The sequence below is a fragment of the Myxocyprinus asiaticus genome, chromosome 16, assembly GCF_019703515.2.
Source record: "Myxocyprinus asiaticus isolate MX2 ecotype Aquarium Trade chromosome 16, UBuf_Myxa_2, whole genome shotgun sequence".
In the NCBI taxonomy this organism is placed as follows: domain Eukaryota; kingdom Metazoa; phylum Chordata; class Actinopteri; order Cypriniformes; family Catostomidae; genus Myxocyprinus; species Myxocyprinus asiaticus.
The window spans coordinates 26,998,032-27,133,968 of record NC_059359.1 but is presented as its reverse complement, the minus strand read 5'-3'; the positions used below and the strand labels follow the sequence as shown (position 1 = coordinate 27,133,968).

Genomic DNA, 135,937 nt, shown 5'->3' with positions numbered 1-135,937 from the left:
AATCAATGCTACAAAAAGTATTTATGTAGTAAACTTACATTTTACTAATTTAATTGGATAGAATGCAATAAAAATCTAATTGTGACAAAATGTTCTAGAATTGCATTGCTGTAGTTCATTTTAATTTAGTAAACTAAACAACCTGCAAAAATCCTTTTTTGTTTTAGTGCAGAATCTTCAAGATTTTGTTTTATTTTACAGTTTTCATCTTTTATTCCTAAATATTCTGATTTATGAAATATAGTTTTCTTACCCCAAAACTTTACTTTATAGCTAGCTGATGTCTTGACTTCATTTCTCTTATTAACCTGACATCTCCACTCTGTGTTGTTGTCTTCATTCAGGAATGTTGTAGTCAGAGTGATGTTACAGTGTCCAGATGATATCTGATATCTGGAGTCTGTCTGCAGATTAACACCAGCCTGATTCACCCAGAACAGCTGGATTCCCTCAGTATGAACCAAATCATCACAAGAGACTCCATCATGTGAATACAACTGACAGTAGAGAGTCACAGAGTTGCCTGGTCTGATCTCAGTGGTCTGTGTGAATGATGGAAAGACTGAAACAGAAATTAAATAAAAAAATTACATGACAGACCTCACTCTATTCAACAAACAGATGAGTTGTGGAAAGTGCAAAGTTTTCTTTACAGTGAAAAACCAAACACTTGACACTCCTTTTATCTTTTTCTTTTTTTTGTCGAGAGTTATAATCCTTTAAATCTGGATAAGCCACTGAAACAAATCTTTAAAAAGATTAAGCAGTGACATCAGTTTGCTCCATCTAAACCCGCTTTATAGATTTAAAAAAAAAAAAATTTAAATTATAGTCCAAATATTGATATCAACAGTCTTGACCAACATAATGTTTATATGAAAAATGTTGCACTGTACATATTGTAATCAGCAAAAACTTCAAACAGCCATGTGTCATATGTTGTTGGAAAGCTCTCAAAGATTAGAAAACAACCAGCCTATTTGTTTTACTCACAGACAAAAATAGGAGTGAGTAATAGCTAAGTATATGTCTTTGACATTTATTTTGGTGTTGCTTATATGCCACGTTTTCACTTATAACTTCACGGGAAAAAAACGGAACATAAAATATCACATACCATTAGAGGAGGCGATTATCTTTCAAACGAGCCCACACACAAGGAAATCGGATACATAGATCATTAGATAATCCACCTGAAGCACAATGTTACATACAGAATGGACACCAGGAGATGGCACTTATTCTGTGAAATCTCATTACTAAAATCATGTCTCCATTCTATGCAAACCTTTAGTCATTGTTGTGTCTGCATGTGTAATTATTTATGCTTTTGGACACTTGGAGACATTTTTGTACACTAGGATAAATTATTTTTGTAATGCTATAACTTTTGATTGCTTTGTCGTATCAGCACAAAAATGTTTCTCAGTTTAAGTTGACATGATTGGGAACAAAACAAAAGCAGATTTTGGAGCCACCTTATTTACACCTAGAGATATATAATGTCAAATCAGAAAATAAAAAATAAAATAATAATAATAATTTTTGGCTCTTTGTTTTGTGATTTTTCAGCAGTTTCCTCAGCTGAGAGTTTCAGAATTTATCATAATCTATATCATTAAAAAATGTGGAATGTTTTCTTTACAGTGAAAACCCGAACACTTGACACTCAAGTGTTTGTTTGTTTTTTTTGTCAAGTTATAAGTTTTTAATAAACACGTTCCCTTTAACACAGTACAAATGTTACCCTGAATGGTAATGGACATGTTTTTTGACAACTAACTAAATACGCATTCCAATATACAAAGTAGAAGATTTGTATGATGCACTCTTTGTCCTTTTTAGGGAGAAAATGAACTATGCAATCTAAACCAGTGAAAATTGTAAACATCACAGAAAAATTATCCTAAAGACCAGTGGTTCCCAAAAAGTTTCAGTCAAGCCCCCCTTAACAATCAAAACATTTTAACTGATTTCGAAATAGTTAAAAATGTTCTGCACATTAAAAGCACTTCTCCTGGGCTTTTCCTGGGTCAAAAATGGTCTTCGGTGGTGGCTGACATCACATGTTTGATGCAGTTTTTAATTTTTAGTTGTTGTTTTTTTTTTTTTTTACGTAATTGCAAATAATATTTAAGATATGTAGTTGCATTTCATGTTTGTAATGAATATGATTTATTTGATATTCTGAGCATCTTGAAACCTCTGAATTCAACAGAGTTTTTGTACTTCAAGGTGCTGTGGGAAATCAAACTAACTTAACACCTTATATAGGCCTAGTTATAATATTCATGAGTAAACCACTTTACTGATTTGGGAACTGTGCTTCTATAGATGAAATGCTTGTTTCCTACTCCAAATCAGATATTGTTTTCCTTTTACCAGACTCTTAATGATTTGGGAATCATTTCGATTAAAGGAATATCTGATGCCAAACCAGGCCAGTTTGTTTCCTAATCTCAAACATAATCAGAATAGGAAATGTATTAAAATAGTACACATGCATTTGTTAATAATTTATAAAGGTCCAGATGTTTATTCTACATTGTACATGCCGTTTTGTTTACCATAGTTCTTTCATTGTTTAACAGTTGCATTTGTAATGCCATAATCACAAGAAAGGCCATGAATGGCTCCTCATTACAGTGGTTATTTAGGTAGTTAGTCTGTTTAAAAAAAAAAAAATCTGTTTATTTGTTACAAATAATAGCCTGAACACATTTAACACCATTTTTAAACACAACTTCCACAGCTGTATTGAAAAATACAGTTTACTGTGATAAATGTTAGTAAGGGTGATACTGATGTGTAGATGTGAAAAGTCTTGTAATTGATGCTGGTGAAGAGCAGGTGTTTACCCTTTCCCTTGTCAGAGCTGTTCAGAATATCAGTGCTGTAGCCATTTGAAATGGTTGAATTGCTCCATAGCGCTTTAAAATAGAAAATTCTCATGAAGAATTCAAATGGGTCGCATAAGTTTCATCATCTGCGCCACGATATTGAGAGAAGCCCAGTTTATGAGTCATGTGATAGAAGCCAAGTTTAATGAGTCATGTGATAGAGCAGAGCGCGTTTCGCGTGTGATTCTTGGTGGATCGCACAACACTCACATGAAACCAGTCTTTAGCATCCTGCGCTCATCCACATTCCACATGAGAAGCATAGCGCTTATAAACGACAAAAGCAAGACGAATTAGAAATTTTGGCCGCCGACATTTTTCAATGCAGGAAAAACCGTTCTCACAAAAGCAGATGATTTAACAGTGGATTTAATACTTTAAAATGTACAACAAGAAAATAAACTGGCATAACAGCCATCTCTCTTCACTGAGGGTCTCTGTCCTCTACAGACTCAGCAGTTCAGCTGAAATATATCGATCAACTGCACAATTGACACTCAATTGGATTGGAAGCATGCTTCAAAAGTTTACGCTTAATAATAATAATAATTATAATTATATTCCAATTTTTTTTAATGGACTCCTTCAATCCCACCGTCTCCCTGCGCCTCCCCTGCCTCACACTTTGGGAACCACTGCCATAGACCATTTCAAGATTGTTTAAGAAAGTGATGTCTATGTGTCCCAAGAACTAGGGCTGTTTGACACCAGAAATTTTGGAGTTGATTCTGATTCTGATTCCTGGTTTTCCGAATCGATTCCAAGAGTCGATTCGACTCATTTTTCCGATTATTTTTCGATTCCATTGAAAAAGGTTGGTAAAGTTAAATCTCATAATAAACAGCTAATTTTAAAGTGTCCTTTGCACTATTTGTGATAGAAAGAATGGCATTTACTATTTATAGGTCTATTCATGTATTAAATTTGGTCTTAGATGCACATCCCAAAGTGCAACGCTTCAGTCGGGACGCATTTGAGGGAACTTCTATCTACACTGAAATTGCCTGTTACCACCCATCAGTTGATCTTGTTATAAAGAGGTTTATATGCAGTTGTCCACTACCTTTTGTACACTAAATAAAAATGTCCAAACATGCTCTTTAGTTTTATTTTAAAATTCAGGGTTTTGTACTAGTTTATTTCATATATTTTTCATAATGCATTTTTAAACTTTTGGTTTTGAATTTGATTTAATAGAATCATTTTAATGTAAAAATTGTGTAAAAAGAATGAATAAGAAATATGCACAATGTTTTAAAACATAAGCCTACTGTAAAAATATTGAGAATGAATAGAGAAGTGTTAGTCTGTTGCTTTATGAGTGTAGTCCATTCACCATTTAAACTTGAATCTATCGATTTATTGAACTCGCTGTAAACTTGATCCTACTCTGCCATCTCCTGGTTGCAGACAGGTTTTGTAACATCGGTGAAGTTGTTACTATACAACTATTTTCCATCGCAAATGTGGCATTTAATTGTATTATTAGTTTGATCCAAAGTAAAATACTGGCAGACTAGAGTATAGGTCTGGAAAGCAGCTGTCCGATGTGTTGAAGGGCTTGTGCGATTGCGTCATACAGATTTAAACAAACGGAGCACATTTTTATGGCTGACGAACTGCAAAAGATTCAGAATCAGGTTGATGATCGTTTAGCTGAAGTAATTTTATAATCCTTTTGTGAATTGAATTAGTGCTTTTAAAGCTTCTGGAATAAGTTGTTCGCTGGCTGAATGCTCTTTGGATGCCTGGAATTACTGTTAGATCTCCAAAAAACAACGACAAACGGACGCATGAACCGCTTCAGTGAAGCGAGACAGCTGAATGAATATGTGCAGTAATAACAATTGTACTGGTAGGTGAACGAAAGTAAAGCCAAATAATTGTAAGTTACAGAGGTAGAGCTCTAAAAGTGACTATCGCTATCATGGGTGAAGCTCCGCATGTCATTTACTTTTACATTTAGTCATTTAGCAGATGCTTTTATCCAGAAGAAAGAAAAAAGTATTTTTATCATTAAAAAAAGAAATCCTTACCTTGTCCACAGGTCATGCAAACAGCTTCATTTTACAGCTTTATTGATTTTAACAGGAGCGATCTAATATTCCTGATCTCCCCGGTGAGGAAATAATTGTGAGCATCTAAACTACGATACAATTTCAATCTTTTGCGTAGATGCGTTCAGTATCAACAACATAAGTCACTTCAGGTTTGATGTTCTTTGAGAAAATTTGTTTAATTTGTTCATTACCGGTCTTATTTAAAGGATCCGGTAATAACACCTCATAGTTTATTTTCAGTTTTTGCAAATACCTTGTTTGTTCTGTTTTAGCTAGACTCTAAAAGGATGTGCTAGTCATTTTGACAGTTCTGGGTTGCCGTCACCGGAAATGCTTCAGGGCCAGACATGCGCAGTAGAGTTCTAATATCTTTGTTATTGTTTATGTTCTTGAAATGGTCTATAGCACTAATGGGGCCTATACCATTAAGCCGGTTTCAGTGGCTAACCAGGTAAATTTAAGTTTAGTTTGCCTCAACCCTGGGTTTTAGGTACCATGAAGGTGGGTCGGCTTTTACTGGTGTTCATCGTCCTAGTATATTTCGCTACACGGCTAACCTGCTCCATAGCAGGTTGTGTTCTGGGTAACAGATTGCTAACAGATGCTGAACCAATCAGCTTGGACAATTCTGACGCAATGAAGTGACTCCCCCATCTCTTTTAAAGCCTTCTTTACAGAAGAAAAAAAAAAACATAGTTTCATGAACTAGACAAACATTATTTCACGTGAAGTTCAATGTAAGAGGTACACAAAATACGTCTTAAAAAAACTTTGCGTGTAAGTCTTATTATTAAATACCAATTACTGCATACAGTATTCTGATTGCTCACTTTTTAATCATTCAATACTATATTCATTTGTAATGTGTTTCATAGGGATGGGGGTGAGGTAACCCCCAAGAATGTAAACAAGCAAGTACAACAAAAAATTCGTTGCCGTTGATTTCCATTATCGATAATTACCGATTTTATCGATTAGTTGTTGCAGCTCTAATATATACCCGTTATCTGTTAGAATAAGAAACCTATAGCCTATATACCATGTGTGCCAAAAGGAGGAATCCTATTAAAGTAATATATTTACATTGATAAAGATTAGATCATAATACTGAATTCACAAATGTTCTCAATTGCTTACACAATAAAATTAATTTTATTAGCCAAACATCCTAAACCATCATGCTTTTTTTTTCAAAAGAAAATACAGATCTCTCTAAATATGACTCATGTTTCATACAAGTTGCAAAGCTGTTAAATGAACACTAATAAGCAAGATTGTTCACACGCCAAATTTACTGTAAGCAGGAAACCTTTCTCCAGAAGGTACCTTATAAGAATGTTACCTTGGAGATCTGTTTCCCCTTGTTATCTGGCCAGAAGTGACATGGGTGTAGATGAGACTCTCTGGCCTGACTCAGACTGCTGACCAAGATGCTGATTCAGAATAAATAATTGTACATTCTTTATACTGTACAATATATATATATATTTTTCTTATACTGTATTTTGGAAATATTTTAACAGTAATTTGCTCTTGAATTAGCAAACCTGGTGTACTATCAAGAAGTTTTTGAAATGTAATTTTGTTCTTGTTTACATTCAAACTTATAGTTGTTATTGATAGTGATGAACCCTTGAATTTTTCAAATGAAACACCATTTTCTCAAAACAATACTGTCAATATAAAACCAAAACTCTATTTTTAGGAATTATTCAAAATGTGACAGTGTTCTATTTTACATGCATATGTTACTTACTGTAATTTAAGCATTGTATTGTACTGTTTTAACACAATGTGTACTGGGTGTTCAGTCAGTCTGAGTATCTAATGGCTTTGTGATCCGTTTGAAGTCAAAGTTAGATTTTGATCAATGTTATCATATTATCATATCATATATATATTTTTTTTATTTAGTTTTAAAAGTTTGTACTACTGAGTTTCTAATGTTGGTTTAATTTAGTACTGGTAAATGTGTTTTACCTAAAAAAAATGTGCCTGAGCAATTGGGAAAAACTGTAAGAGTCAACTGTATAAGGTTCATATTCCTCTGCTCATGATATTATGAGGTCATGCTGCAGTTTGCGTAATGAATGAAAGCATAAAGTTCACTGCAGTCCTCCTGGGGTCCAGCTTTTGCTCATCTGATGGTAGCATAAGTCACTTTATCATAAGAATGAACCTGAAAGAACATCACAGATTTTGTCAAACAATGTGAGGTGTTTATTTATTTATTTATTTATTTTTTTTTAGATGTATTCAAATCCAGTAGAAATGCATATCAGAAGTGTAGTTGAGAGAAGGTGCAATGTGGTCTACTCACATTGTTCTTTTTCATTTGTTTTGAACTGGAAGCAGTAACTTCACAATAAGTCACAACATCTGTCTGCCCCTACACATCAATAAAGAAATGGTAAATCAAATTGTGATACAACTGTAAAGCAATTATTTTTCACAGTGCTGCAGTGTATTTAAAAAAAATGACAGTCTGTCTGTTTTATAGTGGTATAAAACTACTTTAGAGTTTATTTTGATTGTGAACCCCTGCTCACAGAAGGACCTATCAATATTTTTGACCATGTATCAGAATAGCCGTGTGTTCTATGGCTGTTTCACCTACAAGTTTGTGAAATTAATAAATATGTTTTGCAGAGGCATAATGCAGATATGGTATGTGTGAGTAAGTCACATATGGACAGTGGTCATTTCCAAAGGATCGGTCACTTATAGACAATATGAATTTGTAAACTTAAAGTTTTATTATTCACGTACATTGGCGCTTGGAGTAGTAGGAATGGAAATGTTGATTGTTTCATAGGTCCCTTTATATTCATCCTTATATGTGACCTTTAGACAAGAAACAGTTATAATTTGATGAATTAAACTTATAATATTGAACATTAAAGACAATAATTAAATCTAAATCATTGATATTACAAAACTTACCATAGAGCTGTCAATCCCTTTTCTATTTTCTGAAAAAAGTGATGTATAATGTAATATGAATATATATGATAAAACAGACATGCAACACAGAATGTCTCCAATGCCAATATAATGCCTTTTTAATGCCTTAATTTTAAAACAACTATTTCAGTGCAGCATTAAAATAAATGATTGAAAAGATTTTTATCCCCTTTATAACTCATTGATATCTCTTTATCTAAGGAATTTTCACGTTTGATACATTTGAATTTTTTTAAAGGAATATTCTAGATTCAATACAAGTTACGCTCAATCGACAGCATTTGTGGCATAATATTGATTACAACAAAAATGAATCAATATTAATTGATGCCTTTCCTTTAAAAAAAAAAGCAAAAGTCAGTTACAGGTTACAGTGAGGCACTTACAATATAAGTGAATAGGGGCCAATCTTTAAACGTTAAAATATTCACTGTTTCAAAAGAATATCCACAAGACAAACAATATGCATGATTTTAGTGTGATAAAATCAATTGCTAACCATTTCTGTGGAAAGTTATAGCCAATTTTACAACTTTGTTTTCATGACGATGTAATGTCAACAAACCCCTAAAACCCTAAAATAACTTTAAAAATGGCAATTTACAGCTCAAATAATGGCCTAGTTTTAACAGAATAATTATTGTAAGTGCTTTTATAAATTATAAGCTTCACATTTCTGCCTTTAAACCCTCCAAAAACTGGCCTCATTCACTTCCATTTTAAGTGCCTCATGTAAACTTTATTTTTCTTTTTTTTTTTTTTTTAAGAAAAGGAGGGACGAGTAGAAATTAATTTTTGGGTAATCAACATTATGCCACAAATTTTGTTGACTGAGCTTAACTTGTATTGAACTAGGAATATTCCTTTATTTGTTACAAAGGATAAAATATGAAAACTCACCAGCTCTTTTTCTACAAATCACAGAGAGAACAACAGCAGGAATGAGAACAGCTAATGCAGCTATCACAACAACAATCACAATAACTGAGGAACAGAAGACGTAGAAAGACACATTAAAATACACATATATACAGGAGAGCATATATAATCAGTAATCTTTAAATCAAATAAATGAAAATAAATACATCTAATGAAAAACTGTATCTGAGCCTGTAACGCCATCTCACCACCAGAGGTCTGCTGGACTTTTTGATCTTCATGATCAATGTTCTCAAGTCTTTAAGGTTTATATTTAACCGTTTAAATACTGGTAACCATTGTAAATGTACAACTTTATTAAGTAATTTTAGCCTGGTCTTGGGCTAGTTCTCTCATTTTTGTATTGTATATTGAATTTGTTTGGCTGTTTTGGGATCTCATTGGAAAACAACCTGCATTATATCATCATCACTCTGTATCATTTTTAGTCTAGACAAAAAGGGTAACATCTGAAACCTAAGACATATTTTTATTAAAGATTGCACATTAATTTAACTGTCTCTTTACCTCTCCAGAAAGTAATAAATAAAATCAGTCACTGCAAACCATGAAGGTGAGAAAGACAATGATTATGTACCTTGTGTAGGTGTTATTGGTGTGTCAAGTGGACCTGTAGAAGAAAAAAGTTAGTTTAGATGCATCATACTGTAGAATATGACAATCATACTTGATCATCTCATTACTTACAAAGTTACACATTTTCCATTAATGAGTTTTAGTTAATTTATTATTTACAACAGCAGTTGTTGGGCTGTTACTATTTAACCACAAGAAGTTATCTGAAGCAATGCTTTGAATTAAGAATACTTCTGGTAGAGTGAAACACTGTGATCTGCAGCTCTTGTAATGATAGTTTGTCCTGACTGAATGACATTAATAGTCCTTACTGTTCTTGACATTATGACAGAAGGTCTTCTAAAATTGACTTATGAAATTGTATTTTCTTACCCAAATACTTGACAGTGTAGCTGGCTGAGGTCTTAACTTCATTTCTCTCATTAACCTGACATCTCCACTCTATGTTGTTGTCTTCATTCAGGAGTGTTGTAGTCAGAGTGATGTTACAGTGTCCTGATGATGATATCAGATATCTGGAGTCTGTCTGCAGATTAGCACCAGCCTGATTCACCCAGAACAGCTGGATTCCTTCAGTATGGTCCAAAATATCACAAGAGACTCCATCATGTGAATACAACTGACAGGAGAGAGTCACAGAGTTGCCTGGTCTGATCTCATTCTGTGTGGATGATGGAAAGACTGAAACAGAAATTAAAACAGAAAAGACATTAACAGACCTCTCTCATTTCAGTGAATTAAAATAGAGAATAGTGTTATTTTTAATCAAATTAACAGAAACACTGACTATGTAGGACATGCAGTAAAACTCTGGCATCATTTCCGTGTCTTTGTTTATTCACATACTGCAGACAGGTGTAATGACCATGATCTTCTTCTGTTGCTTTATCGATGTTCAGAGAGCAGTTAGACCCCAGACTCAGTCTCTCATGTCTCTTTATGTCATACTTCTTCATCCCTCCAGCAAACAGTTCAACTGCAGCTGAATTTCTATTTCTACTATAGTTCCATGTAGTTGAGTTGCAGTCAGAAAGAGCATTATTACAGGGCAGAATGACATCTTCACCAAAACTGCAGAACACACGAGTCTCTTCCACTCCATTGATACCTGTCACATAGAGTTGGGTGATCATTATGCTCTACAGTATATTAAAGAATAAAAATACATACACATACTGACATACGAAGACACAAACAGTACATTTGTTTTGCTTTAGGCAGAAAATAAACTGTTTAACATATCAAGAAAATGTTATTTTAAATCACCTACATACTCTTGACATGAACAGAATTATGCATCAGACAAGTGTGAGAGTACATTCAGTAATAATAAAAATAATAATAATAAGCCTTTTTATAGAAGCATATTTCGATTATTCATTTTGCAATTAAATGTCTTGTAGCCTACAACATAGAGATTTCTTTACCTGTGAAAAGTGGACAGAGAATGATCAGTCCAAGCAGGCATATATGACACTTATTAGCCATCTTCTGTCTCTGTCAGTCCTTCTTTTCAATATATGGCAAAAACTCTTCCTTGAAACATCACCCACCCATGCTGTGGATGTTAACTTCCTCTGATCTGACATACAGTGTGTTTTATTTTGAAACATGTTACAGTTACGATTCAGTGACACTATAACACTGCTTGATTAAGTGTTACTTCCACTTCTCATGTAAAGTTTTGTTTCAAGTCAAGTAGGTTTAACAGTTATATTGGCTTTTAGCTGAAGATTAAAAGCAGCTTATGGTACATTATTACAGAAACAGTCCCCTGGACCAAAGTAAGGTTAAGCAGGGCAAAATGACTGATCCCCCCTTTGTAGGGGTTTAAAAGGCAACACATCTAAAGAATTGTGAGCTCACTTTTGCGGTTTCAAAATAAGTTTTTACACAGTGTGAGAATCACCAGAGTCTGGCTCAAACCTACGACGGCGTTTTGGTGCCACGTAAAAAAAAATAATAATAAGATTCTGAGAATAAAGTCATAATATTTTGATAATAAAGTAAAACTTTCGAGAATAAAGTCGTAGCATTACAAGATTAGTAATATTTCGAGGATGAAATCAAAATGACCAGAAACGGCGGGTCATTATCACAATGATAGAACGCTGAGTCAGCAGCTTCATCAATGCAAGAAATGGATGTGGATGATTAAGTTAAATCACAATTTTGTTTAGGATTTAGCAACAAAGAAATCATTTGTCATCTTTTGGCACATCAGCACAAAGTTATTATTGGGATCCGGACACTGCAGTGGTTATGAACTGAATTGATTCTGGAGAAAGAACCAGACAGACATTCGCGCATTCCCGCTCTGCATGAGTGATGTTTGAGCTGGGTTTCCCGAAGCTCTTAAGTTGAACATTAGTAGAACTTAAATTGTACTTACTACAGCACGTTTCCTAAAAGCCTCGTTATATAAGTAGCATGTAAAAACGCTTGTAAATTAACTAGAGATATGAACCGCTCTTAAACACATTAAGTGCAACTACATGTATTGTTCTTGTATCTTTCACAGATTTATCAGGTACAAAGGGACATTTAATAACTTATATTAATATATTTGATAATTGGAAAGCCATTGCATTGAAATCAGTAGGTAGTCTCCGCAGTCTGTGCATGCGACCTTATAGGTGTAAATTAAGTCTAAAGATAGATCTAAATTTACATGACAAATAATACAGTATAACATTTTATTGGACTTCTTTGATAAGCATAATTGTAATGGCAACAGAAAGATATGTTCTTACTGAACAGATTTGCTAAGAATACATTTGTGAGTAATGTGACTATCTGCAGTTTAAAACTTAAATAGGCCAAAATAAATAATTAAAATATGATTAACAAAGGAGGGTAAGAGTGTGCAGAGTGATTCACTCTTTTTCTTCCTCCTCCTCCTCTTCTTCCTCCCTCCAATGGATGATTCAAATAGTCCTAGTCTATTTACATGGCAGTCACAAACTACATGCTGCATATTGACAGTAAGGCTACAAGTGCACAGTTGGGCTGGGTGATATAAAATAAACGTATTCAAAAATATCGCCATATCCGATTACATCGTCAACCTTGCTTTATTGGTTTTGCTTTAAAAATTACATTTATGTTTTGAAACACGAAAAACTTAAACCAAAGATATTTCTAAATTCAAATGACACTTCAAACAAAATGAAAAAGCTATAAGAATAATGAAGTGGTTAAAAAAATAGAATATAAGCACCCTTCCTTTTGCCATCACGCAAGTATCCGTGTCCAATCTGTGGAAAATTACTAATGCAAATTAAGATCCAAAGACAATTATAAATGTAAACATAATAATGATAAGGATAATTAAAATATAAATACATTTTATGTTCAAGATTATCTTGTTTAGGTTGTATACACATCTGCTATATAAACTGAACCTGTCGCTTTACGTGTGTTCCAGGAAACACGCTCCCGCTGCACTCCTCTGAACAAACAGCACATCAGAGACATGCATCGATGGCTTTTCTGTCGTCTGTTCTTCAAAATATAATAAAGTGTGTTTTTCAAGCGCATGTCTTTGTGTCTATAGTTCAGCCTACTGATGTCCGTCATTTTAATCCTGTTCTTTGTGCATCTGTTCAGGTCCCAGCCAAAGAAACAAAACTTTAGGTTATGTGAGAGCCCCTTATGATGCACACTGCATACTTTCATGTTACATGCATTTTTTGCATCACTCATTAATCTCTTTGAAGTTGAGAATACATTTGAAACCCCGTCTTACTAAAGCCATCATTATTTCTGTAATTAAATTCTGTAATAATTAATTCATTTAGGCAAGGTTACAAACAACTTCCATGTTTGTCAGTATAACAGAATGATGTAATCGGATATGGCTATATTTTTTTTTTCGAAAAATGTCTTGAATATATTTCTTTCACATCGCCCAGACCTACTGTGCACTTGTTGCCTTACTGCCATTATGCAGCATGCAGTTTGTGACTGCCATGTAAACAGACTAGGGCTATTTGAATCAACCATTGGAGGGAGGAAGAAGAGGAGGAGGAAGAGAGAGAGAGTGAATCACTCTGCACACTCTCACCCTCCTTTGTTAATCATATTTTAATTATTTATTTTGACCTATTTAAGTTTTAAACTGCAGATAGTCACATTACTCACATTTGTCTTCTAAGCAAATCTGTTCAGTAAGAACATATCTTTCTGTTGCCATTACAATTATGCTTATCAAAGAAGTCCAATAAAATGTTATACTGTATTATGTGTCATGTAAATTTAGATCTATCTTTAGACCGAATTTACACCTATCACATCGCATGCACAGACTGAGGAGACTGCCTATTGATTTCAATGCAATGGCTTTCCAATTATCAAATATATTAATATAAGTTATTAAATGTCCCTTTGTACCTGATAAATCTGTGAAAGATACAAGAACAATACATGTAGTTGCACTTAATGTGTTTAAGAGCGGTTCATATCTCTAGTTAATTTACAAGCGTTTTTACATGCTACTTATATAACGAGGCTTTTAGGAAACGTGCTGTAGTAAGTACAATTTAAGTTCTACTAATGTTCAACTTAAGAGCTTCGGGAAACCCAGCTCAAACATCACCCATGCAGAGCGGGAATGCGCGAATGTCTGTCTGGTTCTTTCTCCAGAATCAATTCAGTTCATAACCACTGCAGTGTCCGGATCCCAATAATAACTTTGTGCTGATGTGCCAAAAGATGACAAATGATTTCTTTGTTGCTAAATCCTAAACAAAAGTGTGATTTAACTTAATCATCCACATCCATTTCTTGCATTGATAAAGCTGCTGACTCAGCGTTCTATCATTGTGATAATGACCCGCCGTTTCTGGTCATTTTGATTTCATTCTCAAAATATTCTGACTTTAATCTCATAATGCTACAACTTTATTATCGTAATTTTCCCTTTATTCTCAAAATATTCCGACTTTAATCTCATAATGCTATGACTTTATTCTCGTAAATTTTACTTTATTCTCGAAATATTAGGCTGCCACTTAAATCTCTTAGTGATGACTTTATTCTCAAAATAATATGACTTTAATCTAGTAATTTTGAATTTATTCTCAAAATATTATTTTTTTATGTGGCACTAAAACACCGTCGTACAAACCACATAGAAAAGTGGTCAACTCTGAACCGTTTATCATTTTTAGACTTTTAGGCAATTATTCATTACTGTATAAGCTTCACTTCTATATTTTCTCAGGTTGCTGCATGCACATTTTTTTAATAAATTATTAGTGTTAAAATTATAAACAGCATTAACAGTGATGTAAATTAAAGTAAAACTTTATTTTCCAAAGTATTTTAAATTAACCACTTTTTACATAAAACGAACCTATGCAAAAGTGATATTTCACCAAATGTATCTGACCGTTTTTAAGTCTCTAAAGAAAAATATTAACACTATTCTAGGACCACAACATCTCCAGTGTGTTTATAAACATGATTATAAAAATGACCTCCCCATCTCTAAGAAAATCAATCAACAAAAACATATTTAAAAGTCTCAAATAATGTTATACAAATCCTTAGTAAGCACAGTTTAAATCAGAGCATCCATACAGTAGCTCACTTTCCTGATGGTGAATTAGATCAGATAGCAGTTTTTCTTTGCATCTCCTCAGAATTTTTCTATAAAGTTGTATTTGGTAATCAGCATTCTAAAATGTATGTGACATTAATTCTGCAAAAAGGGAACTTGTGAGACTGATACTTGAGAAACAAACTTGTGGGTAACTGGCAACAACCTTAAAAAAAAAAAAAAAAAAAAAAAGAGAGAAAATGAACTTTGTTCATCTTTTGTTCAAGTTTATAAAAAAAACTGCATGACATTTTTGGTCTTTATATTGAGAACTTTTATTCAAATTGAGACAAAAGTACAATTTCGTCTGTGTTCATAAACTTGTTGACCAACAACTGCACATCTTAACAGTAGCACACTAAGACAAAAACACAAAACTAGGAGTTTAAAAAAGTATCCTCATCATCAAAACAATGTATTTTATAAAAGAGAAGGGAAAGTATGACTAAGCAATAAATCAGGGAGATAAAATTGACAGATGTATGTTAAAAGAAACAGGTGTGTGGTGGAAGAATTTTGTAAACCATAGCTGGATAGATAAATGCCATATTCTTATTTTGGACTTTAACCGAAGAGCACAGTTGAGGGCACATGATCATGTACTTTTTACAGTTTTAATGAGTTCTAAACAAATGCCTCTTCATTCAGTGTCATCTCAATTCTCATCAGCACTACCAGCTTTCATGAGCTCTAAGCAAGTTTTCACTAAGGCATCTAAAAACAGGGGTACTGTTTGTGTGTGTGTGTGTTAGAGCAGTCGTCCTCTGCATTCTGTTGATCCACAGCAGCACAGAAGCTCCTTGCCTTCCACACTGCCAACTTCATAGTTATAATCCCATGTCAGCTCCGTCCCTGCCCGGATTCGCCTGTCGAAATACACACACAGATTAATACAAAGACTGTAAGAGACAGACACACAGATGTACACTAATAAATGTGCATATATTAAGTCATCTACTTGGAAGTCAATTTAAACACTAACACACTCCAAATCATGGTAATTATTAGCATACATTTAAATGCACGCAACACAAATCCACAATCAAACAATATTATTGCTGGTGCCATGCTCACTTGCTAGCGAAGAAGGCCACCCAGGGGAACCGCAGATCATGAGTGTCCACAAACACATTCTGGACAAACAGATTAGGGCTACAGCTATGCTGTGGAACAAAAACAGCAGATGAGAGGACGTAAACACAACAGTTCAGACCTGTTATCAAATGTAACAATCCACAGGGATGCCACACCATTTGACCAAAGAATTTCCATGATTTGTTTAGGTCTGTTCCAGTCGTTAGTTATGAATTATTTTAGAGCTGGGCATAGCAGGAAAAATATCCATTTGCTACAGACATATTCATCACTTTTTAAAGTGTCTGTGGTGTCCTGGCCAAATTTGCCCATTGGCCTCTATCCATCATGGCTTCCAAATAATCCCCTATATATATATATATATATATATATATATATATATATATATATATATATATATATGAATTGGCTACATCGCTGTACTCTCCTCTCCACCAATTGCTGGTGTGTGGTGGGCATTCTAGCGCACTATGGCTGCCATCGCGTCAACCAGGTGAATGATGCACACTGGTGGTGGTGGTGGAGATTCCCCCTATACTATGCAAAGCGCTTTGAATGCCTAGAAAAGTGCTATATAAATGTAACAAATTATTATTATTAAAATTTGGACTTCACAGGTTCAAATCTCTGATTCTCTGAATGATTTGTTTGCTTTATCCCTCAAAAATGTTCACAGAACTCTAAATGTAAAATTTTTTTTTTATTTTTTATAAATGTCACTGTGGCATTTTACTACTATGTTTTCACAAAATTAACATAAGGAAGAATAATAATACAGTGTGAAATTTTTTTTATTTTTTTTTGTGGTTACATTTTGAATGTACTTGGCAACAATGGGTGTTTGATTAAAATGATGGTTCCGCTGTTTAAAATGATCCTTTTAAGCCATTTCAGAGCATATGCATAAAAATATTAAGACATACTGTATATGGAGAGCAGGAAATAGGGCTTTTTATATAATATATATATAGTGCCTTGCAAAAGTATTCAGACCCCTGACCAATTATCTCATATTACTGAATTACAAATGGTGCAATGAAATTTCATTCTGTTTGTTATTTTATTTTAAAACACTGGAACTCAAAATCAATTATTGTTAGGTGACATTGGTTTTATGTTGGCAAATATAAAAATAAATAAATAGAAAACTGAAATATCTTGCTTGCGTAAGTATTCAACCCCAGTGCTGTGGAAGCTGCCAGGTTACACCGATGAAAGAAACTGCCCCAACAAGGACACAATTACTTTACCATTGGCATCCACCTGTGAATCATTAAAGTTGCAATCACATTTTCTGGATAAAAAACCCATTGTTGAAGGATCATTGGTCAGGCTGTGAATCTGAAGGAAAAGACCAAAGAGCATTCCACAGAAGTTAGAGATAAAGTAATAAAATGCATAGACTAGGGAAAGGGTAAAAAAAATAATATATAATGTTTGGATATCCCAGTGAGCACAGTTGGTTCAATAATCAGGAAGTGGAAGCTGCACCACACCACCCAGGCACTGCCAAGAAAAGACCATCCCTCAAAACTCAGTGCTCTAACAAAAAGGAGACTTGTGAGAGAAGCCACAGAGAGGCCAACAATCACTTTGAAGGAGCAACAGAGTTCAGTGGCTGGGAGTGGAGTAATGGTGCACCAGTCAACCATATCAAGAGCACTGCATAACACTGGCCTGTATGGGAGGGTGGCAAGAAAGAAGCCGTTACTCAAAAAGTACCAACTGAAAGCACGTCTGGAGTTTGCCAGAAAGCATGTGAGTGACCCAGTTGCAATGTGGGAGAAGGTTTTGTGGTCAGATGAGACCAAGATAGAGCTTTTTGGCCAAAACTCAAAGCGCTATGTGTGACGCAAGCCTAACACTTCCTATGCCTGAAGACACACCATCCCTACAGTGAAGTATGGTGGTGGCAGCATCATGCTATGGGGATGCTTCTCAACAGCAGGGACTGGGCATCTTGTTAGAATTGAAGAATGGATGGAGCAAAATATAGGGAAATACTGCAAGAGAACCTGCTTCAGTCTGCTAAAAAACTGAAGCTTGGGAGGAAATTCACTTTTCAGCATGACAATGATCCCAAGCACAAGGCCAAAGCAACATTGGAGTGGCTCAAGAACAAAAAGATAAATGTCCTACAGTGGCTCAGTCAAAGTCCTGATCTCAATCCTATTGAGAATCTGTGGCACTATTTGAAAATTGCAGTCCACAAGCGTCACCCAACCAACCTGAACAACTTGGAGCAAATCTGCCAAGAAAAATGGGCCAAAATCACTTCGTCACAGTGTGCAAAGCTGGTACATATGTACCCCAAAAGACTTAAAGCAGTTATTGCAGCAAAAGGTGGCTCAACCAAATATTGTGTGGGGGTTGAATACTTATGCAAGCCAGATATTTCAGTGTTTAAATATTTCCCAAAAAAAAAAAAAAAAAAAAAAAGTCACCTTACAATAATTGATTTTGAGTTTCAGTGTTTTAAAATAAAATATCAATCAGAATGAAATTTCAGTGTACCATTTGTAATTCAGTAATATGAGATAATTGGTCAGGGGTCTGAATACTTTTTGCAAGGCACTGTACAGGTGCAACTCAATAAATTAGAATGTCGTGGAAAAGTTCATTTATTTCAGTAATTCAACTCAAATTGTGAAACTCATGTATTAAATAAATTCAATGCACACAGACTGAAGTAGTTTAAGTCTTTGGTTCTTTTAATTGTGATGATTTTGGCTCACATTTAACAAAAACCCACCAATTCACTATCTCAAAAAATTAGAATATGGTGACATGCCAATCAGCTAATCAACTCAAAACACCTGCAAAGGTTTCCTGAGCCTTCAAAATGGTCTCTCAGTTTGGTTCACTAGGCTACACACTCATGGGGAAGACTGCTGATCTGACAGTTGTCCAGAAGACAATCATTGACACCCTTCACAAGGAGGGTAAGCCACAAACATTCATTGCCAAAGAAGCTGGCTGTTCACAGAGTGCTGTATCCAAGCATGTTAACAGAAAGTTGAGTGGAAGGAAAAAGTGTTGAAGAAAAAGATGCACAACCAACCGAGAGAACCGCAGCCTTATGAGGATTGTCAAGCAAAATCGATTCAAGAATTTGGGTGAACTTCACAAGGAATGGACTGAGGCTGGGGTCAAGGCATCAAGAGCCACCACACACAGACACTACAGTTGTCGTATTCCTCTTGTTAAGCCACTCCTGAACCACAGACAACATCAGAGGCGTCTTACCTGGGCTAAGGAGAAGAACTGGACTGTTGCCCAGTGGTCCAAAGTCCTCTTTTCAGATGAGAGCAAGTTTTGTATTTCATTTGGAAACCAAGGTCCTAGAGTCTGGAGGAAGGGTGGAGAAGCTCATAGCCCAAGTTGCTTGAAGTCCAGTGTTAAGTTTCCACAGTCTGTGATGATTTGGGGTGCAATGTCATCTGCTGGTGTTGGTCCATTGTGTTTTTTGAAAACCAAAGTCACTGCACCCGTTTACCAAGAAATTTTGGAGCACGTCATGCTTCCTTCTGCTGACCAGCTTTTTAAAGATGCTGATTTCATTTTCCAGCAGGATTTGGCACTTGCCCACACTGCCAAAAGCACCAAAAGTTGGTTAAATGACCATGGTGTTGGTGTGCTTGACTGGCCAGCAAACTCACCAGACCTGAACCCCATAGAGAATCTATGGGGTATTGTCAAGAGGAAAATGAGAAACAAGAGACCAAAAAATGCAGATGAGCTGAAAGCCACTGTCAAAGAAACCTGGGCTTCCATACCACCTCAGCAGTGCCACAAACTGATCACCTCCTTGCCACGCTGAATTGAGGCAGTAATTAAAGCAAAAGGAGCCCCTACCAAGTATTGAGTACATATACAGTAAATGAACATACTTTCCAGAAGGCCAACAATTCACTAAAAATGTTTTTTTTATTGGTCTTATGATGTATTCTAATTTTTTGAGATAGTGAATTGGTGGGTTTTTGTTAAATGTGAGCCAAAATCATCACAATTAAAAGAACCAAAGACTTAAACTACTTCAGTCTGTGTGCATTGAATTTATTTAATACATGAGTTTCACAATTTAAGTTGAATTACTGAAATAAATGAACTTTTCCACGACATTCTAATTTATTGAGATGCACCTGTATGTATGTGTGTGTGTGTGTGTGTGTGTATATATATATATATATATATATATAGAGAGAGATTTTTCAATTAATAGTCTTATTGTTTTTTTATTTGGTCAATTAAATATTGATTTTCGAAAGCCATGGATCGATCTTTTACTCTATGCGCAACCCTCCACTACAATGAGAGGAAATCAATCACAAATTTTGCGCTATGCAACTAAAATTTATATATTTGGCAACTGACTGGTTACTGTTCATATTTCACTCACCAGTAATTGAGTAGTATAGTGGTGGAGTATTCAGCAGCAAGATCCTTTCACTGCGTGTTGATAGTAAAATTTGTTCTGTGTGTGTGTGTCCAAAAACGAAATCCACACAAACGATTTGTCACTGAATAATGTCTCTTTTAATCCTCTTTCTGTTCTTTACAGTCAGTTGTTTTTCAAAAACAACACAACGAAAAAATAACATTTAATTCTAATCAGGCAAAGCACAGATGAGTTAAAGCCATTCGAGTCTCTCTCGGTATTTAGCACGTGTTCAACAAATCAATGCAATACCTATAAATAGTACACATTATGCAATTAAACAATAAAAATGTGACAAAATACAAGATATATTATTGATTAAACATATTGATTTGTTCATTTTTAAAAAGCTAAAATGTGACATGATAAACTTAAAAAAAATATAATTAGAAAATTAATTTTTTCATATTGTACCTAGTTAGAAGGTCCCCTGTATAATTAACAGCATTAGCTGGGAGATAATTTATTTCATATGTAAGCAAAAGGGACATTATAACTGAAATATACCCATATGAATCGATATTGAATCTAAATCTGAATCAAACTGTGAGCTTGCGAATCGGAATCAGCCCTAGCAGGGAACACACATACTGAAATTAATACCATGAACAAACTGTGAGTTGTTTTGGACCAAAGGATCTGCAAAATAAATAAATACAAATGTGAAATAGAAGTCACTCATAACAGGGTCTATCCTTGTACTCACATTGAGGTAGCGTCCAAGGTTGCCCTCCAGTTTGGCATCAATAATGTAACAAGATTCCTCCCCATCAAAAAACTGACGGGTGTTCTTAGGACCAATGTCTCCCCCGCCATGCCCATGAGATGGGCCTGACCCACCTCCTGCACCTGCTCCCCCTGATTTCACCATCATACTGTGGGAGGACTTCAAAGCAATACCACGTGTGGACTTCACTGCCACCTGCCTCTTTACCACAGCTAAGAAAAAAATGTAATATAAAAAATTAGCTATTAAATGAGTGGTTATAGTGATGTGATGGGGGTAAGCCTATCTGAACTAAATTTACACAATCTGGGTTTGGTAAGAAAAGATAGAAAATGACAGGTATCAATTTCACCACTTTATCTGATTAATTAACATATTTGTGATTGCTAAAATGACACCAGGTATTTGCAATTTAAGCAAATAGTGGAGAGTTTATAGGGATAGTTCACCCAATAATGAAAATATTGTTATCATTCACTAAACCTTATGTTGTTGCAAACCAGTATGACTTTCTTCCGTGGAGCACAAAAGGTTATGTTAGTCAGAATGTTAGCCTACATCACCATTCACTGTTTTGTTCCATGCAAAGTAAATGGTAACTGATGCTGTAATTTTGGGTGACCTATACCTTAAAGAGGGTTTGGGTCATTAACCACTAGTGCATGCGTATTTAGACAGGAGACTGTGGGAGTCAAATTGTGAATCTCACCAGCAACACTGTTACAAGGAAGTACACTGATGCAACCTGTAAAAAAAATACAAATAATTTCCCTTTTTTTTTCATCTTTGTTTTTCTCTCTTACCTTGAGTCTTTTTTGCTCTCTCCTTGTTGTCATCTGAGCCTGAACTGATAGTTTGCACATCATCACTGTCAGAGAGGGTCATCACATCCTAAACAGAGAAAGATGAAGATGAGAGGTACAATAAAAATTTAGTCAGAGAGAGTGACAGAAAAAAAAAGGGGTCAGAGAGAGTGAAAGAAAAGAGGAACAAAAAACAGGAAAGAGATGAAGAGAAATTTCATGAAACTGCAAAAAGTAAAACGGAGATGAATAGACGGACCAACTGAAAATTGTCAAGTTGTCAGTACGTTATTTCGTGGTGCCACTTCTGAATAGCAGTGCAGGAAACACTACTCAAACAACTGCTCTTAAAGTCTTGGACCAACTCACCTTCTTCTCTACCTTCACTCCTCCCTCCATTTTGACACTCTGATTGCCAGAGCTGGGGGACTGACTGGTGAGCCAAGATGCCACTTTACTCTTCCCAGTCTCCTCTGGCATGGGAGGTGGTTTCCTCTCCTCTCCTGCTGACACGCTCAGTCCATCTTTACTGTCCTGGCTCTCTACAGCAAAGAGAGAGAATTATGAATGAAGTGATCCATGTTGAATGAACACACAAATATAGTGTGTGTGGAGCATTTTGACTTACAGCTGATTACAGATTTGTTTAAAAGATGCTTTCTACAAAGAGAATAGATGGTATTTAATAAAACACGTCCATGTCACATTTCGCAACAACAAAAATTACATCTTGCATAATGAAACCTATTTTTAGAAGCATTAAATTTTTTGTCTTGTGGCATTCACTTTTGCCCCAAAATGTTTATTATTTGTTTTACATTGGATTTCTCATTCTATTAAAAAAAAAAAATAAAAAAAAAAAAACTGGCATGAGGGAACACATGAAAAAAGGGTAATAAAAGGGTTTGCTTTCTTAATGAAAAATATAATTTCTTATTTTTTCTTTTGATTTTGTGACGATATACAGTATCCTCAGGACATGGACTCAGTCTTGTCCTTGACAGATCTAATTTTAAAACCAAACATTTGATTTCATCTTCTGCTCAAGTCTGCACTCTAGTGGCCTATCAGTGTCTCACTCCATACATGTGCTCCTCACCCTCCTTCATTCCTTTGGCCTGTCTGCGGGTGGTGTAGCTCCTCCACACTGAGCTGGAAGAGTAGTAAGTGTCTTTCACAAATGTGTCATCGGAGCTGTCACTCTCGTCCTCATTAGAGTCATCGTCTTTGTCATCGTCACTGTCTTCAGATGAATCGTCTTGGCCTGGTGAGTGAGAGGAAAAAAGGGAATTATATTGACTTGATAGGAATATCTTTACTTGATGGATACAACTCTTTCCACTACTAACTGGAGAACAAAAAAAAAAAACAATTCAATTTCATCCCAACTACATACAACTAAAAATGCACTTGAACAGTTTTTGCAGGTTACTGGTCTCACAATAGCAACATTTCAGTACTCAAAACCAGTACCAGTGAAATATGATGATTGTTGATAATTTCACAGGGAATTCTGGCATCACAGAAACAACTGAATGTCACACTCCTTTATTTAAAAAGTTTACAGACATTGGTTAGTTTGCCTTGCATACCAATCATTCTACGGTGAAGGTTTGGCAAATGAATATTATTTAGGCTATGTGAGTGGATACGCAATCTGAGCAAGATCAAATTAATATTCATGAGCCAAGCCTTCTCTATAGTTACGTGTAACATTTGCTTAGCGAACTGAGTAAACACTACGCATGCTGGGGCGAAAAATCTGCTACATTTTAAAAATGCTATGAAAACAGTACTTTTGACATTCTCTCAGCAACTAATTCATATCAACCCTTTAAGCTCTGAGGGTGTTTTTATAGAATTCCTGTTTCAGTGGCATACCCAAAATTAAAGGCTTATAACTTATAAAAGGCTTATAAAAAAAACAGAACATAGTGTCCAAAAATGTCTAAGTGTCCAAAAGACTCTCCAAAAAAACATAATTGTACATACTATTGGTATGCTCTTTCTCCAAAGCATGCAAGCATGAATAATGAGGTCTCTTTCCATTCTATTCCATGTCATTTGAGCCATCAAGTCTGTGTCATGTACTTGGGGCCATCTCCTGGTGGCGATATGTAATTAGAGTGAACAATCCTTTCTGCCCATATTTGGATGACTTCCACCTCTGGTTGCACCGATCTGAATCCTAATACAATTGGTTTAGCATTAAAATGATGCTGGACCACGTATATCATTTCCAATGAAGTCATCTGATTCAGGAAAGCGAACAGGTTTTTAGCCAGATAGCACATTATGTGCTGTGTGCACATTGTGCTTTGTATGGATTATCGAATAATCTATGCATCCGATTAAGTTGTGTGGGGGCTTGTTTTAAAGATAATCACCTCCTCTAAGTAATGGTATGTGATATTTTATGTTCCGTTTATATTTTGTGTAGTTATAACAGAACAATTCTGACTTGTCTGCAAATTTCAAAGCACTTGTTCAGTTTTGGTCATAATGCCTACATGCATTGTAAAGTACAGCTTCTATATACTATACCTATTGTGTGTTGGTCAAGACTGCAGTTATTAATATTTAATCATTGTTTTTTCTCAGCTTAAATGGTAAAAATCAGAATCATTATAACGTGTGCATCTGTCTCACTTTTGCCTGTAGTGCTGCTGTTACGCTCCTCCGTCTTGATGGTGGGTTTGCCGTGGCGGGATGAAGCTGGAAGTTTAACCCTACTCATGTCTACTCCACTGCCCTCACTGTCAGAGCAGTGAGCCTCACTCTCATATCCTTCCTTAAAGTTCTCCACACTCTCAATGTGGTCTAGATTGGCAAAATATTCATCACCCATCTCCAGACCTTCCTTGTCAGCAAAGTCATCAGTCAGGATTTTACCTGAGTGTGCAGGAGAAAGATTCGCTTAATCATTATTATATTATTTTTCACTAAGAGAAAAAAGCTGGTTAATTATCTAGAAGTGTTACAATGGGGTAGTTTTCTTAAATGAAAGTCCAAATTTTTAATCCCGTTACCTGCATAAATACAAACAAAGGAGCCCTTGGCAATGTCGTCAAGGCAACGGATGCCCCAGCCCTTATTCTGGGTCTTAAAAAGCTGCAGCCGGACCTGCAAACCATGCTGAACCAGACGGTTAGTACACATCTGAGGATTACAGCGACACCGCTTGTTACATTCATAGATCCTGAGAGTGCAAAAGAGAGAGACAGACAGAAAGAGCGAGAGAATATTGTATATTACAATTATACATTTTCTTTTTTTTCTTTTTCTGTCATTTATTTTTGTATGTGTACGTATGCTTTGCCAATATTGTATGCTAAACAATCTGGTCAATAAAGTATTTTCAAATTGAAAGATGGAGGACATTAAGTTGGTTGGTCTTGCTTTAAAGGGATAGTTCACCCAAATGTCATCCCAGATGTGTATGACTTTGTCTTCTGCAGAACACAAATGAAGATTTTTAGAAGAATATTTCAGCTCTGTAGGTCCATACAATGCAAGTGAATGGTGGTCAGAACTTTGAAGGTCCAAAAAGCATATAAAGGCAACATAAAGGTAATCCATAAGACTCCAGTGGTTAAATCTATATCTTTAGAAGCTAAATGATAGATGTGTGTGAGAAATAGATCAATATTTAATTTTACTATAAATCTCCACTTTCACATTCTACTTCTTTTGTTTTTGGTGATTCGCATTCTTTGCGCATTTTGCCACCACCTGTTCAGGGAGCAGAATTTATGGTAAAAAAGGACTTAAATATTGATCTGTTTCACAACCACACCTATTATATGGCTTTGAAGATATAGATTTAATCACTGGAGTCATGTGGATTACTTTTATGCTGCCTCTGTGTGCTTTTTGGACCTCCAAAGTTCTGATCACCATTCAGTTGCATTGAATGGAACTACAGAGCTGAAATATTCTTCTAAAAATATTTGTGTTCATCAGGAAAAAGAAAAGTCATACACATCTGGGATGGCATGAGGGTGAGTAAATGAGAGAATTTTCATTTTTGGGTGAACTATCCCTTTAAATTAAGATGAACAAGAGCTTGTTGGAGTAATTTAACATTGCTATGGAAGGTTGCGTTTATATCACAGACCCTGTAGGGAGGCACTCGTCCAGCCTCTTTTGATGGTATCCAGCGTTGGTGTTGATCTGTCCTCCTGGAGTACACCCTGTAGCCTGTAGAGTTAACTGATGGCATGAACACTTTGATCTACAAACAAACAAAGAAAAATTTAATCAGATTAATTGATCCAGGAGAAATGTCTAAAGTTTTTCCATAGATGAACTACAGCTGATTGACAATAAGCTACAAATTATCATTGTCACTACAACAAACTAGGTTGTGTTTTTCTGTTATGCTCCATTTTCAGTCATGTATTGAAACACATTTAGAATTTTAAAAGTGCTATTGATGTAACAAGAAGCTTTGTGGCAGGAGTTCCTTTAGTTTAGCCAAGCACTGTGTTTTATTCTGCTGTTGCAATATGAAAAACACAACAGATACTGTGGTTTTGCAATCTGATAACCCGATTTAATGATCAATATAAATTATTCCACTAGACTACACCTGGCAGGGCTCCAGATTAAAAAAATGACTTGAACACATGCTCTCTGTTGCTGATGCAGAAAAAACTAATTCATGCATTCATGACCTCAAGACTAGATTATTGTAATGTATTACTGGGGGATGTCCTGCAAGTTCAGTAAATAAACTTCAATTGGTTCAAAATGCAGCTGCCAGACTGCTGACTAGAACCAAGAAATATGATCACATTAGCCCAATTTTATCGTCGTTATATTGGTTACCTGTTAAATTTCGTATTCATTTTAAAATTCTGTTAACTACATAAAAAGCTTTGAATGGTCTAGCTCCACAGTCCTTAAGTGACATTCTACCACGCTATATTCCATCACGTTCATTACAAATCACAAAATTCTGGCCTGTTAATAGTTCCTAGAATATCAAACTTCACAAAAGGAGGTAGATCTTTTTCCTGTTTGGCTCCTAAACTATGGAATAGTCTCCCTAACACTGTTCAGGACATAGACACACTCACTCAGTTTAAGTCTAAACTAAAGACTCATCTATTTAGCCAGGCATACACCTAATTTATCCATCAACTCATAATTAGGCTGCTTTAGTTAGGTCTGCTGGAACCAGAAACATCTATCATGATCTATAACTCTGTATAAAATGTAATGGCATCTACGCTAATATTATTCTATTTGTTTCCCTGTCTCAACCTCGGTATTCATATCCCGAGGTTACCAGAGCCTGCCAGATCCAGCTCCGTTCCTGCTTGGTGTTGGACTCCACTGCTACATGTTGCTGAGTGATGACGACAAACTACAGCCGGTGCTATCAAGACATCACTTCAGTTTTTTGACTTCAGAGGATGAACTGATGCCAACTCCAACTGTAAGATATTAGATACTTCATATGCCATTGCCTGAACCTTGGACTTAGGATAGACCCCACCGAACCTCACCGAAATGACCTGCTGGTTGAACTGCGATGCACCTCACAGATCTCTGCCTGCATCACCTTTGTCTAATGATGGACTACATTCTTGAAATGGAATACATATTCTATCAATTAATTGCCAACAAAAGCCTTCATCAGTGAACTAACAAAGGACAATGCATCTATGTGAACTTCTACAGTTAATCCAGGATGGACTTCAAAGACATTAGTCATTAATCTTACAGTTAATAAAAAATAAAAAATAAATAAAAAAAAAAGTTTAAACACTGGATCTTTACACTTAGTTTACACATTTTAAACCATGACTTGCACTGCACACAAATAACTAATATTGGCATTATATTCATGTTGTTTAGCCAGAGGGGAACTGGCCCCCACAGTGAGCCTGGTTTCTCCCAAGGTTATTTTTCTCCATTAACCAACATCTTATGGAGTTTGTGTTCCTTGCCACAGTCACTTTCAGCTTGCTCACAGGGTTCTAAATACAATTATTATTTAATTAATTATTTTTTTGTTATTGCATGATTTTCTATAAAGCTGCTTTGAAACAATGTGTGTTGTGAAAAGCGCTATACAAATAAAAATGACTTGACATATAAATAAACTGAAACATTAAGGAACATTCATCGAAGGTTTAATATCCAGTATATATAGTTAAGTTTGCATTCCCTTTTGTCTCAAATGTTCACACCCCTTTCATAATTTATACAACTATGAGATAAAATATTTATTTATTTATTTAGTACTGCTCTTCAGAATCTGCATTACAGATATTTACATAAAGCATAGTATGCATATAGTAGTGTGTTGTCTTCTTGAGCATCGATCAATGGTAATGTTTGCACCTTGTGTAATAGTTGTGTAAAAGTCCCTCATTTGTCAAAAGCTTGATTTTATACAGCAGCATCTCTGCATTAGGGACAAGTGGGGCTGAGCCCCGCCAGAGGTGGCACTGTTGTGAAAAATGCGTGGCATCATCATGAATTTATTTTATGAAATGATATAATTTCCACATCTTAAACTTGTTTTACGTCCTTTATACAAGACAAATTTAGAAATTATTTAGATAAATTCTATTATTATTAAGGTCTGTTGTGTTAAAGCCTTTTAATCGTTTTCATTTGCTATGCGTGGGGCTTTCCAATTGTCCTCAATGTTAATCAACGGAGATCTGGAGAACATCATATGCATGTGCAACAAGCATTCAAACAATGGCCTGAGGGGCTCGTTTGACTTTGCCCCTGAGCCAATCAAAAGCTTTGATCACATGCATGGCAAGTTGTTGACATGAGCCTCGGAGATGACCGCTCAAGTGCAGACGTGCATAGTTAACTTCACTGGTAGGTTTTAAAAGCTAATTTATTCTACTTTGTTGCTGGTTGGATTAGTTAAAACGCACCACTCATCATTTCAACGAATTGCATGCCATTGCTTTGAGGAGTTGTGTTGTTGATGCACTATATTAGATTACAATAACTGCTAAATATTCAGAGCCCGTTCGTTTTGATTATTTTTATGTTGATCATGTGAGAATACGCACAGCCTTTGACAGTTTGCCCATTTATGGTTTTCTTTCACTGTCACTTGAGCTCTTTGACAAGGATGTGTATGTTTAAGTGGTGTTTTGTGCTGCGATGAAATTATTAGGAATGTTTGTGTGTGGCATCACGTTCAGGTTGCGCTAGACAAAAAATCTTTATCCGTCACTCTCTGTGAAATTTCTGTCATGATCCATTTTTATCCTTCATACTTGTTTTAAAAGTACTAGAGCTTCATTCAGGTGTGTAGCATCCATTCTATTGACATATTCATGGCAGTATGCTTATATGATCGATTTTTGGACTCAATATGCTTAAGTGTGGTAAAACCAAAGAGTTCTTCTACCCGTCAATCACCTGCTGCGCTAAAATTAGGTTTTTAAACTTTGCTGGTTAAAGCACATACATACGTGCACAAGTTTACAGAATAACTGCCAATTCTGCTCTGATTGCTGTATAATTGGCTGAAATGATGCACCGCTTTTTTCGCACTTTTTTGTTATGCATTTTTGCGCTTTATCATCATGTATTGATGTATGCAGTCATGAAATCAGAGCCTCTACTCAAAATCCAAACACAAAAAAGACGCATAAAAACAGGTGTTAATGTTGATGGTGCCTGTTAATATGCTTCTTATCGCATCATAACACCAGTGAATAAACAGTGCAAACACATACAGTGGGAATGTAAGAAACAAATATTAAAATGTTTTTCTTGTTTCTTTTTTGTCAATTTGACAGACAGCATTTGGAAGTATCAGTCAATGTTTCACACACACACACACACACACACACACAGACATATACACACACACACACACTTGTGCTCAAAAGTTTGCATACCCTGGCAGAAATTGTGAAATTTTGGCATTGATTTTGAAAATATGACTGATCATGTATGTTTGGCCTTGTTACAGACACACAAGGTGACACACACAGGCTTAAATAGCAATTAAAGGTTAATTTCCCACACCTGTGGCTTTTTAAATTGCAATTAGTGTCTGTGTATAAACAGTCAATGAGTTTGTTAGCTCTCATGTGGATGCACTGAGTAGGCTAGATACTGAGCCATGGGGAGCAGAAAGAACGTCAAAAGACCTGCGTAACAAGGTATGGAACTTTATAAAGATGGAAAAGGATATAAAAAGATCTCCAAAGCCTTGAAAATGCCAGTCAGTACTGTTCAATCACTTATTAAGAAGTGGAAAATTCAGGGATCTCGTGAGACCAAGCCAAGGTCAGGTAGACCAAGAAAGATTTCAGCCACAACTGCCAGAAGAATTGTTCAGGATACAAAGAAAAACCCACAGGTAACCTCGGGAGAAATACAGGCTGCTCTGGAAAAAGAAGGTGTGGTTGTTTCAAGGAGCACAATACGACGATACTTGAACAAAAATGAGCTGCATGGTCGAGATGCCAGAAAGAAGCCTTTACTGTGCCAATGCCACAAAAAAGCCTGTTTACAATATGCCCAACAACACCTTGACCCACCTCACAGCTTCTGGAACACTGTAATTTGGAGTGATGAGACCAAAATAGAACTTTATGGTCATAACTATAAGCGCTATGTTTGGAGAGGGGTCAACAAGCCCTATATTGAAAAGAATACTGTCCCCACTGTGAAGCATGGTGGTGGCTCACTGATGTTTTGGGGGTATGTGAGCTCTAAAGGCACGGGGAATCTTGTGAAAATGTATTGAAAGATGAATGCAGCATTTTATCAGAAAATACTGACAGACAATTTGCATTCTTCTGCACGAAAGCTGCGCATGGGACGCTCTTGGACTTTCCTGCACGACAATGACCCTAAGCACAAGGCCAAGTTGACCCTCCAGTGGTTACAGCAGAAAAAGGTGAAGGTTCTGGAGTGGCTATCACAGTCTCCTGACCTTAATATCATCGAGCCACTCTGGGGAGATCTCAAACGTGCGGTTCATGCAAGACAACCAAAGACTTTGCATGACCTGGAGGCATTTTGCCAAGTGGGCAAACGGGCAGCTATATCACCAGCAAGAATTTGGGGCCTCATAGACAACTATTGCAAAAGACTGCATGCTGTTATTGTCATTGAAGGGGGTAATACACAGTATTAAGAACTATGGGTATGCAGACTTTTGAACAGGGGTCATTTAATTTTTTTCTTTGTTGCCATGTTTTGTTTTATGATTGTGCCATTCTGTTATAACCTACAGTTGAATATGAATCCCATAAGAAATAAAAGAAATGTGTTTGCCTGCTCACTCATGTTTTCTTTAAAAATGGTAAATATATTACCAATTCTCCAAGGGTAAGCAAACTTTTGAGCACAACTGTATACCCTACCGGTCAAAAGTTTTGAAACACTTGACTGAAATGTTTCTCATGATCTTAAAAATCTTTTGATCTGAAGGCGTATGCTTAAATGTTTGAAATTAGTTTTGAAGACTAAATATAATTGTGCCATGATATTTATTTAATTACAAAACTAAAATTTTATTAAAAAAAAGTTTTTGAAATGTATGACTTGGACCAAATAATAAAGAAAAGCAGCCAATAAGTGCCCAAAACTTCAATACTGTTTAACTCCAATACAGTTTAAAAAGCATCCCAGTGTGATACCTCAAGAAGTTGGTTGAGAAAATGTCAAGAGTACATGTCTGCAAATTCTAGGCAAAGTGTGACTACTTTGAAGATGCTAAAATATAACACAGTTTTGATTTATTTTGGATTTTGTTTAGTCATAACATAATTCCCATAGTTCCATTTATGTTATTCCATAGTTTTGATGACTTTACTATTATTCTAAAATGTGAAAAGAAAATTTTTTTTATAAAGAATAAGTGTTTCAAAACGGTAGTGTGTGTATGTATGTATGTGTGTGTGTGTGTGTATATATATATATTTAAGATGCAGTTTATTGTTCTACTCCAATCCCAATAAATAATTATCAGGAGAAGAAAAAAAGTGGTACACAATACAGGACTTATAATTATAAAGAAGCCCGAAATACACATGGAACTCTTATTTTGAAATGTCTGCGCTCACAGTTGTGAGCTCACTGACGGCTGATTCGCTGAGAAAGTAAATCTGATTCAAACTGTTTACCTGATCTTAAACCCTCAGTTCTTTTCGGGTGATTCATGAAAAAGATCCGGTTCAAAAGAGTCATTTGTTCACGATTCTCTCGCACAGGGTTTGTTGTTGCGTGTGGTGCAGTGAGCTTTTCAGAAACAGAAGGGGTAAAAAGTGGTTGTGCGCGTTCTAAAGATGTATTTAATAACTCACAAGATGATATCTGACGAAATCGCATATGAACGCACACAACCCGACTGTCGCCAATGGTGACTAGATTTTATTGTCGCAATAAATTATTTTTGGTTGCATTTGTGACCATTTTAGTCACAATCTGGAGCCCTGCTTGGGATCTCTTGTTTCTCTCCCATATCCTCACTCATGTCTATTTTCTGCCTTTCCATTCCATTCACTACCTTTACTATGGGAATGTTTCTATAATAGGGACATGCAATACACCAGATACCTTATGTTCTTTCTGGAAGCCTTTTGAATTATCCCTCAGTGTTTTTTGTTTTGTTTTTTATTTATGTAAATGGCAGCAAATTGACGGTCATTGCAAACTCTGATCTACTGTACAAAAATACCAAACTAGCAGGACTGAAATCTGTGGGTGATTGTGTGCCGATTAATAAACAGATGCAGCTAAACCTAACTCTACTGATGTACTGCGAATGTCTAATACTAACTTGTCTCTGCAGCCATCAGTGCAGTCACAGCCCACCAGGAAGTCTGAGCTTGTGTTAATGAAGACTCCATCTGCTGGGATCCTCTCTTTACTGTAAGCCACATTGGGTGGAGGAGTGCTGTCAATCTCATTCACACAGGACAGGGGGATGTCCTCACGGCCACCTGTGATGTCCCGAATGAAGTAGAAGGGCCTCTGAGGTTGGAATCGGCGGTCCACCAGCACGTAGGGGTCCAGACAGAACATCTCCAAGAAGATGAAGTCACAGTGTGTCTGGAATAGGTAGCGCTGGATCTCTGACATATTCCTCAGACTCAAGCCACATGGGGACTTGTAGATGACATGGAATGACATCTGAACAAAAGAGAAAAAAGTCATTATAAATTATTACAAGGAAGGCAATGTTGAAAATTATGAACAAAAGTATTTTCTTGAACAATAAACAGAAGTGTGAAATTCTGGGTGCATATTTTCTGTTTTCAAACATTTCTGCTTGAGTAAATATAAAATGTATGTATGTATATCTATTGGCATATTTCCTATATCCACCACTGACCATCCTGCTTTCCAAATATCATCAACTATAAAATCCTTGACTTTAAAATAAGGATATTTGTTAACATTAGTTATAGTTAAAATGAACTAACAATTAACAATATAACATTTATAATTAATAATAATTAATTATAATTATAATAATAATTACTTATAATTTTATCACACATTATACATTATGCACATATACAGTGAAATTCTTTTTTTTCCCACATATCCCAGCTAAGCTGGGGTCAGGGCGCAGGGTCAGCCATGATACAGCACCCCTGGAGCAGATAGGGTCAAGGGCCTTGCTCAAGGGCCCAACAGTGGCATCTTGGCAGTGCTGGGGCTTGAAGCCCCAACCTTTTGATCAGTAACCCAGAGCCTAAACCGCTGAGCCACCACTGCCCCAATCTTGGTTCATGTTGATTTCTGCATTTTTAAAGACATTTATACATTACATTTTGTATAAGATATCATTAGTTAATGCTTTATGAACTAACATGAACAATAGAATATTTAAAATCAACTTTAACCAATATTTACATTAATTAATGCTGTACAAATGATTGTTTATTGTTAGTTCATGATGTAAACATTTTTAGACTTATTATAAAGTGTTACAAAAAACCCTCTGGTTGACCACTAGAGTTCCTAAGACACAAACACACCTTGCGGTTAAGGCGTCTACGTCCAGTCATGCGGCGAAACTCATAGAGCAAAGGTGTAAGAAGGGGGTTGCGTCCTCTGTGAAGGTTTGGTCGAGTGGGCCGGATTCGCTTCATACAGTCTGGGGTACAGGAGTGTGTAAGGTAGAACAGTCGATCATTTGGAGCCTGGTATGACGGCTCCTGAGGAATACGCTCACTTGAGTATGTTGACACTGTTGACTGCACAGAATGCTGGACTTGAGTGATTGGTGTCAGTGTATGCACAGGGCCGGACTGCAGAAGAAAGAGCCTGTGAAAATAGGAGTGAGAGAACAAGAGTCAGTCAACAGATTTTGCAGCAATTTTCCTGATTATTGCGGCCCAAAATGACGATGCATTTGCAGCATTTTTCATGTTGTTTTGCAGTGAAAACTCAAAAATAATTATAGTATACTTGTGTAATGGAATTAACTCTTAATTATTTTTATACTAACATTTTCTGTCTCAGACACTGTCAGTAAACTTTGTTAAGGTTTAAATAGTAGACCTACAATAAAACTAAACTAACAACACAAATGAGGATTCATAATTAGGCCTGTTGCGATTATTGGATCGTCTGATCGCAATTATTTGATGTAACCGCAATTATCTGAGAGAACTGCAATTTTTGAGGATTTTTAAGTGAATACAGAAATGCCAACAAAGAATGTGTTTCAGTCAAATTTTTTGGTGCAACAGTGCATTATGCGAGCACTCAAAATGAACTGAGGCCGTCACAAATCCCGCCACCAAACCTCGGAACATTTAGAGCAGCTCCTGAAGAGCATGCGAAGATTAAACGCTAGCTGTGATGTACAAGCGCCTTCTAAAAGTTGACAAGTTTTTCGAAAGAGAATGCAAAACATTCCAGTTTCAGCAAATGTTCTTGGACATATAGCTCCAGTATTGAAGAACTTGTATGAAAATCGAATAACGAGCGATCTAAGCGTTACTCCATCCTAAAATAATGTATGATGGTATGACCTTAAAACTGTTAGTTGCAATGTTACCAGGAAACCCAGCCCATGATTTTTTTTTTTTTTTTTTACAATTCAGTCCATCTGAGTGACGGATCATTATTTGTAGTGCAATACCATCCCCTATGTTATTCATCCACTGATTCATTTTAAACATTTTAATTTAAAATGCTAAGTATATATGGAGCAATTTCTTTAAAATCAGCTGATAAAATTGGACACAAACATAGCACTGCAGCCATAGACAGCACTGGAGAACTATTATCTTCATAAAAGTGAGCGGGTGATGACTGAATTTGGGCAACAGCAAGCGGTAGTCCTAAAAAAATATATATATTTTTAAATTTCAATTAATCTTTGCTTGTGGTAATTACTTCCCCACACTCGCTTACAGATGGTGAGGATAAAACAGTCTTGCTTACTTTCAGAAAACTGCTCATCCCTTCAGGCAAAATCACTCTCCCATTCTGCACTTCTCACATACACTGTTTGGGGACTCTCTACAACCTGTTCATAAGTCGGGCCTTGCATGCATTCGCAAACATTTTTGAAATTGCAAAATGGAAATGTTGAGAGAAGGCTCTGTTTACACCTTATTAAACATGTGGTTTCAAACCTGTATGACTTTGTCTTTCATGGAACACAAAAAGAGATGTTAGTTTGTGTTCCACAGCAGAAAGTAATTTGGGTTCGAAACAACAGGTGGTGAATAAATGCCAGAATTTCCATTTTGGGGTGAACCATTCCTTTAACCTGTTCTTTTCCCTTATCATTTTCAGGTAGTCCAGTCACAAGAGGTCAGTCAAGACAGATTGGCCCTAACACTTGGTATTAACATGTGCCTCCTGTGACCACTTGTAATCATATTTTGTCGAGGGGAGGGTCTCTTGATTGTGTGCTACATACATTACTGACTACATCAGTGTGTTTTTAGACCCGATTTACACCTGTATTTATAGCTTCGAGAAACAGTACAGACAAGTACCCAGTGCTTGGGTGTCACACTGACCTGGAGGTATTGGTATGGGGAACAGTGCTGATTAGTGCTTTGGGCTGGAGGTCAGAGGTAATGCCCTGGCGAGGTTGCAATACAACTGCACCAGTGCTCTTCTTAGCCATTTGACTCTTAAAGCCAGGACTCCTGAAAAGAAAGAGAGAGACAGAGAGAAGGAGAAATTACAATAAAACACGGTTTAATGCTTGACCTACACATCAAATGCAGCTTTAGCACTCACTCTGTGCGGGAAGGTTGTGGAGGTCCGGCAGGTAGTGTCCGAGGCGGTGGGAGCTGTGGGACTATAGGTCGATTGGGAGTGGAAGAACTGTTGTCACTAGTGTACTGTACAACAGGGCCTTTAGTCCTTAACGCTCCTAAACACAAAGTATTAGTACGATGGGAATTGGGAAATGAATACCAGATGCTGGTTCTAACATGACCAGCTTATGCATAAAATCGCATACTCAAAAAGGGAGCATTAGAAACACTATGACCTCCTTGAAAAGAACCATGAACTCTGAAGCTGATTTGTAAAACCGTAGCCTCGTATATTAAAGACATTTAACAAGCAACACATTTATACAAAACAAAAGGCAATGCGCTACCCATATTAGGGCGCTGTCTTTGTTGTCCAGCCATCTTCTTCTCTTGACTGTTTGCGGTGTTCATTTTCAGATTAAACATAGGCTCCAGTCTTGTAGAGCCACGATAGATCCACTCACTGCGCTTATCATCCTGCAAACAACATTGAAATAACTGCTATACAATGTCCAAATAACTTATTTAAATTTTTTCCATAATAGCAAAACACCTCAATTTTGGCTTGCGTTAATTTCACATATTCAATGCATTTCCAAATATATACGTGTTTGTAAAGGGACAGATTAAAGAAATCTAACCTAGAAATCTATCAACAAATTTAAGATTTTTTTTTAAATAAATGAAAAAATCATGATGTAGAACACATCTAGCTTTATTAAGAAGCAGGAAGTTTTGAGTTGCTGACCAGGAAGAGCATTTTGACAAGACTGCCATCCACTTCTTCCACACGGCTTTTCCACCACGTCCCTTCCCATTCTGTCTTTATAATTTGCCCAGGCTTTAGCAACACCATGGGTCTGTTGGGGTATGATGTGATGTACTCTTCAATGAAATCTCTGCATGATTGATCCTCAATATCTTCCCAAGACTTTTTCACTGAACATAGGTAGAGACAGAGAGAGAACTCCAATTCAACAAGTTATTCAGTTGAACTGTCCCTGAATTAAAAGGAAAGTTCGCCCAAAAATGAAAATTCTGTCATGATTTACTCACCCTCATATTGTTCCAAATATTATATTGTTTTTTCTCTGTGGAACGCAAAAGATGTTAAGCAGAATATTAGTCTCAGTCACCATAATTTCATTTCCATCTTTTTTCATATAATGAAAGTGAATGGTGACTGAGGCTAACATTATGCCTTACATCTCTATGTGTGTTCAGCAGAAGAAAAATGTTTGGAATGACAAGAGGGTAAGTGATTTTTGTGTGAATTATCACTTAAAAAACACAATTCAAATAAAATCACAATCACTGCTAAAACTTTGGCATAATGACTACACGTTTAAGCATCACATAATCAGGGAGAAGGCTAAAACAAATTGTAATAAGTTGGTAAAAATCTCTTACGTGGTCTGCAGATAGGGTAGAGCTCAGGCAGGCCCACATACGAGGCATAACCATCATCGAAAAAGATCAGGAACCTGCATTTAGTCAGTGTATCAGTTTGACTGTCCAAACAACATGCAATATATTTACATTACATTTACTATTTAATAGATGCTTTTATCTTCATGACATACAAATGAGGAACAGTAAAAAAGCAAAAAGAGACAGTAACATCATGACAAGAGCTGCAATACGTAGTTCAAGAATTCACAAAGTGCCTCTGTCTTTCTTCAGTCTGTAATTCAACTGTGTTCTACTGCACTAGCCAATACAATTACTCCATCACACCTGTACCGTCATTCTAACCAGCATTCTTTTTCTTCTGTCACCCTCTCCCTTCATTCTAATGCCCCATTTTTTGCCATTCTCCTTGGTCATTTATTACAAGTCCCTTTTCGGGGTTTGCATCACATTCATTCATCTTACCTCATGCGGTTCTTGCTGTTGGGCATCTCAGCAACTACGCCTGCATAGAGCCAGACTTGGTTGCCATCCTTGTACTTCGCAACAACACGGGCACCAACATACAGTCTCTCCAGTGTTGGGTGATAGTCAAATGCCACATGGTTCCCAGACAGAAGACTCTTCCCCTTATTCTCAAACTTCACCTTGTACTTAAAATTGCTCCCTGTGACACAAAGAACAGAACTTAAAATGAAATACCCCATGAAATCAAAATTGGAGTTTTGTGGTTTTTAAGTCCACATCTGTTAGCTTTGAGGCCATCTTTATGCTTGTGTATTTCTACAAGTTACATTTATTTTTAGCAGATATACATATTTTAAAATGTATATTTTCTTCCTTGAAGTCCAAGCAGACTGTGCTGATGATAATATCTGCGTTAAGCATGCTGTGCATGGAGCGATCCGGAATGCAGAAAACGGAAGAATTCGTTGGCCATAAAGCTGCGGTCAAACTATACTTTGAACAAATGGAATTGTTTCCAACACCACAACGGACAGGATGATGTCATGCTCAATATCTTCTGGTTTTAATAAATAAATCACAAATAATATTACATTAAAATTGTTAAAACATACCATCTACTTACTTTCCCGCAACAATAAAAATATGTAGCTTTGAAATATGTATTCTTTCTATTAAGCCAAAAGAGTCAGGGCGTGATCTTTTATTGGTCACATGTCTTCTCGTCATTCAAATTTGCTGGTCAGAGTTCATCAAACTTGAATTTTCATGTGCAGCGTAATTCTAAATTTCTTTGCACGGGCTTGCGTTTCTTGTCTCCCGCGTGAATAGAGCGTGAAATGTAGTGTGACCGCACCATAAGCTTTAACATGGCACATACAATTTGACATTTCCTGTCCTTAAAAACGGGTGTGCAAAGCAGGGAGAAAAACACATGCAGTTGTGTGAGAGGATCTTACCCATTTGTTTGATGGCAATAAGTGTTCCACGGTGCCATGTCTTAGTTCGTTTTTTACCCAAAAGAGTCATGTCTATCTTCATGCTATCCTGTTTGAGATTGGGGTTTGGTTGAGTGGGCGTGTTCTTTGGGGCTGAGGACATAAACACTGCTGGAACAGTCAGAGCACTATGTGCTTGCGTGGGAGGGGGTACTGCCTTAGTGGGTGTGGTGAGAGCCGATGGGGTTTTGTTGACAGTCTGCACCAGGTTCTGCACCTGCTGAGATGTTCTCTGAATGGCAGCTGAAGCTTCCATTAACTAGACATATAGTTCAGACAATAAAAATATAGACACATTAACCAACACTCAAAAAAGAACATTATGAAGTGTGAATTGCATAGGAACACAGTTGTCTCTTTTTGTCAGTTTGTCATCTTACCTTTGGGTCTTTGGCTGGTGTTATAATTTTCTTGGGAGGAACCACTGTGTGGAAGATATCACACTGTTACATTACATATTTCACATCTTCAAGTCGCACTTTGAGGCATATGCATAATACATATTCAGAGGCACACACAGTATCTTACCACAACCAACTGCAATGACATCATCGTCATCATCGTCGTCATCAATCTCAATGACCTCAGAAGTTTTTGCCCGGCCTCCTTCCTCATCCTCCGAGCTGCTCTCGTGGTACACTAGACCCATGTTACTGTATACCTCCTTCACCAGAGCCTCACACTGACCCACGGACCTTGAAAACAACACAGATTTAGGCCCTGGATTTCACTCAAACAGAGTCCTATAGCCATTGAATGAATAGTTGAATATTGATATATGAATCTAAAGTATCGATACAACATTGTGAGAAAAAGTATTGCGATATATCGATATTTGATTGTAACGACACAGCCCTAAAAAACTCACATATGTAAAACTTACTCGGAGGCATTGGAGCAGAGAGCGTCCATATCGGTGACCTCTTTCTCCCTCTGCTCAACCCAGTCCTGCAGCTGTGCCAGCTGAGCTTTCCTCTGCAGCACAGCATCACTGCCGTCCACCTGCTCCTCAATCCACTTGCGCAACTCATCTAAAGACACCCCAAACTCCTCCTCCAGCTCGGGATCTAACTCCATCTCCATCCCTGAGGTCAAACTGGCAACCACCGCTATACTCTTTAGAGAAAGGGATAAAGAGAGTCTGTCAAAATTATGAACAATATGCCCATCATAGCAGGAATCATATAGCAATATTTACAGGTGCAGGGATAAGAGGACCCTCTCCATGTAGAATAAAACAGCTTTTATAAGGTTACTGATATGACTGGTCTCATGCGAGTGCTCATGATTATATATATATATATATATATATATACAGTATGTGTATACACAAGTATGTATGTGTTTTATTAGCTTTCCTGCCCATGGCAGGACACCACACCTGTTTAATGTTTTTCGTCTAGTAGACTTATGAACGGACATGTTAACCAGTTCCAATGATTCCTTTAAGTCTTTAGCTGTCACTCTAGGGTTCTGTTTTACCCCATTGAGCATTCTGCGATGTGCCCTTTGAGTCATCTTGGCTGGACGGCCTCTTCTACGAAGAGTACTAGCCATAGTACTAAATCATCTCCATTCATAGACAATTTGTCCAACTGTGGACAGATGAATATCTAAGCTCTTCGAAATAACTTTGTTACCCTCTCCAGCTTTATGCAAAGCAACAATTCTTGATCCTAGGTCTTCTGAGATCTCTTTTTTGCAAGGCACGGTCAACGTCAGCAGATGCTTCTTGTGAATAGCAAACTCAAGACGTTTGAGTGCTTTTTATAAGTCGAAGTAGCTCTAACCTACACCTCCAATCTCGATTCATTAATTGGATGCCAGGATTGCCAACTCCTTACTCTAATTAGCTTTTGCTGACATCATTAGCAAAGGGGTTCACACACTTTTCCAACATACTCTGTGAATGTTTGAATTATGTATTCAATACGTACAAGAACAATACAATAATTTATGTGTTATTAGTTAAAACAGATTGTTTGGTTATTATTGTAACTTGAAACCAGATTTTAAGACAAATTTATACAAAAATGCATGTAATTCTAAAGGGTTCACATACTTTTTCTCGCCACTGTATGTTTCAAACCTATGATTCATTTCTTTAGATGTAAAACTTTTTTTAATGAGGAAAAGTACTGTGTGAACTTTTAAAAATGTATACTTTAATTCAAATAGCCTACAATACCAAAAGTAATGGGATACAGTATTTTGACATTGTCTAGCATTGTGTACTCACTGTTTGTTTACAAAGAACTTTATGTGGCAATTTCATCGTAGACTTTAAATAGTATCACCAGTCACACACGTACACACACCTAAATTAATTTTCAACACGCAGTATTCAAGTTTTAATTATTATGTTTGGGATGTATAAATATAACCTGGTCTGGTCTTTTAAATATAAGCTATAAAAAGGCATATTAACATTTCTTATTTTGAAAGAAATAAAGCACTATTCAAAACTCCTGAAAACGTTCCATCTGTAGAACTCCACTACAAAATCCACAATTCCTAAATGGACACAAACGGCGCGCAGCACACCGGGGGGATACTAAACATACATTAGTGTCTACATTTCTGCTACAAAAGAGAAAAACTAACTTAAATCATGCATTCAGAAAGTTTACACACATTAAGAGAGGAAGATCTGTAATATACACGATCGAATGAGCTTTATGGACCTACATCGGCAGCAGGCTTGTGTTAATGCTAACCTAGTTAGCTTACCTTCACCAATGTTCGTAACCCCCTTCCGTGATTTTTTCTTCTTCGCCGTACTTTTATTTATTAGCCGACCAACAGTAGTACATGCACACGTATTCCAGGAGCATTTAAAACTATTTATTATTATGTATTTATTTATTATTATTTTGACATCAATTCGTCGGTTCTCAGCACACCCTGCACACCAAAACCCTCAATGAATGTGTTGGGATGATCATGAGCCAACGTGCTGGCCAATCAGTTTTAGTGTCAAGTGATTGGCAGTTTAAAGGAGCAATTGCGTGCAAGAAACCCCCCCCCCAAAAAAAACAGAGCTCGCCCCCTCTATTGAAACACGCTGCTGAAAATATTTATTTTCGTCACAGAGAGGACTACAGTACTTCAAGGCCTACGGGCTCAGCTCAATCTGAATAAAACATAAATTGGCGCCCGTTAAAATATTAATACAACAGAAACATTTCAGATAAAAATGCATGTTGCAAAGCAACGCTATTATAATTTATTATTGTTTCAAATTCAGTTTGAAAACACATGAACATGGTTTAAAACGTATATGGAAAATTGATGCTCTAATATAAAAAATATAATTTAAAGGTGCACTCAGTAACTTTTTGCTTGTGTCATCTTGGACTTACAGTGACACCTAGTGGTGTGGAAGCAGCATCATTCCAAATCAGTAGTTTTCAGTTACAGATGCCATTGTAGAAATTCACTATTCACAAATAAAAAATCAAATCAAATCAAATCAAATCACTTTATTGTCACACAGCCATATACACAAGTGCAATGGTGTGTGAAATTCTTGGGTGTAGTTCCGATCAACATAGCAGTCGTGACAGTGATGAGACATATACCAATTTACAATAACATCAAATTAACAGCACAATTTAAACATCTGATATACACATAATTACACTCAACAGTATACAAATAATAACATACACTGTACAGTATACAATATGCACTATATAGATACACATTATTCAATAAAAATAAAAAATAAAAATATATAAAAAAAAGTATATATATATATATATAGAATGTACAGTATTGTACTGTATTGACATTCAGGCTGTCGGTTGATAGTAAGTTGTTAAGAGAGAACATAATATAATAATAATAATATAATTTATGACAGTCTGGTGTGAGATATAAGAGTAAGGGTAATAAAGTGCAGTGCTGATGTATTTTGATCGTGGGAGATCAAGAGTTCAAAAGTCTGATTGCTTGGGGGAAGAAGCTATCATGGAGTCGGCTGGTGCGGGTCCTGATACTGCGATACCGCCTACCTGATGGTAGCAGTGAGAACAACCCATGGCTCGGGTGGCTGGAGTCTCTGATGATCCTCCGAGCTTTTTTCACACACCACCTTGTATATATTTCCTGGAGGGAGGGAAGCTCACCTCCGATGATGTGTCTGGCAGTTCGCACCACCCTTTGCAGTGCTTTGCGGTTGTGGGCGGTGCTATTGCCGTACCAGGCGGAGATGCAGCCAGTCAGGATGCTCTCCACAGTGCAGGTGTAGAACCGTGTGAGGATGTGGCGGTTCATTCCAAACTTCCTCAGCCGTCTCAGGAAGAAGAGGCGCTGATGAGCCTTCTTCACAACGACTTCAGTGTGGATGGACCATGTGAGTTCCTCAGTGATGTGGACACCCAGGAACTTGAAGCTGCTGACTCTCTCCACTGGTGCTCCATTGATGGTGATGGGACTGTGTTCTCTGTCTTTTCTTCTGAAGTCCACCACAAGCTCCTTTGTCTTACTGACGTTGAGGGAGAGGTTGTGCTCCTGACACCAGTGTGTCAGAGTGTGCACCTCCTCTCTGTAGGCTGTTTCATCATTGTCAGTGATCAGACCTACCACCGTCGTGTCATCAGCAAACTTAATGATGGCATTGGAGCTATGTGTTGCCACACAGTCATGTGTGTACAAGGAATACAGTAGTGGGCTGAGAACACAGCCCTGTGGGGCTCCAGTGTTGAGGGTTAGTGATGAGGAGATGTTGCTGCCTATTCTAACCACATGGCGTCTGCTTGACAGGAAGTCCAGGATCCAGCTGCACAGTGAGCTGTTTAAGCCCAGAGCCCGGAGTTTCTCATCTAGCTTGGAGGGCACTATGGTGTTGAATGCTGAGCTGTAGTCTACAAACAGCATTCTCACATAAGTGTTCTTTTTTTCCAGGTGGGAGAGAGCAGTGTGTATTGTAGATGCAATGGCATCATCAGTGGAGCGGTTGTTGCGGTAAGCAAACTGCAGTGGGTCAAGAGAGAGTGGCAATACAGAGCAGATGTAACCTCTGATTAGTCTCTCAAAACATTTGCTGATGATGGGGGTCAAAGCAACTTGACGCCAGTCATTTAAACAAGTTATTTTTGATTGTTTTGGAACAGGCACAATGGTGGATGTTTTAAAGCATGTGGGGACTACAGACAAAGAGAGGGAAAGGTTGAAAATGTCCGTAAAAACACCAGCCAGCTGGTTCGCGCACGCTCTTATGACGCGGCCCGGAATGCCGTCTGGGCCAGCGGCTTTGCGGATATTCACCCGTCGGAAGGATCGGGTTACATCCGCTACAGAGACGGAGAGTGAACTAACCTCTGTAGCTTCAGCCGCGAGAGCTCTCTCCGCGAGGGCGATGTTATTTCCCTCGAAACGAGCATAAAAAGTATTTAGCTCATCCGGTAGAGAGGCAGCGGTGTTCATGGTGGAGTTTTTATTCCCTTTAAAGTCCGTGATGATGTTAATTCCCTGCCACATGCTTCTAGAGTTGGTGGTGTTAAACTGTCCTTCAATCTTGCTCCTGTACTGGCGTTTTGCGGTCCCGATAGTTTTTCGGAGGGCATAACTGGCTTGTTTATGCTCCTCCACGTTCCCGGAATTAAAAGCGGAGGTCCGCACATTAAGTGCCGCGCGAACATTGCTATTGATCCAAGGTTTCTGATTCGGATAGATTCATACAGTTCTGGTCAGAACGACGTCCTCTACGCACGTTCTGATGAAACACATTACGCTATTAGCATAAAGCTCGATGTCGTCATCAGAGGCGGACCGGAACATCTCCCAGTCCGTGTGATCAAAACAATCTTGTAGTGTAGAATCTGATTGGTCCGACCAGCACTGGATCATTCTGAGGGTGGGTGCTTCCTGTTTCAGTTTCTGCCTGTAAGCGGGCAGAAGCAGAATGGAAGAGTGGTCCGATTTGCCAAATGGTGGGCGGGGGAGGGATTTGTAGCCATCCCGGAACGGAGAGTAGCAATGGTCCAAAACCCGGTCCCCTCGTGTGTTGAAACTAATGTGCTGGTGATATTTTGGTGCGACTGATTTTAAACTGGCTTTATTAAAGTCCCCGGTCACAATGAACGCGGCCTCAGGGTGTGTGGTTTCCTGCTCACTTATACTCCCATACAGTTCCTTGAGTGCCCGGTCTGTGTCGGCTTGTGGGGGAATGTACACAGCAGTGATAATGACCGCTGTGAATTCCCTCGGTAGCCAGAATGGTCGACACAGAAGCATAAGAAATTCCAGATCAGGAGAGCAGGATTTGTTGATCATAAAACATACACCACCACCTCTACTTTTACCTGAGAGGTCTTTCGCTCTGTCCGCTTGGTGCACGGAGAACCCCGCGGGTTCAATGGCTGAGTCTGGAATCTCCGCAGACATCCAAGTTTCTGTTAGGCAGATAATGCAGCAGTCCCTTGTATCTCATTGGAAAGAGATCTGCGCTTTCAGCTCGCAGAGCTTGTTATGCAGAGACTGAACATTTGCCAGTAGAATAGTGGGTAGCGGGGGTCGATTTGCGCGGTGTCTTACTCTGATGAGAACGCCGGCTCTGTTTCCCCTTTTCCTCCTGCGTTTTCGCGGCCGTGCTGCCCAGACAAAGGGCTCCGCTTGCGTGTTTGTAAACAGCGGGTCGGCATTGAGGAATGTGAAGTCCGGTTTACGGTGTGAGATTGCTGAACCAATGTCCAAAAGTGTTTGTCTGTCGTAGACAATAAGGCAGACAACATCCAAGACAAAAAACATAAGAATTGTGAACAAAACAAACAAAACATTACTATGTTGTGTCGGAGCTCGCAACGCAGCAGCCATACTCGGCACCATCTTGAGTCCACTATGATCAGCCATGATTCATTTAATCCAAGAGTGAAAGTGTCTAATAACAAGACAGTTACTGAGATTAAAGGCGCACACAGTAATTCTAATCCAATACACTTTTTGTCAAATTCTGCAAATATCTCCTCACAGTCTGCTAGCTGTCTGTTCTGTGGGTGGGCTGAAAAAAAATCTAGTATTTCTACACAGCCCTGGCTCTGTAAATGGAACAAAAACAAAGTGGAACAGACCGATCCACACAACACTACTCCAGCCAATCAGCATCAGGGGGTGGTTCTTGCACGTGCACAAGATGGGGGTGGGGGCGAGAGGGAAATTCATAAGAAGAGCTACAGCAAATCTGGCTGATGCAAACTTTCTAAACTCCAAGGAGGACAAATGGCTGAGAAACAGACCAATAGAAAAAGGTCAGATGAATATAAACTAAAAAAGAAGGATTATGAACCGTCTCGCATGCATGAATTTGGGGGCGGAGCTTCCAAAGGAGCACTGAAGGGAGGGGTGTGTTTGTTTTGGCAGTTCAGTTCAAATATCAACAGTGTTTCTCAGGAATCGCTGAGTGCACCTCATTCGAACTCAAGTGCCCCCCAAATTCATGCATGCGAGACAGTTTTATGCACACCAGCTCCAGACACTCACAACTCTCCTGCTACTAAATCTAACATCACAAAAACAGCATATATGGGTTCTGTGAAACATAGCAAAATTTATGTTACCCACCTATCGAGAAGAAAAAGAGAAACTTCTGCATCTGTCTTCAAGCCTTTTACCTCTTGGAGGTCTCTCCACCACTGAAAAGCCTCGCCGATGTTGACGCGGCTCCTAGCCATCGATTTATCATAATCCTTCTTTTTTAGTTTATATTCATCTGACCTTTTTCTATTGGTCTGTTTCTCAGCCATTTGTCCTCCTTGGAGTTTAGAAAGTTCGCATCAGCCAGATTTGCCATAGCTCTTCTAATGAATTTCCCTCTTGTCTGCCCCCAATCCCCATCCTGTGCACGGGCAAGAACACCCCCCCACCCCCCTTGCCGATTGGCTGGAGTAGTGTTGTGTGGATTGGTCTGTTCCACTTTGTTTTTGTCCCATTTACAGAGCCAGGGCTGTGTAGAAATACTAGATTTTTTTTCAGCCCACCCACAGAATGGACAGCTAGCAGACTGTGAGGAGATACTTGCAGAATTTGACAAAAAGTGTATTGGATTAGAATTACTGTGTGCACCTACCTTTAAGCGAGTAGTATTCAGCTAATCATGTGATTCTGTGGCAGCCCCTATGAGGGCGCCCCTGCCCCATGTAGAATAAAATAGCTTTTATAAGGTTCCTGATATGACTAGAGTCCTCATCTTATGTGAGTGCTCATGATTTATACATATGTTTCAAAATGACAATTAATTTCTTTAGGAGTAAAACTTTTTAAATGGGGAAAAAATTACTGAGTGCACCTTTAATAAATAAGTTTGTTTCTAAAAATGCATTGATTGAATTTCAGCTTCTTTCAACTATGCGTAATTAAAGGAAAATTCCGGGTTCAATACAAATTAAGCTCAATCGACAGCATTTGTGGCATAATGTTGATTACCACAAAAAATTATTTTGACTCACCCTCCCTTTCTTAAAAAAAGAAGAAGCAAAAATCAAGGTTAGTGAGGCACTTACAATGGAAGTAAATGAGGCCAATTTTTGGAGAGTTTAAACAGAAATTTTAAGCTTTTTAAAAAAGCCACACATTAAATCTTGTGTTAGAACAAATGTGTTATTTGAGCTGTAAAGTTGTTTAAATTGTAATTTTGACAGTCATTTCAGGGTTTTAGGGTTTGTTGACATTCAGGGTTGGGGAGTAGCCTAACAGAATACATGTAACGGGATTACGTATTTAAAATACAAAATATAAGTAACTGTATTCCACTCAGAATCAGAATACAGTTACATTCAAATAGTATTTTGATTGCCGAAGAGGCAATTTTTTCTATTGTCATTTGGTTTATTTAATATTTTGTCTATGCAGTTGGAAAACATTTATTTATCTAAAATGATGCGATCCAAAGATCGTTTGAACAGCGGTGAAACACTTTCTTAAAATGTGTTACATTAATATGAGTGACAAAAGAAGTAAGTTTGGAGCAGAAGAAATTGAAATAAACCTTGTGTAAATTGTCAGCTTTACGCTAAGCTAAAATGCTATTTCTAGCCATTTTACATGCACATGTTACCAGGCACGATCACATTTTTTTATCAAGAAAATCCACTTTAGATCATATTTTTTTTCCTCTCAAGTAAGATCTTTGATATTAGGGCAAAAATCATATTCTTGATAATAATTTTTGTATTGTTTTTCTGTAAAAATATCCAAAAATCTTTAAAACAAGATCAATTTGATTTACATTGTTTTAGAAACAACACTGCATAAGACATTTAGGTTTTCAGAGAATGTATTTTTAACATGTGTATTTTGTCTTACTGTATTGGCTGAGTTTTTATAGCCAAAACAAGTGAAAAAACCTGCCAGTGCTGAAGAAGTAATCCAAAGTATTTAGAATACGTTACTGACCTCGAGTAATCTAATGGAATACGTTACAAATTACATTTTACAACATGTATTCTGTAATCTGTAGTGGAATACATTTCAAAAGTAACCCTCCCAACCCTGTTGAGATGGCATCGTCATGGCAATGAAGTTGTAAAATTGGCTATAACTTTACATAGAAAATGTTAGTAAGCGATTTTATCACACTCAAATCATGTGAGACATTTGAACGTTTACGGATTGGCCCCATTCACTTTCATTACTGAAACCCAGATTATTCCCTTTTTTTTTTTTAAATGAAAGGGTGGGCAAGTCAAAATGAATTTTTGTGGTAATCAATATTATGCCACAAATACTGCTGATTGAGCTTAACTTGTATTGAACCCGGAATATTCCTTTAAGCGTGGTTTGTACTCAGTTTAATCAAACGCATGAAACATTCCTGAACAGACAAGAAGAAATCATACGGTAGCAGCAGAAAGAGACGTTAATATAGGATGTAATATATAGTACATGACACAGGAGTGAAAATTGCCTTGAGGTGGTGTGGTTGTCATGAACAGCATTCATACTCCTGTCTGTCACATGCAACAGGTACAGACGAGAGAAAAAAACAACAACTGCGTCATATAGTTCACGACAACAATGGCCGTTTCCGAATGCGAAGCTGCTTGATGAAACAGATATAAGAAATCAATGGCTGTCTTTTAGTCCAGACATTGCTGACACTTAACTTTGCATGTGCACGTGCATTATGGAAAGACTTGTTTTTCATGAGAGGTGACGCAAATGCTGTGCGCCGTCCTGGGTCACTCCAGGATTAGACGAGAATATTTGACCAGGTAAATAAACTTTTAAATTTGAACACATAGGCAAACAATAAACACATATATCGCTTTAATTTCATTATAAATATATGCGGACTAATGTTATGCAATTATGAACGCCTTGTTCGTTGTATTTTCAACGTTAGACATTGCAGTTCGGCGAATTACGATTATCTAGCTGTTTTGCTAGACACTTTAGCAAGACAACTGTATGTGACAGATTACTGTTGTTTCATTATGGCGACCAGCAGGTTTATGCAGAATGCATGTTTTTTATTTATTTATTTTTTATCTTTGGTGAACTAAATTTTCTCTGAAAATAGGTGTCATGCAAAAGGCAGTTAATATACTTTTGATATATTTGATATCTTGATAGCCTATGAAAAGTTTTGTTAAAGTTCCCGTTGGTAGACCAAGTTATAATCGAGTGAACCACTTTGTACTGTTGGCAGATTAAAAACAACTGGACAAAAAACTACTATAAAAAAGGTCTTAATCGGAAGATCGACTTTAATCTTCCGAATTTACCTGAGACTTTGATAGCCTACTTCCTGTTACTGTAGCCCCTGACTTTTATTGCCTCTCATTGCATTTTTTTTTTTTTTTAGCTTCATGTAGATTAATATGATATGGTTATATTCTATTACAAGAGCATGACATTATGACTATATCATTATTGCTTCGTGTGTTCATGCTTTTGAACACATAAAACAGTTTTCTATATCACGAACAGCTGATCAAATCTATTCTAATTTGATGTCATCCATTAAGGTTTTTGTCATCCACATAGGAATGGGGGACATGAAGACACCAGATTTTGATGACCTGCTTGCAGCGTTTGACATTCCAGACATTGATGCCAAAGAAGCAATTCAGTCTGACACTGGGGAGACTGATGGTAACCATAACGAACCCAGTAGTGTTGTTAGAAACCAAAGAAGTGGTAGTCCAAACTTAGGCCCCATTGGTCACTCAGAAAACACTGAGAATATTCCTTTAGCTCCCCATGATGATCCATCTGTGGTCAGTGTGATTGTAAAGAACAGTGTACAGTCTGAGGCATACATGGAAACAGATGATGATGATGACCAAATTGAAGGAAATGTACCTGAAAACTTTGCTGAGGCTGACAGAGGTGATGATGGATCACAGGAATCTTCCCAACATGGTTTTAGTGAAGATGTCCTGGTGCCTCCCGATCCATTTATCTATAATGGACCTAAGACTGTCTCAGTTGGGGTTACAGAACCCTCTCCCCTGCCCTTTCTAACCCGGACACAGCCTAACAGGCAACTCTGGTCTGTCTCGTTCTCTAAAGTTACCAGTGAGTGTAGTAATGACAGCCAGAACTGCACTTCCTCTAAACACTCTGCTAGCAATTTCTTTCCTCCTCAGTCTTTACCCCCTTCCACTTCCCCCATCTCATCTTCACATTTAATTGGTCCAAACTTTCCTCCCTCCAAACTTGATGCTGAGGAAGCACAACAGTTAAATGGTACAATGAGGGCAGGAGTCCGCCGGCGCTTCTCTGAAATTGAAGAATTAGAACCAGATCTTGAAAGCCCTCCACTTGTCATACAGGAGAGTCCCGATTCTCAGCTCTGCTCAGCTCCCAAGGTCCCACGCAGGCACCAGCCCCCTTCAAGTGTGTTTCAGCCCCCCTCTCCCTCCTCCCCATCCTTACCAGTTAGTAACACTCAAATTGAGGAGTCAGCTCCCTCTGTACTCCATCCAGCTCTTCTACAAAACACTGTCAGTCTAAACACTGTCACATCTATGACCTCCAAAAATGAACTACCTGTTGAAGAAAAAACCCTGGAGCACATTATCGAGGAGAGAGATTCTCCAGAAAGCCCTGAGCCAGAAATCCCTGCCTGCACTCAGGTGAGCTCAGTTTCAGAGGTTGCCAAGAGGAACCCTCCTCAACTTCAGGCTTGTACATCTCTGCCTTCAAATCAGCAAGGAATAAACGAGCCTGGATTGAAGAGAGGAGACACAGTACCTGAAGATCAAGTTATAGACATGAGTCTAGGTGTACAAGAGAAGGAGAAGAGCGGTCTTCATGTGAAAACAGAGAATGATGGATTTGAGGAAACAGAAGTGAAAGTAAAGAAGAAATCCACTGAGCCTAGTTTGGTAGATTCTGTCTCTGAAGGCATCACAGACTCCTCCAAAACCTCTTCCAAGCCTGTCAAAGTCAGAATCAAGACCGTTAAAACTGGGAACGTAAAACGTACTGTATCTAAAGTGGCTCCCAAAGGAGCAGCAGCTGAGGCCTTCAAGGGTCCTGATGGCTCCAAAGTTCAAACAGGGGCCCGTAAGTCAGTCCAGAGGATCCAGAGATCCAGTGCTGTTCCTCAGGGGTTGCCTCAGGTGACAGTGTTGCCCGTGTCCACCCTCAAAGATGCCAGCACAGCTATGTTATTTGCAGCCAGCAGGGCACAGAATAAAATGGCTACCACTCTTTCTGCCACCGCAGTCAACATCACCAGAACATCAACCCTCCCTGCTGTCTCCTCCTTATCCATGACAGGAATTAACATTTGCTCTTTGGGACAGAAGACGATGAATGGGAACCCAGGGACAGCCAAACCAGCATCCATTCTGAACAGTCCAGGAGCTGTGATCTCACGCAGCCAGTCTAGCCTAGCTGAGGCCTTCAACAAAATCCTAAACAGTAAGAATCCATTGCCCAGTTACCAGCCGGACCTCTCCACCTTCCCTCCTCCAGAATGGGGTCTTCAGTTGCCCTCCACTGGATACCGTTGCCTGGAGTGCGGGGATGCTTTCGCTCTAGAGCGCAGCCTGGCAAGGCACTATGATCGGCGCTCTATGAGGATCGAAGTGACCTGTAATCACTGCTCCAAACGACTGGCCTTCTTTAATAAGTGCAGCCTGCTGCTTCATGCACGAGAGCACAAGGAGAAGGGGCTGGTTATGCAGTGCTCTCACCTCGTCATGAGTTCCGTCAGTGTGGAGCAGATGATTGGCCAGCAGGATGCAGTGCCTATAGGTGTGTATGTGTTGGTGTCTCTATCAATTACTCCTAAATTACTCCGTTAATTTGCCATTTTTGTAAACTGAAAATGTCAGGTTTTCCAGACATGAACAAAAAAAGGTGTATTTATTGAGTGCATGGCAATAAACAAAACATTGTTAAAATCCCAAATACATTTGTTAATAAAATTTTACACTGCATACAGTATATGGATGTTGTGCAGTGCAGACATACTCACAGCACATCCCTTGACATCCCTTTATAGTCATTCTACTTAAAGGGATATTTCACCCAAAAATGAAAATTCTCTCATCATTTACTCACCCACATGCCATCCAAGATGTGTATGACTTTCTGGTTGTACTTTATTTTACAGTGTCCTTGTTACAGTGTAATTACGCAAGTAAGTACTGATTAATATTAATTAACAACATGTACTTACTAGGGCTGCAACTAACGATTATTTTGATAATCGATTAATCTAACGATTATTAGAACGATTATTCGACTGTTCAGCGATTATTGCAATGATTAATCATTAGCTCTTAACCGATTATTCAGCTTGTGCTCCAACTTAAAAGGTTGTATTAAACGTGCTTACTAACAATAAAGAGGACAAAATCATTTTTTTAAAATACCTCTAAATGAAATTCACTGAATTAAAGGGAAAAAAATACTTTTTAAGTTTAATTCAGTAAAGAAATTCCCTGTTATCAAGTGTTTTTGTCTTGTTTTCCATTTAAAATTGACTGAAAATCCTCAGAACAAGATACATTTACTTGAGAAGCGATATATAAGATATTTAGACTTGATTTAAGAGAATGTATCTTAAATATAAGTGTATTTTGTATATTTGTATTTTTTCACTTGGTTATACTTCTGCGAGTGCAGTAAAGACAAAATATACTAATATTCAAGATCTATTCTCTAAAAGCATGTCTAAATATCTTATATGCTGCTTCTCAGGTGAATACATCTTTTTAAAGGAGTTTTAGATATTTTAAAATAATTGTATTTTTAATATTATATTCAACATTCTCAGATAACAATTTTTTCTTCTGTGTTATAGCTGCTAAAGAAAATGTACATTGTTTTAAAGGAGTTTTAGATATTTATATTGGAAAATTAACCAAAACAAAAACGAGTTTATAGTTATTTACGTGATCTGCTTCTGTATTATTTGAACTTTAATAAAGCTACAATGCATTAAATATAATTGCATTAAAGATGTAACACTGGGGTGCTTCCTTTAAAGATGCTCGACATGCAAATTTTGCTTCAGCGGAGTGGCAGCTCCAGCTCCACTTATTCCACAACGAGGGTGCTTCTGTATTTACTTATTTTGTATTTTTGCATTATAATTCCCTCATAATTTGAGATCTACATCACCTGAAGCTGTTTGGAAAGTGTAGAGTGCATCTGGACTGTGTAAGGTGTAATTCTTCCTCTCCTCAGTCAAGCGTCAACTGCAGTGCTGCTCTCGCGCATCATCATTCGAGTTTAATGTGATCTAATGTTACGCTAAATGAGATCAAATGACTATTCGACAATGAAAATTTTTGTCAAAATATTTTAATGTCAATGTTGTAGATAACGTTGACTAAATCGTTTCAGCCCTAGTACTTATTTTAGGTTTAGGGTTAGGATTAGGGTTAGTTACTTGTAATTATGAATAATTTGCTGTTATTACTATAGTCAATACATGTAATGTGTATAACAAGGACGCCGACATTCATTCTTCTGCTGAACACAAATGAAGATTTTTAGAAGACTATCTCAGCTCTGTAGGTCCATACAATGGCAGCATAAAGGTAATCCATATGACTCCAGTGTTTAATCCATGTCTTCTGAAGCAAACCAGTTGGTTTTGGAAGAGAACAGACCAAAATATAACCCCCTTTTCACAATAAATCTCGACATCAGCAGTCTCCTTGCGATTTATGATTTCAAGCTCGATTACACTTCCTAGCGCCATCTAGCGATCGAGCTTAAAATCATGATCGTGCCTAGAGACTCCAATGGCAAGATGTACAGTGAAAAGGGAGTAACATTTTGGTCTGTTCTGACTCATTATATGGCTCAAAAAGACATGGATTAAACCACTGGAGTCATATGGATTACTTTTATGAAGCCATCATATGTTTTTTTGGAGCTTCAAAATTTTGGTCACTGTTCACTTGCATTGTAAGGACAAACAGAGCTGATATATTCTTCTAAAAATCTTTCTTTTGTGATCTACAGAAGAAAGAAAGTCATACACATCTGGGGTGGCATGAGAGTGAGTAAATGAGAGAATTACAATTTTTAGGTGAACTATTCCTTAAACAGAAGCTTGCTTTTCACTTTATGTTTGTACAAAACATATTTATAAAACATTCCAGAAGACATGAAGCTTATAGTAATGAGTAATGAGCTCAGGTAACTGTAGAAAGTCTGCACACAGGGATCCACTGGCATGGTTAACAGGAAATCAGTGTACTGCAAAACAAAGGATGTACGCATTTATTTGGGATAATCTAGAAAGGATTTGTTTCCTCTGCATAGTTCTGTGTTCTATACATTTAGCTGAGTTGTAAAATGAATGTAGGCCAACATTGCTGATAACAGACCAAAATAATACAATAATTCTACTCATCCAAGCTTTGCATGAACCCATGTCTCAAAAACATAAATCGACATCCAGGCACTCACGTGAAATTTCAGTATTAAAGAGCCTTTATTGGAGGTGCTACATCTTAAAAAGCACCAATGTGTATTTAATATAATTTATTTTTGGCATGTCCAAGTCTGTTGATGGATATTGCTTTATAGCATAAGATATTTACAGAAAGGGATACATAAGCCAAAAATATTTTTTTTCTGTCATCAATTACTCACCCTCATGTTCCAAACCTGTATGACTTTTTTTCTTCCATGAAGCACAAAAGGAGGTTTTTGACAGATTAACAGCCACCATTTACTTTTATTGAATCTTTTTCTCCATACAATGAAAGTGAATGGTGACTAAGGGTGTCATTTTGCCTAACACTGTATTTGTGTTCTATAGAAGAAAGAAGGTCATACAGGTTTTTTTAACATCATGGGGGTGAGTAAATGATTACTGAATTATCATTTTGGTTGAACTATCCCTTTAAGTAAGTATCAATACAGACCTATTATGAGTAAATGTGTTTAGAGTGTTTACCTCTTATAGTACTCTTTCTGTATACAGGTATGCTCTGTCCACCTGTTCCAGGATCCTCTGCTCTGCCTGGTGTTAAAGAAAATAGTGTCCAACTTTCCCAATCTGCTATCTGGTAATGATAACACACTGTCAGATCAATTGAACTTGCAATCAGCTCTCCAACAGGGATATTCATTTAGTGCTGTTTTTACATGTTTGAATTTAATGTAAAGGAAAATGTAGTCTTTCTAATGAAATTAATGGAGCATGTGAGTGAGAGATTAAGATGCTGACTGCTATGTTAAATGTTCTCAGCTGTCCAGAGTGTCAGAGTCCATTCAAAGGGAAAGCAGAAATATCAGTACACTTCCAAGAGCTTGAAGCCAGTGGCACAAACATGGTGAGTGTGTGGGTCTATACAGTATATGTGTCAGGTAGAGAGAGAACAGTATACTGATAATAAATAATAAATTGAACAAGTTACATTCTAGAGTGTTTAATACTGGCTATCTTTCTCTATTGTGTTGTAAACATTGATAACTTTTGAAAAAAAATTTTTTTATGGCCATTTCATTTATTAAGTGGCCATTTAAAGTTGATTGTTCCTTTTAAAAAATCTTTGCCTTATTATTTAGTTAATATAACCGAAGATCTGAAGATGTACGATTTTGAAGATCTTTAGGATAATTAGTTATACCATTGTAATATAGTCCTTACTTGGTGTTAACGTTTGATCTCTCTCTGTCTTTAGTGTTGTATGCAGTGTTCTCCTCCAATGCCTTTGTGGAACTCATGCAGTGCTGCAGCTCACCGCAGGTTACATCAGCAGCTCTCTCCACTGGTCTGCCCTGAGTGTGGTGTCATCTGTCAGCTTAACAACCTCAACACACACCTGAATCAAACCTGCCTGCACTACTCGCGTCGCCTTGGATATAGGTATGCACACATATTTGCTCAGAGAACTAGTAAATGCTTTGTTTTATCAAATGGTTTGTTGAAAATATTTTTTTCTCTATTCTTTCTCCCTCACTCATTGCAGATGTGCCTGTTGTCATTTGGTGTTTGGAGGAGTGAATAGTCTAAACGCTGTAAAGACTCATGTGCAGACCGCTCACTGTGAGGTGTTCCATAAATGCCCCTCCTGCCCCATGGCTTTCAAATCCTCCTCTGGTGCTGAAGCCCACTGCATTACCCAGCACCCTGAACTCTCTGAGACGGCTAGGCAATCCAAGTAAGTGTAAACACCTTGTGTGTAGGGATGGGACAATCTGTCGAAGTTCGAAATATCACAAACCAAAATAAAGGGTGAATCATATCGAGGCAAAATTTGTTTGTTTTCTTTCTATGTGATCATAAATTAAATGACACGTTAAAAATCTAAATCTCTCTGTCACTAAACTATTTACAGGGTTCGCATAAGGTCCTTGAAGTGCATAAAGTGCTTGAATTTAGCTTATTTTAATTTAAGTACTGGAATAAAATATGTGGAATACTGGAATAAAAAATTGCCTTGTTTTGCTGAAAATTACTTAAAAGTGCTTGTAATTAAAATGGAACATTTCTTCCGTGTACTGTATGTCCATCAAAGATGAGATCTATTCATTCCACTTTCATTGAATGATGTCTCTTAATATTATTTCTGTTCTTTACAGTCAGTTGTCTAACAAAAAGTAAAAAAATAAATAAATAAAACACAATAATTTTAATCAAACATAGCACGGACGTGGAGAAGAAACTGTGCGATTCCTCTTGATAATGTGTGCTCAACCAAACAATGAGACACTCATTGAGCTGTTGCCATATTTAAAGAGACAGTACCACTTTTGCTCTTACAAATGAATGCAAAGTGTAAATACTTGTAAATTGTACACATTATTTTAAACAGTGACAGCTCATTTAATTGTTATATATGCAGTTTTATTACATAATATTAATTGATTGAATGTCCCAGCTGTTCCTTGCATGTTATAGAGCAGTGCTTCTCAAACTTTTTAGGCCAAATACCACCTTCGATCAGATCAGAACATTCAAGTCTCAAATGTCTTTTCAGAATTCAGCACATTTCAATTTTTTGCATAGTCTTAAGGATTGTGAGCAACATACCCAATGGAATAGTGATTAATATCAATATTCCTTTAGTTTACACAATCAGCAAGAGTGTGTTTCTAAAATCAAACATACAGTATTAACATTTAGAAGTTTTGCATTCCAGTTCAAACAAACTATTATATATATATTTAGAAATTTGGAACTTAGGCATTGCTAGACCCTGTTTTTCATCTCAGCCCCACTAAAATTATGCAGCTAGCATCACCCTTAAAAATATGTGATAATGTGCATGTGATCTATGAAAACAGCGGCTGCAGTAAGCTATCTGAGGTTAATTTTACTCTGAATCCCTCTGAATCATGCCCTTAACCTTAACTTTAAAACTTGTTAAACTAAGTATTTTCCTTCCCTCTAGTCATAGGTGGACTTGGCCATAGGTGACATAGCGGCAATGTTCGTCACATAGCGCTGCCTTGCGCACAGCTGTCAGACACGCACTCCATTTCTCTGTCCCTAATCCGAGCAATCTTCCAGTGAAATCAAAAACAAAATACAGCCAAATACAACCCAGTGTCTGAGTCAAGAGCACTATTTAAAATCATAGACTATAAGGAAGTCTGAGAATGTGTAAAATAAACGGAATGAGATCTTACATCATTCGCATTAGTATTTGTTGTTCTGTTTTCTGCATGGTAAAAATATTGTGGTGTGTGCATAGAGACATCATCGCAGCCACGTGCAACGAGAACGTTACCTATTCACATCCTGCACTACCGATGTAAAAAAAAGAAAAAGGTGGGCTATCTTTTTTTAATTTTTATTCTTTTCTCCCTAATTTGGAATGCCCAATTCCCACTACTTAGTAGGTCCTCGTGGTGGCTCGGTTACTCATCTCAATCTGGGTGGCGGAGGACAAGTCTAAGTTGCTTCCGCTTCTGAGACCGTCAATCCGCGCATTTTATCACGTGGCTCGTTGTGCATGACACCGCGGAGACTCACAGCATGTGGAGGCTCATGCTACTCTCCACGATCCACGCACAACTTACCACGCACCCCACTGAGAGCGAGAACCACTAATCGTGACCACGAGGAGGTTACCCCATGTGACTCTACCTTCCCTAGCAACCAGACCAATTTTGTTGCTTAGAACACCTGGCTGGTGTCACTCAGCACACCCTGGATTCAAACTCACGACTCCAGGTGTGGTAGTCAGCGTCAATACTTGCTGAGCTACCCAGGTCCCCAAAGGTGGGCTATCTTAAAGATATATTACAATTGTAATCAAACATTACAAATAAAACATGGAAAACATTTTAATAAAATTTATATTTTTTTAATGTAAATATCCTGGGTCATGCTGCGTACCACCTGAGGGCACTCCACATACCACTGTTATAGAGGACTTTTGATTGCAACCCATCATATTTTTCAGGACGTGTTCTGTTCAGTTATATTGTTTGTCCTGCACCTAATCAGCTTGAATGTAGCTTCATTAACTATTTTATTTGTTTGTGATCTTTTCTTATTAAAAAAAAAAGTTTTTAAGAGTTAAGAAACTCTTATTATTTGAAATTTGAGCATTTATATGGTGTATTGGAGAACTTTCTTCTGATGAGAAATTATAATTTGCATTTTGCTCAAACATTTTTCTAAAAAATAAACCAAATTTTCTGTCATACTTTGTCATTTAAGTGTTATAACGAATCGAGATTATATTGAAGCATGAACCACATTTCGTTAATTGAACCGAATAGTGAGAACCATATCGTCCCACCCCTAGTTAATACTTATTGGCTGTGGCTTCAACTGTTGGAAAAAACATAAAAATTATCTTTGTTTATTATTTTTTTTAATATTATGTGCTACTGGCTGTGACTGTACATTATCCCACTTATTACACAGCTACCTAATGAGTAAATAGTTATATGGGCATGAAATATTAATTTGAGTTGAAATAATTTTTAATAGCTTACTTGTAGAGATTGCAGAGTGATACTCGCAATACCTGGACGACCCGTGAAATACCACTTTATTCCCGGACGTGCGGTCTTTATCAGATATAATAGACCACTTGAAGGCACTAGTTACCAACCAGATTATAGTATTCCAGAGAGTCGTGTAATAAATATTATTAATTTAGTCCATATAAAACTTTCTCAGTGCAAGCTGTTGTCATCCAGACCACTGCTGAAGCAAATATGTTAAAACGCAGGGTCACATGGTACATGTTACTTTTCTCAGCAATGGATCAGATGGACCAATCAAAGCCATTTATGATAACACGATAGGTCATTTTATTTAACCATTTTCTAGAGAAGTCCATTTGTGTCTCATGTACCAATCTTTGTTATTATTAGTTTTAAAGAAGCAGACTTTTTCATGTTCAAATGTCTCTAGTAAGAAAAAAAAAACGTCTTTATATATGAGTGCCGCCAAAAGTAGAATTTGGCTTTTTCAGGTTGGTAAGCACCCTCTTGAGGATGACCACTTTGTTTCTCATAAGAAACAGTTATTAGCAGACAATATTTGTCGCTAAATGAATTTTACATCCAAACCACTATGGATGATTACCTTTGACCCTTACTCATGGGTCAATGACATGATGTTAATTGTTTTGTCCTTGTCTAATAAATGATTCAAAAATACTTAACAAATGTAATTCAAACAAAACAATTAGTTGAATACACCTCTTCTAAGATGCACATGTTTTCAATTACTGAGTTCATAGTCATTTTGATATTTTTTCTGGGGCTTAAAGTAAAAAATGTCATGTGGTGTAACTGTCTGGAGACAGTAAAACAAATTCAAAGTCTCATTAAAAGCTGAATTTCTTGAGAAATGTTGGTATGAGTAATGCTGAATAATATTCTTTTTTTTTTTTTTTTTAAATGCAGTGAAACAATTGTATTTTAAAATATGATTAGTATTTGAAAAACTTTTGTCCACCAAATCAAAGTCATATCGTGCAACCAACATGTAGATAGAAATTTTTTTTCTCATGTGACAAAAATCATAAAACAGAGAAGATCCCTTTAGACCTGTAAGACAGTGAGTTAAGATATAAAAACAAATCATCATTTTGTCATATCATTAAATATCAATATTTTGACATTTTAATGAATAGCACATTTGATACAGGTCATTTGGTGCAACCATGAGAAAACTTCCTGATATTCTTGACAATTTGTAAAAAACAACATGAACTCAAAGATTACATGTCTAGGAACTTGACACGTGTTTTAAACCAGATTTTTCACCTCAGACAAACTTAATTGTCAATGGCCCATGTATATTTTTTATTTATGACTACACAATTAAACATTGTGACCAAAGTGGTGATAGGTAATATATAGAATATTAATTACCATTATCTTTTGTTGTAAAAGACAGATTTAACTATCAAAAAACACAATTTTGAGGGGGAAAAAAAAACTACTGGGAATTATTATATTCTTGTTTTGAAGTTAAAAGAAACATAAGGACAGATGCTGTTATTTCTAAAAACCAGAAGAATTCATGAAAAGAGTAAACAGGGAGACAGTCAAACCTTGTGCTGTTCCTGGCTGTGTGTAGCAACCGTCACTCTGCATATCCTTCTGAAGGATCCCAACATTTGAAACAAGTGGCCTAAAGGGTTAGTTTGCCCAAAAATGAACATTCTGTTTTAATTTATTCACCATCATGTTGTTAAATACTTGTATGACTTGTTCTTTTGTGGAATGTTGAATGTTGATGCCGCTCTACTTTCCATACAGTTTAAGTGAATGGGGTCCAAGGCTGTTAGTCCCTAAAATTCTGCCTAACTTTACATTTTTAGGTAAACTATCCTTTTAAGTTCATTTTTTAACAAGACCTGCATTTGTAATAACAAATTAAATTGTTTTGGACACCAAAACAAATTTATTAAGAAGTGATAAACTGATACATTGGCAAGATATACAACTATATTGACATCGGCTAATAACTGTGGCTTCTTGGCTGATTATCTGAACTGCTAACCTGAAATGACTGGTTAGCTCCTCTTATGTCAGTTCCAAAATGTACCTACTACCTTGTCAATTGATAAGCAATTTAATGTAACCAAATGTTTATTTTGCAAACAAAAAAGTTCTGCACACAAAAATGTAGTCTGAACAAACCTTTTTTTTTTTCACACAAAAACTTTAAAAAAAAAAAAAAAATCCATTGCAGCATCATTCATCTCAGGGCCCAGAAACTGATGATAGAGCACATTACGAGGCCACCAGCATTTGTGGCAAGAGCTCTTTTAAGATCTCTTTTGACTAGGCTTTGTGTTGTGGTTTCTTGACTTTTTCTTATTCTGTTCTGGCAATGTTAAAATTACAATCTGGTCACCTGATTTAATGAACAATATCCTATGAATCATTCCACTGCAACTGAAGAGTTGTTCCTGGGTCAAAAATGGTCTTATTGAAGGCTTACATACATGTGGTCATGTACACATGCAAAGTTGATTTAATTACATTTGCATTTAGTCATTTAGCAGATGCTTTTATCCAAATCGACTTACAAATGAGGAACATAGCAAGCAATTTGTCATACAAAGTTCAACAACATCTACAGCCAAGTACTGCCAAGCTCTCAGGGTTGATGGAGTAGTATAGGTGGTAGTGCAGCTAGTGCTTTACAGTAAGTGCAGTGTGTACAGTAAGTGCAAGTTAAGTTCAATAGTAAGTGCAATTAGTGTGGATTGGTTAAGTGCTCACGGAACAGATGTGTTTTCAGCTGGGTCTTGAATGTTGAGATGGTATCAGCAGATCGTGTGGATGTTGGAAGCTCACTCTACCACAGTGGAACAGAGAAAGTGAAAGATCGTGAAATAGAACCTCATTGTGATGGGCGACGCTTGTTAGATTGTTAGATTACAGAGAGCGAGTTGGAGCATAGACCTGGAGAATTGAATTGAAGTAAGAGGGTGTGGTTCCATTGGCTGTCCTGAAATCCAGAGTCAAAGCCTTGAATTTGATGCAGGCAGCTACAAGTAGCCAGTGAAGTAAAATCAGGAGTGGGGTGACATGAGCCCTTTTTGGCTGATTGAAGACCAGATGCGCTGCTGCATTTTGGACCATCTGCAGTGTCTTAATTGTGTTAGCTGAGAGGCCAGCCAACAAGTCATTACAGTAGTCCAGTCTTGAAATGACCAGAGCTTGGACCGGTAACTGTGCAACATATTCAAAAGGAAAGGTCTGATTTTCCTGATGTTGTAGAGCACAAATCTGCAAGACTGGGCGGTTGATGAGATGTTCTGGTTGGAGTTAGTGTAGTTGAACCACGATGAATAGTGAGGTTGTGGTCAACAGATGGGTTGGCTGGGATCATGAAGAGTTCTGTCTTGGCAAGATTGACCTGAAGATGGCATTTCTTCATCCAGGCCGAAATGTTCGAGAGGCAGGCAGAGATACGAGCTGAGACAGTAAGTTCGTCAGGCTGGAACGACAGGTAGAGCTGCGTGTCATCTGCGTAGCAGTGGTAGGAAAAGCCATGTGCCTCAATGATCGGTCCGAGTGATGTTGTGTGTATGGAGAAGATGAGGGGTCCAAATACTGATCCTTGAGGAACACCAGTGGTCAGCTGGTGTGACTTGGACACCTCTCCTCTCCAGGAGGAGGTATGATTCATGATTCAACCCATCCAAGCACAGTTCCCATAATGCCCAGGTCAGAGAGGGTGGACAGGAGAGTGTGGTTCACTGTGTCAAAGGCAGCAGACAAGTCAAGGAGGATGAGGTGCACACCAGGGCTGCCGCTTCCGCTACAGTTCTCTCACTACTTAAGTACTAATTGCTAATTGCTGTACAGTTGAGTCCAGCCCACAAATTAGCAACTCAAAGTCAAAAGTGTCAAATACCTGAAACATCAGTTGGATTGTCCTTAAATATTCACTAGTAGTCAAATATTTACCTTAATTGTCACTGAAGTGCAGTAAAATCTCTTGGCTAACACAGCCACCCAGTTCAATGTCACAGTAAGAACACAGCTAACAAAACTGTAAATGTTGTTTTCCTCTGACAGACCAAATGCTTATCCTAAATGTAATCAACTAATTAATAATTAACATAATTTAATTATTTTATATTCACATAGGATGTGTTATTATACCTAAAAAAAAAATCACTAAGTTGATTAAAAGTAATGGAAAAAATGGCTCTGAAAAGAGAAGTTAGTTTTGAGAAAAAATCTAGCATTTCTATCAGTCACCCTATTGAAGGGCTGTACTCACCATCCATATATTGCTGAGAATTGCATCTGATAGCTGTCTGGTGTATATGATGCTAAACAAGCCTAATTATGCAAGGCTCCCTTAAAGAGATAGCTCACCCAAAAATGAAGATTCTGTTTCATTAATCAATTTATTAATTATATACTGTATACAGCTTTTTAAAAATGTTAAAATTCTACATTCTATCAATTAATATTATGTCATGAAATTACATGTATAATAATGATATGAGCTGTTACTGTTTGAAATAATGTGTACAATTTACAAGTATTTACATGGAATTTACATCTATTTGTTATACAAGCACTACAATAGTGCTGTCTCTTTAAGAATAGCGGCACTTAAATGAGCGTCTGTGTTTTGGTTGAGTGCACATCGAGAGAGGAATCGCACAGTTACTTTACCACATCTGTGAGATTAAAATGAATGTTTATTTTTACTTTTTGATCAACAACTGATTGTAAAGAACAGAAAGGATATTAAATGAGACATTATTTAATGGGAGTGGAGTGCGTGGATCTAATCTTTGATGGACACACAGAAGAAATGTCCAGTTTTAATTTCAAGCACTTTCCAACAATTCAAGGACTTTAAGCACTTCAAGGATCTTATGTGAACCTTGTAAATCATTTAAAAATAGCGACAGAGATTTAAATGTTTGACGAGTCATTTAATTTATGATCACATGGACAGAAAACAATGTTGCAAATTTTGAAATATAGAATTTTTCTCGATATGATCTTTTTGACATTTTTGGTATTTTGACATTCGATATACAGTATTGTTCCATCCCTGCTAGTGTGTGTGTGTGAGTTCACTTTTGTTTGTTTGAATGTTTACATAACTTTTTCGAGGTGCTGTTAACCATTCTTCTTTGTGACAGGGAGATCTATAAATGCGTGATGTGTCGGACTGTTTTTACCCAGAAAGCATTGCTAAGTGTCCACATTGACACTCATTTAGTCAAGCAGAAGATGCACGTCTTTAAGTGTCCTGACTGTAACAAGCTCTTCACACAGAGAGGTTCCCTCCTTGAGCATTTCAAGGTTAGGTGTTTGTTCTTTTCAGAAAAAGAGTGGTTCCATTTATTGATGAACATTGTGAATGTTTGACTACACCATAATGTGTCTCTAGGACTCTCACAGGGACTCCAGTATTCAACAGTTTGACATATTGGCACAGAAGAACTTGGTAAAGATGGATAGCTCTGATGGCGAGGAATGGGGGAGGGATGAAGAGGAAAACAGAGGAAGAGAAGGAGGGTTGAGAGAGGAGGAGAATACTGCTGCACCAGATATCCAGAGCTGGAGCTGTTTAGAATGTCAGACGCGCTACACAGAGAAAGAGAACTACATTAACCACATGTTCGAGCAGCATGGCAAGGTCAGGGCATCTTCATGACTAGTACTTTGTTAAAGATTATTTGTGTAATTTTCTCGATGTTAAAATACTAATTATTGGACAATAAACCTCCAAAAATAAGCTGCTAAAATATAATTTGACTCTCGATGGATGTACTATTACCTCATCTCTTCAGTATAGAACTTGAATGTTATATTTGATAGCAATCAGTCCTTTGAAAATTACATTTCCAATGTCAGTAGAACAGCATTCTTCCACCTCAGAAATATTGCGACACATGAAAACAAACACACAAAAATTATGACACATACTCTCTGTTTTTGATGCCAAAAACAAATAAAAATGATTTGACTTAACAACAAAAGCTTTAAACTTGAAGTGTGTAAATTCACAAAATTGCAAAAAATAACACTCCCCCATCTACCACTGGTCGAAAAAACTGATTGTTCAGGTCAGGCCAGGTCAGGATGCAAAAAAAAACAGGGCAATGTTTTGATAATGCCACAGAGTTTACAAACTTTATCAACCCACGAAAGACTTACTTATAGTTATATATGCATATATCTCCCAGGGAAAGCATATATAAGGAGAAAAGCGGAGGCCCTAAAACTGATCCCTGTGGCACTCCATACTTTAGTTTGATCTGACAATTCCACAAGTGGTAGCGGTTATGTTGTTTACTGCAGCAAACTATACCTAAAGGCAAAACAGTCTCAGCATCATTACACAACAATGGCTGTATCAATGATGTATAAAAATCACATTGACATTTTGTTTTGGTTTTTGACTGAAGGAACTGAAGAAGTTTCCCTGCACCCTTTGTGTAGGCTCCTTCTCTTCATCCTCAAGTTTGAGACGCCATATTCGTGTCAAACACAAAGGCATCAAAAGAGCTTTTTATTGCCAGTAAGTATGATGCATAAATACAGTGGCCCCAGTAGTATTTGGACACATGTAAAAATGTATTATTGTCATTGCATTAGATAACAAAATATTCAACCAAGTGGCTTTTATTTTAAAAAAAGATAGCCCAAGCACACTTTTCAAGCAAAGCATTTTTCAAAAAGAAGTTTGTTAGGTTTTAAATAATACAGCAAATATATTTTTCATTATCAAAATTAAGATAAAGTATTTGGACATTGTCAAGTGCCAAACTTACTTGAAGATGTCCATAGTTAATTTGATGAATCATTGTGGTTCCTCTGCTAGGACACCTGTGTGAACCTGAGGGAAACTGATTAAATACAGCCACTTAAAATTACCTCTACACATTTCTTCATTTAAAAAATTAAAAAATAAATAAAAATGATGTTCTAAGGAAAGGTGTAACATCTTTTGTGTGCAGATGCCACTTCAGTGAAATTCATACATTTTTAAGGATGACTTAACTGTCAAAGTACTTCTTGGGGCTACTGTACCTGCAAACCTTTGCTATTCCTTAGCATCTCAACTGAATTTTCTTGTTAATAAGTACAATTTTATCCTTTTATCTTGGCATAAATAAACTATCAGGTTTGAGCTCTTTAGAGGTAATTTATTGTCGTCATTGTGTGTGTGATTGTGGCACCCTTGTTAAGACATTGTACAGGTGGGAAGAGGAGTTTCAGTAGTAAACTCATTCTTGAGAAACATATCCAAGCTCAGCATGGAGGAGACAGAGGAGCAGCCACACAGAGTCAGGTAAGAACTCAAATGCACTCTGTATGTCTCAGATAGACATTAAATTTACAAAGCCATGATGTCTTCGTGTCTCTTTCTCTCTCTCTGGCTCTCAGGCAGTTTCTCTTATCGCTGATACAGCTGACAGCTCTTCTGAGCAGGATGGTGGATCTAGCATTTTTGGCAGGCCTTCAATTGAAGCACACAGTCGATTGGCAGAGAGCAGCCTGACTAGCCGTAGCAGAGGAGCTGCAGCTGAGGATGAAGAAGCTGCAGGATTCCGCTGCATGCCATGTGGTTTTACCACAGAAGACAGGGAGGAGTTTCTGCAGCATATTGCACATCACCGTGGTGAGGGGGGCAGTTCCTTTCAGTGTCAGCAGTGTGGGGCATGTTTCGCATCCACCTCCTCCCTCAGCCGACATCTCTTTATCAGCCACCGTGTGCGTGATGTCCCCTCTGAGCATGCTGAGGTGTCCCCTGGCACTGGTTCCACATTTAGAAATGTGAACTCTGACCCTACTGTTGTAGCTGGGTCCCCGGGGTCACCTTCAAGCACAGGGGGGTCACAAGTGGAGGATGTGGAAGGTAAGCACACCTGTAAGGTGTGTGGACGTCACTTTAACAAACCTGCTGATCTTAATACACACTTTAGAACTCATGGCATGGCCTTCATTACCACATACAAAACAGACAAACCAGCATAGAGAAGAACGCTGAGAAAAGAATGGACGGAGAGGGTGAATCTCACGAAACCTGTCAAAAAAAGTCGCAATGCAATTTTTAGCATAAAGAAAATTAAGCTTAATTTCTTAGGACCTTTAAGATTTTTTACATTGTGATGTTATTTTCATTACAAATTTCATTACACCCCCCCATTCTCTTTATTGTCATGCTGAAACTCATTCTCATTACTGTAATGTAAAAAAAAAAAAGATAGTATTTACACTCATAGTAGTATCTGTTGTAGTGCCTTTAATTTATGCTTATTTAAGTAAAAAAAAGTCAAAGTCATATCACAGTATTTTTACTGCAATACAAGTAAAACAATGACTGCAGGACAGTAATGAAAATCACCATTGCGAATAAAGTGAATTATAAAAAAAAACAATGTAAAATGTCCAGATGAATGAGACAGTAATGAAAATATAAGGGGAAAATGCTCTTAATGGTCCTAAAAAATAGGCTTTGTTTTCTTATTTTCTTGTCGTTTTTGGGGTGAAATGTGACCGGACATGTTTTTTGAGATTCACTGTAGAGATAGTATGGTATAGACTACTGATTAGTAAGCAGTGTCATACAGAGTCTATAGACTATAAAATTGTGGCTTTGTCACAGGCCTTTAACACTCAACATTCACATCTGTAGAACTAGAAAAATACAGTGCATTAGGGCAAAACTTATTTTGCAACAATTTTCTACTTTAACTCTGCTAGACCAGTTTGACAAAGTCAAAAAGTTGAGAGCTTGTTCTCTAAAAAGTGATATTGTATTGGAGTGAATAGGTTTGATTAACCTAAAAAATTATTACAATATTCTCATAATTCATCTGAGAGGGTTAGGGGAGGACCCATGCATAGACCCTGAAGAGTTATGTCTTTAAGTTTGAATTATCACCTGTTTTTTGTTGTTTTTTTTTGTATATAGAGGGTCATATACTTGTTTACCAGCCCTGATATATTCCTGTGCCTGCTGATTACGAATAACTGTACAGTCAATTTTCTGTAACAACAAAATGCAGCTTATTATGAAATTCTATAATTACTAAGTTTAGCACAGCCAAAATGCTCCTAAATCAGGTGACTCCTTTTTGCTTGAATCATTATTTTTGTATGACAGACAATTGTATTTCTTTATCTATTTTTACAGAGACATTAATATCAGGAAACTCACTGAATAGTAATGGTGAGCTTCAGAATGTGAATGACAAGTGCCTTCTTCATTTAGTTAACAATTATCTTAAAGATTATGTTTCCTCACACTGTGTTGAGGAATCTGTGTTGTGTGTGATGGAAGGAATGCATGAAAAAGCATTGAGAGAGAGAGAGAGCATTAGAGATGATGAAAAATAGTTCTGCTTTTATGTTTGTGATTAAATTGTTTTTTATTTGTGCCTTATACTGTACATCTCGTCTCCTGGTTTTCTTTTAAAGATGATTAACGGAACTTTATTTTAATGTAACATCTTGTCTGAATTCTCAAATGGATTTTTTTGAGATATATAAATAAAAACTGTTATAACTAAACTATTAGTCTGTGCCATATGATATATACTTAGCTTAACCGACAAATCTATACATGTCTTAACCTGGGAAACTACTTATTCAAATTAAATATATTAAAAAAGACCCAAATCTTTCTCACCTAACATAAGGTAAACTAGAAATTCCTCAAAATGGATATTTGTAAAGGCTACCATTTTAAATATTTCTAAAAACTTTTAAACTACAACAAGTTAGATAATGTAAACAATTATATATATAGTACACCTGACTCAAGGTTGTCATCAGAAGCTAACGGGAGTCTGCTGTTAGACCAAACAAGGGTGTAAAATTTTCCTCTAGTTTGACTATTCAAATCTCACACTTCCACTCTCTTTACAGACAGACCTTTATTCACTTAATATTTATTTGTTTAAAATTATTTGAATAATGTTAGCAAAGAACAGAAACTTTAACTGCTACATAAGACTTGCTAAACTTAAATCATTTCTGAGTTCTTACAACAAAATTACTCCTACATTTATATACATCTACATTTAGAATGCACAGTGCTTAATCATTTAATAAAGTAATAATAGATCTGCATGTGAAAAGATTAGGGTTAGACATTGCAATATTATCAAATACAGTTTCTCTCTAGAAATAGACATTAAATAAAGGTGAAGACTGGCAGTTTAATTAAACCACCATCTTACCTTACTATCTTTGGCTTTAGTCTAATCACTGAGTTCAAAGGAGCAATCAGTGACTTAAGCGTTAAACATTTTGAAATATAGCAATAATAAAAAACATTTTTTTTAATTGCTAAGTACTAATCTAATAGTTTTATGGTTGATCATACATCAAATCAACATCTAAATCTGCCATCTGTCATAGTTGCCATCCGGAAATGCCCTTTGACCCAACCTCTCCTTAGCGAATGTATCCAAGCATCATCAGGATGATTGCCTGCATGAGAACTACATATCCTGCCATGCTCTGTACTGGTGCCCCTGGAGCAGACAGAGAAACATCTTTGTGTGTAATTTCAACAATTATATAATAATTCACATTAAACATAAATACATTAAGATAAGGTTGGATTTGTTAACTGATATTAATAAATACTGTAAAAAATATAGTTCACTGTTAGTTTATGATACCTAATGCAATAAAAAAGAATTGCTTTAAATTGTTCTAATGAGTGTTTTCCACATGCAACCTTAATAGGATGAAATATTGTGCCTCATTACTGTCATTCTCAGTTCTCTTGTGACTCACCTCCTTTTAGTGGCAGAGGGGCTGTGGATGTTCCACTGGAGACTTCAGCACGCAATGTCTTCACTCCCACGGCTTCATCCAGTGCAGCCCTTTGATCGACCCTCAGCCCCGCTCGCTGAGCCTCTGTTACCATGGCAGCATTATCAGGACCCAAAGCCTTCAACTGGTTGAGCGACAGCGCCTGGACACAAATTACAAGATTAACTTTCTTGATTTTCAGAGCAACTCAAATAAGAACTGATCAGACATTAGGATTGAACATTAGATGTGTGATAATGACTGAACCAGGAAACAGATAAATGTTTGCCAAAACATAGACAAAGGTTAAAAATGAGAAAACTCACAGCTAAGCGATCAGGGGGTATGAGAGGGATGGTAGACGACTGAATGAACGGCATGACGGTGGAATTTAGACGCCCCAGCTCAACAGTACTTAGGCCAGCTAAAGAAAGAATCAATGACAAATGCTTTACAAACACTTACCAAGTACAGAGCACAATTCTCACCTTCTTATACTTAAAGGAATGTTTCACCCAAAAATGAAAATTCATACATCGTTCATAACCTATATGACTTTCTTTCCTCAGACATTATTTGTTCTGTGAGGTTGACGTATCGCCATATTTAAATTGGGCTGTGTCACCATATTTAAATTGGGCTCTGTATGAGTTGATCAATGATATGATTTGAGAATGAATAAAGATTTCAATTTTGGTCTGTTCATCATGCAAAGTGATTGTCTGCCTTGAAAAGACTTGGAATATTACGCTCAAGTTGCATGGACTACTTCAATGACACTTTTGGGGGCTTTTAAAGCTTTAACGTGGGTCACTATCAACTGCCTTTGCATGAAAATCGGTGATTGTGACATTCATTGAAACATCTCCTTTTGTGTTCCACAGAAGAAAATAAGTTATGGGTTTGGAACAACATGAGGGTGAGTAAATGATTGTAAATGGTTCATTTTTAGGTGAACTATTCTTTGAAATTACAGTAACGTAATTATTCTACAGCTGAAGGACAAATTTATGCATCAATTGGTCATAAAATTTGGTCTGATCTTCAACCATTTCCAGTTTTATTCAAATCGACGATTCTTAATCTTTGGTTTTCTGAGATTCTCTCTTGATTGAGGCATGGTTCACATCAGGCAATGCTTGTTAATAACTCAGAATTTGTGCTTTTGTATGGCAGGGCGGCTATGATCAACACCTCCAATCTCGTCTCACTGTTTGGAATGCAGGTTGTGACTACTGACTCCAAAAAGCTTTTGGAGAAGTCATTTCACATACACTTTCCATCTGTGAATGTTTACACAGTGTGTTCAGTAAAGACAATGTAAACATACAGTATTATTTGAAGACATATTATGATAGATTGTCTATTTTTGTGACAGCTGAAGTTCATTTCAAATGGTATGATGGAATTTATGCAGAAATCCAGGTAATTCCAAGGATTTACCAGCTTTTGTCTGGCATATACAGTATGTATATATATATATATATATATATATATATATATATATATATATATACGTATTTATACACAGGGTTGGGGAGTAACAGGATACATGTAAGAGGATTACATATTTTAAATACAAAATATTAGTAACTGTATTCCACTACAGTTACAATCTAAATAGTTGGTAATTAGAATACTGTTACATTCAAAAAGTATTTTAATTACCGAAGAGATTACTTTGCATTTTATTGCCATTTTTTTCTCATTAATATTTAGTCTATTCAGTTAAAAAACGTTTACCCACATAAATGATGCGATCCAAAGAGCATTTGAACAGCGGTGAAACACTTTCTTAAGATGTGTTACATCCATACGAGCAGACAGAGGAGTAAGTTTGGAGCAGCAGAAATAGAAATAAACCTTGTGTAAATTGTCATTGTCATATAGCTTTATGCTAAGCTAAAAATAATATTTCTAGCCATTTTACATGCACCTGTTACTGTTATTTTTTACACTTTTTTTTCTCAAGTAAGTCCTTTGATATTAGGGCAAAAATCTTATTCTTGATGATAATTTTTGTATTTTTTGTATTTTTATTTTATTTTATTTTTTTTTTTACTGTACTGGCAGATTTTTTAGTCAAAACAAGTGAAAAAATCTACCAGTGCTGAAGAAATAATCCAAAAGTATTTAGAATACATTACTGACTTTGAGTAATCTAACAGAATGTTACAAATTACATTTTACAGCATGTATTCTGTAATCTGTAGTGGAATACATATTAAAATTAACCCTCCCAACCTTGTATATATATATATATACGTTTTCAATTAGTTTTCTTTTTACTTGTAACTAACCCATGATATTGCCCATTATGCCAACTTGAGCTTCACTCCAGGTTTCTGGCTTTCCAAAAGCAACCGCTGCTTTTTCCTTTAGGCGCTCTGTAATGTTCAGTGGACAAGGAGCACGACCCACCACATCCACTGCCTCCCTGATATACACACATATCACAGGGTATCCAAAATCACAGTGAGCAGTTCTCTATACAGCATATGCTTAGTGATTGTTTTGTTATGCTTTAGTGTACATTGACAGAGATACTTAACTGATCAGGAAGAAAATTAAGGAAAATATTAAGTATGTCTCACCGGAACTGGGTAGAATTGAGCTGATCAACCTGGGTAAGTTGTAGACCACAGATAAACTGTCCAAGTCCAACCATTTCCAGATCTCCTAGTCCAGGCACACTTATTCTAGTTCCATTTTCAAAGGCCTGCCAGACTGCTGCCCTCTGCAAAATTCTGAATTTTCACTATTTGAAGGATGTTTGTTTTAGATTTTTTGCTCTATAGTTCTAACTCAGTAGATGCCATATTTAATTTGATGCAGTGTTGTACTGTCTAAAGGTCCAATGTGATGTATAATTTTCACAAACCATGTTTTACACTTTACACTTTTTTAAATCTATTTAACAGTTAAAAGACATGGAAAGATGTTTTAACATTTTTAAAGATAAATTTAGGGGGGCTGAATGATCAACCACCCAACCAGGTCCACAACAGACCTATTCCTGACAGCCTCATTTTCGTTTGCGTCAAATTTGATATGGCATCTTTTTTGACTAAGGTCCTCTGGCATGAGTATTGTTGTTCTATTGCATTATCTGTGAGTGAAAATCTAGAGGCTCTCAGTCTGTGTGTGTTACCTGTGCCTGGGTAAAGTTGCAGATAGTCAGTAGCTCTAGAGTATCCAGTGAGGTGATACTGAGGTTACGCAGCTCTTCAGGGCTGAAGCTCTGAGAGATGCAGCCCAGCTCAACAATCTGCGACTCATTCAACATTGTCACACTAACCCATGCCTAAAACACACAATATTCATTATCTTGATTATTTCGAAGAACTGTGAATGCTTTCTTAGACTCTGCTGTTGCGAAGATATTTTTTGTTTGTTTTTGTTTTTCGATCCCGAAAGTATGTGTATGTGCGCAGTGTTGGGTAAGTTACAAAAAAAAAGGTAATCAACTAAAAATTACTAACTATTTCTCTATAATTATAATCAGATTACTTATTACTTAATTTAAAGAGTAATCATATTACTAATTACTTTTCTATTAAGCTACTTTCTAAAACACTTCTATGTATTAGTTTTTCCACTCAGCAAATTAATTTTTTTAAATATTTTGTCGCATACTATTCAGCTATCACAGAAAAGCAAACAGATGTACACATGAACATTTGAATTCACATTTGAATTGTATTACACATAAATTATATATATTTTTTTAGTAATGTATTTAAAAGTATTTTCATTGAAAGTCAGTAACTGTAATCTGATTACAAGAATTTAAAATGTAATGTATTACACTACTTTTGTGCTTAAAAGTAATTAGATTATAGTAACTGAATAATTTGTAATCCAATTACACCCAGTACTGTGTGTGTGTACCTCCAAAATTTTGGATTTGAGTGCAGCCAGCTGTTCTGCATTATAGTTGGTTATCTCTCCTAGTGTTGGCATAGCGTCCTTGAAAGTCTGCACAGACATTTTATACAACTGGGTGGGACTCCAATATACATTCCCCTGTCCTAAGTCCTCAATGACTGCCAGCGTTGGCTGTAGAGTGGGTACCACTTTGAGAGAAACAGATAAAGTCAGAAAGAGAAAATCAAAACAATTGCTTAGTTTTTAGATGGACTCTAACCACTCTTGTTTACTCTTTGAGAGAAATGATTACATACAGTAAAGTAGGGTACATTTTAAATAATTTGACTGGTAGTTTTCTGTTTTGATACATACAACAATACAATCAGTTTATAGTTTATGACAGGTATTTTCAAATTAATTGACATTGGGACACTTACAACCAAATTTTTCCAATGTTTTTCAATAGACACATTGGAGATAAAGTGTCATTTGTTTCTCATTATTTTAATCACATTTTAGGTTTTTAAAAAATGTAAAAATTCTAGCAATTAATATGATCATGGTCATGAAATTGCATATAATGACTAAAATTTCATGTCAGCTACACATTTTTAACCAAAAATAATTATAAAATTGGACCCTAAAATGAAAAGAGAATTCCACATTTAACATTTAAATTGCTTGTACTATTAAACAAAATTGTAGTGCGTCTTAGCTCTCTGAATGTGATCTGCATGATTTACCCCTATGGGCATCAAAATAATTAACCCTTGCAAGTCAAATCCATCCCTGCTTTCTGGCACACATACCTTCTCTCTTTCTGCGGCCTTGTACTGTGTTCGCCGTTTTGAGTTCAAAAAGTTTGCGTTGAAGTGCAGAAAGATCAAGCCAAGAGCTGAATTCCTTTGCAGCAGGAACCATGGGCTGGCAGGGCAAACTCTCCATCAGATCTGACAGATATGACTTCAACCAACTCTGCATGAATGATGAATGAGGGGTGAATGGATGAATGGAGTAGTGGATTGGTTGATAACAAAAATAGATGTAATTTACAAAAATAGAAAGTGGTGGAGAAAAATGAATTTATTTTTTGGGATTTTTCTCCCCTTTTCTCCCCAATTTGGAATGCCCAATTCCCAATGCGCTCTAAGTCCTCATGGTGGCATAGTGACTCGCCTCAATCCAGGTGGCAGTAGACAAATCTCAGTTGCCTCTGCGTCTGAGTCCGTCAATCCACGCATTTTATCACGTGGCTTGTTGAGCACATTACCACGGAGACATAGCGTGTGTGGAGGCTTCACGCTATTCTCCGCAGCATCCACGCACAACTCACCACGAGCTCCACCGAGAGCGAGAACCACATTATAGCGACCACGAGGAGGTTAACCCAACATGACTCTACCCACCATAGCAACTGGGCCAATTGGTTGCTTAGGAAGCCTGACTGGAGTCACTCAGCAGGTCCTGGATTCAAACTTGCGACTCTGGGTGTGGTAGTCAGCGTCTTTACTTGCTGAGCTACCCAGGCCCCCCGGTGGAGGAAAATTAACATATATCTGACTGTTCAACTTACTTTGGAAGGCAGCTTTTCAACAGCAGTGTCATTAAGTAACAAAAGAGGCCCAAGTGCCCTCATGACATCCTCTGACCAATAAGAAGGGTCCCTTGATCAAATGGAAGACAGATGTTTTATTATTAACAGAAGTACAAAATGATTCCAGCATGGGCTTTTACTTCAGCATACAGATGTTTTTGGCATAAATTAGTTTAGTAAAGTTCTGTCAAATAAATAAATAAATAAATAAATAAATAAATCACTTAATTCTGTCAATTCTGGCTACAGGCAACCTGAGTTCTGCCACATATTCCAGTAGTGAGGAATGTGTATCTAGCTTTCAAAACAATTTGTTTCAAACAGTTCTTATTTTTTACAGGTGTAGTGTGCACTTTCTGCACCACTACCATTACCAAACAGAACTGTAAAAATTAAGACTGTTTGCAAACAGATTTCCTGAACACTGCCCCCCCCCCCCCCCATCTTCCATTGGTCAAACAAACAGTCCCACTCATACTCACGGTAATTTGAGTAATTCATTGTTGCTATGAAAAGACTTGTTAGAATGCTCAAACAAACAGAGCAATTTCAAAAGCGCTATGTTGTTTACATGTTTCTGGGAAATCAATCTACGAATGGCTTACTTACAATTGTCTCTGCATATTAATATTCGACAGAAGATAACTATAAAAATTACAGTACACACATCACCTTTAAACCACACCAGGAATTGGAGCAACAGTCTCTTTAACAATGGAAAAACAGGAAGAGAAAAGCAGTGATTTGAAATCTGAGATCAATAGAAGTGATGTGTGCGATTGTGTTAGTCCCATAGTGGGCTATGTGTAATTTTGCATATTGGGTTACCCATAGGTGTCAGTGAGCAGTCTGAACAGACGCTCTCTGTACTGTTGTGGGATATGTAGACAGGAAGCCAGAGCCTGCAGAGTGGAGTTTAGAGCAGCAGGATTCAGAGAGGACATCCAAGCAGGGCTTAACTCACAAACCAGCGGGCCCAGAGTCAAGACCTCTGATGCAGACAGATCAGTTGTATTTGACCTCTGCAGAGATACAGAATAAAGATCAGGGCAGTGATGATGGTGCTTCAGTAGTTCCTAGATGAAACATCCAAATAAAACTATATAATTATATAATAACTAACTTATAATTAATCACTTTTTGTGTTACAGTGGGTATCCATTCAGATTAGGCTTTCTACCACCGCGGTCACCGCGTGAATGGGTCATTAGCAGCTCTAACCCGCTAAAGGTTGCTATAACCATAGAATTGCAACAGGCCAGAGCTGAATGCCTCAAAAATGCCTCAAAGCTGTTTCTCCCAATGTAATGACCATTCAGTTGGAGGCGGTAAGAGAAAGTTAAGCTTGTTTTGCCAACCGCCATAAAAGAGAAGAAAAGAGAAGAAAGAAGAAGAACAACAAACTTAAAAATACCACACCATTTATGTTCTAGCTAAACACTGCAATGGAGACGCATGATAAATACTTTCCTGCAGCATTCATCGTTCACAAGGACGTCTACGCACTGGATAGTTATTTGTTTGCATTTGTTCATTCACATTTCATTAGAGAGACTTATCATTTGTGAGTATTTTAATACACAGATGTTATGAGCGATCATCATTAGACTGCATATTCAAACAATTGTGACTTCCAAAAAATTTTAAAACTCTAAACTTGTACTTTCTTTTAATGTGCCAATAGGCTATCATATTTTCTATTTTTTAAACAGGATTATCAAATGTGAATTCATTAATTTATATGTGTACCATTGTGCCATATTATGTTATATACTAATCAAAAGTAAATATTATAAAATATTTGATAAAGAATCGCAATTTTCCATTACATGAATTAGAATGGAAGTTAGTACTGTGACCACATTATTTGTATAATATTTGTCTCAATACATGCGTTTGAGTTCCCTATCGATTCAGTTCACTCGACATTGCGGTGAAATGCTTTGGAGAATTCCTTCTCGGATGACCTAGTTGAAGCTAGTTGACTTTTATCATAACGCCAATATTATGAATAGCAATGGTGTTTGAGCACCGCCCTTTTAGGTGCGCATTTGCCCTATATAAGCGGGCACTCAATCACCATTTCTTCAGAATTTTCTTCCTTCAAGACTGACATCGTCTCGTCTTGACTACGACAATCATCTCGTCTGAACAGTCCTCTCTTCGCCGTCAACGGACACCTTCTAGCAGACAGGATTTCCCTGCAGACACATCAGGACATTCTCCATCTGACTCTCAGCACCTGCAGCAAAAGATTCACCCATTGCCTTTAGAGCTCACACACACCCAAAACATCAGTGAGCCTCCACCATGCTTCACAGTGGGGATGGTATTCTTTTCACTATAGGCCTTGTTGACACCTCTCCAAACATAGCACTTATAGTAGTTATTATTAACATAGTCTCGTCACTCCAAATTACAGTGTGCCAGAAGCTGTGAGGCATGTCAATGTGTTGACGGGCATATTGTAACGGGCTTTTTTGTGGCATTGGCACAGTAAAGGCTTCTTTCTGGCAACTCGACCATGCAGCTCATTTTTGTTCAAGTATCGTCGTATTGTGCTCCTTGAAACAACCACACCGTCTTTTTCCAGAGCAGCCTGTATTTCTCCTGAGGTTACCTGTGGGTTTTTCTTTGTATCCCGAACAATTCTTCTGGCAGTTGTGGCTGAAATCTTTCTTGGTCTACCTGAACTTGGCTTGGTATCAAGAGATCCCCGAATTTTCCACTTCTTAATAAGTGATTGAACAGTACTGACTGGCATTTTCAAGGCTTTGGATATCTTTTTATATCCTTTTCCATCTTTATAAAGTTCCATTACCTTGTTACGCAGGTCTTTTGACAGTTCTTTTCTGCTCCCCATGGCTCAGTATCTAGCCTGCTCAGTGCATCCATGTGAGAGCTAATAAACTCATTGACTGTTTATACACAGGCACTAATTGCAATTTAAAAAGCCACAGGTGTGGGAAATTAACCTTTAATTGCCATTTAAACCTGTGTGTGTCACCTTGTGTGTCTGTAACAAGGCCAAACATTCAAGGGTATGTAAACTTTTGATCAGGGCCATTTGGGTGATTTCTGTTATCATTATGATTTAAAAAGGAGCCAAACAACTATGTGATAATAAATGGCTTCATATGATCACTATCCTTAAACAAAAGACAGTTTTTTTGCATGATCAGTCATATTTTCAAAATCATTGCCAAAATTTCACAATTTCTGCCAGGGTATGCAAACTTTTGAGCACAACTGTATATATATATATATATATATATATATATATATATATATATATATATATATATATATGTATTTCAAATCAAATCACTTTATTGTCACTACCATATACACAAGTGCAACAGTGGTGAAAGTCTTGGGTGCAGTTCCGAGCAACATAGAAGTCATACAATGAACATATACCAATTTACATTATTATATATATATATATATATATATATATATATATATATATATATATATATATATATATATATATATATATAATATTCCATCCAAGTGATGTAAAACACTCATATAAAGAGCCGCTTGAGTGTACAAGTCTTTTTAAAGATGTCGTATCGCAAGTGTTCCAATGAGTGACACATCGCTCCATCAGACCAACATGAGACATACTGCCCTCACTGTGAGTACGAGTCTCATGACACTACGCTCTAGGGTCGCCCTCGTTCCACCTCCCACGCCCTCCCAACCGCTTCCTCTGTATCAAGTCTTGAGGGACCACATGAGGAAGCACGGCGGGTCCGTGAGGTAGAGATGGAAGAACCCGAGGTGGAGCGCAAGCCCCATGAGCCCCTTGATCTTCCCACACAGCGTCCTCCCCAGTGCAATATGCACGTGACGACCTCCGGCCCACTATAGATCAGCACAGTGTTGTCCTATTCGATGGGTAATGATGATGCTGTGTCCCTTGCAGCTTCGGACAAGGGAGAATGGTCTATGGAGGATGTTGCAGCCCCTCCCCCAAGGGAGGGTGAGGCACGTGCATACCACTGATAAGAGCTGATTTGCGTCCCCTCGCAGGTGGTTTTGGAGCTCAATTAACAGTGGTCCCCTCCAGTCCAGCCGGAAATATCTCACCTGGATGAGTTGTCCTGCAGTCCGGCCGCTGTCAAAGACTGCGTCTCAAAGGGCAGCGCCATTCTTCTATAAGGCCAGTCTTCCTCCAGGCTCCTTATGCCCCTACCGAGACGTTTGACATGGCAGAGCATCAAATGCATTTTATTCTCTCAGCCGAGCACATTCCAGGGTTTTTCAATTCAATCGCTGACTCTCTATCTCGTTTTCAGGAGTTTAATCGACACCGTCCCTCCGCCAGCATACTTCCCGTCCCCTGCCCGCACCTTTCGGACCTTCTGCCAGACTAAGCCCCTCACTCCTCTCCCTTTTATATTCTGAAAACTCAAGCAGAAAGGACTCGCCCAGTGCATGCTCTTTTATCCCTTCTCTCTTACACTCCAAAACAGACCACTCAGGATGCGGTCATAGCATAATGATATCTATAATCTCCAGCTCCTCCTGCCCCTACATCTCCATGGTTATATATCTGCAAACTAGTTCACAATTCGCATCTGACCCCTCAAACATTGAGGTCTTCTCCCCTAGTCTCTCGGGGTACTTATTAAGAATTGGTGCGGCCACAGCTGCTGCTCATCAAGAACTATCAGAATCCATAATCAAGATGCTTGGTCACTGGCCTTCCTTGTCATGCCAGAAATATATTCAAACCAACCCTCAAATCATCACACACACTCAACACTCCATCAGCCGTAAGTTTCATGCCTATCTGGTGGTGGCCTGGGGCCACTCACTGTTACATCCACACATTCCATATCACACAATTATCAAATTCAAGCATGTCTATTGTCCTAAAAGGATATCGTACAATCATATCTGCCCTCCTCACCAAGGCTTCCACAATCCCAAGCATAGTTTTCCTTCACATAGGTATTGCAAAAGCCAAGCTCGCCCTCGCCTTGTTTATCTTTCGACAAAAGGTATCGCACAACAACGTCACCCTTGTCATAGGGCTTTACACTACGTTGTTCATCTTTTGCCACTGAGATTCCACAAACAACATCCACCCTCATCGGAGGGCTCATAATCAAACATTATTTATCTTTCAACAAAGGGTATTGCACAAAAATGCAACGTAGGGCCTTATCGTAGGGCTTTATGCACGTAGTGTGCCGTGATGGGACTCAGTTCCCCATGGCGATTCTCGCAATGTTGAGTGAATCGAAATGGAACTTCTTCGTTTACACATGTAACCTCGGTTCCCTGAGATGAAGGGAACGAGACATTGCAAAATCTAGTCGCACTACTACTTCAGAGTTTCGAGGTTCAAGCGATACTCTCTTGTCCCTCAGTCATAAAATTCTGAAGAAATGTTTGTGCACCCACTTATATAGGCCAACTGCATGCCTAAAGGGGTGGGGCTCAAACACCATTGCCAATCTCAGGATTGGCGTTATTGTACAAGGGCTTCAACTAAGTCGTTGGAAGGAATTCCCCATAGCGATTCTTGCAATGCCTCGTTCCCTTCATCTCTGGGAACCGAGGTTACATGTGTAACTGGAGATGTTTTTAACTACTCCACACCAACCGCTGTAACTTTAAAGAATATTATTTAAAACAAAATAATATATGAGCATGTCTAACACATTTAGTCTAACACTGTCGACTAGCCAGGTCAATTATAATACGGTTTAACGCCATTTATTAAATGCACTGTTGTTGTTTTTTCATTAGGGCTAACAAATTAAATTATGAATGTTCACAATATATTTTTGTTTTGAATTTCAGGAAGATAATTAAATAGCTAATATTTATTTAGCAATTTATTGAAAAAGGCTGAAATTCGAGCACTTTTCTTTATATCAATTCATGAGCTAACTAAGCTAAAACGTATATAATGCTGCCATTAATTTTGCATTGTTAGATCGCCTTCTACACATCAAAATGTTAAAAATAGAAGAGAACTTTATTATTCCATAAATCTATGGAATTTTGGGATTTTTTATTGTCCGCTGTGCAAAAATCGTAATTCCAATAATTTAGAAAAGTCATAGCAACCTGATTAGGAACAGCCTGAAGGTCTGTGCCACGTTTGGTTGATGCAGCTTAAAAAGCTCTAGGATGAATTACAGTCAAACATTTTGGTCTTGGTTTAGGGATTATGAACCCTAAACCTAAACCAAGTCTGTGGAATAACAGTATGTTGGCTTTTTCAAGCTAACATAATTAAACCACTAGACACAATGTGTTATAGTACAAAGGCACTTACAATGACACATGGTATGTTTTAAGATGCTTCTTTAAATGAGTTTGTGTGTGTGTGTGCTCATTTTACTAGGCAGCTTAGAGCTCTTCTTGTTAGTGCATTTCGTGCTGGAGAACTGTTTGGCAGACATGAAAGATTCACTTGGTTCATCTTCTCAATGAAAGCAGAACACACTGCATCTGATAGGTTTTGAATCTTCTCCACTCTGAATGCATCATGACAAGGTAAATGTTTGCAGGAGAGAAGAGACAAAAATAATATGTTACCTTGCTTAGCATACAATTTGAACATAACTAAACCTTAAACTTGAAAAGTTGCGTGAAACAAGTTTAAAATCCTCAATATTTTAAACATCTGACTAGTATTATCACTGTTCTGTTCATACGGTAGATGGATGAGCAGCATAGCAGGGATGGCCTGGAGTTCAGAGTTCCTGATGTCACTGAAATATCCTGGTCTCTGCTCCTCCAGACTTGCAAAGAGTTTTTGAGCTGCACAGCGCATCTGAGACGTAAAAAAAGAAATCCAGAAATATAACAGGACAAACACAAATTTAGTTTTTGTAGGTTTGGAATTTAAATAGTGAGAGCACTGAAGCAGTATGTGTCAATGTGTTTACCTGATCCCTGGAGAGCCACTCAGAGGATTTGGTAAGAGTCTGTGCCATTTCCAAGGCATTGCTTCGATTGACTCTTTCAATCATTTCACAGGTGACTCCCTGTACAGCCTGACCCAGCTTCCTGTTGTCAACAGTAAGATCACAGTTTTTTTATTACAGGATATTAACAGAAGTTTCCATTATTTTATAACATTTATTACGTTTCATGCTGTTTATCACTGCAAGTTACAATCATAAAAGGTCTCACCGTAATTCGTTAAGGCTGATATTATTACCCAAAATCTTCTTTAAAAGAAAAGTAGACTACAGAGAGAGAGAGAGAGAGAGAGAGAGAGAGAGAAAATTGAGAAAATAAAATTGAGAAAAATGGAAAGAATGGTGATGGAACAGATTTTTTTTAAATGTTGTTTTATGTGTGTACTTGAGCATGAGTCCAGCCACGTCCCTCCAGCTGATCCACAGAGCTGAAGTCTGCTTTTTCCAGCATGGAAAGAGACAGAGAAGGCAGCAGAGAATCTGACACTCCCTTTACCAACTCAGATGCATTCACATCATGACGGAACTGAGATCAAAAGAGAATGTGTAAAATCAAGATGAACAGAGGAGGAACTCCATAGATGCTAAAAATAGTACTAGAGTAATAGCAGAGTTTCTTAACATTTTAAAAGAATAGTTCACCCAAAAAAGTGAAATCCTGTAATTATTTATTCACCCTTATATCAGTCCAAATCTTTATGACTTTCTTTCTCAGTAGAACACCAAAGGTTAATTTAAGGATATACTGGCAATCGTTTCAATAAAGCGTTGATCCTGTCGAGTCAGTAGACCAGTCTTGAAGGGATAGTTCACCCAAAAATTCTCTCATCATCTACTTGCTCTCATGCCATCCCAGATGAAGAGTTTTGGAAAAACATCTTGGCTCTGTAGGTCCATACAATGCAAATGAATAGTGGCCAGAACTTTGAATGTCCAAAAAGCATGTAAAGGTAGCATAAAATTAATTCATTTGATTCCAGTGGTTGAGTCCATATCTTCAGAAGCGATATTATAGGTGTGGGTGAGAAACAGATTAATATTTAAGTCATTTTTTACTATAAATCTCCACTTTCACATTCTTCTTTTGCTTTTATCGATTCGCCTTCTTTGTGCATATCGCCACCTACTGGGCAGGGGGAGAATTTAGAGTAAAAAAGGACTTATATTTTTATATGTTTCTCACCAACACCTATCACATCGCTTCTGATTATATGGATTTAACCACTGGAGTCATGTGGATTACTTTTATGCAACCTTCATGTGCTTTTTGGACCTTAAAAGTTCTGGTCACTATTCACTTGCATTGTATGGACCTACAGATCTGAGATATTCTTCTAAAAATCTTCATTTGTGTTCAGCAGAAGAAAGAAAGTCATACACATCTGGGATGGCATGAGGGTGAGTAAATGATGAGAGAATTAAAAATTTTGGTTAATGATTTTCCATAAATTGGACTGTTCCAGTTTCTGAAGTTCAATTTCCTGACTCAATGAACCAATTGCAGAAAACAGCTCATTGGAGAGGAAGATTGTAAGAAAATAACAATTTAATGGTCAGTGTGTTCCTCGCTCAAAGCTATCATATGACTTCAGAAGACTTAGAATATAGTGGGCTCTATTTTCGTGAGTGCACAAAGCGCAGCGCTACGCACTACAACCTTGTGCAACATCTTATCCAATTTTTGAGAGAGTGCTAATTTGAAGTGCAATTTTTATGCCAGCATGAAGTGGAAGTGGGCATGGGTGGGAGTGTTTGCGCTACTGTGGGTGTAGGCGCGTAAACTGTGGGTGTATTGTATGTAAATGAAGTGGCGCAAAGTGAAATTTTCTATTTTCCTGAGAAATATGTAATTGTGCTAAGACGTTTTAATACTCTTAACTCAGCGCAAAGTCCAAATTCAGTTTCTGCATTTGCAGTTTGGAGATTTCACCAGCAGGTGGTAATGAAGTTCATGTCCAAATCCTGGAAGTACAGAACATCAAATAATAATAATAAATAATAATTCCTTACATTTATATAGCGCTTTTCTAGGCACTCAAAGTGCTATACATACTAAAGGGGGAATCTTCTCAACCACCAGCAGTGTGCAGCATAAACCTGGATTATGAGACGGCAGCCATAGTGTGCCAGTACACCCACCACACACCAGCTATTGATGGAGAGGAGAGTACAGTGATGTAGCCATTTATAGTGGGGGCCAGGTGAACAACCCAATGTAAACATTTTATTTTTGATACTTTTCAGTATAACACAAACTGGTAGCTTTTCAGCTCAACATAAATGCGCACACACACACAGCTTCGAGTGTCGCTCTCTCTCTCTCCTCCGGCAGTCTGGACTCCCTTTTTATCCCTCTCCAGCTCTCACTGTAACAGAAGAGTTGTTAGAGATAATTTCCCACAGGTGCCAATCCTTACTGTTCTTCCACTCCCAGCCTTGCTCTCCACAGGCGCTGCTCAGCCATGCCCACATCACCACAATTACTAATTAACAGAATGTGGCATGGGAGGTGTGGTCATGTGTCGGTCTGTGGGAGAGGGAGAGCAGTAAGGCTTGTCACCTGGGTTGTAATTATCTGTAACACCTGTCTCTCATTATAGTGATGGTGGAGGGAGACCTGAAAAGGCACGCCAGAGTGTCAGAGTGGGGAGAGAGACCAGAGCCTGTTCGTGAAGCTGTTTGTGTGTTTGGCCATCAAGAGCCCTTTTTGTTTAAGTTTTATTAAGACTGAGAGAGAGTAATAAAACACTCACCTTTGACTGTTCTCCTGACTCCTCCTTTGCTACAGTGGTGCCGAAACACGGCTTTGGAGGAATACGCTGTTATGGAGTCCTCACCATGGGGCAAAGTCTTCAAAACCCTCGCCAGCATTCAGTAGACTCAACACCAGGCCCTCATGGATGTACGCCTGGAGCAGGAACAGCGTTTCCAAGTCCTGCTCCAGGCACAAGTGGAGGACCGGCAGGTGCTCTGGAGCCTGATCGCCAGAGAGGGGGCCGGTGCTGCAACCTCCCCGGAACCCACCCCACCCGCGGCCCTAATGAAGATGGGGCTGGACGACGACCTGGAGGCCTTTCTGGACTTCTTTGAGAAGACAGCGGAGGTCTGGAAGTGGACCTCCTGACCAGTGGGCGGCCCGGCTATGGCCCTTACTCTCCGGGGAGGCACAGCTGGTGGCACAACAACTTCCCACTGCCAGCCTCCTCAATTATCAACATATGAAGAAGGCCATCCAGCAATGGGTTAGTCATTGCCCCGAAAAAAGCCATCAGCTCTTTCGGTCTTGGAGTTCTGGGAAGCACGGCCGCCCATTCGCTTTTGCTCAGAAGCTCCGGGATGCCTGCGGGAAATGGTTGCTGGTGGAGGGAACCCGCGGCGTCATGAATGTAGTCGACCTGGTGGTACTGGAGCAGTTTGTTGCCCAGCATCCACGAGGTATGTCCGAGTGGGTCCAGTGCCACCACCGGCATCGCTCGAGGAGGCCGTCCAGCTGGCAGAGGACTACATGGTGGTGTATCCAGGAGGCAGCAATTCATTTTTTTTCTTTTGCTTCTTCTCTCTCTGCTCTTACTCCAAACCCTGTGTCTCATGTTCCTTCCCCTCCCCCCCCACCCCATCCTTCCCAGTCCCTCCCAGTTCTGGTTCTTCGGAAGTGGGGAGGAGCCCCGCCCAAACCCCATCCCTGGTCCAGGGGACCCCCCCTTGTCTGTCCCTCCTACTCCCTCTATCTCCCTCCACTATCCCTCCCAGGTTGGTGAGACTGCCCCCACAAGTGTGGAAGGAAGGCCTGGGCCGGTCTGCTGGAGCTGTGGGGAAGCTGGACACAGTCAGGATCAGTGTCCGGTGATGGAGGTGGGGACACTGGTCTGGATCCCCGACGCTCCATAGGCTTCCCCCGATCGGGTAGCGGCGTATCGGATACCGGTAAGAGTAAAAGGGATACACATCAAGCTTTGGTGGATACGGGATGTTCTCAAACCTTGGGTTGGTCGAATGATTTAATAAGACCTTGAAAAACATGATTTTAAGTTCATACACGAAGACACTAAAAATTGTGATAAGTGGCTCGAACCCCTGTTATTTGCAGTACGAGAGGTCCCGCAAGCCTCCGCAGGGTTTTTCCCATTTGAGCTACTGTCGGCCGTGTGGCATGCTTGACATCATATGGGAAGCTTGGGAGGAAGGACCTTTGAATAGCAAAAACCAAATTCAATACGTTCTTGACCTTAGAGCAAAACTCCACACTTTGGGGCAGGTAACACAGGAGAATTTGCTCCAAGTGCAAGAACGTCAACGCCGACTATACGACAGGGGCACTCGACTATGGGAATTCGCACAGGGAGATAAAGTGCTTGTATTGCTGCCCACTTTGAGCTCCAAATTACTCACCAAGTAGCAAGGACCCTTTGAGGTCACACAACAAGTTGGAGATCTCGATTTTGAGATTAAGCGAACGGATAGGGGCACTTCAAATCTACCACCTCAACCTCCTCAAACCATGGAGGGAGGCGTGCCTGTAGCCTTGGCGACGGTTGTTCTGGAGAGGGCGGAGCTCGAGCCGTAGACATCTCCCAAACCAAATTCATTCATCCCAGTCCCATGCAGAGACCATCTCTCACTGTTGCAGCTTACAGACATTACCCGGTTGCAAACGGAATTCGCGGACATGTTTTCACCCCTTCCCGGTCGCACAAACCTTATAGAGCACCATATTGAGACCACCCCGGGGGTGGTGGTTCATAGCCACCCCTATCGTCTTCCTGAACACAAGAAAAAGATTGTTCAGGAAGAATTAGAGACAATGCTTGAAATGGGCGTAATACAAGAGTTGCACAGAGATTGGGCCAGCCCGGTAGTTCTGGTACCGAAGAGCAACAGCTTGGACCGGTTCTGTGTTGACTACCGGAAAGTGAACGTGATGTCCAATTTTGACAATGCCGTGAATTGACGAGTTACTCGATCGGTTGGGCGCGACTCAATTTTACTCGACGCTTGACTTAACAAAGGGTTATTAGCACATCCCTTTAACTCCAATATCCTGAGAAAAATGGCTTTTTCTACACTGTTTGGAGTACATCAATTCGTGACGCTTCCATTTGGTTTGTTCGGGGCCCTGGCCATGTTTCAGCACCTCATGGACAAGATCCTCAGACCGCACATGGCATATGCCGCTGCATATCTGGACGATATTATCATTTATAGTAATGATTGGTGGCGGCATATGCAACATCTGAGGGCTGTCCTGAGAGCGCTGTGGCAGGCGGAACTTACGGCCAAGTGCACATTTGGGCGGGTGGAATTTAGGTATCTGAGTTTCCACTTGGGTCATGGGCAGGTGTGTCCACAGGTTAAAAAAACCCAGTGATCGCAGCCTGCCTGGCGCCCAAGACCAAAAAGGAGGTAAGGCAGTTTTTGGGGCTGGCTGGCTACTACCGGAGGTTTGTGCCTAGCTATTCTGATGTCACCAGCCCGCTGACTGACCTTACTAAAATGGGGGCTCCCAATCCAGTCCAGTGGACAGAGTCGTGCCAAGAGGCTTTCCTTAAGATAAAGTTCGCACTGTGTGGGGGGCCGCTTTTACATGCACCTGACTTCTCTCTCCCCTTTATTTTGCAGACTGATGCATCTGACAAAAGTCAGTACCATCGAGAAGGAGTGTCTTGCGATTAAGTGGGCTGTTCTTACCCTCCACTATTACCTGCTGGGGCAGGCCTTCACCCTCTGTTCCGATCACGCTCCTCTGCAGTGGCTCCATTGCATGAAGGATACTAATGCGCGGATAACCCGTTGGTATCTAGCTCTTCAGCCCTTTAAATCTGAGGATGTTGCCCCGGCCTGTGTCGGCGGTGGGGGTATGTGGCATGGGGCTGGTGGTCATGTGTCGGTCTGCGGGAGAGGGAGAGCAGTAAGGCTCGTCACCTGGGTCATAATTATCTCTAACACCTGTCTCTCATTATAGTGATGGCGTAGGGAGACCTGAAAAGGCACGCCAGAGCATCAGAGTGGGGAGAGAGACCAGAGCCTGTTCGTGAAGCTGTTTGTGTGTCTGGCCATCAAGAGCCCTTTTTATTAAGTTTTATTAAGTTAGTAAAGTAATAAAACACTCACCTTTGACTGTTCGCTGTCTTCTGACTCCTCCTTTGCCCAGAACTGCTACACAGAATTACTAAACTGCATGTAATCTTTACATTGGAAATCTGGAACTTTTTTAAATTTGCAATTGTTTACTTCAAAATGCTATGGGAAATCAAACTAAACAATTTAAATAAGACCTTATTTTTATAGGGCTAGTTATAATATTTTGACGGTACCTACAGTATGAGTGGGCCACTTTACTGAGGTGGGACTGTGCTTCCAGTAAAAATGTTTGTGTCTTTTCTAATTATTGTTTTTCTTTCATCAGGATCTTAATCATTTATAGTAGGTCATATCTTGAAATATATAAAGGTAAACAGGGCCAGTTTGTTAGAACAGGAGGAAAACTTTGTCTATAATTTGTCCAAAATTCATGGAGGTCCAGATTTTAAATCCCTTCATTCATTCTACTCCTTCATTCTACAATTTGTATGAATGTTTATCCTGTCATAGTTCTCCCACTGTTTAATTGCCATTGGTAGCCTAATAATAGGGCCATAAGCACAATGGATGGCTCCTCATCATTACTTTAGATATTGGTCAATGTGTCTTTCAAAAGAAAATAAACTAGTATTAGTTATAAAAAAAATAAAAAAATAAAAATAAAATAAAATAAAAAAACACAGCCTAAACACATGTACATAAAATATTTAAAATAATATAAACATTATGTTAAACAGATTCCTCCTAATATATTTAATATGAAACTATAACTTTTCTGTCACTGTGTGACTACAGAATTAACATTTTAGTAAGGGTGATGATGTGCATTTCAAAAAGCCTCATAATTGATATTGATGCATGGTGTTGTCTCCTCTTAAAACTATCAGTGCTGTATATAATGTTGGGGCTGTAGCAGTCTGAGAGGTTTTACTTCAGCGATTTAAATTAGGTGACTCTCTGTAGAATTCATATGAAGTGCATTTGTTTTATGCTGTCCACACCGAAATGTCAAATGTGTGTTGAGTCTTGTGCTCTGCCCTACCCAAAGATCTGGTTATCCTTTCTCCAGGGCACGCTGATGTGCATTGCGGTGATTAATTTGCTTTGGCGGGCTGATTTAAGTCTCGGGCTGATGGAAAAATCCAAATGGAAGATTTGCTTATTTATATGATACTGAATTACATTTTGTAGTTATTTGGCATGAGATTTACTTGGGTAGAGTGAGAGCGTGAGACAGAGCCGGCAAGCGCGTGTGTCTCACGCCAAATATGTGAGAGTTGGCAAACCTGAGCTTATGAGTTAAGGCACTGCGCTGCGCTTAACACTTGTGCGATTAAGTCATGATTAAAATGATTAAAATGGACTACTTTTAAAATACTTTTATGGTGCTTTTGCATCCTTTTTTTAATCTTGAAAGCCTCCATCTCCATTCATTGTAAATGCATGGCCAATAAAATCCACCAGTACATGCTTCCAAATTTCTCCTTTTGTTTTTCACAGAAAAAAGAAAGTGATATAGGTTTGGAAAGGACATGAGGGTGAGTAGAAATTACAACATTTTAATTTTTGGGTGAACTACTTTAATGTCCATTACTGTTATCTTTTTTGTGGACATATGACTTCATCTCTTTTTAAATAAAATTATTTACTCTTACCGCTTCCACTAGTGCTTTTTTCTGTAGAGAGGACATCTTCTCACTCATAGTTTCCAGGGCTTGATTTCCCAGCAGACCTTCTGCTTTCACCTTCTTGAGAAGGTCACTACCCACCCCTCTCACCATTGAGCCCAAAGACAACAGCTTCTCACCAGTTATATTCTATAGAATGAGTGCATGAGGTAAAACAAGAATTGAAAATCAGTTAATATAGCCAGACAACATTAACATTAAAACTACCAGTCAAATTAAGGAAAGGATGCTATGAAAGCTAAAATGCAGACTGCAGAAGAGGAAACCTTAGCTTCTTCCAAGAGTTTCTTTGCCAGAGTTTTTGCTTGAGCCGGGTTCCATTTGGCTTGACTCAAACTGGTGAGGGAGTTGTTCAGGTCCTTGGCAGTGAAGCGGGATAACTTGGAAAGAGGAAGAACAGACACAGCAGAGCCCAGAGACTGCAACATCTCTTGAGTAGGAGAACTTTCATTATTATCCAGTATCTTCTGTACTAACTGTCTCTTCACCTGAGACAAAACAGATGAGGGAGTGTAAAGGTAGAAATGTCAGAATTAAAAACAATCGATAAATAAAAGGAATAGTTCACCCTTAAAGTATGTTCCAAACACAAATGACTTTCTTCCTTCCATGGAACACAAAAGGAGATGTTAGGCAGCATGATAACATTTACATTTATTATATGGAAAAAAGATAGAATGAAAGTGAATGGTGACTGAGACTAACATGCTGCCTAACATCTCCTTTTGTGTTCCATGGAAGAAAGACATAAAGGTTTGGAACAGCATGAGGGTGAGTACATGATGACAAAAATGTCATATCTCTCTCAACTTTCTCTTAAAAAGGTCATTCTGACCTTGTCTATTTCAGAGTTGTCACAGATGTGAAGCTGAGACAGGAGTTTTTTACTAAGAGTCACATTCAAAGGCTGTGCATCATCATAGAAACAGGCCAGAGATCCCAGTCTGAGTACACAGAAAGAAGTTAAAACAGAGGTGAACGAGTGTTGTAAAATGTTTAACAGACATAATAGTTGAATTAAAGGGATAGTACACCCAAAAATTAACATTTCAACATAATTTACTTTCATGACATCCCAGATGTGTATGACTTTCTTTCTTCTGCAGAACACAAACTAAGATTTTTAAAAGAATATTTGAGCTTTTAAGGTCCGTACAATGCAAGTGAATGGTGACCAAAACTTTGAAGCTCCAAGAATCACATAAAGGCAGCATAAAAGTAATCATTACGTCTCCATTGGTTGAATATATGTCTTCTTTAGTAATGCAATCACTTTGGGTGAGAAACATATCAATTTTAATCCTTTTTTTTACTACAAATCTCCACTTTCACTTTCAGAATGTGAAAGAATGTAAAAGTGAAAGTGGAGATCCATCTTCTAAAGCCGCTTATCCTATATAGGGTCGCGGGTAGTGCTTGAGCCTATCCCAGCTGTCTCGGGCCGAAGGCAGGAAAACACCCTGGACAGGTGGCCAGTTCATCACAGGAAAGATATATAGTAAACAAGGACATAATTATGGATCTTTTTCTCACCAATACTTATCATATTGTTTCTGAAGACATGGATTTAACCACTGGAGTATAATGGATAACTTTTATGCTGCTTTTATGTGATTTTTGAGCTTGAAAGGTTTGGCCACCATACAATTGCATTGAATGGACCTTGAGAGCTGAAATATTCTTTTAAAAATCTTCGTTCTTGTTCTGTAGAGGAAAAAAGTAATACACATCTGGGATGGCATGAGGGTGAGTAAATTATTATTTTTGGGTGAACTATCCCTTTAAGGATGATCAGATTTCATCATCTGATGTTAACCTGAAAATGATTTATGAAAGACATCCTCATGAAAACACATACATGCACACAAAAAACACACTAATGATTGTGAACTAAACCTGTCCATGTTTTGGGTGAAATTATCACCACTGGAACACTCTTGTTTCAAGCGTTGAAAAAGTGTTCGGCCCAGGGCAGGCTGCATTCCACCAACGTTATGAAATGATGGAGAGAAATCAGGGGTCCTAAAAAACTCACACAGCTGAGAAAGAGAGAGAGATTAGTGAATAAATATGCTGCATTATGTAATATTTAAAATATGTTAGTATGGTATGGTTTGGAGTGGTTCTCAGATGCAAAGACCTTGGAACACTACACATCAGTGTCAAGGTATTGGTTTGCATATCATATCACAGAAACGTACCTCTTCTTTAGGGATGGTCTTCACATCCTCTAAAGGCAGTCGGGACAAGAAAGGTCCCATCATTGTCAACACTTTAGCTTTCAGCCAAGGCATTCTGGGAGGACATTTTTGGAATGGTACTGAAGCTAAAAAATAAAAATTAAAAATAAAAATAAGAGAGACAGAGAGAGAGAGAGAGAGAGAGAGAGAGAGAGAGAGAGAGAGAGAGAGAGAGAGAGAGAGAGAGATAAAGACATGGTGAGAATATAGAACTAGAAAAGCAAAGTTTGTAATAAACACTTTGAATGTTTGCTTGACAAAGCCTTCTCTATAATACGATATACTGAAGTTGTAGGCTGTATGTAGGTTGAATACTTTTATGCAGCAGAGTTTGGTGGATGTAACTTAATAGCTCTCTAAAACAGGGGGTTTCAAACTGTGGTCCACAGACCCCAGTTGGAATAATAATAAGTTTAATTACAATATCAATATGTTAGCTTTGTCATACCAACATAGAGAAGGAAGGCAGGTTAGTTACACATGCAACGGAGGTACTAAGTTAGAGCAGGTACAGTACTGTTAACAGCACCAGAAAGGCTTAAACACACATGTAGACACACATATAAACCCTCACGGGTAGCCGAAACAGAGACACATTTGGGACAAGTTCGGAGAGGACGGCGACCCAAACACACGTAAGACCAATGAATAGACACAATCTATTCATCTGGTGCTCCTCTTCACACTGTTTTTAAAAATGTAACTCACAGTCATTATATTTCTTGTTTTCGTTGATCAATTCTTCATTAACATCCATTTTCCCCTCCTTTCCCATTACCCCCTGCTCTTTGTTTTTATCCACTTTTGCCAGTTTTTCTGTACTTGGGTTCACTCCTTCTTCACCCTGTACTTTTTGAGGACTTGCTTCATTGGTTGGTCTTTTCTTTCTCTCTTTATCATTGTTTTTTTTTTCCAGATCTTTACTCTGCATCTTCTTAACAGACATGTTCTGCTCTGGATTAACCAGTAGACCAATTAATGATCAAACAACATCAAAGAAATTGTGCATGTAATGTGCACAGGGTTTTTCACAATATGAGACTTTGTACATAATACTGACTTACTGTATGGCAGTGTGAAAAAAGATTTGAAAACAAAGAGTAATAAAACATGTTAAAACACTATGAAAGGTTCATGACTGCATACGTGAATATATCCCAAATCACAGAAATTGGCCAGGGCATCATGATGAATAATTGGCATAAATAAATAAACAAATAAATAATATAGTATTGCGAATAATAAGCTAATAAATAAGGAAGAATGTGCAGTCACCTGGTCATTGCTGCAAAATAAACCCCAAAAAGATCTAAAGTCTCTTACGTCAGATACATTTTATTTTAATAAAACTAATTAGGTGGAAAAAGATTAAAAGAAATACTACAGTGAATAAAAAATACTGTCATTAAATTATGTTTAGACTCCCAGTCATAAGATATTTGGTTTTGAAGAATAATATGATATATGATATGATATATGATATGATATTTTATAGAACATTTAATTGCAGTCATCTGATTTGATTTGAAGCAGTGTTCCAAGAGTGTTAATAGTTCTTATAAGGGCAATCCAGACAGCATGTTAGTCTGTGTTATCCTGCTTTTGCAGCTAGACCATATTGTGTCTACAATGTAAGTTACTCGAAAATTACTTCTTGTCTTGTAAAACTGATGGTAACACTTTACAATAAGGTTCCATTCATTAACATGTTAACATGAACTAACAATGAACAATGCTTCTACAGCATTTATTAATCTCGGTTTATGTTAATTTCAACATATAGTAATACATTTTTTAAATCCAAAGTTGTGTTTGTTAACATTAATTAATGCACTATGAACTAACAACCTAACAACGAACATTTTTATTTTTATTATCTAAGATTAACAAAGATTAATAAATGATGAAACAAAATATTGCTTGTTCATGAGACCTAATGCATTAAAATGAATATTCCTGGTTCAATATAAGTTAAGCTCAATTGACAGCATTTGTGTCATAATATTGATTACCACAAAAGATCATTTTGACTCATCCATCCTTTTCTTTAAAAAAAAAGCAAAGATTTAGGTCACAGTGAGGCACTTACAATGGAAGTGAATGGGGCCAATTTTTGGAGGGTTTAAACACAGAAGTGTGAAGCTTCTAATTTTTATTAAAAAAAAAAACACTTACATGAATTATTTTGTTAAAACTCATGTATTATTTGTGCTGTAAAGTTGTAAAATCATCATCTTTACAGACATTTGAGGGTTTTAGGGTTTGTTGACATTACATCTTCATGGCAACAAAGTTGTAAAATTGGTAATAACTTTACACAGAAAAGGTTAGTAAGCAATTGTATCACTCTAAAATCATGTTACCATGCGTATTGTTTATGTCTTGTGGCTATACTTTTGAAACAGTGAGTATTTTAACATTTACATATTAGCCCCATTCACTTCCATTGTAAGTGCCTCACTGTAACCCTGATTTTTGCTTTTTTTAAAGAAAAGGAGGGAAAGTCAAAAATGGATTTTTGTGGTAATCAATATTATGCTACAAATGCTGTTGATTGAGCTTAACTTGTATTGAACCCGGAATATTCCTTCAGCTAATGTTAACAAATGGAACCATTTTGTAAAGTGTTACCAAACTGTTACGGTATATAAAAGAATCACATTATTACATTATTTAATATGTAGCTAACATTTCTATTTCTATTATTATGTTATATTATATAAATTGTATATTAGAAGTGCTTTAACATATAACCACATTCAAACCTGGTTCAGATCTGTTTGGGTGATAAAAGTCTATTGGCTGCTAAGAACTTACGGATGGTGGGCTTGCCACTCTGAGCACTGGAAAACTTAGGAGGCTGAGCACTGGAAACAGGTGGTTTTAGAAGGCAGGCAAATTCATTCTCTGCAACTCTCTCTCTGACCCACCCTATAATTGCATTCCTCTGTTCCTCAGAGAGAATGTTGAACACCTCACTAAACATCTTCATCCTGGAGCATAACGAGGGAGTAAGGACAAAACAAGCAAGCAAACAAACAAACAAACAAACATTTACATGAAACATAAAGAATCAGGAAAACGTACTTTGAAACATGGAAAAATAGTGTAAAGTAAACTACTGAGTAAACAATAAACTCACATTTCAGCTAGGTGAGAGATCTGAGATATCGGTGGCAGTGAGAATTTAGATGGAGGCATTGTTTCTAGGAAGGGTTTAGCTGCCCATATCAGCTTCATGAGATCTTCTTTTACAAGGTCTGTTCCATTTTGCATGATGGCTATCCAGGAAAGAGGAGCCACGAATGCCTGCATGAAACAACGATGGCTGTCCTGATTGCGTGTGCATGTAAAAAGAAAAGGAGTAAGAGAATCAGAAAGAGAGACAGAGAGCAGTTTATATGTTAATGTACTGTAAACTACAGCATTTCTACAAACCTTTGAACATACCGTTCATATATACTATTAACCTGGCATCAAAAAGAGTCTGTTTTTAGATGAGGCATTAAGCACAACATAAGAGTTACCTAACTCTGAACACTTTATTCAGGTAAAAATAAGTATTGTTAGGCATATTCTATTTGTTTTTTCTGTTAGCCTGGCACTAACCGAAATATCCCTTGTGAGCTCGATCAAATGGCCCATGTTGGTGCAGTTCCACATCTTCTCTGTAATGTTCTAAATTTGTGGTATATTTCCCAACAGAGGAAGAACATAAAAGAAAGGCAGAAAAAGAATTAGGATATTTGGGAGTTCTGTGCCAGTATCTTCCAGTGAATCACTGTGATACATTTGTATTTGCTTAAAAATGCATAAGGGGAGAGAATCCTTCTTTTGTGGATGTTCTACATTGGTGAGGTAAAATAATTTAATAAAAGCCTATACCATGTCTTTATTCACTTCTTAAATTGCTAAATTTGTATTGTAGGGTTAGGATTAGGCTTTTGGAAATACTGGAAATATTGTTGGGTCAATATAAAAGCAATAGAAATCAATGAAAAGTCATCATATTGATAGTGATACCAACATGTGTGTGTTTTAGAGAGAGAGACTTACCCAGATTGGGTTCTGCTCATCTGCTGTTTCATTGGAATACAGGGTGGAGCGAGAGAGGAAAGGTTGGGGGATTGAAGAAAGAAGCTCAGGAATAACAGAGATAGGGTTCTCCATCATATAAGTGCTAGGGAAAAAAATAGTTAAAGTTTTCCATATAATGAAATGTGATCATTATTCAAAAATACACCTCACATATAGTTGCTCCTATAACATTAGTTTAAAAGCTCTCTACCTGTTCAGTGAATTGTCCATTACAACAGGCACTTGGTAACCTGAGACAATACAACCACATCAGTCAACAAAAGACACAATACAAGGCTGAGAAACACAAACACTCTCTCATTTAGTCTTTTCTTCTATGCTCATTGTGAATGAGAACAAAGGGAAAAGAAGACTTACGATGGTTCTAAATATATGAGAAAGCATTGGATAAACTACACAGTAAATATAATCTGACATAAAATTATCAGATTAGATTTCAGATGGCAAAAAAAGTCAAGAGGACTAATCAGTTTTGTTTAGGATGCTGAATGCTTGATTGAAACATGATTCTTTCCAGGTGTATATCCAAATCTATCCTGCATTGTTTCCATGGATACTTGCATTTGCATGTGACTTATGTAATATAGCTCTCTCCTGGATTTAGTGGAAAATTAGACATACTATATACCATGCCTGTGTCATGCCAAATGTGTGCCAGTTGTGGCCCTTAGTAGCCTTATATGTTCAGTCATTTTACCTTTCTTGGAGCATGTGATCATCTTTTAGAGAGAAAAAAAGAGATGCTTTTATTAATGTTATTTGTCATACTGAATAATACCCTTACAAAGACACACACACACACACACATACACACACACATATGTCGGTGCGGCTATCCTTATGAGGACTCTCCATAGACATAATGAATTTTATACTGTACGAACTATAGATTCTATCCCCTAATCCTAACCCCAACCCCAACCCTACCCCTAAACCTAACCCTCACAAAAAACGTTCTGCATTTTTACATTTTCAAAAAACCCATTGTTTAGTATGTTTTTTAAGCTATTTAAATTATGGGGTACTAGAAATGTCCTTATAAACCACATTTTTAGCATAATACCCTCATAATTATCAGTTTGTAACCTAAAAAACACACAAACGTAACATCAACTAACAATAAATAATACTTTTCAGCACATTAATCTTGTTTAATGTTAATTTCAACATATACTAACACATTTTTAACAATAAAAGTTACATTAACATTAGTTAATGCATTTTGAACTAACAAGAATTACAATGAACAACTGTAGATTTATAAATGAACATTATCCATGATTGATAAATGTTGTAAAAAGATATTGTTAATTGTTAGTTTATGATACCAGTGCATTTACTAATGTTAACAAAGAAAACCTTCAAAAGCGCTACAGAATAATAATAATAATAAAAAAAGATACAGTAATGATGACTGTTTTCAGCTTGAATTTGTATCATACTCATTATACTCTGACTATAATGAAATGTCACTAAAAATTTCAGTCGAAGATTTAACCAACGATTGGTGTTAAATTACCAGTTTCCTGGCCATTTCCTTGAAGTCTGGGGTCAGTCTCGGAAAGCTTATTGTTGATTGCTTACAGTCTGGCATCCCTGATGCCATCATACCCTGAGACATTGCTGTAAAGGATAAGAACACAGTACATACAGAACATTAAAAATGAAATCAGTGCACCTGAAGTTTAAAGTTTTTGTTCTTAGTTGTACTCCCACAAGCTGACAAAACCTTTTTACTGAAGTTAGAAGATATGAAATAGTGAAATGTAATAGTGTAATACTATCTATCTTCTTTAAAGGTAGTTTATAGTTAGAATTAAAGCAATGTTGTCTTTTTTTGCACCAAAGATGAGACCAGTTTACCTGTAGCCCACTGGGCAAGAAGTGACAGGATTAAAATCCTGCTGTATAAAGACAACATGTTGCCCCCTCTTCCTCTCCAGATGAGGCTCTATGGAGATACAAAATGGATTTAGAAGGTTGTGATGAATCTCATTGCAATGCTGTACTGTAAATGTTTAAGAACACTGAAAACCCCATTTTCATCAAACACTGATTTGAATGTTGGGGTTGGGGAAGGGGTTATGTTTATGTCTATGGCGGTTTTATGGCCCTAATGAATACACAGTGTTGGAAAGTAATGGATCACATGTAATCTGGATTACATTATCAGATTACAAAATCAAGTACCTGTATTTGTAATGAGAAAATATTACATATTAAAATGTGCATCATCAGATTACAGTTTTGATAGTTTTGATGTTCTATTGAAAGTATGAGTGGCAGTGTTTCAAATGAACTCACATCCACCTGTCAATAATTATACATTCTTCTGTAAAAATGCATGTTGCAAAAAAACATTTTAGAGGAGTTGGTCACTTGAAACGTTGTGCTTTTGCACCATGCAAATGAACTTCTGTTTCAGGATGGCCAAAAAAATAAAATAAAAATAAAGCATCTGTCATTGGTTAGGGCCACTCCTACTCAATTATAAGGGGGCTCAGATCTTACATCTCTGCGTTATATCTACATACATACACTCGTTATTGATTTCAAAGCTGGATAAAATAAAAAATAAAAAAAAACAGTCCCATCCCTATTACTAAATAGCAACGATTCTCTTTAAATTAAAAATAAATGCATGTTACCATTGTCTTCCATTTTGGGTAACATAATGTTTTTCCATTTGTTCTCAGTGAATGACAAGAAAGTTGCTGTTTTATTTTATGTTTACCAATGTTTAATGAAAAGAGTGTTAACTGTTAATTGGTATATTTAGCAAAACATGCAATGAGTAATCCAACAGAATCATTAGATTACCAAAAAGTTATTGATTACAATTTTAGTGTAAGGGATTATATGTCAGAAGTCATCTACCCAACACTCTGAATATGTAAGGACATAAGTAATTATATTATATAGTGTACACATGTACATATCTAGGTATCAGTGGCTGCTTTGTATCTGTAATGGGGTTATCCGAAACCCTCAGGTGAATCACATGTGGACAGTCCAGACATATCTGATTACATGCAAAACAGTTCCATTTAATGTCATTGGTTTGCATAGTGCAAAAAAACTGAATAATATTAAAACATGGCAGTTCTAAAATTGTATAGTAAATACTGTTAATGCTCAAATGTTTAGTTCAAGATTTTATAAAATATAAACTGTCAAAAAATTTTCTTTCAGTAAAATCCAAATTGCTCTTTATTTATTATTTATTTACTGATTAAATTACTTATTTTTATTATTGATACTGAAAATCTCTTTGATACTCTGAAAACTCTAGTAGAAATAGATAAATTATTGTGACAAATAAAATGAAAACAAAAATATTGTCATGACATAATGATGAAAACATTCTTACAGTGTAGACGACAAAATACCTTGAATTTATGGAGAAGAATTAAATGAAAATTAGGTAATGATTATATATTTTCTTCTGCAATAACCAGAAACATACCAGTCCCCTCCTGTTTTTATGTGTGCATGTCCATTTTGTGTTGTTATCATATAAACTTGGATCTTATGTTCCATTGTCACTATGGTTTTTGTGGACATGCCAACCAACTCTCAAATACTGCCTATATAATTTACATCTACCTATGAGGATTTGGGATGACTGCTAGGATACCTGCATGAGATCACTCTCAAAGGAACACAGCTAAAGAAAAACATAGCCTTTTGTTCAGACTCACCATAGCCGTATGACATGGCAAATCATAACAATTTCAGAAATGATTGGGTTTCCTTTGATTTGAATAGCTTATTTGCTTTTGCCCTTGAGTATCATGTTGCTCCACTGCAACAGGATTAACTGAGCATACATTTATGACGCATTTCACTCTAATTATTTTTCTACTTAAAATGAACAATTGAAATGACATCACTTTTCATCACTGTTACATCTACACAACTAATTTTAAGGGTTAGGTCAGGTAGAAATAGCTCTTTGCGGTTTGTAGGTTAGGCCTACTACCTACAATGTATCAAATATTCCCTCTCCCTTGCTTGTTAAACCACATTTAAAACACTGCGAACATTCAAAATCACTTCTTATGTTTATCTTCTCTGTTTATTATTCTGTTTATTTTTCTGTTCATTTATGAGTAGACACATTGTTGTTTTAGGTATGATAACATGCAATGATCTAATACTGAAATAAAAAATAATGAAATATTGAAATAATATTCCTCTTAAAAAAGCCAAAAGCTTTCAGTCATAAAAATAAAATCATTTGTGAACATATTACATGTTGTTACTTTTAACAGTTTTAATTATTAACTATTTCAGTAAAAATGGTTCCCATCAATACTGATATTAAATTCAATCATTATATTTTAAACAAAATTAGCTAGCTTACCAGTACTTTATTAATGACTTCAATTAAAGATTATACATTCAAAAAGTGATCAAGGTACTCACTATTATTTCTCTTCAGATGACTCTGATGAAGAGTATATGCTTCAGATAGCAGACTGTCTGTTGAACAGGTAAACACTGAATTCATTAGAACATGGTTAAGTCCTCTCTAACCCTCCCTCTCTGTAAGTGTCAGACAAAGGAAATGGCATCTGTGTGAAATAGTTTTTGTGGGTGCAGTATTTTTCTTTCATCATCTAGACATTTTTGTTGCAATGGCAAAGTGATTTAAAAGCATGTTTCAGATTCAATACAAGTTAAGCTTAATCGACAGCATTTGTAGAATAATGCTGATAACCACAAAACATAATTTTGATTTATTCCTCGTTTATGTTTAAATATATATATATATACATATATATATATATATATATATATATATATATATATATATATATATATATATATAGTGGTCAAAGTAAGGCACTTACAATAATAAAAAATAATGTGAAATGGTGCCAGTATATGAGCGTTAAAATACATAGGCCATACATGTTAACATGATTTTAGTGTAATAAAATCGATTACTGACATTATCTGTGTAAAATTTTATTCAATACACGAATTACAGGGTTTGTTGTCATGGCAAAGATTTTGGAATATTGTATATATACTATATATACAGTTGAAGAAGTTTACATACACCTTAGCCAAATACATTTAAACTCAGTTTTTCCACAATTCCTGACATTTAATCGTAGAAAACATTCCCTGTCTTAGGTCAGTTAGGATCACTACTTTATTTTAAGAATGTAAAATGTCAAAATAATAGTAGAGAGAATTATTTATTTCAGCTTTTATTTCTTTCATCACATTCCCAGTGGGTCAGAAGTTTACATACACTTTGTAAGTATTTGGTAGCATTGCCTTTAAATTGTTTAACTTGGGTCAAATGTTTTGGGTAGCCTTTCACATGCGTCATACAATAAGTTGCTGGAATTTTGGCCCATTCCTCCAGGCAGAACTGGTGTAACAGAGTCAGGTTTGAAGGCATCCTTGCACTCACACGCTTTTTCAGTTCTACCCACAAATGTTCTATCGGATTGAGGTCAGGGCTTTGTGATGGCCACTCCAATACCTTGACCTTGTTGTTGACATTTTGCCACAACTTTGGAGGTATGCTTGGGGTAATTGTCCAATTGGAAGACCCACAACTCCCTGCCTGATGTCTTGAGATGTTGCTTCAATATATCCACATAATTTTCCTTCTTCATGATGCCATCTATTTTGTGAAGTGCACCAACCCCTCCTGCAGCAAAGCACCCCCAAAGCATGATGCTGCCACCCCCATGCTTCACGGTTGAGATGGTGTTCTTCGGCTTGCAAGCCTCACCCTTTTTCCTCCAAACATAATGATGGTCATTATGGCCAAACATGTCCAAACAGGACATTTCTCCAAAAAGTAAGATCTTTGTCCCCATGTGCACTTGAAAACTGTAGTCTGGCTTTTTTATGGCAGTTTTGGAGCAGTGGCTTCTTCCTTGCTGAGCAGCCTTTCAGGTTATTTCGATATAAGACTTGTTTTACTGTGGATATAAATACTTGTTTACCTGTTTCCTCCAGCATCTTCACAAGGTCCTTTGCTCTTCTGTGATTGATTTGCATTTTTTGCACCAAACTACGTTCATCTCTAGGAGACAGAACGCATCTCCTTCCTGAGCGGTATAATGGCTGCGTGGTCCCATGGTGTTTATACTTGCGTACTATTGTTTGTACAGATGAACTTGGTACCTTCAGGCATTTGGAAATTGTTCTCAATGATGAACCAAACTAGTGGAGGTCCACAATTTTTTTTCTGAGGTCTTGGCTGATTTCTTTTGATTTTCCCATGATGTCAGGTAAAGAGGCACTGAGTTTGAAGGTAGGCCTTAAAATACATCCACATCCATCAGAAGCTAATTGGCTAATTGTCTAAAGGCTTGACATCATTTTCTGGAATTTTCCAAGCTGCTTAAAGGCACAGTTAACTTAGTGTATGTAAACTTCTGACCCACTGGAATTGTGATACAGTCAATTAAAAGTGAAACAATCTGTCTGTAAACAATTGTTGGAAAAAATTACTCTTGTCATGCAAAAAGTAGATGTCCTAAATGACTTGCCAAAACTATAGTTTGCTAATATTAAATCTGTGGAGTGGTTAAAAAATTAGCTTTAATGACTTCAACCTAAGTGTATGTAAACTTCTGACTTCAAATGTGTGTGTGTGTGTGTATATATATATATATATATATATATATATATATATACACACACACACACACACACACACTATATATATACTGTATATGTATGCAAAAGTTTTAGGCACTTGTGAAAATATTATATTATAGTGAGGATGTCTTCAAACATTATGCCATAAATAGTTTTCATTTATCACTTAATGTCATATAAAGTCCAGTAAACATAAAAAAGCTAAATCAATATTTGTTATGACCACCTTTGCCTTCAAAACAACACCAATTCTCCTAGGTATACCTGGACACAGTTTTTCTTGGTTGTTGGCAGATAGGATGTTCCAAGCTTCTTGGAGAATTTGCCACAGTTCTTCTATCTATTTAGGCTGTCTCAATTGCTTCTGTCTCTTCATGTAATCCCAGACTGACTCAATGTTCAGTGGGGGGATATGTGGGGATAATACCATCTGTTGCAGGGCTCCCGGTTCTTCTGTTCTATTTTATTTGCGAAATGTTTAGGAGTCTAAATTTTATATTTTCTATTAACACACTAAAGCTGAAGATATAAATAAATATCTTAAGACAAATGTTTTTGTGAAACATCTTATGCCTAAGACTTTTGCACAGTATATATATATATATATATATATATATATATATATATATATATATATATATATATATATATATGTTTATATATATTGTAAAAGGGGATAAAATACCAAACTATTTGTTCCGATGTCGGATTCCAATAGAATGGCCCCCTGTCTTTTCTGAGCGCTGAAGTAAAGCAATTATTGTTAATTTACACTTTACAAATTGATTCCATTATTAATTTTATCTGACTCCAATTTTATATTAATCTGACTCCAATTTAAATTGACCTCTAATTTAGATTACAGCTCTAATTAACTTCTGATCATTTCTTCTAATCTTTTAAAGTTATTGATTACTCTGAATCATCTTAATTTTCATTTGTCCTTTCGATCATTACTTGAATGTCGCTTAGAGTCTCACGCCGGCCGTATTTTAATTACGAGGATCTCACGTCACAAGCGAGCCAGTTCAGTTCATAGTCAGAGGTTGTGTAGGGTAATCTCAATATCATCTGATTTGGTTTCTCTCATAATCAGATGATACCATCGCTTAGACACGTACACACAACTTGCTATGACGGACGATAAGCAGTGACTGAAGTCTTACATGGATTCTCCCTTCATTAAGCTTCAGTAATGGTCTTATCCTGGTCTCATACTTGCGGTAACAACCAGTATTTTAACACAATCTACCGGTCACAAATTATTTAGGAAGAATTCAGAATAAATAAAATAATAACAATTTATTTGCCAGGTAGGATAGAAAACATTGTTACAAGAATTCAACCAAACCTAATTTCACATATGATCAGAATAAACAAACATTATATAAGTCAGAGAAACATACTTGGCAAATAGAACTACATACAGCGACAGTATGGGAGATCTGAATACAGACTCCCAGAGCTTCTAGCCAACTTTCCTTAAATATCCAGACAGAATAAACATTGTGTACCAAATGGTATTATCCTTTGAACAATGAGAATTTGGGGGAGAATGTGTTCTTGACTTCCTGGGGTTTAACCTTGTTAACATACAGGAGATAATTTCAATTGTAGGTCAAGGAGGGGGAGACACCTCCAGAATTATGCAGTATTTGGCAAAGACCTTATAACTTTGTCACCATTAGTTTTATCAACAAGGGAAAGAGACCATTATACCAGTCGCACAGAGACCTCTTAAATGATATCAAACACATACAGTTGCATTCTTTGTTTTCATGGTATTTGTTTGTTACATTTTCACATATACATCTTGTGTGTGTGTGCCTGTGTGTGGACCTCGTGGGGGAGACAAGGGGGAGAGAACAGCTGGAGTTTGTGGGGGGTAAGCTGGGTTTTTCACACAGTGATGCCTTTGTTTTCTCAGGTGCAGATCCTACTTGTGAGAGAGTTTGAGCGTTGTATTTCCCGGAAGTCTTTCGTTGTTCCATGTGGGCATGTGCTGGGTTACAGTTCTCTTGGCACCTAGCCTTACAATATATATATATATATATATATATATATATAATATTGGAATGTACAGAATATATAACTTTATTTTTTGGTGGAAATCAACATTATGCCATAAATGCTGTTAACTGTGCTTAATGCTGTTAAATTGTTTGCACCCAGAATACTTTAAATGAATTCAGAGAAATGCAGACTTAATCATAAAGATTCCTCATATTATTTCAAAAATGGTGGACTGGAAGGTACTTTAGAGCTTGTTAAGTAAATGTTATTGCAATAGTATATTTGAGGTTAATATGTACTAAAGTCATATGTTACAACGTTATAATGATGATTAGCTCATTTCTGTGTGAATGAGCAGTAGTTTATCAGGTCCCTGTGTGACTTGTTATGTCCAATAAGAAACATTTAGCCAGTACAATAGTTCACCCTTGGGTTAACTAAGCAAAATGTAATGTGACATTCAGCTGACTGGACAAATATGAAAAGTCAAATACTTGCTTAAGGCTTTCACCTATAGGGGAAATTATAAAGCAAGGGTGGTTTAACAGAATAACAGCCACATTAGTGAAGTGAATGATAGATACTGTACATTATCATAGCTGATGCATTTCTGCAACTTACATGCTCTGTCTACATTAAGACTTCTTTTCCTGCATGACAAGTAACTAGTCATATGATACTCATGGTAACCCTAGCAAGCCAGATAGCACATTTAGTGAATCAGTTTTATTTTCTTAAAAGTGTCAAATAAGACTTTTTCTTTTTTATTATAATAATTTTGTACTAATACAGTATAACATTTTATCTTTTATGAAGCATTTTATGTTTGTAATTTTGGTAGAACTGTTTTGTCAGGCAACCTAAAAATGTGCTTCATGTAGAACCTGGTTCTATTCAAGTCAAAATTATTATTTCATATAACTAAATCAACCGGAATACATTAGGTTCCATCAACGAAAGTACTATTTAAGGGTCAGATCAAGTAGAAATAGCCCCTTTAAGTAACAAATGCATGTAATCCCTTTTTACAGCGTAGAATAAAAATAATTAGCGATGTCAGCGACAGAAACATTATGTCTGGACATACATAAACAACAGCAAGACCTGTTTAATTTAGCTCAATTCATTTTTCAACCCTGTGGACTAATTTAACAAACAAGCCTGGACTGCCATCTCCCCTGATACCCAACACACTAATTATTCCTGATAATAAAGAGGTAGTGAAGATTGTTTTTAAATACAGTTGGTAAGTGTATACAGAAGGATAGTGACAGAAATACATTTCTAAGCATTTTTCTTTTATTAAAAGAGAATTGTATGCACCCATAATTTGATATAACTGATATTCACTTGGGCTTTAATTTCTTTTGACAGTCCTGGGCTGCAGAAATAATCTGAAAAAGAGAGATGTTTACCTTAATGTGAGGGTATAAAATATTAACATACACACTACCTGTAAACATTTTGGACACTTGAATTTATAGAAACCTTTTAATCTAAAGGCTTGTGCTCAAATGCTTAACATAATTTATAATTGTAATACTAATCAAATAAATGAGGGAAAACCAGCCAACAAGTGCTCAGCATATTTGGGAACTCCTTTAATACGGTTTAAAACGCATCCCGGGTTTACACCTCATAAGGTTGGCAGAGAGAATGCCAAGAGCATGCAGAGATGCAATCGAGGCAAGGGGGGCTACTTTGTAGAATAAGAGAAAAAAATAAGAGAAAAAATAAGAAATAAGCAAAAAATAATTAAAAAAAAAAAAATAATGAATAAATAAGATGGTTTTGATTTGTTTAACATCTTTTGCTCCCTATACATACAGGTGCATCTCAATAAATTAGAATGTCGTGGAAAAGTTCATTTATTTCAGTAATTCAACTCAAATTGTGAAACTCGTGTATTAAATAAATTCAATGCACACAGACTGAAGTAGTTTAAGTCTTTGGTTCTTTTAATTGTGACGATTTTGGCTCACAGTTAACAAAAACCCACCAATTCACTATCTCAAAAAATTAGAATATGGTGACATGCCAATCAGCTAATCAACTCAAAACACCTGCAAAGGTTTCCTGAGCCTTCAAAATGGTCTCTCAGTTTGGTTCACTAGGCTACACAATCATGGGGAAGACTGCTGATCTGACAGTTGTCCAGAAGAAAATCACTGACACCCTTCACAAGGAGGGTAAGCCACAAACATTCATTGCCAAAGAAGCTGGCTGTTCACAGAATGCTGTATCCAAGCATGTTAACAGAAAGTTGAGTGGAAGGAAAAAGTGTGGAAGAAAAAGATGCACAACCAACCGAGAGAACCGCAGCCTTATGAGGATTGTCAAGCAAAATCGATTCAAGAATTTGGGTGAACTTCACAAGGAATGGACTGAGGCTGGGGTCAAGGCATCAACCACACACAGACATGTCAAGGAATTTGGCTACAGTTGTCGTATTCCTCTTGTTAAGCCACTCCTGAACCACAGACAACGTCAGAGGCGTCTTACCTGGGCTAAGGAGAAGAAGAACTGGACTGTTGCCCAGTGTTCCAAAGTCCTCTTTTCAGATGAGAGCAAGTTTTGTATTTCATTTGGAAACCAAGGTCCTAGAGTCTGGAGGAAGGGTGGAGAAGCTCATAGCCCAAGTTGCTTGAAGTCCAGTGTTAAGTTTCCACAGTCTGTGATGATTTGGGGTGCAATGTCATCTGCTGGTGTTGGTCCATTGTGTTTTTTGAAAACCAAAGTCACTGCACCCGTTTACCAAGAAATTTTGGAGCACTTCATGCTTCCTTCTGCTGACCAGCTTTTTAAAGATGCTGATTTCATTTTCCAGCAGGATTTGGTACCTGCCCACACTGCCAAAAGCACCAAAAGTTGGTTAAATGACCATGGTGTTGGTGTGCTTGACTGGCCAGCAAACTCACCAGACCTGAACCCCATAGAGAATCTATGGGGTATTGTCAAGAGGAAAATGAGAAACAAGAGACCAAAAAATTCAGATGAGCTGAAGGCCACTGTCAAAGAAACCTGGGCTTCCATACCACCTCAGCAGTGCCACAGACTGATCACCTCCATGCCATGCCGAATTGAGGCAGTAATTAAAGCAAAAGGAGCCCCTACCAAGTATTGAGTACATATACAGTAAATGAACATACTTTCCAGAAGGCCAACAATTCACTAAAAATGTTTTTTTTATTGGTCTTATGATGTATTCTAATTTTTTGAGATAGTGAATTGGTGGGTTTTTGTTAAATGTGAGCAAAATCATCACAATTAAAAGAACCAAAGACTTAAACTACTTCAGTCTGTGTGCATTGAATTTATTTAATACACGAGTTTCACAATTTGAGTTTAATTACTGAAATAAATGAACTTTTCCACGACATTCTAATTTATTGAGATGCACCTGTAATTCCCATATTAACATTTGTGTTAGCCTATTTCATAGTTTGACGTAGTGATGACTTACCTATTTTTATAATGTAGAAAATAGTATAAGCTAATAAAGAACGAGTGTGTGTGTCCAACATTTTGACTGCTAGTATATAATAGTATATATTTATAGATATACATATATCCAGTGGTCTAGACTACTTGTTAGACTACTACAATAAGATGCATTACAATGTAATTAAAACACAGAAATTTACTGCAGGAGAAATGTCTATTTAGGCTAAATATCTGCAGAGAAACAGATTATTTATGCTGAACAAATAGTTCAGTTCACAACACATAATGTGAATATAAAGTTATTGTCTATGTGTAAAGCTATAAATGAGCAAGTACTGTAGAACTGTAGTGTAGTACTATAGTCCTGTAGGCGTTCTTGATGTACAAGTTAAGAGTCTCCACTGATGGCAAATACTCTAGTTTCAAGAGATGTTTTCTCTTTGTGCTCCTTTTAGACTTCCTTTTGCTCTTATGGAAAGAAATTGGTACTTTTATTCACCAAAGTGGCTTTCAACTGATCACAATGTATAATCAGGACATTAATAATGTGAAAATTTACAATTACAATTGGAAAAAAATGTTCAGAACTTCTTAAACTACTTTCTCAGTTCTCATCAAAAAATCCTCCACATGCAGCAATGACAGCTTTGCAGATTCTTGGCATTCTAGCTGTCAGTTTGTCCAGATACTCAGGTGACATTTCACCCCACACTTCCTGTAGCACTTGCCATAGATGTGGCTGTCTTGTCGGGCACTTCTCACACACCTTACAGTCTAGCTGATTCCACAAATGCTCAGTGGGGTTAATATCCATGACACTCTTTTCCGATTATTTGTTGTCCAGTGTCTGTTTCTTTGCCCACTCTAACCTTTTCTTTTTGTTTTTCTGTTTCAAAAGTGGCTTTTTCTTTGCAATTCTTCCCATAAGACCTGCACCCCTGAGTCTTCTCTTTACTGTTGTACATTAAACTGGTGTTGAGCGGGTAGAATTCAATGAAGCTGTCAGCTGAAGACATGTGAGGCGTCTATTTCTCAAACTAGAGACTCTGATGTACTTATCCTCTTGTTTAGTTGTACATCTGGTCTTCCACATCTCTTTCTGTCCTTGTTAGAGCCAGTTGTCCTTTGACTTTGAAGACTGTAGTGTACACCTTTGTATGAAATCTTCAGTTTTTTGGCAATTTCAAGCATTGTATAGCCTTCACTCCTCAAAACAATGATTGACTGATGAGTTTCTAGAGAAAGTTTCTAGAGAAAGCTGTTTCTTTTTTGCCATTTTTGACCTAATATTGACCTTAAGACATGCCAGTCTATTGCATACTGTGACAACTCAAAAACAAACACAAAGACCATGTTAAGCTACATTTAACAAACCAAATAGCTTTCAGCTGTGTTTGATATAATGGCAAGTGATTTTTTAGTACCAAATTAATTTGCAATTTAGCATGAATACTCAAGGATAAGGTGTTGGAGTGATGGCTGCTGGAAATGGGGCCTGTCTAGATTTTATCAAAATGACTTTTTTCAAATAGTGGTGCTGTTTTTTTTTTTTTTACATCAGTAATGTCCTGACCATACTTTGTGATCAGTTGAATGCCACTTTGGTGAATTAAAGTACCAATTTCCTTCCGAAACAGCAAAATCTGTACCTTACTCCAAACTTTTGGCCGCCAGTGTATGTTCTTGGCAGGACTTTTCAACCAAGTAACTTTTAAGAAGTTACAAATATATTTGTGTAAGCAGGCAGTAAATATGTTACCCACAATTAAAACATGGGACAGGTTTCTATGTTGTCAAGCCTAAACAGAATCAAGTTTGCCTTAAAACCAAGCTTACCTGCTGCAAATTCATGAATATGTGTAGGCCTTTTCAGAAGCTTCCCTGATAGAGAGGTCAAGAGGTCAGAGAAAGAGAGAGAGAGAGAGAGAGAGATGTAGTATAACATGATATCTTACGAGGCTGTATGATCTTTATGATTAACGCAATATAGAACGACTCACCTTATTAAATAACTTTTGAACCTCTGGATGAACGCAATCGTGGTTACGAGGTAGGCGGATGGAAATGTAGACTGATCGAATGAAACTTGCAAACTCATGATCAACATACAGCTGCAGAACATTTATACCTTGAACTGATGCAATTTTTCCAGATTTTCGGGGCTTAAAGCACCGAAATCCAGTGTCTCCGCCATACTGAGTGTACTACCTGATGTAGATGAAACATTTCAATTTCGTGTGTGCAGTATTTTCAGTAGATTCTAGCACTGGATATTACATGTATTTCTCAATAAACAACAACAAAAAATAATCATGGAATTTTCTCATCCAAAGAATTGACTTTTCTATTTCTATTCGTATATATATATATATATATATTTCTTAATGTGGTGGGCTGTTTGGTTGTAACTAAACGTTAAACGAAACTTAAATGTTTTTTTATTTTTTATTATTTATTTATTTCTATTTTTTAAAATAGTGTCGGTTCGAAATGTGGTGGAACGGTGGTGATTTAAGAAATGTACGCTAGCATCTTGAAAATGTTTCTGGTCAATACACAAGAACACAAATCCAAGTGTTGACATTGCATTAGGCCTACAGTTTTTACCTGCTGTGACATGATCATACATATTTTAGGAGCGAATTAGATCAAATTAAGAGAGAACTTGCTAAATTTAATGACATAATGTCAGAGTAGGCTAATCTAAAACACTAAGAGTAAAGAAGAGGTACAGAAACAACCCATAAAAACACAAAAAATGCTAACAACAATACCTAGTACCGCAATGAGTAAAGACTGTACAAAGTGACAGATAAGCAAGCAAAGGGTAAAGAGCACACGTGTATGCAGTTATTCCAAAACTGTGCGGTCACTGACCTCTAGTGATAAAACCATGATCAGGTGAAGAAGTGACACTTCCTTAATGAGGTCAATATGTTTTCTAATCATACCACTTAACCTTGCTTAGAAGTCTGATCCTACATAATCTAAATTTAAAATATAATGTATGTATATAAAATAACACAAAAATGTGCCACTATATAGGCTACATTTAATTTAAATACAGTATATACATATGTTGTGACAAAATGTATATAATATAATATAATATAATATCATATAATATTGGTGTTACATTCACACGACTCCACATAATGTGCTTATGAGATTTCTTTCTTTTTTTTTTTTTTTTTTGTGCAACCACAGGTGCCTTTGATCCTAGGGTGATAACTGATCAGCAGAGCAGAGGCTCCTATGGCAGGAGTATACTTTGCAGAGCTAGAATATAAAACAAGGTCATCTTATCTTGATTAATTAATTTTAATAAACAATTATTTTATAACTGCAAAAACAAACAAACAAACAAAAAACCATTAATGCTATACACTGTGCTAAATACCTATTTGACTAGCAGATGATGAAAGCCAGAATGATTATGCCAAGAGTGGGAGCAATAGGCCAATCTATGGAGAAGATAAATTGTACCAAAACAGAAACTTGTACAATAATTAATACACAGGTATTATTTAAATGAAACTCGCTTTTAAGATAAATGTTTAATAAAAAAAAAATAAAAAAAATAAAAATAAATAACTTTCAGAACAAAATGCATTCATTCTATAAATTTTAGTTACCAAAAAATAAGTTCTAATGGTCACATGCTTGTTTCACAATGGGGGTCCAACAGCACAGTTTGTAGCTGTTTTCTGTGACCAACAGTGCTATTAAATATTCTCTTTGATAATGATGACGCACTCTTTTTTTTTTTTTTTTTTTGTCTCCCCTTTTCTCCCCAATTTGGAATGCCCTCTAAGTCCTCATAGTGGTGTAGTGACTTGCCTCAATCAGGTGGTGGAGGACGAATCTCAGTTGCCTCCACGTCTGAGACTGTCAATCCGCGCATCTTATCACGTGGCTTGTTGAGCGCGTTACCACGGAGATGTAGCACATGTGAAGGCCCACGCTATTCTCTGCGGCATCCATGCACAACCCACCACGCGCCCCACCGAGAGCGAGAACCACACATTATAGAGGCCACGAGGAGGTTACCCCATGTGACTATACCCTCCCTAGCAACCAGGCCAATTTAGGAGACCTGGCTGGAGTCACTCAGCATGCCCTGGATTCGAACTCGCAACTCCAGGGGTGGTAGTCAGCTTCAATACTCGCTGAGCTACCCAGGCCCCTGGTGAAGCACTCTTTGATATTCTCTTTTATAAACTGCTCCAGTCATATTTTCACTTTACATGTCAAACCAACATTTACTTTAAAGAAGATAAGACCTAAACTTGACCTCCTATATCTACATTTCTTAATTATTAATGTTTATTAAAGGAATATTCCAGGTTTAATACAAGTTAAACTGAATCGACTGCATTTGTGGCATAATGTTGATTATTACGACCAAAAATATATTTTGACTCGTCCCTCTTTTTCTTAAAAAAAAAAAGGAAAAATCTGGGTTACAGTAAGGCACCAATGGAAATGAATGGGGCCAATCTGTAATCTTTAAAATACTCACAGTTTCAAAATATAGCTGTTACGAATCACACCTCTGCAGTTCCTCCTGCTCACCACCAGAGGGCTCTATCACCCAGGTATTGACTTAAAATCTCTGGACTCCATTTCCCATAATCTCCATACCTGGCACTGATTACCTGCTCACCTGTTTCTCATTAATTCAGCTATTTAAGACTCACTCTCACTCTCTCTCATTGCAAAGTCTTGTTTTGCCCAGGCTGACATTTCTGAGCATTCTTTACTGAAGTTTACTGAATTACCTGTGTATGATCCTGGACTGTTTACCCTGTTTTGACCCGTTGCTGCCTGCCTACTATTTCTGCCTTGTTTACCTGGATATAACCTGTGATTGTCTGCCACCTGCCCTGACCTCTTGCCTGTTTATTGACTACCCCTCTGGATTGCCTTTGATATTTCTGTTGCTGGTGATTGACCCCTGCCTGTCTGTATTACTACATTTAATGCTATTAAAGCTGCACATGGATCTCAACCCTGCTGACTCATTACAACAGCCATAAAACGTAAACAATGTGCATGTTAACATGACTATATAATCACTATCCTTTTCTGTGCTAAGTTATATTAAATTTCACAACATGGTTGCCATGACGACGTAATGCTGTAAACCCTAAAATGACCTTAAATGACAACTTCACAGCTCAAATGATACACACATTTTAACAGAAGAATTAATGTAAGTGCTTTTATAAATATTATTGTCATGGCTCCGGTGAGTTTGCCGGTTTGTTCTGTGTTTTGTTATTTTCTCTCCCTCATGTCTCGCAGGCGCTGCTGGCATGCATGATCAATGTTTCCACGGGAACACTGATTATTCCTAGGGGAACGCTGATCATGCACCTAATTAGCATGCTAGCAGCACCTGGTTCTCCACTGATTCACTTCCTACCTAAACCCTTCGTGTTCTCAGTATCTCAGATTATGCTATGAAGTTTCGCACCCTGGCTGCTTCTTGTGAGTGGAACGACCACGCCGTGTGGGACCAGTTTCTGCATGGGCTTTCCGACGACTTCCAGGACAAAATCTATCCTTTGGATCTGCCTCTATGCTTCGACAATTTGGTGGATCTGGCTATCCGAGTCGATCAACGCCTGGCCCTATGCCATCACTGCCATCGATGCCGCTCTCCATCTACTCTGGTGGCTGGCCACCTACCCGGTCCGCTACTTCGGCCAGGTCACCAAAATCACGGCCTGATACAGAGCCCTTGCAAGTCGGGAGAACTCAGATTTCACATAAGGAGAAGCAGCGATGCCTCGTTAATGGACTATGCTTTCATTGTGCCCAGTCTGGTCATTTCTCTGCTTCCTGTCCAGTTAAAAGACACCGCTTGTCAGTAGGAATGTTATTGGCAAGCGACAACACCTTTGGACAAAGCCCCTGGACTTCATACTCTTCTCCCGGCCCGGCTGCAGTATGGATTTACCGGTCACACAGTCTCAGCCCTGGTGGATTCCGGAGCCAAAGGGAACTTCATGGACATCGACTTGGCTTCCAAATGGCGGCTTCCTATGGTCCAGTTGGATGAACCTATCACCACACCCTCAGTGGCATGCCCCAGTCTGTCATCACCCAATCCACCAAGCCAGTCACCTTTGTCTCTGGTAATCATACGGAGGAGTTTTCCTTTTACCTGATCCAATCTCCATCGGCACAGGTAGTGTTGGGGCATCCTTGGTTGGTAACGCACAACCCACAAATAGACTGGTCAACCAACGCTGTTCTTGCTTGGAGTCCTTACTGTTTGTCTTAATTCTGCTGTCTCCCCTGTCCAGTCTTGTGTTTCATTGCAGGATGAATTGGCGGATTTATCCGGAGTACCGTTGACATACCATGACTTGAGGGCGGTATTCAGCCGGTCCCACACCGTGACCCTTCCTCATCACCCATACGACTGTGCGATTGAACCTCGCCTCCTCGAGGATGGCTGTATTCGCTCTCTGCTCCCGAGAGGGATGCCATGAACAGGTATATCAATGATTCTCTGGCAGCCGGTCTCATCCGCTCTTCCTCATCGCTGGCAGGGGCAGAGTTCTTCTTCATGGAGAAGGATGGCATGCTTAGACCCTGTATAGAATATTGGGGGCTGAATGACATCATGGTGAAGAATCTCTATCCTTTGCCATTGATGTCCTCAGCTTTCATACTCTTGCAGGAAGTGTCCATCTTTATGAAGTTGGATTTACGCAATGCTTATTACCTTGTCCGGATTAGGAAGGGGGATGAGTGGAAGATGGCTATTAACGCCCATAAGTGGCACTTTGAATATTTGGTCATGCCTTTCGGATTAGTCAATGCCCCCACCGTCTTCCAGGGTCTTGTAAATGAAGTGCTTAGAGATATGGTTGATCGTTTTGTGCTTGTCTATCTTGATGGTATTCTGATCTTCTCCCAGAATATCCAGGACCATGTTCAGCACGTCAGGCAGGTGCTTCAGCGACTGCTAGAGAATCGGCTGTTCGTCAAGGTGGAAAAGTGAGCTTTTCATGCACAGTCGGTTCTGTTCCTGGGGTTCATCGTTTCATCCAAGGGAGTGTGTATGGACCCTGCTAAGGTCAGAGCCGTCTCTGATTGGCCAACCCCAGATTCTCGCAAGGCATTGCAGAGGTTTCTGGGGTTCGCTAATTTTTATCAGAGATTCATTATGAATTACAGCCAACTCGCAGCACCTCTGACGGATCTCACCTCCACCCGCACTGAAATAAATTTTTGGGGTAATCAATATTATGCCACAAATGCTGTCGACTTAGCTTAACTTGTATCAAACCTCGAATATTTATTTGATATTAGAAAATATTAATTATTTGAATTATTAATCTATTGACTAATATGTTTTTAATGATAAATATTCTTTGCTTCACCGGACTACAAATGATCATGAAAATAATTGTGATGTCTTTTTTTTGCACTTGCTCTATGGTTAAAAATCATTACAACTTAACTTGTATGTTGTAATACAAGCAATGCACAATCGTCCATGTTTGGGCCTGTAATTTATCAGATTCTTTCTTAGACTTAAGTGATTTAATTATATTTACTCAAAAATTTTGGGGTTGAACCTACTGGCTCATAATCATAGTTACTGGCATAATATGTACAAATTTAGACTGAGTGGCAAGAGAAATCGATTCAGTTGTAACACGATTCAAAAGAAAATGTTTATGACAGACCTGCAGATGTGCTAACCAGATATATCTTCATGATATTGGTACCTATTATAATACAGCATTTGAGATGTTTATGTTACTGTATTGTTATTGTTGTTAATGGTTTTGGAATGGGATGTCCAGCAAACTCATATAGGTGTAATGGTCAGGTGATAACATACATTTGGCCATATACTATATATGGCATCTTGCAAAATAGGGGCAGGCCTACATTTCTTATAACAAATGATTGTTTAAATCAATAAGGCCCAATCATTTCAGACTTTGTAGTTTCTAAAAAAAAAGTTTTTTTTGTTTGTTTGTTTTTTTTTATAAATGCAGCTGTTTTATTATTAATAATATTATTATAACTATTATTTACATACAGTAGGGTACAATAGGGCTAAAGCCTCCGCGGGGTAAAGGGCTCCTTTGATTTTAAACAGGTCTAACATATACACAATAATACTTAACAGTTCACAATAAAGAATCACACAAAGCTTTCTAAAATATTACTAGACAAGAGATAATTTTGTCTCTGTTGCCAATTCATGGTTTTGTGTGTGGCTGTGCAACTAGGAAAGTACCTTTATCCTGCTGGGAGATAGTTACAAGATAAACAATATTAAGCACTTAAATGGACATTTTGTTCTGCTACTAAACAAAATATTTTAAACAAGAATGACACATGATTGACAGATAATGTTCATGGACTTTCATTCTTTTTCAACATCAAGAAGTTACAATGTATGTGAATGTATAAGAGAAAGTGTATATATATATAATATATATATATATTATATATAAGTATATATATATAACTGTCATCATTTCTTTAAAAAAATTCATTATCAAATAACTTTTTGCCTTCACCAGTTCATTTTAAATGGTCCTGCAGTGTGACAAATGGTACAAAGTACAAATATTTCATTCCATAAAATCTGCACGCATAATAATTATAAAACAATCAGCAAAATACCACTTAAAATAGTTTTAGATGGACTATACCCACACTTCACAGCAGGACACGTCAACTTTCCAAAGAAATGTCATGTCAATCCACATACATAAAGTATGGACCTGATACACAAACAGCTAAGGAAAATATATCTTACTGTGTGATCTGGCAGAAATGCACAAAAAGACCTTAAGAGTTGTGAAAAAAACAAGGAGAATAGATGTCAAACATAATTCACCACAATCTAAAATTCCAAACAAAAATCAAAACATTTTATTTCTATTTAAGATAAAAATGTTGCGAGCAGAGCACACTGGTTAGTACGAACACTGAGACACAAGTTTGTTCGAACCTTCTGCACCATCTTAACATTAGCGTTAATGTTAACGCCCTGGTCCCCAATCAAGGTAGTGTACTATCATTTTCTAGGGGGCATGCTCCCCTGGTAATTTTTTTAATGCAAAAACAGCACCAAAGCATTTCTTGAGTACTATTGTGCAGCATTAATATTACCATGGACTAAAAACATCACTAGACTTTTTCACATGACACAGCATAAGATGAAGTTGATCAAAATGACAGTATCTTTAAAAACAGTAAACTGTTGTGGCAGTACCATAGTACAGTGATGAGAGGTGGCATCCAGTTGCCTCTGTCACCTAATAGGTTAACCGGGCCTGGTACTGAGGGTAATTTTTCACCCCTTCAATAAAAGTCCAAAATGAGAACATGACATATAAATAACAATGATAAACTGTTCATAATTAATACACGTTATACTAATCAGTTTTCATGAGAACAGTTAAAACAAGGAATTTAAGTAACAGAGAACTGCCCTTGATGATCAACCCGTTGACAATCAGAGGTCAAATTAACAGTCTTTGTTCTTGATACAATCATCACAGAAATGTTCTAGACGTTGTAACACTTCTTTTGTTGCTGTCCTCGATGTGAGTTCCTGTGTATTTATATTTGGAATTAATTGCAATGGAATGCCTCCAACAAACAAAGAAATAATCTAGCGCAGATTCTCCTGGCTATTTTGCATGCTGGGGTATTGAGAAACACTTGTCATAGTGACTCATTATAACTACTGCAGGAAATGGCTGGCATGTACAAGTATGGAATAAGTATGTCATACCAGAAAAACAGGATCAGAAGAGGTATGATGATCAGCAACACTGCGGCAATGAGACCCCACGTCTTTCTCCCATGACAAACAATCAACACAACATCTTCCCATCCACGACTTGGTTCCACATAGACACATTCAGATGAATTTGCTGAATGAAACATGTAGTTAGGTAATATATATTGAATCCCACTAAAAGCCATCACAGAAAAATCTAAATCGAAAACAAGATTCAGCACTTACTTGGGCATTTTGTCTCAGAGACTTCCTATGAAATAAATTGAAACTTAATAGACAACTGACATACAGTATATGAATTATACAAATATTATGCTAACTGAGATAGGAGAAAAAAAATAATAACTACCATCATTCCACTAGAGAGAATGCACTCCCTGGTGTAAGTGACATTAAGGAGCCAGTAAGGAGTAGATATAAAGTCATCTCCTTTGGCCAGGATTAGATTTTGGTCAGTATTCTCAATGGTAGCAATAGAAGTGTCCTGTAATCAGAGATTAATTTATATGCAAGGAAAATCACAAAGCATTCGCCTAAGCTCTGGAACAAATCTAAGCATTGTACATTCTGTATTAACAGTTGGATATATTTCTGTTTGCAATGAGCTTATGTCTGTAAAAAGTACAAACAATTTATAAAATATGCTTACCAATGAGTTCCAGTTTTTCTCTACACAGTTTTGCCCAGGTGATGAGATCTTGAAGATGTATGTGTTATTACTCTGATTTTCACATGTGCAGTTCATGGAAAGCACAGGTACTTTGGGTCATGATGCCACAGAGATTTAAGAACCAGTATTTGGAACAATAATTTGAAAGACAGAAAGAAACAAAGATTAGGTTTGAGGGGAATGATAAAGATAAAGTAGGCTAAGTCAAAAAACAGCATTTCCTGGATAACAGTAATGCTCAGTAAAACTGGTCTGTTTAGCACATTGTCATGACTGCTGCAGTCAATCTCTTGCCTCTAAGTTACTTTGTTAAATACCTTTGCAAAAGTCTTTGAATTAACCAAAAATAGGCTAGTAACTATCAGTGGCAGTTCAAGCTTGTACATTGATTGTTCAGAAACAGGAGCTAAAATAGTTACAATGTTGCAATGCTGCATGTTTTCACAAGGTTATATTTTAAAATGCACCAAAACTGTCAAATGTCCGTCAAGGTTCTTTTTATCCGTCATTAGTTGCTTTTGCATTATTTCTGCATAATGACAGAATCACTATGGCTTTTAATCAGTGTTTGTGATTATATGCAGCTGAGAATTATAAAATAACGAGATGTGTAACATGTAAACTACATTTCTGTCTTAGTTTCTTTGTCAACTTTAAACCAAGTGTCCTCACGAGGTTTACTTAATAAAAACACTTTCTGTCAGAGCACAAACTGAACACAAAGCATTTGCACGACCATGCATCGTGGAATTTCCACAACTTTTGCTTTAAGAAATACTTGAACAATCAATACTTCCCACGGTGGGGCGGTGCATCTCTCTAGGGCTATGCTCAAAGCTCCTTCAAAGATAAGTTTGGAATGATGTCGTCTTAGAAAATTACAACCCAAAGAGAGTACTCAAATCTGCGTTTTTGTTGCAAGCAGATCTAGCAAAGAACTTCTGGGTAAAATGATACATCACAGGTACTTAAGTACCTGTAAGCAGTTGTACCAACTATTGGTCAAGTAATACTTCACATAATTACAACTACCGGTAAATTACGGAGAATAAGCATCGCATTAACATTACATTAGCACAAAACACGAAAAAACACTTACATAATGAAAATCAAGTACTTACAAATAGGCACCAGAGCACTCACGATTAAATAAAAGGAACACATAACGCTATGTCAACCTATACTGTGACAGATTTGAAGGATCAGAGAGAGAGAGAGAGAGAGAGAGAGAGAGAGAGAGAGAGAGAGAGTGAGAGTGAGAGAGATTGAGCTACTAGTAGAAGGGCGTGTTTTAAGTGTTGCAGGGCGGTAACTCTCTGAATTTTCAGGACAGGAGGCCCCTTCATGACGACTACGTGACGTAAGGCGCTAGCGAGAGACACTTGACTTGAAAGAAAAGTCAAAATGCAACAAAGCTCTCTGATCTCCTTGTAATATATAATTTACTGTAGAAATGATTCCGCCCCATCTTCTTCCTTTTTTTTTTTTTTCATCTGTCTTGGATTTAACCTGGTTCTGATGTGTTGAGCCTTCCATGTCAGTTTCTTGTTTGAAAATTGACTATTTATGCCATTTTGTTGTAATCATATTTTGCATTCAATACAAAAAAGAAAAAAGAGAGACACTTGAATAAGATACAGTACCATAACAGGACAAAACTGACAAATTTACCTCTCCCCGTTTTCTCACATGCAATGTTCAGAGGGCTATCTGATGTATTTGGCAGTTAATATACTGTAAATTACTATATGCAATTTTATGCATATTGAGGATTGTAACCCCCCTCACATGCAGGCACTGAATTAATCTGTCTGGGAAAGCAGATGTATTTGCAATCCTAATTTGTATCTGGACTAAGCATGACCATTTGACCACAGAACTCATAGGTCCTCATTCAAATTGTTACAACTTTACCTGTCTGGTCTCATTTTACAGCTCATAAATTTGATGTAAATGTACAGCAATCAATAGAAATGTTTGTGCATCCTTAAGTGCCATTCAAGAACTATTGCTTTAACATGGGTTAAGGAGTTATGTTAATGTGCCTTTCATATATTGGATGGCTTAGTAACAAAATGGGTTCTCAAAGACTGGGGGAAGAAGCTGTTGAGCAGTTATAACTGGCTCAAATGCCGTAGAACCGTCTGCCCTATGGTATGAGCTGGAAAAGAGCACATATATATATATATATATATATATATATATATATATATATATATATATATATATATATATATATATATATATAAACCTGTTTATCCCACTGTTGATGAATAAGTAAAGCAAATGCAAATTGCATTCTAATTCCCTTGTCTCGAAAGGGACTTGAGACAAGGTAATTAATATAATTAGTTTTCATTTATTAATATGTTAATTTTACAGTTTTGTCATTTTGTGCTTCGCCATTTTTAGCAGATCAGTGTGTGACACATTTGCAGTTGACTGCTCAAGTAGTGTGTGTGGCAGGGGTGTGGTCGAGCATCTGTCTGGAAAGAGGGAAAGGTGCTTACACATGAGCTAGATTATGTCTAACGCCTGTCTCTAATTCCAGTGAGCATGGTGAGAGCAGCATATAAACGGCCACGCCACCAGCAGAGAGGCAAAGAGTCTGGCACAAGGAAGCCTACTAATCTAACGCCTGTCTCTAATTCCAGTGAGCATGGGGAGAGCAGCATATAAACGGCCACGCCACCAGCAGAGAGGCAGAGAGAGTCCAGCACAAGGAAGCCTTTTGTGCTTTGTGCGTTGTGCGTTGTGCATTGTGCTTTGTGCTTTGTGCGTTGTGAAGCCAATGAGTTTGTGTTGTGAAGCTAAATGAGTTTGACTGTCTATGTGCCTCTGAACTGTTGAGTCTGTGAAAGTTGTAAAACATTGAAGTGGCGATTAAAAGCCTTACTGAGTCTGGAAAACCTGCTTCCCTGTGTCCTCCTTCCCTAGTGTTGTGGAGTCTTTCACAGTGTGTAAATTGAACAAGCCTAGGAGTCCACTCAATGTTGTGCATCCAAAAACAAAATGAAATCTGCAGCTTGCATGCCTCATACGCATGCTCCAAATTCCACATCAATGCGTTATGTAACTCTGTTGCATAACTTGAAAATGAGACAAACAAGAGTTTTACGCCACACAAGTGCACAGAGCACAAAACTGCAAAGACATAATGAAGAGAAAACTATGTTTTATTGTTTTCTGAACTGTGGATGACTGTACTGTTTGGATAAAGAGAACTGTGAATTGCTCTTGTCTGAAAAGAACACCAGCATGGTAGGACATTTTGCATTTACTAGACATTTAACTTGATTAATGTTTGATGTATCAAACGTCTAAATTGCTATTTGCCTGTGCGTTCCAGATAGTGAGGTATCTTAATAGGTAAATTAATATAAGTTATGCAGCTAATTCATAAAATACAATTGTATTTAGAGACAACTTTATTTAAAGAAGTAAACGTCATTATTGAGCTAGTATACATTGCCCTTGTTTATTCTCAGATTATGTAAGTTTGTGAAAAATTGGTATTACCTGCCTGTAACACATTACACTGTGTAACATACATATATTATTATTATTATTATTTGGTTCCTGGGTAGTAAGTGTTATTTCCTAATTGCTTATGCCTCAAAAGTATAGAAAATGTCTATTATTGCCCACAAACTTTGCTTTTGTGACCAGGACAGTGATATTTTGAAATTTACCTATTTCCAATGAGAAAACGGGTGAATTTGTGTCTTTTCATTCACATAAAGTCAGAAAAAAACAACATATGAATCCAAATTAACATGTATTTATACTAAAGTAATACAAAAATTACTACAAAAGATTTAGAAGTGAGTAGTTTTTTGAGATTTACTATTATACTGTAAATTACTTTCACAAATCAGCCCCCAAATGTAGTCTCCCATCATGTTCTTGTTATACTGTCATTGGTAGCGGCGTTCAAAGTCCAGTATATCCTGATGGAAGCGCTCGCCTTGCTCCTCCGAGTACGCTCCCATGTTCTCCTTGAATTTATCAAGATGAGCATCAAGGATATGGACCTTGGGGGATTTCAGAGGTGGAGCTGAGGAGAGAAACCCATACTACCCCAACCAAAAAGACCTCAACGACTTGATTAGAGATCTTGGTCTCTCCAAGTCCAATGCCGAGCTTTTGACGTCTAGGCTCAAGCAGTGGAACTTGATGAAAGTGTGCAAGTCGCAGATCAGAGGATGTGTCACCAACCTTTTTCCAGCTTCTTTACCCGTTAAGATGGGCTCTGCTTCTGTCACAACGTGACCAGTCTGTTCAAGGCAATCGGAATCGCCTGTAACCAGAATGAGTGGCGCCTCTTCATTGACAGCTCATCCAGGAGCCTCAAAGCCATGCTGCTCCATAATGGTAACAAGTAAACCGTCTCTTCCCCCAGCTCACTCGGTGCACCTCAAAGAGGATTACAACAGCATCGAGACCTTGCTGGATGCCTTGAAGTATGATGAGTATGGCTGGGAGGTCATAGGAGACTTCAAAATGGTGGCATTCCTTATGGGTCTCCAAGGCAGTTTTACCAAGTGTCCCTGCCAACTTTGCCTTTGGGACAGCAGGGACACCAAGGCGCACTGCCACAGCAGACTGAGTTCTCTGTGGGGAGGAACAACGTCAAGTGGGAGCCTCCCCCGGAAGGTGCTGATGCCACCACTGCACATCAAATTGGGCCTTATGAAACAATTTGTCAGAGCTCTAGATAAGGAGTCAGTAGCCTTCAAATACCTTCAAGACTTGTTCCCTAAGCTGTCTGAGGCAAAGGTCAAAGCCAGTGTCTTTGTCGGACTACAGATAAAGAAGATCCTGGAATGCAATGAATTCCCCAAGAAGCTCACTAGTAAGGAGAAAGTGGCTTGGAACAACTTTGTCGCAGTGGTTCAGGGCTTCCTGGGCAATAACAAGGCCAAAAACTATGTGGAGCTGGTTGAGACTCTGGTGAAGAACTACGGCACAATGGGCTGTAGGATGTCCCTCAAAGTCTATATCCTTTATGCTCATCTTGATAAATTCAAGGAGAACATGGGAGCGTACTCGGAGGAGCAAGGCGAGAGCTTCCATCAGGATATACTTGAATTTGAACGCCGCTACCAAGGACAGTATAACGAGAACATGATGGGAGACTACATTTGGGGGCTGATTTGTGAAAGTAATTTACAGTATAATCGTAAATCTCGAAAAACTACTCACTTCTAAATCTTTTGTAGTCATTTTTGTATTACTTCAGTATAAATACATATTAATTTGGATTCATATGTTGTTTTTTTCAGTTTTTATGTGAATGAAAAGACACAAATTTGCCCGTTTTCTCATTGGAAATAGGTACATTTCAAAATATTACTGTCCTGGTCACAAAAGCAAAGTTTGTGGCGAATAATAGCCATTTTCTATACTTTTGAGGCATAAGCAATTAGGAAATAACACTTGCTACTCAGGAACAAAAATTGTGTTACATAGTGTTATCATTAAACTCTATGCACATATTTTTGCTGTAGGACAACAAAACATCTTTAATCGATCCGCTTGGTATCACTTTGCTTTAATTTGTGTGGGAGTAATTCTGTAAAGTGCTCTAAATAGGGTCTATAGAAGATTAAATAGCATTTTCTACAGTTCGTGACACGTAAGGAGTACTTTTGTTATTGTAAAACTGCAGAATGAGGTCAAACGTTTAAATTTCTATTACCAATTTAACACATCTGTAAACTGCACATCGGCCCATAACACAAGCCATGGTTCAGATTCTTGTACTGTAGACTGAAAAGGATCAAATTATCAGGATTTGCAGACATCTTTAGACAGACAGTGGTTTAGGCAGTCAGTCAGTCAGTCATTGATCAAACAATCAAACTTACAAGTGCACAGCAGCTCTCTGATGATCTGAAATATAAATAGTAAAAACATACAGTCCATGACAAAAAGTGCCAAAACATGCAGTTAAGTCACAGAGAATTATTTGATAGTTTGGCTGAATTGAACAGGAAGTTATAAAGCAGAATTTACATAAATTAGAATTATGTTACTGAGTGGGTATATGAGAGTGTATTTGCATATGTCAGAGCAGACGTCCACTGGCTATCTTTGCTTGCATGTTTATTTGGGAACATGAAGTTTTTATTTCCATTTCCATCAATTGCTATCACTTTTCCCTAATCAGAAAAGGGAGAGAGGGGAATTGATTAAGGGTGGTAAGAAAAGCAGAGTTAAAAGAAGAAACAGTATACATTTACAGTATACATTATGAAATATTACATATATTGTCAATAGGCATTGCAAAAACAACCCCTACTGTAGATCTGTGGTTGCCCATTGTGCGCTCTAGTTTGCAGCGTGCGACTGCTATGGTGAATTTTCTTGCCTGTAAAGACTAACTATAGTGTGAGCCAATAGCATTGGAGTGCGTGCTGTGAATAATCAAATAATTGGTTTTACCCACTAAACAAATCATTGAACTTCACTGAACCAGTCAGTTATTTGAGTCGCAGTCATCTCATTTGTGAACGAGCGATGATCAGGATCTGTTGACTGACTGAAAGAGAGGAGGAATATTGTTTGTTTAGTTTGGTAATCTTGTGTAACAAGGAGAGAAAGGGGCTGGATGAATTATTAGTAAAAGTGACTGATGACATTACATTGACTTTGGGGCATAATTTAATAATTTATAATAATATTTCTACTAATATTGCTTTCTTTTTTATAGTCATGTGCAGCAGTCAGTGCTTGGTGGATTACTTGTTAATTGTAATCAGTTACTGATTACAAATTACATGACAAATAATGCAATCAGTAATGTAATATCATAGATTACATTTTGTGGTAATCTAATCCAATTTCTTTTGGATTACTATTAACCTAATATTATTTTATGACACATATATTTGAGTAGGATAATCATTTTAATATTAAAGTAGAAAGAGGAAGAAAATGTATTCCATTCTTCATTACTAACAAAAAGAGCCTCACAAAAAGAGCTCTTTAAACATTACATATATGAAATAAACATTAAATCTAACAGCAATGATAGTGCATGGCCAAAGTTTATAATTCAAAACACTGAGACATCAGGTTCATTTTAAGTGCATAAAACAATAGCAGCATTACGAACATTAATGACCATAAAATCAACAACAACAATGTTACCTAGGTCAAAGCTTTCATCTAAAAACACTGAAACACTTGTAACTCTTACCCTTCCGAGTCTCCCACAGCTGTGCTCACGGTCGTCTGGAAGCGGAAGAGGAGAAGAAGGGCTCCTACTCCCCAGTCACTGCCAGTGTTAATGGCCACAGAGGCCTTCCCCTATCACTGCCTGTGTCCACATCCACGGAGGTCGTTCCCCTATCACTGCCCATGCTCCCGACCATGGAGGTCGTTACCCTATCATGCCCGTGTCCACAACCACAGAGGTCGTTACCCTATCACTGCCAATACTCACGACCACGGAGGTCGTTCCCCTATCACTGCCCATGCTCACGACCACGGAGGTCATTCCCCTGTCACTGCCAGTACTCTCAGCCACAGAGGCCATTTCCCAGTCACTGCCAGCGCTCCTGACCACGGTGACTCTGCCCTCAGAGCCTTTCATGACTCCGCCCTCATAGCCTTTTACGATTCCCCCTTAGAGCCTTCCACAACTCTGCCCTCAGAGCCTTCCACGACTCTGCCCTCAGAACCTTCAACGAGTCCTTCCTCAGAGCTTTCCACGACTCCACCCGCTCCTCCAGAGACTCCTCCTCCAGCGGCTCTGCCCGCTGCTCCAAAGACTCCTCCTCCAGTGTTCACGTCTGCTCCCCCAGAGACTCCTCCTACAGCGGTCCCATCCGCAACCCCAGAGACTCCTCCTACAGCATTCCCGTCTGCTCCTCTTGTGATTCCTCCTCTAGTGGTCACGTCCGCTCCTCCTATGATTCCTCTTCCAGCGGCTCCGCCCGCTCCTTTTGAGACTCATCCTCCAGCGGCTCTGCCCGCTTCTCCTGAGACTCATCCAGGGACTCAATTCCCTGCTCCTCCTGCGGCTCTGCCCATTCCACCTTTGGCTCAACTCCGTGAACCAACTGTGGCTCCACCCCCTGACCCAGTCCTAGGGCCAAGCACACAAACAACATGTAAGGAAGTATCACTGGACATCTCTAATTATGACTTTAATAAAAGCACCATAAAAACATAGGAAGAACTGCTAATAGTACAACACAATTAATTATAACTTTTGACCAATAGGTGGCGCTGTCACCAAATTTCTGAGATGCTGTCAGGGTGTGGTCACAATAACACATACAAAGTTTTTTAATGTCAATATGGCACAAGGTTGCCGAGATATAGCCTCAGATCCTTTATGGCGTGTTGCCATGAAATTCGTTAATGCGTTACACAAGAACGATTTGGTTTATCAAAAACCTTTTCAAAACTTTATGTCATGAGTGTCCCTAGATGATACACCCAAAAAGTTTGTGCAAATCAGACTTACAGCTTAGGAGGTGTTTGAAAAAGTAGGTTTTCAATTAAATTCAAAATGGAGGACAGGAAGTATGGCCAACAATAGAAAATATGATATCATCGTACTCAACATGATCCAAGAAATCTAAAGAGAGTAGTCACAGTACGATAAGCCAAATTAATCAAATGTTATAAGCAATTTTACACATTTTGTTATAACTTTTGACCACTAGGTGGCACTGGCACCAAACATTATAGGTACCCTCAGGGCATGGCCGCAATGTCACCAAATTTCGTAATGATACACCAATAAGTTTATTATATACAACAATTTACGACAAAATTCAAAATGGTCGATCCCCAATATGGCTGACATAAGAACATTGGGCATCAATTGACTTAGTTAGGAATCTTAAAAGACCAGTGTCATGATTTTAGGTCAAAGAATTCAAAAGTTTTAAGCAAAAATTGCAATTTTTCCTGACCACTAGGTGGCACTGTGCCGAAACTGTGCAGGTACCCTCAGGTCAAGCTTGTGATGGCATATAACAAGTTTGTGTCAATATGCTAAAGAGTTGCAAAGATACAGCCTCACGTCCATTTTGGCGTACTCACCGTCGAATTCGTTGATGCGGTATAAGAGAAGCATTATCATCATACATTCATGAGTCTCTAGAAGATACGTGCAAAATTTAGTGCAAATCAGACTTACGGCCAAGGAGGAGTTCGAAAAAGTAGGTTTTTCGGGAAATTCAAAATGGCATACAATTCTAGGCCTTACGGCACAAAAGTTATGAGTATAAACATAGTGCAACTTTGAACTGTTGGCGGCGCTACAGGGTATGAGTTAAAAAACCCAAATATGGGTCAGTTACAGGTCATAACAGTGTCAGTAACTTTCCTAAGTACGTTTCTATGGGCTACAATATACTTCAATGGCGGAAAAATAACACTTACGATTACAATAGGTGCCTACGCACTTTCGGTGCTTGGCACCTAATAATAATAATAATAACACTAACAGATTCAATAGGGGCTTCGGTGCTTGGCCCCTAATAATAATAAGAAGAAGAACTCTAACAGATACAACAGGGGCTTTGCACCTTCGGTGCTTGGCTCCTAATAATAATAATAATAAGAACACTAACAGATACAACAGGGGCTTCGCAACTCAGACTTTCAGTGTTGTATTATTAGGATGAATGTAGTTCAACATTAAACCCACAACAAACTCCAATGTATTTTTTTTAATGGCATAGCCTACTTTCAAACTTATGCATAATTACTGAAATCTCTCAGTCATAAAAAGTCATTAAATGAGATATAGTAACCTGGAACTTTTAAGTCCATCTGGCATTTTGAGAACAGAGCAGAAATAAACTTGAACTCCAAAAGAGCAAGGTCATTTTTTCAAAGTCCTTCCAATAGGACTGCTACATATACCTCCCAATTTCAATTTCTATATTGCATAACCATGCATTCCTATTTGCAAATTTGCCTTAAACTTCATGCAGGCACTGTTTCTATTTTTCTTACCTCAAAAGAGAAATCGATAGAAAAAGGAAAAGAGTAAGGTGTATTATAGGCAGATTATAGAAGCTGGTATAACATTAAAAACAAACAAAAAATGTCAGGTCTCCTTTTATCAAGGTCTTATGTCAATTAACCATCAGAAGGAATGATCCTCTCTCTTTCTTTAGACAAATACAACACATTTTACCTTTTATTCTTATATCTGTTTTGGGACAGACCTTTAGAGCAAAAACATGTTATTTTCAAACTCATATTGTATCACAACAAGACACAAACACAAGTATCAGACCAGGGGCGGACTGGCCATCGGGAGCACCGGGCATTTTCCCAGTGGGCTGCTGGGTAATTTGGGCCGGCCCTTTGCTGCCCATGTACCGGCCCATCCAAAGATATATGCGGGCCGCCCTGGGCTCCAACATGGCGGTGCATGTTGGACTCCATTACAGGGTGAATATTCAAAAATATTCAAAAAACTTTGTTGTAAAGTAAAGCCAATGCAAAGGCCTTTATTTTGGAAAAACTGAAATGACATTTATTTTGAAATTACTGGCATGTCGCAACGCATTTCTGTGTGTGCAATCTGTACCTCGCATGGACCTAATTATTTGACATTCAAATCACAATAATGGTCACAACCAAAGACAACATATTAAGTATAAAATGAGCTCTGAATAATCACAAAATGTCTGTAACAAGGCAGGTGAGGATTAAAGATCTAAATGCAGCTTTTAATCAAACAATAGGGTAAACAAAGTAACTCAGAATATAAAGAAACAAACACAGGGAACAAGGCACAGAGCATAAAGGAACACATGCAAAGACTGACAAAGAAACCAGGGGAAAGAGGAACACCTAGGGAAACAATCAAGGTAAGCCAATTATAAAATGAAACTACAAAGGACTACAAAACTAACACAGGAAACAGGAATGGGGAACTAAGCAACAAGAGTTTAAACATAAAAGTCTAGGCACAAACAGGGAATATGTGACAATGACAAATAACTGCAAGTTACAAAAAATACAATAACAGCAGCATATATAAAATCTGCTAACAGTAAAGCTATGAGCAATACATATAGTCATTTGCATAATTTATTCATACCGCAGGGAGCTGAAGTGTGGTTTACCTGAATAATGCTCACGCCTGATAAAAATGCAGAAAATAAGTCATGAAATTAACTACTAGTTAGTTTGTAACTAAGTCAATGCTTAATTTGGTTGCACCACCTGTTCTTAAGGCAAGACTTAACTAGTAAGCTCTCCGTAAAGTAATGCTTAGTTGCATAATATGATGTTTACTTGTATTGATCCAGTAAGAGGCCTTCAAATTTGTACAAGAAGTGTTAAAAAGTGGTGAACTACATTAAACCTTGTTTACTCACGTAACTGTCAGCAGTAATAAATTATATCCCCATTAAAATACGATATATTAAATAGATTTGATAAATAGTATATTTGCCCTGAGTAAATAACAATATATAGGCTATAGGAACTGTATGTAAAATAAATAAGGGGTGATAAATAAATACTAATACAACAGGCTGGAAAAATAGACATTTATTCATTTTAATATCCTATGTATATTTTGAATGTGTTGAAACTTGACACCAGGCGACGCACCCTGAAAACTGCACCATTAGAATGGTTTCATGCTGAAGAGCCGCTTAAAAGTACGTTTTTCTCTCTCTCTCTCGTAAATGTAAACAAGTGTAAATGTCAACATCATAATGTATATTGAAAGGACTGAAGCCTGTCACGCAAAACATGAGCTCATTGATGTCATTAAATGAGTCTTCTGTTTTATTCTATCCGTTACTCCTGGTCGGAGGCTTCCATAAATGTTTAGTTTATTCGTAGGGTTACGTCCTACCTAAGTGAATGGTGCAACGCTCAAATATTTAGTAGTGCGTAAATTGTGCCTTAGTGCCCATTTACGCCACAACTAGGCTAAGTTTTAAATTACGCGCAGCTGGTGCAACCAGCCCCAGAAACTCCACCGGCTGCCTTTACTGGCACGTTATACGTTTTTAAAAGACCCGGTATCAGTCGCGGAACACAGACGATCGCCTCGCGGTCACACTTTCACTTTCACTTCGCGCTCGCGCCTCGCAGTGCAAGGCAGGTGTTCAAATGGTAGCTGTCTTGCCGCTGCAATCATGTTACAAAGTTCCGAGCTCAATCTGTGCTTAGCGGGCATGTTCTACTGCTGTGCTACATTGATAAAATGCTTTGCGCAGGTATCAGCATAATGTCTCCCACCATCTGTTTTCCGGACGGTCAGTGCATGTGACATTAGCTGCGTTTGCGCGAATTGGCTCGCTTCTCATGATCTAAGGTTAATTCAAAGGGTCATATTACGCGTCAACGGCGTTAAAAAAAATGTGTGGCGTTAAACAAATTTTGCATTAACGCGTAACTTCGACAGCACTAATATTTATATTTGTTTATATTTATAAATGTACATATTCTGGCCAACTTTTTTTCAATTTTTTCAATTTTTTTTTATTTTTTTTTATAAACATCTACACAGTTATGTAACTGGCATGAAATTTTAAGCATTGTCGTCAGTGTCCTGCTGTTTGACACTTTCTTCATCTATCTATTTTAAACAACATTTTATGATCTTGTATAGCTGTACATATATAATATATTATTATTATACTTGTGGTTTCTACAACCTCATATTAACTAAGAGGATAGTTTAGTTGTACTTCTAGAAAAAAGTTCAAAGGAGATTTTTAAAAACTGAAGAAATGCTGACTTGTCACAGCACCTAAAATACACATCTTCCCTTGTTCTTTCATGTACACTTTAACCTAACATCTGTATGTTGGGAAAAACGTTTTCAGACATGTTATTTGTCTGAGCTATAAAGTGCTTATTTTAGTGCCTTCTCTAAAAAAATCCACTTATCACATCTACAGTGGTTTTATATGTTTTAAAGTTATGACATTTTTTGCACTGTGGGGACCGTTGTGGTGACTAGCAGTCAATAAAAATGTCTTCTTTTTTTTTTCCAACAAAATGTTTTCAATTGAGCCTGAAAATCGAATCAATGAGCCGGTGTGGTGGGTTGCGGGCCTGGTTTGGTGGGCCACTCTGGGCCAGAAAGTCCAGGGACACTTTTTAGCCCCAGTCCACCCCTGTAACAGACAGTATTGCTTGAAGAGTTCTCAAATCACATACAGTTTTAGATGTTCAGAAATCACACACTGTTACAGCTGAGGTTTCTAGTAACCTAATTAATAACATCAAATCCATTATCAGAAACATTATCAAACTAATGATGCAACCAATCACACACCAATACAAATATTACCACACTTCACACAGACAACAACAGGATTTTACATCATCATAAAGCCCTACACCCGTATTCTGGAAGGTCCGTTCGGACCTCCTGTGTTCGGATTGTCTACTAAGAGCTACTTATAAGCGGTCTGCAATAGGCCAGTTGAGAAGTCGTTCATATAGCCTTAGTAACCATAGTAAACAGAGGGACATCATGTTGCAGAAAAACAAACAGCCACTAAGTTCGAAGTTCAATGCAAATTTTAATTGGTTAACATTAGACAAGACAAACACATCATATGCATGTATGAATGTTCCATGTATAAACATATGTGTGTGTTCCCTTCCGATTCAGTCCACTTGACATTGTGTCACTAAGCTGATGCTATGGGGAGTGTCCTTCTACACAACCTAGTTGAAACCTTTCTACAATAACACCAGTGTTGGCTATGGTGTTTAAACCATGAACTTTTAGGCGCAAAGCTGACTGATATAAAAGCAGGCACGCAAACACCATTCCTCAGAATTTTCTTCCTTCAAGACAGTGATTTATCTCTCGTCTAGAAGCCTTCTACTACTTCGCCGTCGACATACACGAGTCAGCAGGCGGGATCTTCACAGCAACAAGAAGAATCTCCGCTCCCCTGCAGTGTTCCGGCGAACATTTACTCCACCTCACCCCTTGAATGTTTAACTATAGGTAGAGTGCTTAAACACTTAATATATATATATATATATATATATATATATATATATATATATATATATATATATATATATCAAGATGCCCCATGGCTTTGGGCAGCAAACTTTTATTTTCTAATTTAATATTAACTATTTCCATACATGTAGTCTTATTCATTATTGTTCAGAACAAAGTGATGTCACATATAACTAATTATTTTCTTTCCAGTACATTAGTCAGACATTTACTATTAATAAAAAGAAAAACACAAAATGTTCTACTGTTGCAGTGGCAAAGTGTCAGAAGTTATGCAATCACCCTAAAGACAAATCTTGAAGGTGGCTAAGAGCCCAGTTACAGAATCACCCTGAAAATGACCATCACCATGTCACAGAAAAGCCTGCATTATCATTAGAGCCAGAACATACCTCAGTGTGCTGCCATAAATTAGAACTTCAATTTTAATTTTGAAATACCAGCTTGTCTTGGTGTTAAATAAAGGCATTGCATGATGAAACTATTGTTTTTTCACTGTGCGGAGTGAAGAAAGTGTTTTACTTTGAAGAGCTTGATGCTGCAGCACCAGTGATGGACTCGGCTTGAGTGACAGTCTGTGACAGTGTGCGCAGCTGTGTGAACTTCCACTGTCGTAAGTCCCATTCAATAATCTCTCAATAAATTATGCATGAATTAAAATTAAACCCAGTAATGTAACGACAGGAACACCGCCCATTGTAACAAAGTAAAAGTACAAATGTTTAATTAGAAATGTACTTGAGTGAGAGTAAAAAGTACCCACTTTTAAACCTACTCTAAAAGTAATTTTTTCCCCAAAAAGTTTTCTTCAAGTAAATGTAACAGAGTAAATGTAGCACGTTACTACCCACCTCTGGTGGCTACTTTTTTCTGTATGGAGCTATCAATTATGAAATTACCAACAAAGAGATTTACCTGTTTTGTCCATCTTTCCCCTGCATCTTCTTCCAACTATTTTCGTTCGTAAGATAACCATCCAATCAGAAGGCGTCGTCAAACTGTTGACATGTAGACAACTTTCATCCAGTAATTTGAAGTCTAATTATATCAATGTCGGGAATTGCCAGAATACGGGTGGGAAAAAAAAATTATACATTTTGACCTCATACAAAACAGGAAAATGAAATCTTCAGTTAGGCCTGATCAATCTCCAAACAAACTTTCTGATGACTCTGGAGTGACTTCCACAAGCTCTGTTTACTGTAATAAAATGATTAAGCAAATGCTGACAACTCATAACAATGCTATGAATGCAACTATCATTGTATTGAATCAATATGACTTATAAAGAATCCATCAAGTTACATAGCAATATGGGACACTTTGGGAGAGTGGTAAAAGCAGAAAACTATTAAATGCTGAAAAGTCAAATAAAAAATGAAAAAGATCATTTGCAACACACTATCTGACTGAGCTCTCAGCGATACCCTCACTATAGAGACTATACCACATGAAACACCCAGAAGCTTTAACATTCTTTGTGAGAGAAATCCATACAGGTGTACAGTATTAGAGTATCTGTCTGAATTCATTTGATCTGAGTAAATACACCGAGTACCAGTAATTACAGCCTATGATGCATACCACCATTACAATTCTTGTAGTTAATTTGATTCATTTTTAATACTATTAAGTAAATTAACTGAAAGAAAACATATGGAGTTAGATGGACATGAGATCATCATTAAAATCTACATTTACACAATACAAAAATCCAACGTGCTGTTGAATTATTTTGTGAAATTTTCGTAGGTGTAAAGAAATATACTCACTGAGCACTTTATTAGGAACACCTGTACACCAAATTATTCATGTGACAATCTCATCAGCCAACCATGTGGCAGCAGTGCAATGCATAAAATAATGCAGATTTGGATCAGGTGCTTCAGTTAATGTTCACATCAACCATCAGAATGGGGAAAAATGTGATCTCTGTGATTTCGACCATGGAATGAGTTTTGGTGCCAGACAGGCTGGTTTGAGTATTTCTGTACCTGCTGATCTCCTGGGATTTTCACCCACAACAGTCTCTAGAGTTTACTCTGGTTCCAGAAACAAAAAACATCCAGTGAGCAGCAGTTCTGACAGAGGTTTACAGAGAATGGTCAGAATGGTTTGAGCTGACAGAAAGGCTACAGTAACTCAGATAACAACTCTGTACAATTGTTGTGAGCAGAATAGCACCTCAGAAATCACACGCACATAGGGGACACGCAATTGCGTGACTGTGAGTCTGTTATAATCAGACAGAAAATGAAGTCCCCCCTCCATTGTATGTGCTGATATCGCCCAACTAGTGTCGTGCGATCTCCCTCTAGTGTAGACGCAGTGTTACGTGGTACCTGTTACTTTTCTCAGCACTGGCCAGAATGGGCCCATCACAGTCGATTATTACTGGATGAGGATTTTAAAAATGCTTTCATAGATAATGCTGAGGTAGATTTCCATTGGCCTTCGGCCTGAGACAGCTGGGATGG

The 135,937-nt window shown here is 37.5% G+C and overlaps 5 protein-coding genes across 7 annotated transcripts; 2 read left to right on the top strand and 3 right to left on the bottom strand.

Annotated features, from left to right (window-relative positions):
• Positions 1 to 6,093: 6,093 nt before the first annotated feature.
• On the bottom strand, positions 6,094 to 11,021 carry LOC127453848 (uncharacterized). Its single transcript, XM_051720583.1, has 9 exons — positions 10,867 to 11,021; positions 10,227 to 10,547; positions 9,812 to 10,120; positions 9,441 to 9,473; positions 8,825 to 8,908; positions 7,904 to 7,932; positions 7,730 to 7,804; positions 7,281 to 7,349; positions 6,094 to 7,139 (listed from the first exon to the last, which is right to left on the bottom strand). Exons 1-9 carry the CDS (start codon positions 10,925 to 10,927, stop codon positions 7,098 to 7,100), a joined length of 1,023 nt encoding a protein of 340 aa, XP_051576543.1. The 5' UTR covers positions 10,928 to 11,021; the 3' UTR covers positions 6,094 to 7,097.
• A 4,270-nt stretch (positions 11,022 to 15,291) lies between these two features.
• LOC127453831 (histone-lysine N-methyltransferase SETDB1-B) lies at positions 15,292 to 42,147 on the bottom strand. Of its 2 annotated transcripts, none has more exons than XM_051720542.1 (22): positions 41,951 to 42,147; positions 40,104 to 40,336; positions 39,749 to 39,915; positions 39,601 to 39,644; positions 39,182 to 39,479; positions 38,223 to 38,424; positions 37,758 to 37,831; positions 37,096 to 37,286; positions 36,695 to 36,824; positions 36,328 to 36,463; positions 36,102 to 36,233; positions 34,098 to 34,386; positions 32,891 to 33,243; positions 26,222 to 26,338; positions 25,134 to 25,303; positions 24,754 to 24,996; positions 23,204 to 23,368; positions 22,474 to 22,646; positions 22,105 to 22,192; positions 21,281 to 21,513; positions 16,116 to 16,204; positions 15,292 to 15,907 (listed from the first exon to the last, which is right to left on the bottom strand). In XM_051720542.1, the coding sequence occupies exons 2-22, from the start codon at positions 40,301 to 40,303 to the stop codon at positions 15,790 to 15,792; spliced, it is 3,612 nt and encodes a 1,203-aa protein (XP_051576502.1). In that variant the 5' UTR covers positions 40,304 to 40,336; positions 41,951 to 42,147; the 3' UTR covers positions 15,292 to 15,789. The 2 variants fall into 2 exon arrangements, with proteins under 2 accessions (XP_051576502.1, XP_051576504.1); XM_051720544.1 differs by lacking the exon at positions 41,951 to 42,147 and adding an exon at positions 40,602 to 41,861.
• A 7,055-nt stretch (positions 42,148 to 49,202) lies between these two features.
• Positions 49,203 to 69,012, top strand: LOC127453829 (zinc finger protein 687a-like). 2 transcript variants are annotated; one of them, XM_051720537.1, is made up of 11 exons: positions 49,203 to 49,431; positions 50,207 to 52,429; positions 55,626 to 55,710; positions 55,893 to 55,977; positions 56,329 to 56,513; positions 56,617 to 56,808; positions 64,750 to 64,912; positions 65,001 to 65,249; positions 66,022 to 66,134; positions 66,806 to 66,908; positions 67,004 to 69,012. In XM_051720537.1, the coding sequence occupies exons 2-11, from the start codon at positions 50,209 to 50,211 to the stop codon at positions 67,592 to 67,594; spliced, it is 3,987 nt and encodes a 1,328-aa protein (XP_051576497.1). In that variant the 5' UTR covers positions 49,203 to 49,431; positions 50,207 to 50,208; the 3' UTR covers positions 67,595 to 69,012. The 2 variants fall into 2 exon arrangements, with proteins under 2 accessions (XP_051576497.1, XP_051576498.1); XM_051720538.1 differs by having other exon boundaries at positions 50,188 to 52,429.
• On the bottom strand, positions 68,907 to 101,427 carry LOC127453833 (otoancorin-like). Its single transcript, XM_051720546.1, has 29 exons — positions 101,340 to 101,427; positions 98,775 to 98,862; positions 98,431 to 98,534; positions 97,609 to 97,630; positions 97,102 to 97,141; positions 96,870 to 96,993; positions 96,423 to 96,491; positions 95,956 to 96,146; positions 95,631 to 95,806; positions 92,775 to 92,899; positions 92,470 to 92,612; positions 91,409 to 91,517; positions 90,840 to 91,061; positions 90,541 to 90,702; positions 83,193 to 83,333; positions 83,019 to 83,074; positions 82,772 to 82,892; positions 82,538 to 82,656; positions 82,222 to 82,357; positions 76,680 to 76,873; positions 75,831 to 75,921; positions 75,067 to 75,232; positions 74,279 to 74,463; positions 73,539 to 73,691; positions 72,982 to 73,124; positions 72,688 to 72,824; positions 70,714 to 70,811; positions 70,370 to 70,550; positions 68,907 to 70,101 (listed from the first exon to the last, which is right to left on the bottom strand). Exons 2-29 carry the CDS (start codon positions 98,830 to 98,832, stop codon positions 70,022 to 70,024), a joined length of 3,546 nt encoding a protein of 1,181 aa, XP_051576506.1. The 5' UTR covers positions 98,833 to 98,862; positions 101,340 to 101,427; the 3' UTR covers positions 68,907 to 70,021.
• A 21,153-nt stretch (positions 101,428 to 122,580) lies between these two features.
• On the top strand, positions 122,581 to 127,649 carry LOC127453785 (uncharacterized). Its single transcript, XM_051720483.1, has 2 exons — positions 122,581 to 122,728; positions 126,681 to 127,649. Exons 1-2 carry the CDS (start codon positions 122,726 to 122,728, stop codon positions 127,647 to 127,649), a joined length of 972 nt encoding a protein of 323 aa, XP_051576443.1. The 5' UTR covers positions 122,581 to 122,725.
• The last annotated feature ends 8,288 nt before the right edge of the window (positions 127,650 to 135,937 follow it).

Excerpts from the sequence above, each read along its gene's own strand:
- LOC127453833 (XM_051720546.1), bottom strand. The coding sequence starts at position 98,832 with ATGTTGTCTTTATACAGCAGGATTTTAATCCTGTCACTTCTTGCCCAG. Across the intron at positions 82,657-82,771 it reads AGTGGCTCTCCAGGGATCAG|ATGCGCTGTGCAGCTCAAAA; the intron begins GTAAACACATTG and ends TTTACGTCTCAG. Across the intron at positions 75,922-76,679 it reads CTGCTCACTGACACCTATGG|GGACCCTTCTTATTGGTCAG; the intron begins GTAACCCAATAT and ends CATTTGATCAAG.
- LOC127453829 (XM_051720537.1), top strand. The coding sequence starts at position 50,209 with ATGGGGGACATGAAGACACCAGATTTTGATGACCTGCTTGCAGCGTTT. Across the intron at positions 55,711-55,892 it reads CTTTCCCAATCTGCTATCTG|CTGTCCAGAGTGTCAGAGTC; the intron begins GTAATGATAACA and ends AAATGTTCTCAG. Across the intron at positions 66,135-66,805 it reads AAAAGAGCTTTTTATTGCCA|ACATTGTACAGGTGGGAAGA; the intron begins GTAAGTATGATG and ends ACCCTTGTTAAG.
- LOC127453848 (XM_051720583.1), bottom strand. The coding sequence starts at position 10,927 with ATGGCTAATAAGTGTCATATATGCCTGCTTGGACTGATCATTCTCTGT. Across the intron at positions 10,548-10,866 it reads TCTCTGTCCACTTTTCACAG|GTATCAATGGAGTGGAAGAG; the intron begins GTAAAGAAATCT and ends TCTATGTGACAG. Across the intron at positions 9,474-9,811 it reads CTACACTGTCAAGTATTTGG|GTCCACTTGACACACCAATA; the intron begins GTAAGAAAATAC and ends TTTCTTCTACAG.
- LOC127453831 (XM_051720542.1), bottom strand. The coding sequence starts at position 40,303 with ATGGAGATGGAGTTAGATCCCGAGCTGGAGGAGGAGTTTGGGGTGTCT. Across the intron at positions 16,205-21,280 it reads ACCTTGGACGCTACCTCAAT|CATAGCTGTAGCCCTAATCT; the intron begins GTGAGTACAAGG and ends TTTGTTCCACAG. Across the intron at positions 15,908-16,115 it reads GTGGCCTTCTTCGCTAGCAA|GCGAATCCGGGCAGGGACGG; the intron begins GTGAGCATGGCA and ends GTATTTCGACAG.